Below are 139,499 nucleotides of genomic sequence, written 5' to 3'. Positions count from 1 at the left end.
AGAGGCCTGGCCTAGGCAGAGGGAGTGGCTCATGGGAAGGCCGGGAGGTGACTGAGCTCATTTTAGCTGGAGCTGGGGTAGGGGAGAGACATCCCAAGGAGGTGCAGGCCACTTTCCGTGGGTCACATCAGCTGTGCCAAGGATTCTGCATTTTGCTTGGAGTCACAGGAAGCCACGTAGAGAGCACACGGGTCTGATTTACGTTCTTCAAAGACCTCTCTGGCTTTGGGGTGGGTAGGGAGGGGATGGCCGGGAATTCTAAAGGGGTAGCGGACTTGGTGAATAAGGCAGTGCCGTGGTCCAGGTGAGAGGTGATGATGGACGGGAGTAGGGTGGCCACAGTGGAGGGGCGAGAGGTAGGTGGATTCCTCATGTGCCATCTCCAAGCCCTGCTGATGGAGGACATGTGGGCGGACACCACAGACCACACGGAGCTCCGATGTGAACAACCGGGTGCCATTTTCAGAGTTGAAGATGTTAGGAAAGAGCAGGCTTGTGGGAGGCAGACGGGCTATTTTGAGTTTGAGATGCCTTTTGCACATCCAGAGATGTCAGAAGGTCAGTGAGATATGAGTCTGAAGCTCTAGAGAAGTGGGGTCTGGGATTCCTGTAACAGAATGGTGATAGTAGATATTAATTCTGAGCACTTAACGATGGGTCAGGCCCAGTGCTAAATGCTTTACAAGCCTATCATTAAATCCCTGGAAAGTGGTACCACTGTATTATACTCATTTTATAGACAAGGGCATTGAGGGAGACAGAGCTTGAATGATTCTCCTAAGATCACACAGCCAGTGGGCTGAAACCCAGCATTTGAATTCCAGAACCCATGCTCTTAGTCAATTCAGCATATGGCCTCAGTCATTGACTCAGTTAACAAATATTCATTGGGTGCTTACTATGTGCTAGGTTTTGTTTTCCTAGGCCCTGAAAATACCAAACAATACCTGCCCTCAAAGAATTTACACCCTATGAGGAAACAGGTATAAGCAATATAAACAGGCCAGGCCTGTGGCTCACACCTGTAAATCTCAGCACTTTGGAAGGCCGAGGCAGGTGGATCACTTGAGGCCAGGAATTTGAGACCAGCCTGGGCAACATAGCAAAATCCCATCTCTACAAAAATTGCAAAATTTAGCTGGGTGTGGTGGTGCACACCTGTAGTCTCAGCTATTTAGGAGGCTGAAGTGGGATGGCCATTTGAGCCTGGGAGGCAGAGACTGCAGTGAGCCGAGATCACACCACTGCATTCCAGCCTGGGCAACAGAGCAAGACCCTGTCTCAAAAAAGAAAAAAAAAAAGCAGGGAGGGTGGGGAGCAGGCAGATCGGTGTGAACCATCAGGGGCCAGCCTTGTTGGAGCCTTAGAACCAGAACTAGAAGGAGGAGGGGATCAGGGGGCAGGAGGACAGAACGTGCAGGGCCTTTTCATCACCAAACTTTGGCTCTTATTCTTTGATGTGAAGCCAGTGGAGGGTTTTGGGCAGAGGAACAACGTGATGTGACTTAGGTTTAGCAGGGTCACTCTGGCAGCTGTGTTAAAAATACCCTGGGAAGCGGGGCAAGCGGCAGATGCATGGAGCACCCACAGTGAGGAGGCCACAGCAGGCATCCAGGTGAGAGGTGATCGGACCTGGGGGCGCTGCAGGCGAGAATGAGGGTGGTTCGGATTCTGGATGCGTTTTTAAGGTAGACCCACAGGATCAGCATGGGAGAGGAAGTCAGCGGGGACTGCCAGGTTTGGGACCCAAACTCCAGGAAGGATAGAGTTGCCGTTTTCTGAGAACTGTAGGGGCAATAAGTGTGGGAGATCAGGAATTCGGTTCAGGGAGTGTTCTGGTTCAGGGTAGTGGTGTTGAGTAGCCATGAGATCCTTGACTCTGGCGTTCAGGCAGAGATCTGGGCCACAGATATAAACTTGAGAATCATGAACTAGACGTTGACATTTAAAGCCACCAGGCTGGATGGGATCACCTAGAGATTCTCCCATAGTCACTTGCACAGACTCCTTGGCCCATGTTAACCTCTGAGGCCACATTCCTTCAAAGTATCCCCAGTCCCCCACTTACCCTTTCCTTCTCTCCTTTTCTCGCCAGCACCTGCCAGGAGAACAGGCAGTGGCAGTGTGACCAAGAACCATGCCTGGTGGATCCAGACATGATCAAAGCCATCAACCAGGGCAACTATGGGTGAGAGGCCCTAGAAGCACCCTCAGTGGGCACACATGCATACTCATGCATGTATACACGCATGCTGTGCTGTGGGGCACGTCCAGCAGGCCACTCCTACACCCCTACACCCAGATTTGATTGTGTGTGCACTCAGCCACTGTGCGTCTCTCCCACCCACATGCACCTACCCCAAGGACCCTGAGCCCTGGCAGATCTGTGACTTCCTTCCATCCCCTCTCCTTCAGCTGGCAGGCTGGGAACCACAGCGCCTTCTGGGGCATGACCCTGGATGAGGGCATTCGCTACCGCCTGGGCACCATCCGCCCATCTTCCTCGGTCATGAACATGCATGAAATTTATGTAAGTCCATCCTTTCCCACAATCCTGCCATCTCCCCATGGCTCAGAACCTCAGGGATGCTGGCCCTGTGCCCTGCTCCTCCAAGGGCCTGGACCATCCCCTACTACAAGGCTGTGTGTCCCTGGGCAAGTTACTCCCCTTCTCTGGGCCTCTGTTCCCTGCTTCCACAGGATGTGCTGCGCTGGAAGAACTGATGCTCAGATTGAATTTTGTGGTCCTAGCATCGGCTCCCCCCTGATCTCTCCAGCCTGGGAAAAATGCTGTTGGTCTCAGTACAGCTGGGTTAGGGCCCAAGGGGACAGGGGGTCACCTTGGTATTTTGGGAAGGGAAGGACACACACTCCTCCAGCTGTGGCCAGAGGGCAGCAGTTCTCGGAAATAAACGCCAATTCAGCGGAACCCCAAGGGAGGAGAGGGCTTCTGCCTTCCCACCAGTGGGACCCTCTGGGAGAGGAATGAGAACCAGGCCCAAAGTGAAAGGGTGAGGAAGGGGAGCTTCAGCAGGCCTGGACTGGGACATGTGCTGGAGCATTTGTCCATCAGCGGCAGGCAGCGGGGAGGCAGGGGCTGGCAGGAGTGGCCCTCCCTGCGGAGACTTCGGCCTTGGGTGACCAGACCCTGGCCCTGCCCTTATTCCCCTGGGCCTCTGGCTATTTTCTGCCTCCTGCTGTTTGTGTTGGCAGTCTGCCTGGTCACGGGACCCTACTGCCTCTTCCCTCCCCTGCCCTTTGGGGCCTGAAGCTAAGGCCTGAAGAAAGCTAAGGCCGATCAGAAGGTGAAGAGGAAAGAGACAGGGGTTGAGAATGGAAAGCTGAGGGACCTGGCCTGGCCACTTCTCTGTGCCTGGCCTCAGCTGCCTCATCTGGGAAGCAGGACTAGTCACCCCCACCTGATACCTGGGAGGCACTAAATGGTGCTTGGTTCTTCAACACAAGTCAAAGTTGGAGGCAGCTGGAATCCTGCAGTAGCAGGAGGGCTCAAGATTAAACTGCAGAAGGCCCTGGACTTGGTGGCCCTCCAGTGCCAATGGGCACCTGAGGGGCAGGCCAGGGCAGAGCAGGAGGCAGACAGGGCAACCTTTATCCTGCAGACAGTGCTGAACCCAGGGGAGGTGCTTCCCACGGCCTTCGAGGCCTCTGAGAAGTGGCCCAACCTGATTCATGAGCCTCTTGACCAGGGCAACTGCGCAGGCTCCTGGGCCTTCTCCACAGCGGGTAAGCCAAGGGCAAGGGCTGGCGCCTGGGAGAGGAGGGCCAAGTCCTGAGCCTCCTGACAGCCCCTACGTCTCACCCCACCAGCTGTGGCATCCGATCGTGTCTCAATCCATTCTCTGGGACACATGACGCCTGTCCTGTCGCCCCAGAACCTGCTGTCTTGTGACACCCACCAGCAGCAGGGCTGCCGCGGTGGGCGTCTCGATGGTGCCTGGTGGTTCCTGCGTCGCCGAGGGTATGCAGCAACAGGGCACGTGGGCAGAGAAGAGGGCAAGGAGCTCCGTGGGCGTGGCCTGGGCCATGATGCACTGAGTCTTTCTGCCTTTGCTCCCTCTTGCTGCCTTTGCAGGGTGGTGTCTGACCACTGCTACCCCTTCTCGGGCCGCGAACGAGACGAGGCTGGCCCTACGCCCCCCTGCATGATGCACAGCCGAGCCATGGGTCGGGGCAAGCGCCAGGCCACTGCCAGCTGCCCCAACAGCCATGTTAATAACAATGACATCTACCAGGTCACTCCTGTCTACCGCCTTGGCTCCAACGTAAGTCAGCACTTGGGTGAGGGCGCCGAGGCAGGAGGGTTGTGAAAGCCTGGAGTCTCACCCCTGACGGATGCTCTCTGTCCATCCCCTGCCCTCCAGGACAAGGAGATCATGAAGGAGCTGATGGAGAATGGCCCTGTCCAAGGTAAACCCCCTCATCCAGCACCCTGGTTCCAGAAGCTTGTGCCTGCTTGAGACTGGGCACAGTGGCACAAGTGGTCTGCACAGCATTCAGCAGCATGTCCAGTGGGGCTGGGAGTAGGGGGTCCTCCCCTCCCACAGGCAGTGCCTGGAGGGAGCACTTAGAGCTTTGGTATGGAGGGACCCTGGTGCCTGGGCACACCTCAACAGACTCAGGCACCAGTGCCTGTACCAATGGGCTGAGTGGACCCTACCTTGACATCTGCCCACAGCCCTCATGGAGGTGCACGAGGACTTCTTCCTATACAAGGGAGGCATCTACAGCCACACGCCAGTGAGCCTTGGGAGGCCAGAGAGATACCGCCGGCACGGGACCCACTCAGTCAAGATCACAGGGTGAGGGGCGTGTGGGCAGAGGGGGTTGGGGACAGCAGGGTTTGTGCGAGGGGCTCTGGAGCCTGCCTTGGGTTCTTACAACCTCTCTAAAGAGCCAGGACTGCTCTCATCATTTCAATAGGGAGAAAACTGAGACTCAGAAAGAGAAAGGACTTGCCCTGGGTCGAACTGAAGGTTGGGAGCCTCTGAAGGCTTTTTTAGGAACCGTTCCTTCCTGACATCGGGATAAAATAACCCCAATGAAATATGAAGAGAGCCTCAGGAGTTTCTCAAGTTCTCCCCACCTCAGCACCTGTCCCAGCTCTGCCTGACCCACCGAGTGACCTGGGAGGTTGCTCCCCTGGCCTCAGTTTCCCTATCCGATTTAGGGAATATAGATGTTAGGATCACTGACTTCAATGAACTCAGTGAAATGTGCTTTACGGTGGGAATTGGGGGTCTCTAAGATACCCATATTCTCAGAGTGTCTTTCTTCTGGCCCTTTGCACCTACCCCTCCCTGGATACCCAAGTGTGGGAGGGCAGGTGGATGTGTGGTCCCACAGAACGGGCCCCCAGGAGGTGGGTCTCTGGAGGACCCAGGTTCCCTCCTCTTCTGCTCACCTCCCCTCCACTTGTCCCGTTGGTGCCCCACCCCCTCCCGTGCTGGGCCTGGGTACACCGACTTACAGATGTGAGAGTGAGGGAGATGCAGAGAGGTACAGAGACCTGCCTGAGCCCTAAGGGTGTACCCAACCCTCCAAAGGCAACTGGGGGCTGGATGGGGCAGGTTTCCTGGATTGGAGCTCCTGAGAGCAGGTAGACCCAGCGCCCTTCCCTCTCCCCTGCTCTGCCCGCAGATGGGGAGAGGAGACGCTGCCAGATGGAAGGACGCTCAAATACTGGGTGAGGCTGCTGACCCTTTCCCCGCCCCCTCTTCCCCTCGCCCCACTCCCATTCCCCTTCTCACCACCCCTCCTTATTCCCAGACTGCGGCCAACTCCTGGGGCCCAGCCTGGGGCGAGAGGGGCCACTTCCGCATCGTGCGCGGCGTCAATGAGTGCGACATCGAGAGCTTCGTGCTGGGCGTCTGGGGCCGCGTGGGCATGGAGGACATGGGTCATCACTGAGGCTGCGGGCACTACGCGGGGTCCGGCCTGGGATCCAGGCTGAGGGCCGGCGGAAGAGGCCCCAATGGGGCGGTGACCCCAGCCTCACCCGACAGAGCCCCGGGCGCAGGCGGGCGCCAGGGCGCTAATCCCGGCGCGGGTTCCGCTGACGCAGCGCCCCGCCTGGGAGCCGCGGGCAGGCGAGGCTGGCGGAGCCCCCAGACCTCCCAGTGGGGACGGGGCAGGGCCTGGCCTGGGAAGAGCACAGCTGCAGATCCCAGGCCCCTGGCGCCCCCACTCAAGACTACCAAAGCCAGGACACCTCAAGTCTCCAGCCCCACTACCCCACCCCACTCCTGTATTTTTTTTTTTTTTTTTTGACAGGGTCTTGCTCCGTTGCCCAGGCTGGAATGCAGTGGCCCATCAGGGCTCACTGTAACCTCCCACTCCTGGGCTCAAGTGACCCTCCCACCTCAGCCTGTCAAGTAGCTGGGACTACAGGTGCACCACCACACCTGGCTAATTTTTGTATTTTTTGTAAAGGGGGGGGGGGGTCTCACTATGTTGCCCAGGCTGGTCTCGAACTCCTGGGCTCAAGCGGTCCACCTGCCTCCGCCTCCTAAAGTGCTGGGATTGCAGGCATGAGCCACTGCACCCAGCCCTGTATTCTTATTCTTCAGATATTTATTTTTCTTTTCACTGTTTTAAAATAAAACCCAAGTATTGATAACTACAGTGTCTTGGAACCTCTGGGAGTGGAAAGCCAAGCCAAAGTTGGGGTGGCAGTGGTTAGACAGCAGAAAGGACTGCCTGAGGTGTTGCTGGTTGGCAGGAGTGGGGGGACTGGAAATCCTAACTTCCATTCAGCCCTAATTGTCAATGCCCTGGGCACTGACTCACTTGGGGGAGGGGCAAGGATGGCATGGCCTTTGGCCCTAGAGAGAAACCTGAACCGTGGGAACCACCTTTCAGACGCTGAGTCAGCTGCCGCCTGAAGGGGGAGCCCTGCACTCCTATCAGCTGAACCGGTGCCAGTGCCCAGCAGGCAAGGGGGGGGCACAGCCCTCAGAAGCTGGAGCCTCTGTCTCTGTAGATCAGTCTCTCCAAGCCACCCAGGCAAGGGGGGCCTCTCCTCAGCCTGCTCTTGGGCCAAGCTGAGCCTGCTTCCCACCCCACCTCCCCAGATTCCCAGTGCCAGCACAATAAGCCAGGCCTCAGCCTGGCTCCAAGGCCATCAGAACCCACCCGCCCAACCTCGTCACCAGCTCCTTGCTGCCTCTCAAATGCCCAGTACACATGCAGACTGCCAGACATTCGCTCACGCTGCTCCCCGGGCCAGATGCCCTTCCATGCCACCACTCCTTGTCCCGCTCCAAGGTTCCTTCTTCCAGACAGTGCCTGTGAAGGGCCACTGAAGTGCCAGAGGCTGTGCAAGGAGCCCAGGCCACCCCATCCCCATCCGGCGTGGGTTAGACCCTCCCTCAAATCATCTGCACTCTGCCCTTCACCCAATATTTCAGGTATCTGGCATCTATTGACCTTCCCCATTACGCTGGAAGTTCCTAGAGGGCAGGGATGGTCTGTTTCATTAGTTGGTCCTGGTACCCACACCGAAACCCTGGTATAGGGTGGCCCTCCAGTGTGTGGAATGACTGAGTGGATATGGCCCATTGTTTTACCTCCACGCCCCTCCCAAGCCTCCACTGCGTCCCTCTGGGCACAGACGCCAGGCTGGTGCTCCTTCCCTTCTGGGAACTCAAGGGCCTGTGCCTGGGAGGGGGATCCCCGAGAACAAGGAATCCTCCCCGCCGCCACCTCCAGCCAGAGGGGAGGCAGGGGCACCCTGAGTCGCCGAGGGACTGCGGCAGGGAGGTCCCCGGGGGCCCCTGGCAGCCCTTCAGGACCGCCGCGTCCACCGTTCCTCACGGGCATCACCTGAAAGGAATGCGGGCGCCCGATAAGTGGCCGCCTTTGTCTCGCTTCCTGTTTGCCAGGACGTCCAGAGCCCGGCTCCAGCGGCCCGCCCGCCCGTCCCCAGGGAGCCAAGGCCAGCGGGGAGCCTCGAAGGGGCGGCGGCCCCTGCGCACCCGCTCAGTGGCCCCAGGACCCGCCCCGCAGGAAAAACCCCGTTCGGAGGCAGCTCGGTGGCCCCGCGAGGCTGGAATTTTCTACGGGTACCTTCCAAGGAAGCTCTGGGGGGCGGGGACGGTTGGGCGCGGCCCGCCGGGTCTCAAGGCTGAGGCTAAGGCTCCGGCTCCAGCTCCGCCCGCCCTGGCGCTGCGGACCCGTGTTGATACCAGAAAGGGGTCCAGATCCAGACCCCAAGAGAGGGTTCTTGGATCTCGTGAAAGAAAAAATTAGAGGTGAATCCCTGCAGTAAAGTGAAAGCAAGTTTATTAGGAAAGTAAAGGCATAAAAGAATGGCCACTCCGGCAGGGCGCGGTGGTTCACGCCCGTAATCCAAGCACTTTGGGAGGCCGAGGCGGGCGGTTCCCGCGGTCAGGAGGGGCCAGGCTGACCCCCAGTGTCAGAGACCTCTGAACCACAGCAATTCCATCTTGAATAGGGGCTGGGTAAAATAAGACTGAGATCTACTGGGCCGCATTCACAGACAGCTAGACATTCTAAGTTACAGGGTGAGATAGGAGGTCGGCAAAAGATACAAGTCATAAAGATCTTGCTGATAAAACAGGATGTGGAAAGAAGCCGGCCAACAGGCGCGGTGGCTCATGCCTGTAATCCCAGCACTTTGGGAGGCTGAGGTGGGCGGATCACAAGGTCAGGAGATCCAGACCAGCCTGACCAATATGGTGAAACCCCGTCTCTACCGAAAATATAAAAATTAGCCGGGCGTGGTGGTGTGGGCCTGTAATCCCAGCTACTCAGGAGACTGAGGCAGCAGAATCGCTTGAACCCGGGAGGCGGAGGTTGCAGTGAGCTGAAATGGTGCCACTGCACTTGAGCCTGGGCAACATAGCGAGACTCCATCTCAAAAAAAAAAAAAGAAGAAGAAAAGAATGGCTACTCCATAGAGCAGCCCCGAGGGCAGCTGGTGTCCCATATTTATGGTTATTTCTTGATTATCTGCTAAACAAAGCGTGGATCATTCATGCCTCCACTTTTTACAGCATATAGGGTCACTTACTGACATTGCCATGACATTTGTAAACTGTCATGGCACTGGTGGGAGTGCAGCAGTGCAGCAGTGAGGACGACTAGAGGTCACTCTCGTGCCATCTTGGTTTTGGTGGGTTTTGGCCGGCTTTTTTTTTTTTTTTTTTTTTTTGAGATGGAGTCTTGCTATGTTGCCCAGGCTGGAGTGCAGTGGTGCGATCTCAGCTCACTGCAAGCTCCGCCTCCCGGGTTCACGCCATTCTCCTGCCTTAGCCTCCCGAGTAGCTGGGACTACAGGTGCCCGCCACCATGCCCGCCACCACAACCGGCGAATTTTGTTTTTTATTTTTAGTAGAGATGGGGTTTCTCTGTGTTAGCCAGGATGGTCTCGATCTCCTGACCTCGTGATCCGCCCACCTCAGCCTCCCAAAGTGCTGGGATTACAGGCGTGAGCCACTGCACCTGTTGGCCGGCTTCTTTCCACATCCTGTTTTATCAGCAAGATCTTTGTGACTTGTATCTTTTGCCGACCTCCTATCTCATCCTGTGACTTAGAATGCCTAGCTGTCTGAGATTGCAGCCCAGTAGGTCTCAGTCTTATTTTACCCAGCCCCTATTCAAGATGGAGTTGCTGTGGCTCAGAGGTCTCTGACAGTGGGGCGTCAGCCTGGCCCCTCCTTAGCCTTGTTCCTGGGGCCAGCGAGCCCAGGCCCACCTGGGCCAGTCCTGCAGTGGACAAGGGTGCGGATAGGGCTGGAGATGCCCTAGCCGCGGCCTCAACAACCTCCATCAGCCACCCCTGCTCCTCTGATGTTCGGCATGGGTGTGTTGTTATAAAGAGCGAGGCTTACCTCAAGCACCCCAAACCTGATTACTGCCCCTGAATCTGCCTCTAAAGAAACCCTGGTCCCGCAGCCCCTTGCTGTGTGTCATGGGGCCAGTCCTTCCCTTTCGCAGGGCCAAGGGTGTGGGATGTTAGACAGAGCTGGGTTTGAACCCCTACTCTGTCCGGCTGTGTGTATTATCGGACAGGTTTTTCCAACTTAAATGGGGGACAGTAATATTCACCTACCTCCTGGGGTTGGCTGGAGGATTAAATGAGACAAAACATGCTAAGCCTTTAGCTCAGTGCTTGGAACTCATTAAGGGCTTAATAAATGGTAACAGCAACAGCGATGATCGTTTTAAGAGATTGGACCTGATAATATAAAGGCTTTTTATAATGAGCTAAACATTCATTGAGTGCTTAACCGTAGGTTTCTGCCAGCATGTTGTTCTGAATGCTTTACATACATTGTCTCATTTAAGCATCCCCAAACCCAAAAAACAAAACAAAACAAAAAACTATTTCCAGAAGCATAGAGAAAAGCAAGTAAGTTGCTGAATGTCGTACCTTTAATAATTGCAGCAGGATTCAAACCCAAGTCACCTAAATCCTCACACTCATCAACTCTGTATTAAGATTAATAGTGATATTCCAATGTCCTTCCCCAAGCCCTTTCCCTGTCTGGCAAGCTCTTATTCATCCTTCAAAACCCAGCTCAAATGTCCCCCCTCTGGAAAGCCTTTCCTGGTACCCATCCTCGGGATCTCCGGGGACTCCTCCATACACACCTGGCACAGAGGGAGTATCTGTCAACAACTTCTCCTCCTACAGGCGGATGGGGCAGCGATTTTTTCTTTTTCAGCTCCATCCTTTCCTGACCACCAAATATTTCACTTGGGCATTCATTCTGGCCGCCTGTGGGGCTCTGCCGGGGTCCCTAGGCACCTGACTCTAATCTCCCAGGGGCTGCTAAGTTACATGACTTCACAAGTGCTGATGCCTCACATCTTCTTGGGATCTTGCCAAACCCCCATCTCTGCCTGGTGCCCATTAAGGGAAAGGAATTCATGCCTACCGAGCCTGCAGTGAGCCACACTTTGGACTACGTGCTTCACTCACTTTAGCTCCTTCGATCCTACCCCCGTCCCTAGGAGGAAGTGTATGCCTAGAAACCCGATGTCAACAAGTGAGACAACTCTCAGACTCTACAAGAGGGGTAAACCTCCAAATTGTAAGGAGGGCAAGTGGGCCCAGGCACAGCTGGAACCAGGGACCCAAAAACTGCCAGGACACACCCTCTCTGTCTCTCTCACTCTGCCTCTCTTTTCTCTGCCTTTCTCTCTACCTTTGCCATGAGGAGGGATTTGTGGCCAATGACAACTCCTGAGCCTCCCAATCCACAGCCATGTTCTCAGTACTGATTCAAAATAGAGAAGTCTTTTGATTGGCCAGACTCCAGTCAGGTGTCCACCTGTGGGACAGTCACCTGTGGCCGAGGGACAAGGTCATGGAAATCATGGCAGCCCTTGCCAAACCAGTGTTTAGGGGAGGAGATCCTCAAAGAAGGAGGATCCAGGGGAAAGGAGGAATGCCAAACAGATTGAGGTAGCAGGGGAGACTTAATTCCAGGAATGGGGTCTCAATGATTACTACCCCTTCCCTAGAAATTTCTGCATAAACTGCCCCTTAATCTTTGCACAATTTAAAGTGGGTGTAAGTGTGACTGCAAAACTGCCCTGAACTGCTACTCTTGGCCTACGGGTAGCCCTACTCTGCAGGAGCAGTCACGGAGCTGTGACATTCCTCTTCAATAAAGCCGTTTTCTTCTACCTTTGGCTTGCCCTTGAATTCTTTCCTGGGCAAAACCAAGAACTCAGTGGGCTAAGCTCCACTTTGGGGACTGTGTCCCCTGCATCAAAATGACAGAAATGGGTCCACAAAAGCTAGGAACTACTCTTACCTCCATTTGACAGATAAGGAGATGGAGGCTCAGGGAGGGGATGTGACTTGTCAAGTCACACTGCTGGTAAGCACTGGAGCTAGATGCAGACCCCACTTTATGAAAATCTGGGGCTCTGACACCAACACCCAAGCCAGTATCTTTCCAAAGTAAAACAAGGCTGAGTCTGAAGAGGACTTCTAGGGAAGCATCCTGCTTCCTGCTCCAGAGGGCTGCAGCCTGGCTCCCACCATAGGATGGGATGAGATGGTAAACCGAATATGCCAGTGGGCACATCAGAGAGATGGGTCCCAGGGGAGCAATGCTGAAGATACGCACTGTAGGGAAGGGCTGCTATTACCTCCCTTTTACAGGGAGGAGACTGAGGCTGGGGTGGGGGTGGGGGTGGGGGAAGGAGAAGTGACTTGCCTGAGGACACATTGCTAGGAAGTCGTGGGCAACCTCATTTGTCAGACTCCAAAGCCGGAGCTTTTTCTAAGCTGTGTCTGGGTGTATACACAGAGCCGGAGCTTTTTCTGAGCTGTGTCTGGGTATACACCCAGCCACTCTTCAGCTTGTACCTAAGCAGGCTCTTTGGCCTCCGGTTCTGTGCACAGATGGCCTGGATCTGAAGTTTGGGGCTTGCAGAAGTTGCTGATCAAGGTGCAACTGAAGGAAGGGGCAGTGGTGGGGGTTATGTAACACTCAGGTGGTCTTGGCCTGGGGCTGCAGGGAGGTGCTAGCGTCTGCAGAGTGCAAGCCGAATCACTGCTCATCTTGTCAAGTTCAAAAGCCTCCTCCTCTGAGAAGCTTTTTTTTTTTTTTTTTTTAGAGAGAGAGAGAGTCTCGCTGTCGCCCAGGCTGGAGTACAGTGGCAGGATCATGGCTCACTGCAGCCTCGACTTCCTAGGCTCAAGCAATCCTCCAACCTCAGCCTCCCAAATAGTTGGGAATACTACCACTATTTGGCATACGAACACACCTGGCTAATTAAAAAAAAAATTTTTTTTTTTAGAGATGGGGTCTCACTATGTTGCCCAGGCTGGTCCAGAGCTCCTGGCTCAAGTGGTCCTCCTGCCTCCATCTCCCAAAGTGCTGGGATTGAGAAGGCTTTTTGGCTCCCCAGGACAACCCTCATCCATCATCGAGACTCTACTCTCACACCACTTCCTCCATCATAGTCCAGCATGGGAGCTGTCCATACCCTTCCTGACGTGGGGTTCTGAGAGCAGGGCTGTGCCTCACTCTCTCTGCTCTCAGTGTTGCCTAAAACTATACTGGACATGGAAGAGACACCAGACCCGTTTGCTGGAGGATGGAGGAAGTGAATGAATGTGGATGCCCACTTGGCGGCGCCAACCTCAGCAGTGTCAACCTCCGCAGCAACCCTGCCCCCTGGTGGCTGAGTCCACACCTCCCCCTGCTGCAGCCTAGAGAAGCAGTGGAGAGAAGCCACCTGTGCAGATTCTCAGACCTGAGCACCTGCTGTGAGTTCGTGTCTTACTCTTTGGAGCCAAAACTGTTCTGTGAGGCCTGGAGACTGGCACAGGGGGACAAAGAAGGATGGGACAGAGCTGGGAATGGATCTCAGTTCGTCCGACTCCAGAGGCTAACTCATTGCTGTGGCCCCACTTGTCACCTTTCACCCAGATGTTGTGCTCCAGCCTGGCCAGGAGAGACTCTGAGTTTGGCTCTTTTTTTTTTTTTTTTTTTTTTAAAGACAGGGCCTCGCTTTGTTGCTCAGGCTAGAGTGCTGGAGTGCAGTAGCGCGATCATGGCTTGCTGCAACCTTGACCTTCCAGGCTCAAGCAGTCCTCCTTTGGGAGGCTGAGGCGGGCGGATCACCAGGTCAGGAGTTCAAGACCAGACTGACCAATATGGTGAAACCCTGTCTCTACTGAAAATACAAAAAATTAGCCAGGCGTGGTGGCAGGCACCTGTAATCCTAGCCACTTGGGAGGCTGAGGCAGGAGAATTGCTTGAACCTGGGAGGCAGAGCTTGCAGTGAGCCAAGACCACCCCCACAGTACTCCAGCCTGGGCAACAGAGTGAGACTCTGTCCTAAAAATAAAAATTAAATTAAAATTAAAAAAATAAGGAAAAGGAGAAACGAGCTTGCCCACTGAGAGCTGGACTGAAGAAATCAGTATCTAGGCCGGGTGCAGTGGCTCACGCCTGTAATCTCAGCACTTTGGGAGGCCAAGGCAGGCGGATCACAAGGTCAGGAGTTTGAGACCAGCCTGGCCAACATGGAGAAACCCCGTCTCTACTAAAAATACAAAAATTAGCTGGGTGTGGTGGTGGGCACCTGTAGCCCCAGCTACTTGGGAGGCTGAGGCAGGAGAATCGCTTGAACCCAGGAGGTGGAGGTTGCAGTGAGCTGAGATCGCACCACTGCACTCCAGCCTGGGCAACAGAGCGAGACTTTGTCTCCCAAAGAAAAAAGAAAGAAATCAGTATCTAATGAATGACAACAGGGATGTGCAAAGTCACCTTAAAAGGCCAGGCTAACTCTAGCTCCTGAGAAAGATTCTTTGCTTGGCCTAACTTTAGTCAGGCTCTTGAATCTTCTCCTAAGCCCATCTGAGCATTTCCTTGTAAAATTAGGTTTTAGCAAAAGAACTCCACTTAATCTATTTAGGCAGAACACCTCATCCTCTACATCTGATAATCCTTGATATCTGATCAGGTTGCTCGTCTTCCACCCTTCCCCAGGTGATGTCTGCTTACCCAGGCCTGTCTTCAGCAAGAATCCTGTTAAGTCATTTTAGTCAGAATCCCCCTTAGTCCTGCTGTTTCTTCTTAGTAATTTTTCCATCCACTGGCCGCCACCCTGCTCCATGACTATAAACTCCCACTTGCCCATTCTGTATTCAGAATCGAACCCAGTCTCTCTCCCCCCACTGCAACACCCCTGTTGCAGTGGTCCCTATACCTCTCAAAATGGTCCTGAAATAAATCTTCCTTATCATGCTTTCACAAGTATCATTGAATAATTTTTTCTTTAATGGTCCTAGAGAAGTTGGCAGGCACCATGGTGGAAATATTGACTCAACTAAATAGTGAAGTATCCACAGACAAAGATGAGTCTCCATGATCCCAGGATGCTGAGTGTTGTCCAGGGAGAGTCAGCTTGGCTGTCGGACCAGTGACCAAGCTGAGCCTTGTGTTCAGATGGACGGAGGGTATTCCTGATGGACTCTGAGGATGGTCCTTTCCCCATGGCAGGCTGCTGCTCTGGAGACCTAGGTGTGGTGGGCTTTGTTAGCCTGGGGCCATAAACTCAGGGTTTCAGCCTCAAATACCATTGGGACTTGGCAGATGCATGAGGAAGCCAGGAGTATCAGAGAATAGGGAGTAGCGGGGTCTGTGTCCAGCATGTATTGGAGAGTGCACATGTGCCTAAAGGCATTCAGAATCAATGACTTTTAAAAACATCATGCCATCCTGACTCACACAGGGTCTCAATAGGAAACAGATGGTGAAGTCTCATTAGGAGAATTGGGGTAGAGTTTATTTTCAAAAAGATGAATAACAAAAAAGGGTCTAGGGAGGTCATCAGAGAGAGTGCAGAACTCTGGGGCTAGCGGTGACCTGGCTGTCACTTCCCCTAGGCCTACAGGGCCAAGGGCTAAGAGAGGTCACCAGAACTCTGAAGGAGTCATTTAAAGTAGAGGTGGCCTGCCAGTGAGGAAGCTAGGGAATAAACCCCTCAGCCTGGCTGTCTGCTCCCTCTCATCTTTTAGGCTCCACATTTACCAAATCCCACGAGAAGCTAGAAGGCAGGGAATCATGGCTGTGGACTATTACATGAACAAGAAATAACCTTCTATCTTATTTAGACCTCTCTTTTCCAGGGTCTTTTGTAACAGCAGCTGAACCCGTAACCTAACCGATACACTCATAACAGGAAACATCTGCCAAAAAGATATGATAATCATGAACTTACACGTATCTCGCAGAACATGTTTATTTTGGTGAAACATATAAAGCAAATCTGGCAGAACTGCAAGAAGTTTATAGACAAAGTGGAATTTATAGACGAATTTATAGATAAAGTGGAAAATTTTAATTGAACTTTCTTAAAACCAATGGATCAAGTAGCAAAACATTAGTAAGGTTACAGAAGTTTGTACAGTATAATTCAGGATCTTGAGCTACTAGATAAACAAATTTTACACCCCCACCCACAGAATACCCATTGTTTTCAAGCTCATGTGGAACGTTTTTCTAAAAATGCTGCCTAGTTGGCAACAAAGAAAGTTTAAAATTTGTTCAAGGAATCAATATCATCAGTCACATCCTCTCATCCCAATATAATAAAATTAGAAATCAATAACAAAAAGTTGGCCAAGAAAATCCAATATGTTCAGTAACTTAATAATTCATTTCTAAGTAATTCACAGGCTAGGAAGAAAGTTATTAATATAATGGAAGTTACAAGATATTTAAAACTGAATAACAATAAGCTAAAGTGAAACTTGGAGGGAAAATATGTTTATTAAAAACAGGAAGAATTGGTAACAAATGAATTAAGCATCCAACTCAAGACCCCAGGAAGAGATATCAGAAAACCCCAGAGAATAAAATAAAGGAAATAATAAATATAAAGCAGAAAGGGATGATACGGAAAACAACCTAAAGTTGAGATGAGTCTTTTTAAAACCTTAATGAAATAAATAAATCATTAGCACAAAATAGACGATATTAGGAACAAAAAGATGGCTATGGCTAGAGATGCAATCAAGGTTTTAAAAAATCACAGGAAAACACCATGGGGACCTCCGGTTCTGGCAAGATATCGGACTAAGTTAATATGGAAAATCTAGGAGATAAACTCAGAAGGAAGAAGTGGTTTGTAAGAAGAAGTGGAGAATTAAAAAATCATTAAGTATGGACAATTCAAACAAGCAGAGACTTCATAAGAAAAAAATTTAAAAGGCTGATTAAAAAGAAAAACAAGGCATGGCCAAAAAAAAAAAAAAAAACTGGGAAAACAATATAATGACAGACAGGACAGTATGATCAGAGTTCAAAAGCATTCTAGGGTTGTGCTAGAGGTGGAAATTGATTAACTTCAGACTTTAAAACTGAAGTATACATGTTAAAAATTTAAGGATGACTGACCGGGCATGGTGGCTCATGCCCATAATCCCAACACTTTGGAAGGCTGAGTTGGGAAGATTGCTTGAGGCCAGGAGCTTGAGACCCACCTGGGCAACATAGCAAGGCCCTGTCTCTACAAAAACTAAGGAAGTTAGCCAGGCATGTGGTGCACACCTGTATTCTTAGCTACTGGAGAGGCTGAGGCAGGAGGATCACTTGAACCCAGCAGTTTGAGGTTGCAATGAGCTATGATCGTGCCACTGCACTCCAGTCTTGATAACAGAGTGAGACCCTGTCTCAAGAAAATAAAAACAAAAACAAAACAACAACAAAAATACCTCAGTACATCAGTTAGTTTCAGTCGCTGTAGTTGGCCTTCATTCTTGCAGCTAAATGCATCGGGCAAATACTGAGCAACAGAAAGCTGGTGTCACTTTACAAATATCAGACAACCTGAATACAAAGGTTTTGTTTTTTTGTTTTGTTTTGTTTTTTTAAGACAGTCTTTCTCTGTCGCCAGGCTGGAGTGCAGTGGCGTGATCTCAGCTCACTGCAACTTCCACCTTCCAGGTTCAAGTGATTCTCCTGCCTCACCCTCCCGAGTAGCTAGGACTACAGGCACATGCCACCTCGCCTGGTTAATTTTTGTATTTTTAGTAGAGACGGGGGTTTCACCATGTTGGCCAGGATAGTCTCGATCTCTTGACCTTGTGATCTGCCCGCCTCGGCCTCCCAAAGTGCTGGATAAAGGTTTGAATATAGCTAAAGCAATCCTTGAGGGACTATGTATGTATATTCTTAAATACATACATTTGATAAGAATAAAGATGACACATTAATGATTCAGCATCCAATTTAGGAAATCAGAAAAAGACAATATAATAACAGCACCCCATCCCCCGCCAAATAGCAGGAAATAATAGAGAAAGAAATCAATAAAACAGAAAACAAAGAAACAATAGAGATGGTCAAAACAAGTGACTAATAAAATAGATCTATTTCTAGCAAGTCTGAGAAAAAAAAAAAAGAAGGCCCAAATAATATTGGAAATGAAAAGGGGAGGACATGCGGAGTGGCTCATGCCTGTAATCCCAGCATTTTGGGAGGCTGAGGTGGACTGGTAACTTGAGGCCAGGAGTTCGAGACCATTCTGGCCAACATGGTGAAAACCCACCTCTACTAAAAATACAAAAATTAGCCAGCCGTGGTGGTGCATGCCTGTAAGTCCAGCTACTAGGGAGGCTGAGGCAAGAGAATCTCTTCAACCCAGGAGGCAGAGGCTGCAGTGAGCTGAGATTGTGCCATTGCACTCCAGCCTGGGCAACAGAGAGAGACTCTGTCTCAAAAGAAAGAAAGAGAGGGAGAGAAAGAAAGAGAGAGAAAGAAGAAATGAAAAGATGAATTTAACTACAGATAATTTTAATCACAAGAAACAATATTACACAAATAAATTTGAAAATGCAGATGTAATGGGTAAGTGTCTATAAAATGTAATGTCAAACCTGAATTAAGAAATGGAAAAGTGGCCAGGCGTGGTGGCTCACACCTGTAATCCCAACACTTTGGGAGGCCAAGGTGGGCCGATCACTTGAGGTCAGGAGTTTGAGACCAGCCTGGCCGACATGATGAAACTCTGTCTCTACTAAAAATACAAAAATTAGCTGGGCGTGGCGGCATGCTCCTGTAGTCCCAGCTGCTCCAGAGGCTGAGGCAGGAGAATCGCTTGAACCCAGGAGGCAGAGGTTGCAGTGAGCCAAGATTGTGCCACTGCACTCCAGTCTGGGGAAAGAGCAAGACTCTGTCTCAAAAAATAAAAATAAAAAATAAATGGAGGCCGGGCACCGTGGCTCACGCCTATAATCCCAGCACTTTGAGAGGCCGAGGAGCATGGATCAAGACCAGCCTGACCATCATGGTGAAACCCTGTCTCTACTAAAAATACAAAAATTAGCCAGGCATGGTGGTGCGCACCTGTAATCCCAGCTACGCAGGAGGCTGAGGCAAGAGAATCGCTTGAACCCGGGAGGCAGAGGTTGCAGTGAGTCAAGATTGCACCACTGCACTCCAGCTTGGGTGACAGAGCGAGACTCTGTGTCAAAAAACAAAAAAAAGAAATGGAAATGAGAAATAAATAATAACATTAAAGAAATCGTTGTTGAGATCATTCTGTTTTTATCTTTTCAATCTCTCCTGGGCCTGTAGTTATCATATCATTTGCATTCTTAGTATTTATTAATTTGTGCCCTTCCTTTTAAAACAAATCAGCCTTGGAGGTTTGACTATTTTTTTTATCTTCTCAAAGAACCAACTTTTGGCTCATTAGTCCTCTTTGTTTTCTGTTTTATTAATTTTTGTTCTTATCGTTTCCTTTGTTCTGCTTTCACTAGGTTTATTCTATTGTTCTTTTTTATTTCCTAAGTTAGAGCAAGATATAGAATATTTTCATAATTCCAGTCATAACCTCCCCCATATCCCCAGAGGTAACTATTACTCCAACTTCTATCTCCATAGATTAGTTCTGGTCCCTTTTGAATTTCATGCAAATGGAATTAGAGAGTATCTACTCTTTCTGGCTTCTTTCACTCAAAATTAGGTCTATGAGGTTCATCCCTGTTGTTGTCCGTTACAATGGTTGTGTGTGTGTGCTTGTGTGTGATGTGTTTTGGTGTATAGCATTCCGTTGTACAAATATATTGCAGTTTATTGATCTATTCAACTGTTGATGTACATTTGGGTTGTTTCCAGGAATGTGTTTTTAAATTTCTGAACATGTGGGTATTATTTCTCTCTTTGTCACCAACTCTTAATGGTATTTTGACCAGAGAATGTGGTGTGTATCACTGTGATTCTTGAAATTAAGACTTGCTTTACAGCCTGCAATGTAGTCCATGTCTGTAAATGTTCCATGTGTACTTGAGAAGAATAAGCATTGGGTGTTGGATTCTCTTTATGTCACTAAATCAAGCTTGTTAATTGTGTTGTTCAAATCTTCCATACCTTTACTAATTTTTTTACTGATTAGTCAATCGATAATGAAAAGAGGTGTTTTGAAGCATCTCACTTCTAAGTGTGAATTGTCAATGTGTTATTTTTTGGTTTGTCTCTACCATGTTGCTTTTTGTTTTCAATTTGTCCCACTTCGCGGTTTCCTTCTTGCCTTTTTGAAAAGTAGACTGAGCTTTTGTTTGTTTTCTTATTTCACCTTTCTGTCTACTGGTTTGGAAATTATTGACTCTATTCCTATTCCTAGAGTGGTTCCCCTTAAATTTTTGTGCTGCACACTTAACAAAGCCTAAATTTAATATTCCAACCCTATTTCCAAATAATACAAGGACCTTGGAAAACTCCAACTCCAACAGCCACCCCCTTCCTCCTTACATTCAAATTTCATTTTAGTCCTGCCTCTTTTGTTTTCAGCCCCCCAAATTGCCATCATTATTATCATTATGCTATACAATGTTTGTTTAGGTTTATCTCCATGTTTATCATTTTTATTTCCTCAAAACTTGTTCTTGCATCTCAGGCATCTTTTTCGATCATTTTTTTCCTTTCTGAAGTATATATTTAGACATTCTTTTACTGTAAGTCTGTTGGTAGATTTTTTTTAAACTTCATTTTGAGATAATTGTAGATTGACATGCTGTTGTAAGAAATAATACAAAGATTCCTTATACCTCACATCCCCCTTCCCTCAATGGTAACATTTTGCATAAATATAGTGCAATAGCAGAGCCAAGAAAATGACATTGATGCAATCTACTGATCTTATTTAGGTTTTACCAGTTTTAAATGCAAGTGTGTGTGTGTGTGTGTGTGTGTGTGTGTGGTTCCATGCAATTTTAGCACATGTAAACTTGTGTGACTGTCATCACAGTCAAGACACAAACTATTCCATCATTGGAACTGGTTACCCTTTTATAGCCACTACTACTTCCCTACCTCCAACATCCCAACCCCTGGCAACCACTAATCTGTTCTCTATCTCTATAATTTTTGTTATAACAAGAATGTTATACAACTGGAATCACAGTACACATAACCTTTTGGGACAGTCTTTTGGCTTTTTCTCACCCCGCACAATTCTCTTGAGATCCATCCACACTGTTGTATCAACAGCTCTTTCCTTTTCATTGCTGAGTGGTATTCCATGGTATGGGTGTACCATAGTTTGTTTAACTATTCACATACTAAAATACTGGGCTGTTTCCAGTTTTGGGCTATTACAAAGAAAGCTGCTATGAACATTCATGTGCAAGTTCTGTGTGAACAAAATGTTTCATTTCTCTGGAATAAGCACCCCAGAGTGCACTCACTGGATCATAACCCTGTGCTTTTTAAATTTGCAAATGACTTTAATCCTCATTCTTGAATGATAGTCTTTACTGGGTACATGTTTCCGAATGAACAGTTTTTTTCTCTAAGAATTTTGAAGAAATCATTCTTCTGACTTCTATCTTTAAGGGCTATTGTTGCAAAATCTGCTGTCTGCCTAATTGCAGTTCCTTTGCACATAATCTATTTTTCCTCTCTGGCTGTCAATAGTTTTTATTCAGCTTTGGCGTTTTCCAGTTTCAATTCAATATATCCAGGTAAAAATGTCTGTTCTTCTTTTCTTTCAACAATCCTCCATCTTTTCTATTCCCTCTTTCTGGAAATTTGCTTAGTAACATGTTAGATCCTATTATTTTTTCCCGCGTATCACATTCTTTTCTATTTTCCATCACCTTGTCTCTCTCTGTTGAATTCCGGTTAATTTCTTGGTATCTGTCTTTCAGCTTTCTCTTCAGCTATATCTAACCTACTGTGCTTTTCACATATATATATATATATATATATATATATATATATATATATATATATTTTTTTTTTTTTTTTTTTTTTTTTTTTTTAAGGTAGACTCCCTCTTTCACCCAGGCTGGAGTGCAGTGGCACGATCTCGGCTCATCACAACCTTTGCCTCCCAGGTTCAAGTGATTCTCTGCCTCAGCCTCCCAAGTAGCTGGGATTACAGATGCCTGCTACCATGCCCAGCTAGTTTTTGTACTTTTAGTAGAGACTGGGTTTCACCATGTTGGCCAGGCTGATCTCAAACTCCTGACCTCAAGTGATCCACCCATCTTGGCCTCCCAGAGTGCTGGGATTACAGGCACGAGCCACCTTGCCCGGCTTCAAATTTTTTAAATTGTGAAATATAACACAATAAGGAAAGGTATATCAAATACAATTGCACAGCTTAAATAATAATTATAAAGCAAACGTCTACGTAACCCCCCAGGTCATAAAGTAGAAGAGGATAGGCACTCCTAAAAACTCCCTGTGTACATCCCATCACAATCTCTTACTTTTTCTCTTAAAGGAAACCATTACCCTGACCTTATGGTAATCATTGTCTTGCTTACTCTTTATGGCTTTGTCCTCTGTGCATGCCTAAAGATGTGTTTTAACCTGTTTTTGGATTTTATATAAATGGAATCTTACAGTGTGTATTATTTTTGTCATGCTTTCTTACTCTACATTGCATTTTTTAAGATTTATTCTTGTTATGAATAAATATCATATGTTTATTTTCACCACTGTATACTATTCCAATATATGAATATACCACAACTTACTCATACATACTTTTGTTGATAAATATCTGATTGTTTCCAGCTTGTGGCTATTATAATGTTGTTTTTCACCTGATACTCAGCCCAGACATCAGGTTTTCTTTCTTTTTTTTAATTTCAGTATCTCATTTTCCTTTCTATTGTCTCTATTTAGCTGTTTTTTCCACATCTACCTCATCACTTTTTTTTTTTTTTTTTTGAGACAGTGTCTCCCTCTGTTGCCCAGGCTGGACTGCAGTGGCGTTCATGATCATGGCTCCCTGCAGCCTCTACCACCTGGGCTCAAGCAATCCTCCTGCCTTGGCCTCCCAAAGTACTGGGATTACAGGTGTGAGCCACTGTGCCCGCCCTGCCTGATCATTTCTTAGAGTATCTTTTTGCTTGTTCATTTTTGTAATTTGATGTTATATTTACTAAAATATTTTATGCACAATGATGGTGTTTTATATTCCATGTTTGATAAATCCAATATTGGAAGTCTTGGGGGTCTAAGTTTATTATTTATGGTTTCTAGCTGGTTCTCAGTCATGGTGACTTGATTCCTTGGGAGTTTTGTTAACAGTGTGATACAGGTATATACTTCTTTCTTCCACAAGGAAAACCAGTTTTCCCACCACCATATATCAAAGGGAATTGATTTAAATGCCACCTCTGACATAGGTTGAACTTCCAGTCTGCATAGCTCTGTTTCTGAGCTTTCAGTTCTATCCCATCCACTTATTTGTACATCCCTCTACCAATACCTCCTGCCTTAATGACTTTGGTTGTATACATCTTGTTATGTGGAGGGTGATTCACCTCATTTTGTTAATTTTCTTCAAAATTACCTTGGCTACTCTTAACTATTTGTTTTTTCATATGATCTTAGGATAAGCTTGACATGTTTCCCAAGATATTAATTTTAAAAAACTCTTCTTTGAACCTCTTATTGAAACTAAAATAAGTTTATAGGTTAATTTAAAAATAACATCTTTACAATTAAGTATTTCCTTCTGTGAGCAAATTATACTTCTCCATTTATCTAGGTCTCTTGAATGACCATCAAGAAAGTTTTAGGCCAGGCGTGGTGGCTCATGCCTGTAATCCCAGCACTTTGGGAGGCTGAGGTGGACAGATTGCTTGAAGTCAGGAGATCGAGACCACCCAGGCCAACATGGTGAAATCCCGTCTCTACTAAAAATACAAAAATTAGCTGGGCATGGTGGCAGGCTCCTGTAGTCCCAGCTACTCGGGAGGCTGAGGCACAGGAATCTGTTGAACCCGGGAGGCGGAGGTTGCAGTGAGCCGAGATCATGTCACTGCACTCCAGCCTGGGCGACAGAGCAAGACTCCGTCTCAAAAAAAAGAAAAAAAGAAAAAGAAAGTATAATTTTCTCCATAAAAATATTACTTATCTCTTAGGTTTATTCCTAGGTATCCCATAGGGTTTTTTATGCTTTTATAAATGGTGTCTTTTATAAATAGCATTTTATGTTTGTTGCTTAACAACTGGGATATGTTCTGAGAGAGGATTTGATTGTTGTGTGAACATCACAGAGTGTACTTACCCACACTTAGATAAGATAGCCTACTACATATACACCTAGGCCACGTGGTACAGCCTGTTGCTCCTAGGATACAAACCTGTACAGCATGTTATTATACTGGTTACTGTAGGCAATGCAATGGTGAGTATCTGTGTATCTAAATATATTTAAACATAGAGAGGTTACAATAAAAATATATTATGAAAGATTTTTAAATGGTACATCTGTATAGGGCACTTATTATAAGTGAAGCTTGCAGAACTGGAAGTTTCTTGAGTGTCAGTGAGTGGTGAGTGAATGCGAAGGCCTAGCACATTACTCTACACTACTGTAGACTTTATAAACTGTACACTCAGGCTACACTAAATAGATTTTTAAATTTTTCTTTAAAAATAAATTAACCTTCGGTTCAGTAACTTTTTTACTTTATTAAAACTTTCTGATTGTTAAAAACTTTTTGCCAGGTGTGGTGGCTCATGCCTATAATCCCAACATTTTGGGAGGCAGAGGTGGGAGGAGGCCAGCCCAGATCCTTAGCTGTCACAGGATTGTGGATGCTGGCAGAAGACTTGAGAGTCTTGGGTCAGAGACAAAGGACTTTATTACTCATGGCCCAGGAAGTAGCATCAGTTTCATGTCTGAGTCAATAGTTTCACTTACCCCCCAAGTCCCACAGTGATGTTGAGGGCAGTGGGGGTGGTATAGACAGATGACGCACATTCAGTGAGTTTGTATAATAGCAGAGGAACCCTGAGTTTAGGGAACTGAAATCCCTGATCTCTGCTACTGTAAAAGTTATCCGAATCAAAATGGAGTCACTTATGTTAAAAGTGACAAATAGGGCTGGAGAAGGTCATGAAGAGACAGCTCTCATGCACAAGTTGCCTAATCACAAGAACTATCCCAATTAGCCAGGCATGGTGGTGCATGCCTGTAGTTCCAGATACCTGGGAGGCTGAGGCAAAAGGATCACTTGAGCTCGGGAGGCAGAGGTTGCGGTGAGCTGTGATGAAGCCACTGCACTCCAGCCTGGGCAACAGAGTGATACCCTGTCTAAAAAACAACAACAACAAATACTATCCCAAAAGACTGCAACAACCATCACAATCTTACACATAAAATATTGCAAGGCTATCTGCCCAGAGATTGCCTGTCCAACCTCAGACTAGTGCCGTCCTTATTATTGATCCTTGTAGCCAAGGATAATTATCTTGAACAATGATGGAAACCTCCTCATTTTTCCCTCAAAATCTTTTGCCTTTATCCCCATGAATATGCATATAGTATACTATGGCACACATATTCCCATTTCAATGCCTATCCCCGAATAGATATCATTTTCTTTTAGAGAGCCTCTTTCTCTGTTTTTTAGGTTGACATCACAAAGGGAGACATTATTAGGCCGGAGAGTAATCAGTCTCCTGTTCAAGAAGGAGACACTAACTATATGTTCCAAAGATGGTTGATATACCAACATCCTTGAAAAGACAGTCCAGAACAAAAGAGCAGTTAGTGCCTCTGTGTGCAGGGCATACAGAAACGAACCAGACCCATGGAAAATTCTTTCTCAACATGAACCTTCTCAACAGTTTTAATAGTTTGTCTGTAGAATCTCTTAGATTTTCTATGTAGACGATCACATGATCTATAAATATAGATGACCATTTTATTTCTTCCTCTCCAGTGGTTTATACCATTTATCCCTTTTTTTTAAGACGGAAGCTTGCTCTGTCACCCAGCCTGGAATGCAACAGCGTGATCTCGGCTCACTGTAACCTCCATCTGCTGGGTTCAAGCAATTCTCCTGCCTCAGCCTCCCTAGTAGCTGGGATTACAGATGCACGCCACGACCACATCCGGCTAATATTGTATTTTTAGTGGAGATGGGGTTTCACCATGTTGGTCAGGCTGGTCTCAAACTTCTGACCTCAGGTGATCCACTCATCTCAGCCTCCCAAAGTCCTGGGATTACAGGTGTGAGCCACCGCGCCCTTCTGATAACCAAGGTTTTCTGGGCCAAGCTCTCAGCTTCCTGCTCCTTGGTCCATAAGAAAAATTCTCTCTTCCAGTAGTCTCTTCAGCTCCTGCAAAAACTCAGTCCACTCTGTCAATGAGGCCAGACATACCAGGACCCCAAGAGTGGTCAGCAGAGGCATGACCGAGGCTGTGAGCCCATGACATGGGGCGTGGGGTCAAGTCATGCTTGTTAGTAGGTAGTGAGGCTGTGACAAGGTTCAGCTGGGAGGACTCTAGCTCTTGTCCTCCACTAAGGCCCCCACTTTATATCATCAACAATAAAAGGGATATTGTTCTTCCATAATCAGTATTTTGCTTTCTTTCCCAGCATGTCAGAAGCTGGGTGAGGAGGAAAAGGACTATTTAAAGGAGACCCCCTTGAAAACTGGATATCCATATGCAGAAGAATGAAACTAGACCCCTATCTCTCACCATATACAGAAATCCAGTCAAATGAGTTAAAAACTTTAAGACCTCAAACTATGAAACTGCTGCAAGAAAATTCCCCAGGACAGTAGACATAGGAAAAGATTTCTTGAATTATATCCCACAAGCACTGGCAACCAAAGCAAAAATGGGCAAATAGGAATACATCAAGTTAAAACGATTCTGCACAGCAAAGGAAACAATCAACAAAGTGAAGATACAACCCACAGAACAGGAGAAAATACCTGCAAACCATCCATCCAACAAGGGGTTAATAACAAGAATATATAAGGAGCTGGGCCTGGCGCGGTGGCTCACGCCTGTAATCCTAGCACTTTAGGAGGCCAAGGCGAGTGGATTGCCTGAGCTCAGGAGTTCGAGACCAGCTTGGGCAACATGGTGAAACCCCACCTCTACTAAAATACAAAAGAAATTAGCCAAGCGTGGCAGCGTGTGCCTGTAGTCGTGGCAGCGTGTGCCTGTAGTCCCAGCCACTCGGGAGGCTGAGGCAGGAGAACTGCTGGAACCCAGGAGGCAGAGGTTGCAGAGAGCTGAGATCAGCCACTGCACTCAGCCTGGGCGACACAGCGATACTCCATCTCTACAAAAAAAAAGGAATATATAAGGAGCTCAAGCAACTCTATAAATCTAATAATCTGATTAAAAATGGGCAAAAGACCTGGACAGACATTTCTCAAAAGAAGACATACAAATGGCAAACAGGCGTATGGAAAGTTGCTCAACATCAGCAAACAAAGTTATCCCATCTTCATTCCACCTGCCTTGTTCCAGCTGCTGGCGGCTGACAGGATGGCATCCGCCCACATTGAGGGTGGGTCTTCCTCTCTCAGTCCACCAATTCAAATGTCAATCTCCTCTGCCCACACCCTCACAAACACACCCAGAAACACCACCAGCCATCTAGGCATCCCTTTATCCAATCAAGTTGACACCTAATATTAACCATCATACCATACATAAGTACATAACAATAAAGTAGCAAGAAGATGCCACAAAAATTGAGATGTGGTATAAGAATAACAAAAGTTTAGAAAATACTCAAGTAAAAGCCTATTTAGTGAGTAACAAGCCAGTATTCGCCATAAACACCCCACCCCCTAACAAATGCAGACATCTGGAACATACAGGGAGGGAAGAGATTTTTAAAGAGAGGGAACAGCTTTCTAAAAAAATTAAGTCGTCTTGGACAGTTGCAGTGGTTCACACCTGTAATCCCAGTACTTTGGGAGGCTGAGGCAGGTGGATCACCTGAGGTCAGGAGCTCAAGACCAGCCTGGCCAACATGGCGAAACCCCGTCTCTACTAAAAATATAAAAATTAGCCGGGCATGGTGGCACGTGCCTGTAGTCCCAGCTACTCAGGAGGCTGAGGCAAGAGAATTGCTTGAACCCGGGAGGCGGAGGTTGCAGTGAGCCAAGATCGTACCACTACACTCCAGCCTGGGCGACAGAATGAGACTCCGTCTCAAAAAAAAAAAGAAAAAAAAAAGTGAGTGATATTTTTCCTAAGGACTAGAGTGCCTACAGGGAGTGTTGATGTCTAGAGTAAATTCGTCCTTATGTGGCCCAGGGTGGAGGCTAGAGTGTCTGTTTGCGTATCTGCCCTCTGCCACGTACCCTAAGCCTGCTGGTTCATGCTCCCTAACTGTCAGTGAAAGGACAACCTAAAGACATTTTCAGACATGCAAAGATTCAGAAAGCTTTCCTTCCATGCACCCCTTTTAAAAATGTTATTTGAAAATATACTTGAGATAAAGAGACATAATTCGAGAAAGAGAGACATAACAGATTCACAAAACAGTGGAATTAACCCAGTAGCACAGTGAGTAGAAATACCAGAGGTCCATAAAGCCATCCATCAAAATTAGAACAGGAAGTCAGAGGGTTTGGAGAAGAACGTCTTTAGGAAGAAAATGGGCTTCATTCAACAAATAATGTAATTAAGAAGCTGGAAGATTTTAATGACTTGACTTAAAAGGCATATGTTTCTTCTCTCAAGGAGAAAAGAGGAAAGCAATTAGAAACTCCATGAGAACAAGAAATTGTGTAAGAAAGTCATGGTCCAAATATGAAGTGAATTAAAATGTCATATGACTCTGAATAGCTGAGGGAGTGGAGGAGAATACACTTGAGCTTGAAGCCTGGAGCATTTCCCTTTGAGCAGCATTTAAACCATAAGATTATAATTCCTTCTCTATGTGTCCCAGGATTCTATTTGGCTCTGCAGAGAATAATGTTTATATAATCATAATATTGTTTAAGAACACTTTATTGATTTTGAATATTTGAAATTCAGAGATAGACAATACACAAAACTAGAACATTTTAATTATGGATATAGAACTAGATGCAAATGTAGCAGTTTAGCAAAAGGAATTAGGAGAGAAAGCAATTGTGATGTCTCATCTTACACAGTGGGGAGTTAACAGATAGTGCATGAAATTAATGGCACAAGAAAAAAGAGCTGGAAATATTTGTATCTAACCAAACTCTGGAGGGAAGTTACCTTTGCTAAATTCATCTCTTTTCTTTCTTTGTCTTTTTCCTTTCCTTTTTTTTTTTTTTTTTTTTTTTTTTGACAGGGGCTTGCTCTGATGCCCAGGCTGGAGTGCAGTGGTGCAATCACAGCTCACTGCAGCCTCAATATCCAGGGCTCAGATGATCCTCCCACTTCAGCCTCCCAAGTAGCTGGGACTACAGGCACCTGCCACCAAGCCCAGCTAATTTTTTGTATTTTTTGTAGAGATGGGGTTTTCCCATGTTGCCCAGGCTGGTCTTGAACTTCTAGGCTCAAGTGATCTGCCAGCCTTGGCCTCCCAAAGTGCTGGGATTACAGGCGTGGGCATTACAGGTGTGAGCCACCACACCCAGCCATAAACTCGTCTTTCATAGTAGGAATTGTTTCAGATGCTGTTAGTTCTTCAATAACCACCGCTTCCTCTACCTTTAGTCACAGAACTCTTACATCTCAGCTGGACACCACCTGACATGGCTACCCAGACAAAAATTATATTTCCCAGCCTCCATTGCAGCTACATGTGATCAGGTGACCAAATTTAGGTCAACTTGATGTTAGCAGAAGTGATGTGCCTTTCCACTTAGTTGAATTATGGACGTGACCAGCCACCTCTGATGTAGGTCGAGAGTTTTTTAATTTTTCTGAGAGTCTTGCTGTGTCACCCAGGCTGGAGTGCAGTGGCATGATCTCAGCTCACTGCAACCTCTGCTTCCCAGGTTCAAGTGATTCTCATGCCTCAGCCTTCTGAATAGCTGCTATTACAGGTGTGTACCACCAGACCCAGCTAATCTTTGTATTTTTAATAGAGACAGGGTTTCACCACGTTGGCCAGGCTGGTCTCGAACTCCTGACCTCAAGTGATCCACCCACCCACCTTGGCCTCTCAAAGTGCAGGGATTACAGGTGTCAGCCACTCCACCCAGCCTAAGCCAAGAGTTTTGCCATAAATATTATAATAGTAGCTAACAGTTATATATATGCTAAGTACCCATCAGGCACCTTTCAATCTGTTTTGCATGTGTTAACTCATTTAACCCAATGGGGATATGTAGTCACTTCCTATCGCTGCTGTAACAAATTAACCACAAACTTAGTGGCTTCAAGCAACACAAAGTTATTCTCCTACAGTTCTGGAGGTCAGACATCTAAAATTCGTGTTTCTTTCCTTCTGGAGACTCAGGAAAATCCATTTCCTTGCCTTCTTCAGCTTCTACAGGTCATCTGCATTCCTTGGCTTGTGGGCCTTTCCTCTTATCACCACAACCACTTGCTTCCACCCTCACATCTCCTATCACTGCTCTGACCTCTTGCCTCCCTCTTATAAGGATCCTTGGATTTCATGGAGCCCGCCCAGATAATCCGGGATAATACCCCCAACTCAAAATGTTTAGCTTAATCACTTCTGCAAAGTCCTTTTTGCCGCGTAAGGTAACATTCAAAGATTCTAGAGATTAGGCCTCAGACATCTATTATTCTCCCTACCACCGATGGGTACTATATCATCCCCTTTTATAGATGATGAAACTCAAAATAGAGAAGCTAAATAGCATGCCCAGGATCACACAGCTGGTAAGTGGCAGATCCATGGTTTAAACCCATATAATATGGTCCTAGAATCTGTTCATGTAACCATGATACTCTTCTATCCTGGCAGAATTCTGGCTTTCTGATGATATTGGAGTTGCCAGACCAGCCCTGGAGAGAGAAAGACACCTTTTTTTTTTTTTTTTTCGGAGACCAAGTCTCATTCTGTCGCCCAGCTGGAGGGCAGTGGCACGATCTCGGCTCACTGCACCTCCATTTCCTGGGTTCAAGCGATTCTCCTGCCTCAGCCTCCCGAGTAGCTGGGCTTACAGGCACACACCACCACGCCCAGCTACTTTTTGTATTTTTAGTAAAAATTCTTTTAGTAGAAAAATTTAGTAGAATTTTTTTATTTTTGTACTTTTAGTTTCACCATATTGAGACCAGACTGGTCTCAAACTCCTGACTTCAAGTGATCCACCCGCCTTGGCCTCCCAGAGTGCTGGGATTACAGGTGTGAGACACCTCGCCCAGCCAAGAAAAACACTTTCAACTTTCAAAGCCACTGTCATTTGGTGGGGCTCTTTGTTACAGTCGCTATATTCAAATACAGGAGTCAATAGTAATCCACAGAAATAAAAATAATGCTTTTCATTTATTCTGAATGGTTTGAATATTTTACAAGGAAAATGTATTATTAATTTCAAATCTGCTTAAGTTGTAGGACAAAACTGCCGACCTGTCTGTGTTGCACCTGGGTTAAACCCTCCCACCATCTTTGGGATAGATTGAGTTCAAGCACCTCAGCCTGCCCTGGAGGCCAGCGTTTCACCCATCTTTTTGTTTCTCATTGCTTCTCTTCATGGGAATACGCTCAGGCCAAACTAGTATTTGTGGCATACTAGTTTGCAACAGGCTTTTCACCATGCCCACCCCTTGCCTGTGCTCATGCTGTCCCATCTACCCGGAATACTGCCCCTTCTTCCTCTCCCACTCCTGCCTAGCGTGTCTCATTCAAAGCCTAGCCATGAGCTCCTATTCATCCCTCAATACCTAGCCCAAATTGCCTCTGGAAATTTTTTCTGTTTATCTTGGTCTTTCTCTGCCCTGTTAAATATTTTCCTCAAATGTCTGGTGATCCAGGTTATAGTTTGAAACCCCAGCTCCCCACCTTTCCCAGCATACACACACACACACACACACACACACACATACACACAACCTCCCAGGAAGAACAGGCCCCTCCTTTTTCCTTCCCCCATTTGTGTGTCCCTTTGTTAAAATAATCATACCAGCACACATTTACTATGGCCATTGTTTATTACTAATATTATTTATTATTTTAGGGTTTAGATCTTTAGCAGCCCCCAGCACCAATACATGGCTCAAAACAATACCAAATGTCCACTTAAGTGTCACGATGTCTGACAAATGATGACCGCTTCGGCTTCTTAAAATGTTAAATTATTTTTAAATATGTGCATGGGTATGATTATGTCTGTCTCTGCCCTGCTGGTGCCCCAGCTCTTGATGCCCTGCACACCTATCTGGTCTCAGGGGATCCTTACAAATTCTGTATGGCAAAGGTCCTTGTTAGTTTCATCTTATAACCAGCAAAGCGAGGTACAGAGAAGCTGTTAGTTTTCTATTGCCACAGTAACAGATTAACACAAATTTAGCAGCTTCAAACAACACAAAGCCGAGCACAGTAGCTCACACCTGTAATCTCAACACTTTGAAAGGTCGAGGAAGGTGGATGGTTTGAGCTCAGGAGTTCGAGACCAGCCTGGGCAACATAGCAAAACCCTATCTCTACAAAGAATACACAAATTAGCCAGGTGTGGTGGTGTGTGCCTGTGATCCTGGCTACTTGGGAGACTGAAACAGGAGGATTGCTTGATCTGGGGAAGTCAAGGCTGCAGTAAGCGGTGATTGCTCCACTGCTCTCCAGCCTGGGCAACAGAGTGAGACTCTGTCTCAAAAAAAAAAAAAAAAAAAAAAAATATATATATATATATATATACACACACACATATACACAATATGTGTATATATTATATGTATGTATATAATGTGTATATATTATATGTATGTATATAATATGTTTATATATGTATGTATATAATATGTATATATATATACACAAATAAAAACAACACAAGTTTATTCTCTTACGGCACTATAAGTCAGGAGTCCAAAATGAGTCTTGTGGGGCTAAAATCAAGGGGTTGGCAGGGCTGCATTTCCTCTTCATCATCCTGTCTTCTCTTTCTGACCCTCCCAGCTCCCTCTTATAAGGACCATGTGGTCACACTGGGCCCACCTGCATAATCCAGGATAAGCTTCCCATCTCAAGACCCTTAATTTAGCCACATCTGCAAAGCCCCTTTTGCATGGAACACAGCCACATGTTCTGGGGGTTAGGACGTGGACATCTTTGGGGACCATTATTTAGCCTATCACAGAGATGAAGGAAGTGACCAGCCCGAGATCACCCAGTAGTAAGCAGCACAGTGGTGGTCTAATCCCCGTCTTCCTGACCCCGAAGCCTGGCTCCTGACCTCCCGTCAACACCAGGGGCAGGGTGAGGGCAGGTGGGAGGAGATGTATTTTCTGTGGTTTCTGTGCCCTGTTGTTGGTGCTGTCCCATTCCGCCCCTATCCTGCCTCCACAGGCTCCATCCTGATGCATTTCACACCACCCCTGTCCACTTGTCTCCATGAGGGTCTCCCTAGCCTAACCAGGAGAGTCTCCGTCTCTGTAGCCTACCCAGCCTCAGAGTTTGTTTGTTGAGTGAGTATATGGGTAAGTGGACAGACAGAAGGCTGCCGGTTCCAGCCCCTTCTTCCTGGCTCCTGCCACTGGCTTGAAGATGCTCTCTAGGCCGGGAGTGGTGGCTCACACCTGTAATCCCAGCACTTTGGGAGGCCAAAGCAGGAGAATCACTTGACCCCAGGAAGTGGAGGTTGCAGTGAGTCATGATCGTGCCATTGCACTCCAGGTTGGGCAACAGAGCAAGACTGTCTCAAAAAACAAAACAAAACAACAGAGGAAAATGATCTCTAGCTTTGGGAGTCACAGAGAATGCCTGACTCTGGGTCCTGGGCTCCTCCTCTCCTAGTGGCTGCCTGTCTCCTTCAAGCCACCCAGACCCTGAAGGAGGGGGGCCATCCAGAGGAGAAGAGGCACAAAGGCTGAGGACCTGGATATGGGGAACAGGAGGTCTCTGGGTCCCTCCCTGGGCATGAGCTCCCAGAGGCCACTGCTGTTGGCCCAAAGACCAAAACACCGCAGCTGCTCAGTGGCCTCCTAGGCTCCGCCCTCAGAATCCCCCTTTCCTGAAGCACAGCCCATCTCTGCTGGCCTCCCCTCACCCACGCCACACCTCGGCCTGCTGCCTGGTCTCTGCTCTTCTACAAAGCACCTCTGCCTTCCTCAGAGTTTTCCTATCCACGTGCCCAGGTCTGTAGCGGCATTAGCAAGAGGAAACCCAATTACATTCCAATTACTCTAGTCCTAGCCAGACAGAGGTTACTGTAAGTCACAGCAGGATTGGGAAGGAGGAGGAGGTAGCCCCTGGGGCCAGTGCCTAGGGTGACACTTGAAGATGGATATGACAGGGACCTGTGGCTCAGAGGCTCAGGATTAGATCAACAAGGCTGGAGCTGGCTGGTTCCAGGAAAGAGGTCGTGTGGGCCCCTGTTGACAGACAGCTCAAGCACAGCAAAGCCCTGAGGCCAGCCCTTCCTGGGCAGAGGAGGCGCCAGGGCTGGGAGCCCAGCCTGGACATGGAGGACCTGAGGTCCCTGGGGCCCTCCCTTGGACATGGGCATTTTGCCAGGGTTCCCAGAGCCAGTGCTGTTGTGCCCGAGGACCAAAATCCTGCAGCTTCTTGTAGGTCTTCTAGAACACTACTGGTTCCCACCACCACGCCCCCAGGATTTTCTCTGAGCATACACCCACTCTTTCTCATGCCCATCTAGGCCAAATAACTGGCCTCTCCCACCCTTAGGCTGTGGCTAAATAGGCCAGATTCAGGACCAGAGGGGCTGCCAGGCCTAGTGCCTCCAGGCCAGAGCCCTGGCTCCTGCTGCTGGCTTGAAAATCCCTGGCCAGCGTCTGATAGGGAAGACAGGGAGATCTGTTGCTTGTGATGGCAGGAATCTCTCAGGATCCCTTGACCTGGGGAGCCGCCACCTTTGGGGCACCAAGGGATAAAGGGTGGGGGAAGGTTGGCAATTGAGATCCCTCTTAAGTGGAGATGGGACTGACTCTGTGACATTGTATACTGGGGGGAATTCTCAGCCATGATTTCCTCCCTACACAGACATGCACCACCCTGTATCTTGACTTGGGGGAACCTAGCGAGCCCCTTGCCCACTCCAACCCATGGTATCTGGGAGGCCCTGAAATACAGAGATCTGCACTCTGGGCTAGGTTCTAAGCCTGGGCTATGCTGGGCTTGGCCGGTGCCTACCGCTCACACAGACAAACATGGATCTGTACCTTCCACACCGCTGGCTGCACCTTGTTTGCCGCAGCTGTCATTGGAGTGTCCCCACAAGATCTGCCTCCCATCCCCCCACATGCTGCAGCCCCCTCTTCAGCCCCTACATAGCAAACAGTCACAGCTCCAGGTAGCGGGGAGAATGTGGGGGGATAAGATGAGTCATTGCCGTGGGAACAGATGTACCAAGTTCCACATACGCACACTTACAGAGCCTTACACACAAAGGCATGGCCACACTCACATTCCCACACTCACAGGGAAACACACTGGGAGGCCAGTGCTAGTCAAAGCCACAGTTGAACATTCAGATCCACACTGAGAAACAGTCATCTCCTCACACATACACATCCCCCATAGACACAAATGCCAAAACACAGGGACAGATCAGGACCCAGACAGACACATCCCACCCAGAGTGACCTCCAGTCATCAACCCAGAGCCCACCCCCTGCTCATACGCACAGTCAGACTCAAACACACTGGATTCCCTAGACACACACCGCAGCCCTTACTTGAATTCAAGACTCAAACACAAACACACACGCATGCACACATATGCAGACATGCATGCACCCACACATTCACGCACGCACACACACACACACACACAGCAGCCCCTCTTCTGAGTCCCTTCACTCATTCTCCTACCTTGGTCAGCACCTAGGGAAGGCAAGACATCACACACCATGCCGATGCCATACCTGCCCAACGACAAAGTTCTGCCTTGGGTTTAGCTTCAGTCCATCCTCCTGTTCTGCAGAGGTTAAGGTCACTGGCCCCCTCCCTTATGCTGCTCCAGTTCCTCTCCCACACCTCCTATGCCTAATGGCGCATCTCCAGAGCCTTTGAAAAGGGCTTTGGCTGCAATGGGAAAGATGGTGGTTACATCCCAGGAGTCACCTCCCAGGAGGGAAAGAGTGTGAGTTTCAGAGGGTGACATGTTAGGAAGGTCCTATGCTGAGCTAGGGGATGGCCAAGGTGACTGCATGATGCTCAGGCAGTCACCCTTCATCTACCTGTGATTTCCAGAATCCCCAACCTTCAAACCTTTGCATCTGCTGTTTCCTGACCTCGAATGCCTCTCCTCGAATACCACAATCCCCCTTGCAGGGCTACCTTCTTATTCTTCAGGTCTCCATGGAGATGCCCCTGCTCCAGGAAGCCTGTTCTCATGCCCTGGCTGAGTTGGTCTGTCCTCCTGTGCCCCACAGCCCCCAGGGCCCTCACACCCTCCTCACACCACAGGTTAATTGCCTGGGTGTGCACCTGCCTCCCCCAGCAGCCAGAGAGATTTTGCAGGGGAGGGAGCCTCTGTCTGGTGAGAGAGGCTAGAGGCCTGAGAGGGGCAGAGGCTTAAAGCCCAGCTCTGCCTCTGCTGTGCGACCTTGGGCAAGTCATTGCCCCATGTGGGTCCAGTGTCCTTATCTGTAAAATGGGGACAATAACGACCACCTCACCAGGTTGATATGAAGATTAAATGAGAGCAGGCATCATATGCATTATCCAAACGGTAGCTGTATTATTAGAACTCATGGCCTGGCACACAGCTTAATAAATCGTTATTTGTGGAATTAACGAACCCCCACTTCTGTCCCCACCGGCGTCCTTGATTTTTGGGGGGAACAGTAGGTATAACAAAAAGAGGAACTGGGGGCAGATAAGATGGGGGGCTGGGAGACGGGCGAGCAGGGCTCTCTGGCATCGTTGGGAGCTAGCTGTTCCAGCAGCATCCGGAGCTAGGCTGGAGGCGGTGCAGGCATCCTCTCTGTCTCACCCCTATGACCCACCTGTGCCATCCTCCTCCTCAGTTAGGTGAGGCAGCAAGGAGAGGCGGGGCTGGGCTCCACCTCTGCACTGTGGCCCTCTGAAGCTGCCAGGCCCGCCGGCACACACTAAGTGCGCCCAGAATGCAGGGTGGCCAGGGGCATAAATGTTGAATGAATGAGGATGGAATGAATGAACGGATGGACGCATGAATGGAGGTGGGATGGAAGCGTGAAGTGGGAGGCGAGAAGGAACGAGCGTCTCCCTCCGCCCTGCGGGTCTCGGGGCTGGAAGACACGGAGCCAAGACCGTCTGGGGGCTCCCACCCCGCCCTGCCCCTCCCGCCGGCCCTCCCTCCCCGCAGCGCGCAGCCCGGCGGAGCCCGCGCCGAGCCACAGCCCGCGCAGTTGCCGGGGATCGCGCTCAGCCCCGCGAGCCGAGGCAGCGCAGCCTAGGGAGGGGGCTGCCCCGGCCCCCTCCTGCAGCCCGGGCCCCCAGAGGCTCGGCCTTCCTCGCAGGAAGGCGAAGTCCCCGGTGCCAGGTCCGGGGACCAGCAGCCGAGAACGCCCGGGTCCCGGAGCCAACAGGTGCGGGGTGTGGGGGACCCCCAGGCCCAGGATGGGGGTTCCAAAGGACCCGCGGCGAGGGATGGGAGGAGCCAAGATTCTCGGGGGGTAACCTGGGTGCTGGGAGACTGGCTCCTCGGCCAGCGCTGCTCTCCTCCAGGCAGGCTCCGAGTGCCCTCGCTCCCCGCGCCTTCCCGGAGCCCCCCGCAGCCCCCGAGGTGCAGGAAGGTCCCGCGGACGGAGCGGGCCTGCCGGCATTCAGTGGGGTATGAAGGCGTCCCCTTCCCTTCCCCAGGAGTCTCCAGGGATCCGCAACCCTCCCGCACCTGGCCGGGGTCGTCCTAGCCCAGCCGGGGGAAGGAGGGGCTGAGTGCGGGAGGAGGGAGGGGCGGGGAGCTGGGCTGGCTGGATTTATGAATGGAGAGCGACCCGGGCGCCGGAACAGCGGCTCCTGGCGGCCGTCGGGGAGCGCCGCGGCCCTGGGAACCCAAAGGGGTCCTTTTAGGGGGCCTGGATGCTCCCCTTGCTCGCAACGGGTCGTCAGTCCCTCCGAGCACCACCGCCGCTGTGTGTGTGTTGTATGTGTGCGTGTCCGCGAGTGCCCACCGGAGGGTCTGGCAGGTATGGCGGGTGGGGCTTGGGTCTCTAACACCTCCCTTGGCCCGTTTTCCCAACCCAAAGTTAAAGCCTCTGAACTGGCTCAAGAAATATTTGCAATCGGGATGGCTTCTCCTCCCAAATCTACGGTGTTTGGTGGGTTCGAACAGACCTGGCTTAGGAGCCTTGTGACCTTGAGCAAGAGACTCAATCTCTCTGAGCTTCGGTCTCGTCTGCAAAGCAGGGTACTCTAATAATGGTAATCGGAAACGTCCCCGAAACTACCTTCTCGTACCAGGTTCTTGGTGAAGCACTTGGCACGCATCGGAGCTCATTACTCCTCATCGTGGTCCTGTAAGGTAGGTAAGGCTGTCACCCCATTAGACAGATGGGGAAACCGAGGCTGAAAGAGGCCAGGTAAGCTACCCAAGGCAACTGGTGTGGAATTGGGATGCAACCCAGGTCTGTCTCCCTCCACCAATTTCATGACTGTGAGAATTAAGAGGGAACTTATATGCAAAGCTCCTGGCACAATCCCTAATATTTCCTTCCTTCTCTCTTTCCCCACTCCCTCCTTTCCTTCCTCCCTTCAGGAAGTTTGAGGCTGAGACCTGAAAAGACCTGGGTGCAAGCCTCCAGGCACCCTGAAGGGAGTGGGCTGAGGGCTGGCCCAGGTTCCCTCCTCTCCCTCTGCAGATCCTAGGATGCCTCTCCGCTACAGCGGCTCCTGAGCTCATGGAGCCCTCAGCCACCCCAGGGGCCCAGATGGGGGTCCCCCCTGCCAGCAGAGAGCCGTCCCCTGTGCCTCCAGACTATGAAGACGAGTTTCTCCGCTATCTGTGGCGTGATTATCTGTACCCAAAACAGTACGAGTGGGTCCTCATCGCAGCCTATGTGGCTGTGTTCGTCGTGGCCCTGGTGGGCAACACGCTGGGTAGGTCCAGGGCTTGCCCGGCAATGCTGCCGGCTTTCCCTGGGGATTGAAGGGGGTTGGGTGGGGGGAGGGGCTCGCTGATTGGGCAGAACTAGGATGGGTGTGGCTCTGCCACCCGCTTCACCTCGCCGCACCCTGCAGTCTGCCTGGCCGTGTGGCGGAACCACCACATGAGGACGGTCACCAACTACTTCATCGTCAACCTGTCCCTGGCTGACGTTCTGGTGACTGCCATCTGCCTGCCGGCCAGCCTGCTGGTGGACATCACTGAGTCCTGGCTGTTTGGCCATGCCCTCTGCAAGGTCATCCCCTATCTACAGGTGAGCTCTGCCCAGGCACCCCTCACCACTCCTTGTCACACCTGTACAAAACCCACGGCCTTGCATAGGTCTCAGTGACCCCCAGACTTGCCTTTCAGACAGGTCAGTGGCTTGTGACCCCTGAAGTGTCATCCTCTGCTGCTAGCAAGGGCAAGCCACCAGATCAGAAACTCGAGGACACAGACACAACCCCACACACTCACAGAGATCCCTTCCTGGTCACAGCCACAGACATATACATAGACACGTGTGGACACATATAGTCACCTCCAGCTACATGGGCACACAGTCAAGGAGAGAGGCACCAGCCCACAGTGACACATACACAACACCCTGGGCCTGCTTCCCAATCCCAAAGGGGCAGACGTGAGGGGCCTGATGGAAACAGCCTTCTCCTCTCCCTCCTGCCCCGGCCAGGAAAGACCCCAGTGGTGGAAACCAGGATGTCCAGATGGGGTTAGTGGGGTGGAAGGAAGGCTTCTCTCAGTTTGTATCCTGTGATCCACTTCCTGCACCCCAGAGGGCAGGGGGCACCCCTAGAGGCAATGCCCACACACCTCTGGCCCAGACTCATCTCTGCCTCCCAGAATGAGGGCGTTTTCCTAACAGCCTGGGGAAGGGATGGCATTCCATGGCAGAGATAAACGCCTCTTGGATGTCCCACTATTTTGAGGCTCCTCACTCAACTGGTTAACTCTGGTGACACTGAGCATAAAGACAGATGGATGAGGGAATTCTATGCCTCAGTTTCCTCATCTGTAACGGGGGGCAAGAGCACTTACTTTGTGGGATTGTCATGAGGATGATGAGAACAGTGCCCAGCACATAGTAAGTTACGTAGGTGCAAGTTATTATTCACTGGAGGGGTGCACCTACCATGTGCCAGGTCTAAAGCTGGACATTGTTTATACATGATTTCACTTATCCTCGCAAGAATCCTGCCAGGTAGATGGTGTATTCCCACTCTGTAGACGAGGCTCAGAGAGGGTGAGTGACTTGCCCACATTTACACAGCCAGTAAGTGGTGGAGTCAGGATTTGCACTGCCCTGCACCTGCCGTCAGCCTCCTCACTCACCTACTCTCACATCTCTGGGTGGCCCCCAAAATGACCGACGTTGTGTCCCCATGGGGCAGGCCGTGTCCGTGTCAGTGGCAGTGCTAACTCTCAGCTTCATCGCCCTGGACCGCTGGTATGCCATCTGCCACCCACTATTGTTCAAGAGCACAGCCCGGCGGGCCCGTGGCTCCATCCTGGGCATCTGGGCTGTGTCGCTGGCCGTCATGGTGCCCCAGGCTGCAGTCATGGAATGCAGCAGTGTGCTGCCCGAGCTAGCCAACCGCACACGGCTCTTCTTGGTCTGTGATGAACGCTGGGCAGGTAATGGTGGAATTCTCAAGCAGGCATCCCCTCAGGTGGGCACTTTGGGAGCCCGTGCCCCTAGGGCAGGCATCTAGCAGGGTCCCTTCCAAAGTGGGAAATCCCAGAGCAGGTATTCCCCTAGGGGACACCCTAGACTGGCTCCTACCAGGGATACTCCCAGGGTGGGTGCCTCCCCTCTTGTAGACATCTGCTCTAGTGTAGACGTCCTTCCAGGAGGGACACCCCAAGTTGGACAACTCCAGGGTCTCTGTCTGTCATGGTGGCTGTATGGGGTCCAGCTGCTCCTAGGCCTTGCTTTGGCCCTAGTCAGGACAGGGTGGCATTGCTAACCAGGGCAGGGTGGGGCTCACGGATTGGGCCTGACTCTCCATCTCTTGACCCCTGCAGATGACCTCTATCCCAAGATCTACCACAGTTGCTTCTTTATTGTCACCTACCTGGCCCCACTGGGCCTCATGGCCATGGCCTATTTCCAGATATTCCGCAAGCTCTGGGGCCGCCAGGTGAGGCCCACTCTGGTGTCACTGCGTGGGCTGGGGGTAGGGGGGCTACTGGTCTAACTAAGTAGGCAGTCCTCTGCCATCAGCACATGCCATCTTGGCTGCAACCAAAGAGAGGGGAAGCCCAGAGACACGTCAAACTCAAGGCCAAAAGCACCAGTGGCTACCCTGGAATGGAATAGTAACACGTCCTTCTATTAGTGGTTGGCGTTTATTGAAGTATCCACTCCCAAATAATCTTGCATCCTCTTAGCCACCATATATTACCCACATTAAATATATGAGAAAACCGAGACCCAGAAGATCAACATAACTTCCCCCAAACCACTCAGCTAGTGAGTGGATCAGGAACTAAAGCCCAGATCTGTGAGCTCCCACTGCTCAGTTTAGTACCACTGCAACAATAATAATAGCAACTCCGTGGTGCTTGCCAAATTAGGCACTTTGCATCCAATGTCTTAACAACTATCTAACAAAAGAAGCAACATTACCCACGTCACAAATGCCAAATAAGGGCAACCAACTTGCCAGATTCAACAGCAGCAGAGCCTTCTGGTTCCAGGGCCTGTCTTCTTTCCTGTATTACAGACTGACCCACGGTGGGTTTCTTAGGTTTTTTGGGGGCAGGGGTGCTCAGAGGCCCTTGGCCTAGCGAGTGGGAGTCCTGGATTGGCGTCTGGGCGGTGAGAAAAGGCAGGCCAGAACATGACCGGGCTCAGGAAGGGCTTCTCACGCTTGGGGATGTCACCTACATTCCATAGGAAGTACTGGCTTGCACCCAGGCCACGCCGGGCAGTGGATAGGGACACGGACTGGCTGTGACCCAGGTCCTGCCTTGGAGGAGCACCCAGTCCAGTAGGGCCCTTCCTGGCTAGCCAGCCCTGCAGTCCACCAACACTCACCATCTGCTCCCCACAGACCCCCCAGCCAAGCAGGACACAGGCATGATCCTCCTCATTTGACAGATATAAAAGCAAGGCTTAGAAAGGAAAATGAGGTGGCCAAGGTCACACAGCTCACGAATGGCTGAGCTGGCTCTAGACCCACGTTTCCAGAAATCTAGCCCCATGCCCCTCTGTGGTGGGTGATTTGAGTGTCCGGTGGCAGGAGAGGCTTCTCCAGGAGCCCAGAACCACCCCAGGCTTATGGGCACTAGCCCAGGCCATTCCATGCTGCCCACCTGCTCACCCCTTGCCCAGGCCTCCTCACAGTCTGGTATGACCCAGGGGAGGCACAACTCACCCCCACCCCTACCCTCAAAGATAGTGTTGGAGATTTAGGGAGGATGGATGGGCAGTTGAGAGGATGTGGCCTGGGGTCTTGTCAAGGGTCCCCACCTCTTTGAGTCTTAGTTGCCTCATCTATACCTAAGGACCAATAATATCTTTCCACGAGGCATGTTGTAGGGGGTTTCACAAAGAGCTAATGGAAAATGAAAGTCTAGGCTGGGCACAGTGGCTCACACCTGTAATCCCAGCACTTTGGGAGGCTGAGGCGGGCGGATCACCTGAGGTCAGGAGTTCAAGACCAGCCTGGCCAACGTGGTGAAATCCCGTCTCTACTAAAAATACAAAACTTAGCCCGGTGTGGCGGCACACACCTGTAATCCCAGCTACTTGGGAGGTGAGGTTGAAGAGAGCCAAGATTGCACCATTGCACTCCAGCCTAGGTGACAAGAGTGAAATGCCATCTCAAAAAAAAAAAAGAAAAGAAAATGAAAGTCTATCGTTCACTCTCAAGTACAGAGTGTTAGTCTACCATAAACATTAGATTCCTTCCTCTTGCAAGGGTTTTATCCTTTTGCCCATCTCCACCCTGCCCAGGGTCCAGCCTGGAGTGGGCCCCACAAAAGGCAACCACCCTTCCAAGGTGCTGTACCCACCACTGCTGTCTCTATGTGTGCTGGACAGATCCCCGGCACCACCTCAGCACTGGTGCGGAACTGGAAGCGCCCCTCAGACCAGCTGGGGGACCTGGAGCAGGGCCTGAGTGGAGAGCCCCAGCCCCGGGCCCGCGCCTTCCTGGCTGAAGTGAAGCAGATGCGTGCGCGGAGGAAGACAGCCAAGATGCTGATGGTGGTGCTGCTGGTCTTCGCCCTCTGCTACCTGCCCATCAGTGTCCTCAATGTCCTTAAGAGGTGAGAGCACGGGGTATGGTTGGGGTGGGGAGAAGTTTGAGGTTGGGGAAGGAGCTCTCCTTGTTTGGGAGAAAGACCTGGCTCCACCCCTTCTCCACTATGTGATACTGGGCAGGCCATTTCTCTTCTCTGAGCCTCCATCTTCTAGGACTATCGTGAAAATTCATGCATTCATTCACTTAATCATCACATTTTAGGGGGCTGGAAATACAGTGAACAAGTGCATAAGACAGACAAAGTCCCTGCCTTCATGGAGGCTGCATTCTAGCAGGAGAGAAGGGAAGTAAATAGAAAAATCAATGTATATTATAATGTCAGGCAGTGAAAACTGCTGGGAAGAAAAATAAAATAGGACGGAGAGTGACAATGATAAGGGTCGGTGGGTTTTTGCTTTTGCTTTAGATACAATGGTTTAAAAAAAGCAGGGGGCCAGGTGCAGTGGCTCACATCTGTAATCCCAACACGTTGGGAGCCCAAGGAGGGAGGATCGCTTGAGGCCAGGAGTTCAAGATCAGCCCAGGCAACATAATGAGACTTCGTCTCTACTAAAATTCAAAAAATTAGCCAGCCATGGTGGCATGTGCCTGTAGTTCTAGCTACACAGACTGAGGTGGAAGAATAGCTTGAGCCCACGAGATTGAGGCTGCAGCAAACCATGATTGCACCACTGCACTCCAGCCTGGGTGACACAGCTGTCTCAAAAAAAAAAAAAAAAAAAAAAAAAGCCTTTCCAAGGAAATGACATTTAAGCAGAGACTTGAAGGAAGTGAGAGAGCTAACCATGCACGTGTCTGTAGGGACAGCCAAAGAGGGTCACAGGGCACCAGGGAGAGAATGCAGGCTATTGGACAGAAGACAGTTTCACTTTGAGATTGTGCTTGGCCACTTCCTAGTTGTGTGATCTTCGGCATGTCACTTTACTTCTCTGAGCCTCAGTTTCCCTAATGGAAAAATGGATGATGTCTATGACTCATCTTGTTGCTGTGAGGATGGATGAGAGAGTGGATGGGAAGCCCCAGGGGATCCAATGGCCAGGAGGCTAGAGATGCCCATCGTGGTGCTTGATACCCTCTATGCTTGAGAACCCCAAACCCTGGCCAAGACCTCAGGTACAGAAGGCCAGGACACGTGGACAGAAGTGGGCAGTAGGAACTCTTGCACTTTACAGCTCAGGTTCTGTGAGCAGCACTCCAATACATGCATACACAGCTACCCCATTTCTGATGCTCCTCCACCCTGGGCCTAGGGTGTTCGGGATGTTCCGCCAAGCCAGCGACCGTGAAGCTGTCTACGCCTGCTTCACCTTCTCCCACTGGCTGGTGTACGCCAACAGCGCTGCCAACCCCATCATCTACAACTTCCTCAGTGGTGAGCAGGCTGGGGATGCAAAGTGACTGAGGGTGGCCAACAGTCCACATGACAAGTCTCCCCATCCCCAAGCCAGGGCCCAAATAAAGGATGGTGGGCGAGGATGTACCTGCTGTGGGCACAGTGATCCTGCTCTGGGAGGACCCACTCCGAGCAGCCCTGGCCTGAGTGGGAGATGGGCCACACTCCCCATGGTGGCTGGCACCCAGGATCCAGTTTTGCAGATTCTGCAGACCAGTGAGTGAGTGGAAGGACAGGGGCTAGGCCAGCTCACCCCCCACTCCCACCCCGGGTGCAGGCACAGCAAGACCTCCAATCAGCTCAGGCAGAGGAGTCCATCCTCCCCGGAGGGAGTCAGACCTGTGGGAGGAGGGCCCTGGAGCCCCTGCCTGAGGAAGGATTGCACAGTCCAGGTGTCAGGGCTAAAGTAGGGTCACTGGCAGAGACAGGCCAGGCCCAGGAAAGGGCTTCCCCAGCTCAGCTAGACACACACTGGCAGAGCGACTGGAATCTCAGGGGTTGTCCCCTCTGGAAGTCTTCCTCCCCTGCCGCCCCCACTCCCACTCCAGGCCTCTCCTCTCTGCTGTCCCACAGTGCCCACCCCCTCCCTCTACCTCCCAGTCTCAGGGTGGTAATGGCTGAGGCTGAGCTCAGCAGAAGTGTGACTCACCAGCCCTCTGACTTTGGGAATAGACTTCTAAAGAACAGGTCCAGATGACTGTTCAAGCCTGGACAGAAATAATCTTTGAGGAACTATTAAAAGGTTAAAGAAGGGATCAGGAGTCAATAGTATAACCCTCATTGAGACTCAAGAATTACTCAACAAGGCTGGCTGCAGGTTTCCAGCTCAGAAAAGAGAACAGATGATGAGCTGTGTGGGGAGGAGAGGGCAGACAGACTTACTAACACATATGCCTTTGTTTGGCCTACATTTACTGAGCACCTACTATGTGCTTGGCCCTGTGCTGGGCACCAGAGAGGCTGGCAGTCTAATGACACATGATCAAAGGGGCTTCAGCCTGACAAAATCTGTTTCCCTGGTATACTTGGGCTGAATAACGTGGTGTGGTGGTCCCTCCTTCCCTCCTCCCCCTTGAGAAGGGCTTTGGAATTAGAATTGGGTTCAGCTTCTGGCTGGGTGGCCTTGGGCAAGCCACTGTAACTTTGTGCATCTCATCTGTGAAGTGAGGATAAAGGACTCCAGCCTTTCAGGGTGCTGGGATGCTCTGGGGGACAGAGGCTGAGGCGCCCAGCACAGCGTGACTGCCAAATGCAAAAGGGCTGCTGCTGCTGTCATTTTCATCATCAAAGGGCAGAGAGGACACAAGCCTCGCAACAGATAATGACCCCCACGTACACACCAAGGAGAGCAGAGGTGACCTGAGGCCCCTGAGCCAGACACCACATTTTGAGTCAGACTCCGAGCCAGAGCACAGTCAAGGAATCAGATGGCAATTGCGTCTCTCCTTGGGAACCCACTCCGGGGCTTCTGTCCTCTCTCCCTGGCGGTGCCGAGGTTGCCTCAGGGCTCTCCCTCCCAGCTCTATCCCTCCCTCCCTCCCCGCCCCCTCACAGGCAGCTTGGCTGGAGCTGCGTGGGTGTCCCTGGGCTCAAGGCCCCTTCCTGCTGCATCTGTCTCCTTATGGCTGTGTCTTTTGTCTCCCAACCAAGGCAAATTCCGGGAGCAGTTTAAGGCTGCCTTCTCCTGCTGCCTGCCTGGCCCAGGTCCCTGCGGCTCTCTGAAGGCCCCTAGTCCCCGCTCCTCTGCCAGCCACAAGTCCTTGTCCTTGCAGAGCCGATGCTCCGTCTCCAAAATCTCTGAGCATGTGGTGCTCACCAGCGTCACCACAGTGCTGCCCTGAGCGAGGGCTGCCCTGGAGGCTCCAGCTCAGGGGATCTGCCCCTACCCCTCATGGAAAGACAGCTGAATGTGGTGAAAGGCTGTGGCTTCAGTCCTGGATTTCTGCCTGTGTGACTCTGGATAAGTCACTTCCTCTGTCTGAGCTTGTGTCCCCTAAGCAGGGTTGATGTGAGGATTAAGCACGCTGAAGCAAGTGGAAAGCTCCTTGTAAACTGTGAAGTGTTGTGGACATGATTATTGTTGTACTTCTCTCATTTGGCCATACCCCACAGTATAATCTGTCCCCATCATCCTTCCAGAGCTTGGCCATCCTCCTAAAGACCCCTTTCCTACCCAATTACAGGCCTTCCCTGGAGTCTGCTCTAAAGGTCCCAACAGGCATTTCCATCTTGTTCCGTGGCTCCCTGAAGCCCAGGGCTGCACTTGGCCAGCTGTTCTGATGCCTGTGTGAACCAATCTGGGCCCAGTCTTTCTCCAGTGGGCCACGAGCGCAGCCCCACCCTAACCAGGTGCCAAGGGCACACACCACAGACCCGACCTTGTTGGCTTTGTGGTGTGATAAAAACACTCTCCATGGCCACTTGGCACAGAGGCCAGCAGCCCGAAGCAACTGTAATTAAAAGCCTGGCACTGAATGTTCCCTTTCCTTGTCATTGCACAAAATCTGTGCTGCTTAGGTTAGGAGCAGAAGAAGGTTAGGTGGGGAAGCTGGGGGGAGGGAAGACAAGAAGGCACTAGAATGCTCTTATCTGCTGACCTCCCACCCCCACCACGCGGGATCCCAGATGGATTCAGCCAGGCCTCGGCACACGTGGTGCTGCCTCCTCATGCGGTGCCAATCCTGTGATGCCGGGACCTCGCCCCTCGACACAACTGTCTGCTCACAGGCCCAATGGCCTGGGGAAGGTAAAGGGGGCCGGGTGGGCTGACAGCGGGTTAACAGGCTGATTTACTGTTATCTTCGTCTTCTTGGAAACCAAGGCTTGCGCCTATTTTCTATGAACTCACAGGATAAAAAGAGAAAGCCACAGACTTGGCCAGACATGCTCCGTCTGCCACCGAGATGATTTTAAGGCTGCCAAAGGCCCTGAGCCTTGTTGCCAGAGAAGGACGTGGAGTGCAGCCTGAAGTGCTACTCTGCTGAGAGGAACAGGGACATCTGGCAGGGGCCAGCTCTGCTATGCATACCACCAGGTCTGCTTAACTTGATTAATGGAGCTGTGGGCTCCCTCTGACCTCAACCGTCAAGAACGTGGGCAGAGCCCTGGTGCTGCCAGGGGCCCAGCCCAGAAGTGTTGAAGCACTGCTCCTCCTAAGCACCCCGCTTTACCCAGAGCAGGTGGAATGTGTGGTCTAAGTACACCACCTGCTCTCCACACGACTTACCAGCCCAGCTCTCTGTGGATGGAGCAGAGCTCCAGCTGCCGCCAAGAGGATGGGCTCTCCTGCCCATTCCACACTCCCACTGGCCTTAGGATCCAAAGTGGTTGGCACAGTGCATAGGTAGGCTTGGAGGTGAGTGTGCAGAATGAGGTATGAGGGCTGGCCCCCAAGCTCAGAACCAACCGTGCTTACAAGATCAATCCAGGTCTTGGGCTCCTCAGCCCCAGCTGAGCACAAAGGTGAGAGACTACAATTGGCACCATCGGGTTTCAGCAGACACTTGGTTCAGTGGGAACAAAGAAACAACAGGCGCTGCTCCTAATGGCTGCACGCTCTGCTGGCTGAACCCAGCACCATGGGGGGCGCCTCAGCCCTCCACTCTGGGGGACTTGGATAAACTGAAGAAAATTCAGGGGAGGTGACCAGGATGCCGAGGGCAGAGATGCTCAGCGAGGGAATGCCCAAGGGCCCGGGGCGATCTGGCCCAGGGAAGGGAGGTCTTGGAGAAAATGTGGTATATAGGGTAGGCTCCACTATATAGAGGGTTGGCATGCATAAAGGGTGATGTATGTCCTGGGTGGCCCACAGAGAAAACCACAGCAAATGGTGGTGTCTTCAAGATGGCAGGATTTAGAATCCACATAAAGAAGATGTTTCTGCCAGTCATGGAGGAAATGGGCTGCCTGGAAAGGCACTGAGTTCTTTGCCTTTGGCGAAGCAGAGGCCAGACTCACATGGGGGCTATGAAAGGAATTTTAGCTCTGGATGGAGGCTGGCCTCTGGGAACTGGATTCCATCTAATGCTGGGATTCTAGCACTACAGCAGCCCAGAGGAGAATGCAGCTGACCTGGCTAAGCCCGACACACTGCTGGGCCTCACTGACCTGCAAAACAGTCACAGTTACTTCCAACTACCCACTGCAGGGAGGAGAGCCCTGCACAGGGCCTCAGAGCTCTTTATCTCAAAAAGCCAAAAGATAATCACCATCACCCAGAATAAAGTCCCCTGGCAAACTAGAATGTCTGGTGTCTTTGGCTTTTGATTGAAATGTGGTCAGCTCATTACAGACACTCGGTGTAGACTGGGTATTATGCTGATCTAAAGATCTGACTTGCAAGTACAGATGTCTGTGCTTAATAAAAGTGGGGGGAACGTTATGACTTAATAAATGGAGTTTGTCTGGAAGATAAAACTAGGGCCTGAGAAAATATAAAAGGCCAGGCTATGAAGTTTGAGGTAGCTGCTTTCAACCCAGAATGCCAGCCCTAAAACTGCTAGGAAATAGCTTCCTGAATAGACCTTCAGGCCATACTGAACTGAACCCGGCAGGCCCCTCAGCTGGCTACCCTATACTTCACTTCCCTCTGGCAGTGGAGAGGAGCCCCACATAGGCCATGTCCCCCCAGGCTGCTGCTTTCTGCATGGCTTGGTGTATAGGATGTACTTAAATAGTCACTGAAAGAATGAGTGGATGGACCTGTAGCTGAGAAATCACAGTGGAAAACATGGAACTCCAGAGTTTCATCCTTTTATTGAAGCTTACAATTTCACTGGACTTTTGGCCCCAAATGAAAAAAAAATGCAAATTAAAAAAAAGTATTGGCAGGGAGAAGTGACCACTGTCTCCTGGAGACTGAAGCCGAGCAGAGCATGGCAGGCAAGTGAGGGGTCCCAGCTGCGGAGGGCAGAAGCCTGGCCAAAGATGCCCAGGGAGCAGATTTGTCTGAGCAGGGCCAGCCTCAGGCAGCTAGAAGTTAACACACAAGGATTTATGGGTGTGGCGGAATCCAAGCCACTGGTCCCATAGGCAGATCTCTCTCATGCTTGGCCAGATTCCACTTTGGAGAAAATGGACTCGTGTGACAGGATAGCCTGGTGAGGGAACACAGGTACTAATGGTAACAGGCCGATGAACACTCACCACTGGCATCAGGGTGGAGCTCAGCTGACTGGACACTAACTCCATTACAAGGACCTGCTCCTGGTGCCAGGCTGTGCCACTCAACTGCTCATGGCCATCAGGACACTCAACTTCTATCCTCTCCTCCATCAGGCCCCTACCTGTGTGGTCTCAGCCCCGGTCCTCACTATTTGGTGGCTATGATGCAGGACTCTCAACCCTCTTTTGGAACAGTGTTGCATCAAGCAAGGGAGAATGTTCTTCTAGAGGGACAGGAAAAGAAGAGATGTCCACAAACTTCTCTCACTCTAAGAAGCCAGGAAAGGTCCCTGGTGCACTCCACTCTCCACAGATGGTTGGGTCATAGCATCCGAGAAGCTGTCATGGTGACGAAGTCCTCAAAGCTGAGCCGAATGTTGCCTTGTACAGCTGTGTCCTTCTCCCGGAAGGCCTCTGTCAGCACCTGCAGCTGGGTGCACACCTGGATGAAGCGGTCAAGCTGCATGGCAGGATTGGCAGAGCGTGGGCAGTAGCGGGAGACCAGAAGCTGCGTGAACTGGGGGCTCAGGTTGTAGCCCATTTGGGACAGAGCTGGAGAAGAGGGGCACACAGACCAGACACACAAAAACCTGCCATGAGCACCTCCATCAATCAGCAATACTGGATCACAGCAGTTCAAGGAACTTTGAGAGGAAGGGCACAGAAGCATAAAGAGGGTAGAGGAATCCCAAGGGTCTGTCTAAGATGTCAGGAGCACAACAGGGGCCCTGTCTGGATGCTCCCCTTAGGTGGAAGGCCCTCATCCCTCTTTCTCCAAATCTCCATTATTGTCTCTTCAACTGAGGCTCATGGGATTGCAGAGATGACAACAGACTATCCGCAATCATCTGACTCATTTGCATTCCAAAAGGAAGCCTGAGCTCCCAGGACCACCTTGCCTGGGGCAGACATCAGAGGCAGCACAGCAGAGCCTGCTCTGGAGTCAGCCCCTGGGCAAGTTACTTAGCCTCACTATCCCTATCTTATCATCTCTAAAATGGGGATAATACTTAACTTGTAGGTTCTAGTAAGGATTAAAACGGGTGATCATGTAAAGCACTTAGCACAGTGACTGGCACATAAAAAGCACTTGGTAAATGCTATTTTAATAAAGTCACCGTCACTCCAAGGTCTCTTGGAGGATCCTGTCTCTTCACTGGGATGCTTCCTTCCTTCCTCTGTTCATAACTTACCAGGCCAGGCTAAAACCTCAGCTCTCCATTTGTTATGCGGGCCCTTGGGCAGGTTACCTAAACTAAACCTCAGTTTTCTCACCTGTAAAAGGGAGATTATAAGGGATTCTTCATTGAAGGGTGTGGAATTATAAATAGTACCTAGCACATGGGAAGAATGAATTACATAAGCCTATTAAAAATAGCAAGCATTCAGTAAATACGTTTTGTTGTGGTTAACATCACCCTTACTAATATCCATGACAAAAGCTGGCAAGAGTAGGTGATTACTATAGGTCATCTCCCCTCCCTTTTACCGGGGGCAGATGTGGTGCACTCACTCCTGCCCACAGACCTCCTTAGTCTGAATGAAATCCACAGCCTGGGCAAAGGACTAGACTCTCTGGGGAGCCCTTTCTCCCTCCTAGGTGGCAAAGCTCCCTCTTGGGTCCTCCCTGCAACCTCTTACTAACCTGCCTGAGCCCAAACTGTAGCCTCCTGCTTTACACAGTCAGTTTGGAACCAGACCTGTGGCTGTGGCCTCAGGTCATCTTTCCCAACTGCAACTTTTAGAGTGCTCAGGCTCCCAAAGTTGGGAAAGAAACTGCCCACTAGCAGAGGTGGCAACAGACCCATCTTTCTGAGCCCTGTTCAGGGCTCTTTCCATTCTACATGCTAGAAACTAGAGAGGAAGGAGTCACCCAAGCCACACACACTGGTCTCATAGTCCTTAAGGTGCCAAGTTTCCATCCTTAAGACTCCCTGTGGCTGGGGCCATCTCACCCAGCACTCCAGGGTCCAGCCCTGATTCTGGACCCAGGTGTTTCCTTGCCCTGGATCTTGGCTCAGTGCCCCAGCTGGGTCAAAGAAGGGGTGAGGGATGCAGGCCTGCACTGAGAACAGCATTTTGTAGTGCAGGTGGACATTTGGTAACAAGAGGAAACCCCTTTGTTATATCTTAGGGTGTGAAGAGAATAGTCTAGCTCTGCCCTGCCCATCGTGCCCCAGCCATGACCCGCACCTTGCTGCAGCTCTGTGTAGCTAATGGAGCCCGAGCGGTCCCGGTCATACTGCTGGAAGAGGTTCTTCCACTGCTGGATGAATTTCCACAGGGCTGAGAAGCCGTAGACATCGATGCGGCCTGACTTGGTCTTGTCAAACATGTCTGAAGGTGAGGAGGGTAAGGAGGGGAGGAAGGCTTCAAGACTGAAGGCCGAGGGCCCCCCTCAGGACCCACTGAGGCAGCCCTTCTCTCCAGGCTGGAGTAGGCGACTTCACAGAACCAAGCCCTAAGGCCTAGATGCTTGCACCTGAGACACCCACATCAAGCGTTGCACCGTCCTCCTACTCTGGACACCCTTAGCCCCACCCCATCCAGAACTGCATTTTCTCTGCAGGCTTGGCACCTGACCCCTCCATGCTGTTTCCTACAGGGGAGGAAGTACCATTCTACAGAAGAGGAAACTAAGTTAACCTGTAACTAGGCAGAGTCTAGAACTTAAGAACTGAGATCTCAGGAAAAGAGCTCTAAGTCTAGGGGATCTCACCCTGAACCTAGCTTCCTCCCCACAGTCCACCCTGGTCAATGAATTTCTCTTCAGAATGTCCACCCACCCACCTACTGTCCACTATCAGGTGGCTCTGCCCCAGCTCAAGCCCAGGGGCAAGGCGGAGACTCACTTATCATCATGAGGCAGGTCTCATCATTGAATGAGGACCAATTGCAGTTGACCAGGGCCTGCTTTAGCTCCTTCATGGAGATATAGCCACTGTGATCTGAGTCCACCGACTGGAACCAGGAGTAGGCCTCAGGATCCACATTGGGAGGGGCGCCACCTGGAGGAAGGGGTGTGAAGGCCATCAACAGAAATGCCAGGAAGGACCAGCCTCAGTAACTTCCTGGCTACAGGTTTTTCCTACACACAAAGCTTCACAAATTCACCTTCCCTGTCTTCCATCAAGTTGATATTCTTACTCTGATGGAAGAGGACCCTCAGTGAAGATTCATGAGTATTTGCAGTTGATTTCTACTCCATGAGTCCTCTGGAGTTCTCGTATAGTGTTCCAGACACTACTCTTAATTGATTTTATGTTTTTAAGGAACGGGGACCCGTACCCCTGTAGCATTTCAAGAATTCTCTGGAAAAGGTGAACTGCGAGATGGGGGAATGGGTGGTAGATAAAAGTGTAGAAGTGGCCGGGCGCGGTGACTGTAATCTCAGCACTTTGGGAAGCCAAGGCAGGCGGATTACCTGAGGTTGGGAGTCCGAGACCAGCCTGACCAACATGGAGAAACCCCGTCTCTAATAAAAATACAAAATTAGCCGGGCGTGGTGGCACATGCCTGTAATCCCAGCTACTGGGGAGGCTGAGGCAGCAGAATTGCTTGAACCCAGGAGGTGGAGGTTGTGGTAAGCCGAGATTGCGCCATTGCACTCCAGCCTGGGCAACAAAAGCGAAACTCCATCTCAAAAAAAAAAAAAAAAAAACCAGTGTAGAAGCTGGTAAGTCTGTCTACCTTAGGACACTGAGTTAACTGGCCACAACTGGGGTCTCTTCAAACAAAGACAGCCATGGGCAGCTGTGGAGGACACAAACCACTGCCTAGTACCAAAGCCCAGTAAGGACAGAGGGAAAAAGGTATGCCTGACTTAGGGATTAGTCTGACTTCCTTGGAAAAATCCGGGCAGGTTCTAGCCATCTTCCTAAAACATCGGTGTCATAGGGGAGCACAGGCCACAGCCCCAGGGCAGGAGAGATTCTGTAACATGTTTGATCTGTGTAGTTTGTGTAGAAAGGCTCAGGTTTTGGAACCAAAGCAGACCTGGATTCAAACCCTGGATCTGATTCTTACTAGCTTGTGTGACTTTAGGCAAAATGTATAATTTTCTGAGTAATGATTTTCACATTTCTAAAATGAACCCATTTCCCCAGAATTGTTGTGATGATTAAATGAGATAACAGCAAAATAAAATCCTCAGCAAAGAGCCTGGAATGTGTGTATTCTGCGATATTTTCACAGAGAAACGGATATTTAAACTGAGTTTCTCCCCATGGTAGGCTACATTATCGTCTCCTGGCTAATAATCTCTAGCCAGGAGACATAGTCTGCACACCCACAGACATTGTACTAATATGGTACAACGGTTTAAAAGGCCAGTTCAATAATCTATTATTAGATTACTTGCTAATCTCCCCTTCCCTATAAGAGCATTGTACATCCTCTCCCACTGCCTGGTGGCTTGCAGAGGGGCATCCTTCCCCATCCTACTGATGTCAGTCTTGATCAGGGGGTGCTCTGGCCAAAAGAATGCAAGTGGGCAAGACATACAGTACTTCAGAGAAGCTTTAAGAGGCATTGTGCATTCCTGCTAGCTCTCCTGCTCTTTCTCTCTGCCACAAAGATAACATATCCCAAACAGGAGCTGCTCCTTCAGCATGGATCCCTTAAGACACAGGGAACAGAAACTCAACAGCCAGCTAACAGCTGCTGACATGTAAGCAAAAGGAAGTAAGCATGAGCAAGCAATACAAATAAATGCTTGCAACAAAACTAGCTGACAAACTTCTCATTTTGAGGACGCACACTGAAGCTGGAAGCAAGATGTTAAGGTGCCAGAGACCAGGCTGCCTGCACACCCACAGGAAGGACAAAGGCTGGCCATGGATAACTCAGAACCACGTCAGAGGTACCCGGAGTCCAAGATTACTACTTACCCTGTCCATAAAGCCCAGGCTGCTGGGCACCGTAGGAACTTGGAGGTGGCTGACCATAGGGGCCCCCTGGAGCTGCACCGCCATATGGTCCTCCTGGAGTTCCAGAGGGGAACATCCCAGGATTGGGGTGTCCATAGGGCCCTCCACCAGCTGGTGGTCCATAAGGCCCTCCAGGGGCAGGACCCCCATAACCACCACCAGGGGGTAGCCCACTACCATACTGCCCTCCACTACTGGGGGGTCCAGGGTAGTAGCTACCCGGAGGGGCTCCTGGTGCTTGTCCTGCAGCTCCTGGGCAGCCCTGCAGGAAGAGCAAGATATCAGTCAGAATGATGAGGCCAGAAACTAGGCAGAGTATGGCACTTTACAACCATAAAGCACTTCCACCACCATCCTTTCAACTGATCCTATAGGTAGGGTTGGAATTACGATCTCACTGCTCAGATGGGCAAACTGAGGCTTCCAGAGGAGCAACGAGTTACCCAAAGTCACACCGCCAATGACCTGCAGAGTCAGGGTTGAAATCCTCCTTTCCTAACTCTCCTTTCCTGCATGTCAAGGGGCTCCACAAGGGCTGGGATCCTGTCTGGTTTGTCACTTTATCCCCAGCTCCCAGTGTAGAATGGATGCTCAGTAAATATTTCCTGTATGAATGAATAGGCAAATGAATCAAACAATTCCAAATGCCCATCCTGTGGTACTCCCATCTCTATCTGCAGAACTCATGGGGCAAACGCAGTCTCTAACACACACCCCTGACCCTCATCAGTCACAAATGACATAGCTACAGCACGGATTCATCCACAGCCTGTCTTCCTTACCCTGATGTAAAAACATTTCCCTATCCTCACTCACAACTCTGTGAGGCAGGCAGGGGAGACCCTATTCCTAAAGCAATATGATACAATGCTTTCAACAGCCAGTTCAACAGCCAGGCGTGGTGGCTCACACCTATGTAATCACAGCACTTTGGAAGTCTGAGGGAGGCAGACCGCTTGAGCCCTGGAGTTAGAGACCAGCCTGGGCAACACAGAAAAACAATATCTCTACTAAAAACCTGGGCAACATAGAAAAACTACATCACTACTAAAAAAATATTAAAAATTAGCCAGGTGTGGCAGCGCACACCTATAGTCCCAATGACTCAGGAGGCTAAGGTGGGAGGATCACCTGAGCCTGGGGAGGTCGAGGCTACGGTGAGCCATGATCACACCACTGTACTCCAGCCTGGGCAACAGAGTAAGATCCAGTCTCAAAACAAACAAACAAACAAACGAAAAACAACTAGTTCAAGAGTTCAAGTTCAGGTTCTGCCATTTACTAACTGGACTGACTTATCCTCTCTAAGCCTCAATATCTTCTGCTGTAAAATGGGAATAATAATAGCTACCTCTCAGGTTAGTTTGTGAATGAAATGAGGCCAGCTATGTGAAGCACTCTGACACAGGGCCTGGCACAAATTAAGCACTCAATAAACACTATTAATAATAGCCTCCTACAGAGGACAAGACTCAAGTCCAGGAAAGTCACATACAGGCTGTGTGGAGGGCTGGGACCAGAACCTGGGTCTCTTGGCTCTATGTCCAGGACATTTGTGCATTAGAGCATACATGGGGGCATTCCCTCTCTCATCCATCTTCCCACACCAACAGTCCTCAGAGTGTTCCACTTCATCTCCCTAAATGGCTAGCACAGGACCCAGCAGAGCACAGCCCCAACACATCTGCAGACAAGCTGAGCTCAAGGGCACAGACAGCAGCTAGGCCGAGCTCCGAGGATGGCACCATCTAGATATGTTCTAGATCAACCTGTAAGTGCACCAGTGGCCAAGCCACTGAGAGCCTGGGCTTTCTCTTTTTATTGTGTTTGATAGCTTGAGATAATTACTCTTAAGGCTAAGGCCAAATTCACGAGGTTTTCTGTGGGGAGAGCAGGAAGCAGGCCCTGTCACCTCCCCAACCAGCAATCCTTGGGAGCTTTTCCTCCCTAGAAGCTGTCATAGCTACTAGCAAGACTCCTTCACAGACAAGAATGGCTCAGACAGATCTCAATTTAAAACTCTGCTCCCATCAGCTAAGTTCATGACTGTGGGCCCGTGGCTTCATCTCTCTGAGCCTGCTTCCTCACAAATAGAACAATTCCTTCCTCATTGGACTGTTCTGAAGATTATAAAAAATAAATGCAGCAAAATTCTGTTAGTTTAATTTTTAGCTAAAGAATCCTTTGATAACCAACCTGGGCAACATAGTAAGATCCCACTTCTACAAAAAATTTTTAAAAATCAGCCAGGCATGGTGGTACACATGTAGTCCCTGCTACTCGGGAGGCTAAAGCGGGAGGATCACTTGAGCTTGAGTTGGAGGCTGCAGTGAGCTGTGATTGTGCCACAAACACTCCAGCCTGAGTAACAGAGAGAGACCCTGTCTCCAAAAAAAAAAAAAAAAAAAAAAAAGAGAGAGAGAGAGAAAAAGGAAGAATCCTTTGATAAAATAAAACAAATACAAGAAAGTTGCTCTGGCTGAAGTAAGGTAGGGGCTCCAAAGCCCCTACCATATGGAACCCCCTCCCTTGCTACATTCTGAGGGGGCTCTGAAAACCCCTCACAGTGACTGAAAAGACAGTCTGAAAACCACTCACCTAAGAAAAATAGTTTTTACAACAGTGCCTGGCATTAAGCAAATGATCAATAAGTCATAGCTGCTATTGCTATATTAATTACTATTATCAGCAAAGTCCTGGGCCAGGTGAACTGTGTGGGGTGGGGTATAAAGGAGAGTGAAGCAATCTAAAGGCGCTCGCGGTTAACAGGACTTAATATGTAGACACTGTGTAACGTCTAACAAAACAGCATAAGGAAAACAGGTGTTTGAAATGGAGACATAAGTCATGTGCCATAGGACTGCAAAGGAAGGAGGGTAAAATCAGGGAGTGTTTCCATGAGAGTGGCATTTGAGCTAGGACTTAGAGAACGAACAGGATTCCCAAGGGGTTGGAGAGGTGTGACAAGAGAAATACCCAGAAGACAAGTCACTTAACCTAACCCCCATTTTACAGATGGGGGAGGGAGGGAGGGACTTGCCCAAGTCATGCTGTGAGCTGGAGGAAGAGACAAGGCTGGACCACTCCTTTGCACCCAATGACTCCCCCTGCCTCCTGCTACAACGTTCCTTCCTTAAGCAATAGGGCTCAGGATTCCAGCATAGGATGGAAAGGGAGTGGGAACTCTGCAGAATCTGGGCACACCCAAAGAACAGGCCAGACACGAAGCCATAAGTAGCTGCCCCACTATAAGCCCTGTGAATAAAACTATAAACTCCACCTGGCACCTAGGAAAACCCACCTAGGAAATCACCTAGGAAACACCCCCAGGCCAACAAAGCAGGTGCTGCCAGGTGGGTCTCCTGCCCTTCTGGCTATTGTAGTCTGGCAGCAATTAAACCCTTTCCTTTCCGTCCTGCATTTGAAGACCTCCTCTGTAGTTTACAAAGTACTTTCACAAACACAAACACTACTGGCAGAATCTTGCCAATGGCCTCCTAACAGAAAAAAGGAAGATGTTAGTTGCCCTCTTTTACAGATGAAGAAACTAAGCCACACATTCAGCACGCATTTTCAGAGTGACGATATTGTACTAGGCTCTGTAGTAGATCTGAGGACACAAGTAAATGAAGTCCTGCCCTTAAGGAGCCCATAGATAATTGTGATACAATCTGATCAGTGCCATCAGAAAAATCTACTTATGTGCTATCAAGGAAGCTTAGATGGAGGAATTTGTGCTGTTTGCAGAATGAATAAATGAACAATGTATGAAGTGGGTAAAGGAAAGCTTCCTGGAGGAAGTGGCAATGATATTGGAACTGGTCCTTGAAGGATGCATAGACATTCTCCAAAAGGCAGGAAGGGAAGGACACTCCAGACAGAACGGAGAAGAAAGACAAACGCACAGACTTACGAGTGAGCATAGTGCATTCAGGGAATGAGTTAAACTGCAGAGCCAAGAATGCAGTGTGAACCCAGAAAGGCAGGCCCTCTATACACTCCTTGACCAAGCACCTCTCCCACTGCATTTCAGTTAGCCGTGAGGTATCAGTGTCTAAGAGTAGTTTCTGTCTGTCTAGCATCTCCCCCACCCAACAGTAAGCTCCCCAGGGGCAGACACTGCGCCTCACTCATCATGCCTGGCACCTGCAAGCCTCCACAAATATTTGGACAAATGAACACCACTCTAAAGAGTTTAGTTGGGGCTTTATGCCGGAGAAAACAGAGTGCTATAGAAGGGTTCCCAATAGGAGAGGAACGTGATCAGAACCTTGTCAGAACCAGCGGCGGTGTGGAGGATGAGCCAGCGAGGGACGCAGTAGCCCAGGTGCTGGGCAGGCAGGGCATGAACCAGACAGCACACTTGGGGATGAAGAGAACGGAATGGATTCTGAAGCTATTTCAGAGATAGAGCAGACATGACTTAGTGACTAATTAGATTAGGAAAGAGATGGAGGAGGAGTGAGGAAAGTGTTTAGAATGACTTGGATTTCTAGCTTGCACAAGATGAAGGAGGTGGAGCCAACTGAGACAGAATCTAGGCTACACAGGAAGTTTGGGGAAGAAGATGAGGTGATCCCCACCTCACAGATGGTCACCCAGTGTCACTGAGTTGTTAGCAAAGGTCTGAACCAGAAATGAAAAACAGCGTCCCTGACTCCACGTTCTTTTACACTACTCCATGCTCCCAGCCCTTTTTAGAGTTTTTCCAAGAGTTATTTCATACTGATAAACACAATATTGTGAAGGCGGGTGGGGGGAGACAGGGAGAGTTCAGTAACTGCAGCTTCTGAAGCAACACAGAAAAACTATCTCTAGGGCTCTGGCTGATTGCAGATAAGCTATGTCTGACACCCTGGGGGATTGGGGGCAACGAACATTTACTGAGGCTCTGCTAGGTGCTTCCAGTTCAACCAGCTCTCACTGATCCTCAGTCCTGTGAGGTAAACAGTGTCATCTCCATTTTGCAGATGAGAAAATTAAGGGGCAGAGAGTTTAATAACATGCCTGAGATCATGCAGCTAGAATGGGAGAGTTGGGATTCAAGCCAGGGTCTGCATGACTCTACACTACCCTCTTCTGTTTGTTCACTCAATAAATGAGTGAGTGCCTAGCATGTGTCTGTGCAAGGGATTGTGCTAAATGTCTTTGTCAAATATAATGAATTTCTACTGTGGACAGAGGTAGAGGGGGAAGGCTGGATTAGGTGATCTCTCAGAGCCTTCAAGCCCAGAATCAGGGAGTCTCAGAAAAATCTTATTCTTTTTCATCCCAGCACCTAGACCAACTTTGAGAGCCACATTTTGGAAGACACCCCAAAGACTCTTCAGTCCAACCTCTCAGTTAATAATGGAATCTCTGCAGAACCACCTGGAATCTTGCACTTGCGCAAGCAGTAGGGAGCTTACCTCCTTCCAAATAACCACCTCAGAAAGTCCAGTATTTTTTTTTTTCTTTCCAGTTCTGAGGACTCAGTCTTCTAACCTCAAGACCCCCGTGAAGCTTAAAGGTATCAAAGGCTGTTCCAAGCTGAGCCCTGATGATGAATGGAGGAGGGAGCATTGCAAAGATAGGTTTGCACCCCAGAGCTACCCTTCAAGTGCACAGGAGGAGGTGGAAAGCCCAAACTAAGGGGTTAAACAATCACAGGAGGACAAGAGGAACGGTTCAAGCATTCACCAGCAGAGCTACTTCAAACAGGAGAGAAGCATGCAACCAATAAACAATGAGCCAAGAACCATCCCCAGACTTCAATTACCTCTGTGCTCACACTTTCAAATCTTTCCAGCTTCATCACTCCTGAGCTACAGACCCACGTATCCAGCAGCCTCCTGGACCTTCCCTCCAAACCCATGCCTCCCTGGGTTCTCATCCCAGTGAATGGAGCTCCATTCTGCCTAATCAACCAAACCTAAAGCCAAGTTTTCTCAACTCTACCTCCCAAGTGCTTCTCAAATCTCCTCTACCAGGTCACAGTTCTCTTTAGCCTAGATTATCTCAATAGCGTCAAAACTGGTATCCCTGCCTCCTGTCTCTCCTGCTTGAATCCATTCTCACAGCACCCCACGGTACGCGCTCCAAAGCACAAATGGGACAAAACACTTCACTGGCTCCCTCACTACTCTTAGGATGAAGTCACACTCCCCAAAAAGGCATACAAGGCCCTTTGGGATCTGGCCCTTGCTTACCTTTCTAGTCTTATTTCCTACCCCTTTCCCCCACATCACTACAACTACAGTGAACTTCTTAAAGTTCCTCCAAAATACTAGGCTGTCTTACTTGCTTCATGGGCTTTGTGCAGCTATTTCCTCTGCTGGAATATCATTCCTTTCTTCACTCAGCTAATTTCCACCAGTGATTAAGTTGTTGGCTTAAATATTACCTCTTTTAAAAATGCACCCCTAGACTGAGTTAGGTATCTCACTCTCCCGTGCTGTACCTTACACTTACTCCCATTTAATACTTATCACATTGCCTCTTCAACCTGCATAACCGCATTACTCCTCCACTTGGAGTAATCTACATGCCCAGCATCATACCTAGCACTTTACATGGATTATCTCATTTAATCTTTAGAGTAATTCTGAGGTAGATACTATTATGACCCCATTCTAAAGAAGGGAAAACTAGTCCAGGCGTGGTGGCTCACGCCTGTAATCCCAGCACTTTGGGAGGCTGAGGCAGGTGGATCACCTGAGGTCAGGAGTTTGAGACCAGCCTGGCCAACATGGCGAAACCCCATCTCTACTAAAAATACAAAAAATTAGCCAGGTGTGGTGGCGTGCGCCTGTAATTCCAGCTACTTGGGAGGCTGAGGCAGGAGAACTGCTTGAACCTGGGAGACGGAGGTCGCAGTGAGCCAAGATTGTGCCATTGCACTCCAGCCTGGGCGACAGAGCAAGACTCTGTCTCAAAAATAAACAAATAAATAAAATTTTTTTTTCAAAAAAGTGAAAACTGAGTCTCAGACTTTTGCAACAAACTTCTGCAAGGGAGTGACAAAGCAGGGATTTGAAATCAACTCTCTCTGGCCTCAGAAACTAAGGTCTTAAGCACTGAAATCCACCAAGCTGGTTCCCCCATAGGACCAAAGGGTGCTTGAATTTTACTACTCCAATACCCAGTCCCTGCTTGGGTACCCTGGATTGGAAGCAGTGGAAAATTACAGGAATTCTGACTCCTAACAATAGGCTGGAATCCTCCAAAGCTATGTAGTGGGTGGAGGGGAGGCAGCACTGACTGAGATGCTTTAAAACAACTCGTTTCCTTTCTTAGAACACCTGAGACCAGGAGGCGGACAAGGGTATGGTAGGAAAAAAAACAGCATTTCTTTTTCTATTCCAGACTCTTCTCTCTGTGCTCCTTTTCAGTATTTCACTCCAGGAATAGTCCAGGCAGCATGGCATCATGCAAGAGCTGCCACCAGACACTGGCATGTACTAGGCACTAGCAACATGCGAGGCTCCCTGCATTTTAACCTCATTTTAGCCCTTTTCACAGGTATTATTTCTCCCTTTATACAGGTGAGAAAGCTGAGGCTCGGAGCCCTTAGTTTGTCCAGGGGTATATAACTATTAAGTAATACAGCTAGAATTCTAGCACAGTTCCGTCTAACCTGTCACTGCTTTTAGGATGCACACAAATTGTCCCTAATGCTTATTAGCATGTAGATTCCTGGGTACAGAACAGGTCTGAAGGGGGACGCGAAAGTGTGCTTTCTTAAACAAGCTCTCAGGTGATTCTGAGGCAGAAGACCAGCCACTGGGAAACAAGGCACTATGAATGTTTTTTCAGCCTGTGTTCCTCAGAAATACTAGAGTCAAAAAAGTGACCAGACATCTGAAAAGAAAGCGGGGAGGGGGAGTTTCTATGGTTAGATATGTTTAAGAAATACTGCATATTATATTCCTTTCTGGAAGATTTACAATGTACATTAGCAAATTAAGGATTCTGAAATGGCTTGTGGTCAACAAACTTATTCAGCTATACTTAAGAGTATTTCCAAAACTTCAGTTAACTACAGAATCCTCCCATATTAACAATACCTATTAAAACCTCACAAGACTCAGCAAATGGAACGGACTTTAGGAAACACCTGCTATGCTACACTTCCTCCTAACTCCAGCCCGCACTGGCCTCTCTCTTTCCTACCTCTCTCTAAGGATGCAATAAGAGAAGTCCTAAGCTCTGGTCATGGCTTCACCCTCACTTACTACGTGTGACTTTTGGGAAGCCACTTAACCTCTTTGGGTTTGTTCCTCAGCAGTTAATTATAGGGGTAATAATACCTGCATGCCGATAGGGACTTCATGATTAGGATAATGGGAGGTCCAAATACTGTGCAACCCGCACAAGACTGCACTCCCTGGAAGGACTGTTACATCTTTTGGCCTGTGACTAAACTCAGTTGAGCACTGTGTAATATACCAATTGATCTTGTTTTTCCACATTTCCTTTATGGATTTCATCTCCTAAATCTGTGTGATCGCAGGCCTCTGTGGGCTTCATTTCCTCCTCTGTAAAATGAGGGGTCTATTTTGAGGACCCTCCAGGCACTGGCTTTTAGAAGTCTAGTAAAAATCAAAATGCTAAAGGGCAACACATGTTACACCTCACTATGTACCAAACGTTTCGAAAGCATCACCTCCTGACTCTCCACAACAGCTTTATGAGGCAGATCCTATTATTCGGCCCTATTTTACAGGAGGAAACTTGTACTCAGAAAGGCAAAACATCTTGCTCAAGGGCTCACAACTATTTAGGTGGTAGAGCTAAGATATGAACCTACCTCTGACACCAAAGTGCACTTCAACACCCTACTATCACCCAACAAAGAATTCTGGCCACAGAATCACCTTGCTGCGGTATTCCTGACTGAATCAAGATACGCTGGGGAAGAGGCAGCTGAAGACAGCCCGGGTTCTGACCTCGGCCCTGCTGCCTAACTGCCTGGCGACTTCAGGTAAGTTCTGTGCCTTCTCGGGGTTCACTTTTCTACAAGCGAAATGGCGGTGTTGAACTAAGTCAGTGGTCAAACCAGCTCACTTGTGGCGCCTGCCACAACCAGAGTTTCCTGATGACTCTGATGCAGTGTGGGCTGGGTCCGGAAGCCTGGATTTTTATCCGACGCCCCAAATGAGAGACGGAACCAGAACTCTAAACGTCCGGTCATGGCTGATGCCCCCGCCCAAGGCCCCATGGGGGCCTTGGGAGGCTGTGGAGCCCAGGCCAGCGCCAGCCTGGACCTGTGGGGTCCAAGGTCCCCAAATCCTCGCGTGAGCGACGTCAAAGGGGGCGCGACACGACCTCGCGAATGTGCGGTCCTTCATGACGTGAGCAGGGCGCGACCGACGGTCCCTTTTCGGTTCTCTACAGCGCAAGGCCTCGCTGAAGCGAACCCAACGTGGGAAGGGCGCGGAGAAAGCGGGGAGAAAGAGCAGGGGGGCGCCAGGCCTGCGCTTGGCACCGCCGCTACCTGGATTCGCGGGCCCCTCACACACTCACCTGCCGGTACGGATAGCTGGCCATGGCGATTCTGACGTCACACTCAAGCAAGGGGTGGGGCTTTCCGCTCTCAAACCCGCCCCTCGCCTCGGCTTTGGGGCTGGGCCCGCATCTGACTGGACATCCGCGCCTGTCAATCTTGGGCGCTGTCGGCCGACGGAAGTGACAATGGGGGCGGTGGGCGGATGCCTACCCGAGAGACCAGGAGAGCTAAGTGATTGATGGAGCTTCCGGAAGTCTTGGCGGCTGTACCGGCGCTAATGTTCCTCCTTTTCCTGAGGTGGAGTGGGCCCAAGCGGTGGTCAGGTTGGGATATTTAGTGAGAAGCCTGGGTGGGGTGTTGCTGCGGTAGCCATGTCATAACCTGGCAAGTGGGACGCATGATAGTGACGTAATTGCTGGCGTAGCTCCTGAGTTTCCGCTGAGGAGCCGCGGGAAAGGAGAGGAGGGGCGGTGGCCAGGCGGTTGCCCTGACAACGGGAAACCGACAGTCTCTTCCCGGTAGGGAGAGGGGATGGCGGAATTACTCCTCTAATGTCAAGGTACTGGGTACCAGTTAGTACTCTTGTAGTGGGATACAGATCTGTGGTCTTTGGAGAAAAAAAACCCAGATCATTAGAGTTGGAGGAAAACTGAATTATCTAGTGCCTCTTTCTTCATAAATGGGGAAACTGAGGTGCAGAGAGGCAATTGACTTGCCCTAGCTCACAGTGGGTGGCCTAGAACCGGGGTCAATGGCTGTCCAGTTCTCAGCAGGGAAGTCTAGGTCGGTCCCCATCGTAGGTCAAATCCTGGTGACTGAGTGATCTCAGCACCATGTACTTGCCACTCAGTGGTTCCGTTTCTACACTTATTTGTGTGCTTATTTGATTACTTTGTCAAGTTCTTCCATGTGGGCTAGGGTTTTGTCTGTTTTTGCTTGTCATTATAACTCCAGTACCTAGTATAGCGACTGACACGATTATTAAAATAAATGAATAAATGAATGTTATGAACTGTTATCCAGTCTAGCCCATCTATCTAACCAAGTGCACTTTCCAGAATCACAGTGCTGTTCATGCCACTTGCCCATTGCACAGCCTACAATGGATGCTCTTCATCCACGCCTACAAAATAAGGCTCAATTTCTTCATTCTGGCACTCCAGGCCCTTCAGAATCTGGCCCAACCTCAACTTTCCAATCTTACGGCCCCTTCTGCTACTCTCTATTTCTGTGCTCAGTTCCACCATTCAGCACTTCTGCTTTGGAGGGAGGATCTTTGTTTTATCACTTTCTAACTCTATCACCTTAGGCAGGTTTTTTTGTTTGTTTTTAATTTCCAACTTTTATTTTAAGATCAGGGGTATATGAGCAGGATGTGGTTTGTTACATAGGTAAATGTGTGCTATGGTGGTTTGTCGCACAGATCATCCTATCACCCAAGTATTAAGCCCAGCATCCATTAGCTATTCTTCCTGATGCTTTCCCTCTTCCCACCTCCCTCTACGCTCCAACAGACCCCAGTGTGTGTATGCGCTCTCCTCATTCAGCTCCCACTTATAAGTGGTAACATGCGGTGTTTGGTTTTCTGTTTCTCTGTTAGTTTGCTAAGGATAATGGCTTCCAATTCCATCCACATCCCTGCAAAGGACATGATCTTGTTCCTTTTTTATGGCTGCATAGTATTCCACGGTGTATTATCTACCACATTTTATTTAGGCAAGTTATTTAACCTCTCTAAATTTCAGTTTTCTTAGCTGACAGGAACAAATGTGTAAATTTGAAAATGAGCTTATTGTACCTGCTCATGCCCCAAACTTAGGTTCAAACCACTCCTTTCACCTGGACCAGCAGCCCTCCCATCTCCAGTCCTGCAAGGCTCAGTTCCAATTCCATTCTCCACCTAACCCTCCCACATTCCCCTTAGCTCCAGAGTTAGCCACTCTCTCTTGCCACTCCCCCTTTGCACTTGGTATTGTCACTGTGTGGTATTCCAGCCTGCCTTGTACAAGAGTTTTCTTTTGGTGTTTTCCCCAAAACCCATTCCTCTCCATCTCAGAAAATCCACCAAGTTTCTCAGGCCAAAAACCTAAGATAATTCCTGTGTGTCCTTTTTTTCTCCACACACCCCCTCACCTCCCTCATCTCCATTTGCTGTAATTCAAACATGTACACATCTGCTCTTTTCTCCCTGTTCGCACTATCACGGTAGTCCAAGACACTATCATCTGTGCCTGGATCACTACAATAGCCGACTGACCAATGTTCCTGCTCTCACTCTTCTCCCCACACTTCATTTTCTCCACAGGCAGCCAGAGTGGTTATCTTATTCCTTGGCTTCAACTCTTTGGGGACTTCCCATCACTCTTATAATAAAAGCTAAACTCATCCTAATGACGTTCATGGCCACACATACCAGCATCTCCAGCCTCATTTCTTGCTGTTGCTGTCCCCCTTGCCTCATTCCAGCCATGCTGGCCTGGTTGTGCCACTCCTGGAATGTACAGAGCTCATTCCTGGATGTTGGCTTTGGCTGGTCTCTGACTGCCTGCTCATTCCTGCCTCCAGGTCTTTGGACTAGCTCTTCCCTCTGTCCGGGATATTCTTCCTTTGACTTTTCACTGGTTGGCTTCTCCTTATCCAGATCTCAGTTCAGATATCACCTGGGGTGGGGGGAATTTCTTGACACTGCCCCCCACGCATTCCCATCATCTATCTTATTTTTTCATAATACGTGTCACTAGTTGAATTGTCCAGTTTGTTTACATGTATATTGTAGAATTGTCATTTTGTTATGTAGTCCTCTAACCTCAGCACCTAGAATAGTGCCTAGCATGAATTCAATATTAGTAGTTATTATTATAATGTATTGAGTGCTTACTAGGTGCCAGACATTGTGCTAAGTACTATGTGTTGTTTTAATTTTCACCACAATCTTTTGAGATAGATACTATTACCCATTTATAATGAGGAGCTGAGGCTCAGAGAGGTTAAGTGACCTTCCTGTTATCAAAAAGATAAATGGAGCCCAGGCGCAGTGACTCTCGCCTATAATCCCAACACTTTGGGAGGCAGGGAGGAGGACCGCTTGAGCCTAGCAGTTCGAAACCAGCCTGGACAACATAGTGAGACCTTATCTCTACAAAAAATCGTTTTAAAAAATTAGCCAGGCATGGTGGCATGTGTCCGGAGTCCCAGCCACTCCAGAGGCCAAGGTGGGAGGATTGCTTGAGCCCAGAGGTCAAGGCTGCAATGAGCTGTGTTTGCACCACTGCACTCCAGCCTGGGCAACAGAGAGACTCTGTCTGGGGGGAAAAAAAAAAAGATAAATGGAGAAGTAGGACTTGATCCCAGGTTTGCATTTTTTTAAACTACTCAGTATTTAATAGTTAGTAGATTGTGTCTTCTTTACCTTTCTAACCCCCCAGTTCAAAAAATATTGGTGGAATTGAGCTGCAAAACTTCAGAAGGGAAGAAGGTTGCAGGTCAAGGGGGTATTTGCCTGGAGAGAGAACAGTGACAAGCTGGCCTGCAAACTGGAGTCATGTGACACGCACTCATTTATTCCACAAACATATGATCCCATTGAGTTCCCACCTCTTGCCAGGCTCTGTTCTAGGTGATGAGAATCCAACTCCTATGAGAATTATTTGCCCCCATTCCCCTATGCCCAGCAAAGGCATAGGGGAGGTCTGTGCTATTTCGTGGATGGGGCATCCACGTCTTCTCTTAGAGACTCAGGGACGTGCCAAAGCCAACAGCCAGGGCTGTGCCTCTGAGGACCCACAGAGGCCCAGGTATGTTTGTTTTGGAGGGGGCTGGATAAAAGAGAGATCAGGATCTTCCTAAGACTGAAAAACAATCAACTCACTTCCAAAACCTCAACTACCTCAGGCAGACAGAGGTGGGTGGAGAAGATCCTGTTATTGTTTCACTTGTAGCCCAAGGGGAAAGCATGGATTCCAGCCTTTTTTTAGAACACAGAGCACTTTCCTGAGTTCGTGGAAGCCCTGCGGTTGACCCATCAGAGGTGAGGCAGAGCTTGGTAATGAAAGGCCCATCCACTGGAAAATATTGCCTCCCCTAGAGACATAGCCTCCCAGGAGCCACTTGGCTCTGCACCAAGCTTCTGTAAGGCTTACTGAGAAGGAATACCAACACCCACCTAATTATTATGGAATTAATTCTCTTTGATTCCAACTAGATCCAGTTCTGAAATTTAAATTCCAGTTGGATGCTGTGGATCAGAGGATGATTTGCAACTTTCCACAGAAGCAACAGAGGAATGAGAACAGCAGACGTAGCAATTTGGCCACACTCCCCTTCCATTATGAGATCATAAGGAGAGTACATTGACATCGTCTCTTCCCATAAACTGTTCAGGACAGCCACAAAAAAGATCTAGTCCTTTCGGATCTCCAGCACCAAAAAAAAAAAAAAAAAATCCATGGTCGGGCGCGGTGGCTCACGTCTATAATCCCAGCACTTTGGGAGGCCGAGGTAGGCAGATCACCTGAGGTCAGGAGTTCAAGACCAGCCTAACCAACATGGTGAAACTCTGTCTCTACTAAAAATACAAAAATTAGCTGGGCATGGTGGCTTGTGCCTGTAGTCCCAGCTACTCCGGAGGCTGAGGCAGGAGAATCACTTGAACCCGGGAGGTGGAGGTTGAGTGAGCCAAGATCGCACCACTGCACTCCAGCCTGAGTGACAGAGTGAGACTCCATCCCCCCACCTCCAAAAAAAAAAATCTAGTCTTGTAAAGGGGTTAACAGATCCCAGATGAAGAAAGAGTCTAATTAGATTCTGTTGAATTTGAGTGACAGAGGAAAATATTATGACAAAAAGGAAGATTTAAATTCCAGAAGCATCAAAGTTTAGATTTTTCTCTGCAGAATAAATACACAGCAGCCTTTTCTCCATCTTATTGAGCAGACGGTTTCTCAAATTAAGGACCCTGCAGTCCCATCCTTCACACTGCCATCAGGGAACTCCCCACTCAGCAAACCTGACTTGACACACCTTTGTGAGAAACCCACCAGTGGCTTCCGACTGTCTCCCCTGCTCATGCTCCAAAATCCAATCACACTGCCCTGTCTCCCATCACTCAGCCTGCTGCACCCAGTCATCTCTGGGCCTTGGCACGTGCTGTTCCCTGTGCCTGAATCCATCTCTTCATCTAGACATGGTTAGGTTCCCCAGCTGTGCACTCCCCTGTACCTGGCACTGCCCTATCATCCCACTTTATTGTAGGTGCTTGTTTAACTGTCTGCTCTCCCTGTGGATGCTGTGGGGGCAGGGACCATATCTGTCTAGTTTGCCTTGGGATCCCCAGAGCCTAGTACAGTCCCTGGGACAAAGTAGGAAGAGGAATGGACTCATCAAGTTAGACTTTTCCAATCTGAATGATCTGTGTGCTGCATCGAAAGCCTGGAGTAGATTAAGAAATGAAGACAGAAGGATAATGGGGTTGGAATGTGCAAAAGCTGCCTAAGAGGAATGGACGACACATGCCCCTCCTTGCTTTCTCTTCAGCTTACCCAGCTCCTGAACTGATGAGGAAGATCGATGGATTTTTTGCTGACCACAGTAACAGACTATAAAATTCAGCTTTCCATCTGGTTCTTCATGGTCCAAGAAAATACAGCAATTTCAAACTCCGGGGAGACATGCATTCAAATCATGAAAGCTTAAACCTAGCCTGTCGTAGAATCCCTTAAGAGTAGCATGAATTTGACTCAGGAAGAAAAGTGAAGAAGGCATCATTTACTCTATAAGGATCGATTCCCTGGTGACCCTTAAAGGGGATGAGTTTGATGTTTCCTCATAGCAGTTTTTCCCCTCTGGCCTTCAAAGCCAACCTGCTCAATTCCACAGCTGGTCCTTGCGTCTCTTTCTTTCTGCCAGCGCCAACATGCTCCTCATCATGAGGCCTATCATCAGCTAGTACTCGGCAGACTAGGCTGAAAGAGGAAGCTGGCCTTCCAATGGGAGTGCTTTAACATCTGTCCTCTTCCACTGTCCAAAACCTGGCCGCTACTTCAATGCAAAAATGATGCCTTTGCTTTTTAATGTTTTATGTTAGAACCAGGGTTAACTGAGAATAGCTGGGGAGGGATGAAAAAAGAATCAGCTCCTTCTTTATCTAAAAACATCACATGAGACACTCGGGCGTGCTCAGGAGTCTGATTTCATTCTTCTGGCCACCAGCACACCTTTGCTCCTGGCAGGGAAAAAAAAAAATAGGGCAAAGGTTCTGAAAAGCCATCAATAGGCTGGTCTCCTGGTATTTGGGACCCAACTAGAGAAGGGAATTTTCAGAAATGTGCTAGAAATACCAGCTCTGCAGAGATTTGACAGCCGGTTTGAAGGCTTCAGGCAGTTTGGATAAGCATCTAGACTTTGGGTACATTTCTGAGCCTGCTCTGTGAGTCCTTTGAAGTGTATCCAACTTGAATAAACCTTCCAGATAGCTGGGGCCAGTGAAAAAGCTTTCTTTGGAAATCCCCCTGGAAGTGCCTTGTTGCTTTCTCACAGGGCAGCCAGCCCATCAGGACAAGAGATCTAAAAAGTAGAGAAGGAAGAAGCTCAAGAGAGACTGTTTCTATAATATTCAATTCACTGTCTTTTTTCCCCTTCCTAGCCTTTTTTACATAGGGAGAAGGACACAACAGATAGATCACCAAACTCCCAGTGGACTTTGAGGACCGTGAGCTTAGATCTGCTCGTGGCTTGCCCATGACCCCTTTGTACTGATACAACCTGGCTGTTTCTAAAGGCCTAGGCTAAGATGTACAGGAAAAGTACCACGTATATTAGAATAATGAAGAAAAACAGGAGATGTTATTTGCCCTCCAGAAAGTCATTGCTGGAAGCACTTATGGAGAGCTAGTGACAGGGCCATGCATTGGTACAGGCAGAAGGTTCCATCTCATTTCCCAGAGAAGCATTCCCTGGCTGCCTAGGACAGAGCTGGAGCCTGTCTTCTCTCCTGTTTGCACAGGTTTTCTAATCACAGAATTACTGGAGCGTCAAGAAGCGCCTGCATGCTTGGAAGGGCTTCCAGGCAGATGAACACACCTCAGCACCGGGTGGCAGTTTCCCAGGGTGCAACCCGGACCGGCTCTGGGTCACACTGACAAGGTGAAGTGGATGGGCAAAGAGTGGGTGGGGTACTGAACACGGGTTTCTTTAGGGAATCAAATAGGGAGGGACCTTTAAAGCCGGAAGTGGGACCTTCCAACGTGCTTTGGTTCACTTGAGAGGAGGGGCTGAGTGATGCTCCTTCTCTAACTCAAGAGACGTAGGCGTGAAGAACAGGGCACAAGATCCCGAGGAGCAAAGGGTCATCAGCTGTCCCCATCCAGCAGAATCTCACAGCGCCACTGGCTGACCACAGGCTAAGAGGGAAATACCCTTTATTTTTTAATTTGTATTTTTCGGAGACTGTCTCATTATGTTGCCTAGACTGGTCTCAAACTCCTGGGCTCAGGCGATCCTCCCACCTCAGCCCCTTGAATAGCTAGGATTACAGGTATATGCCCCTGTACCCGAAATGCCCTTTTTTGATCCTGGGACTAAATGAGAAAAGGAGGGCAACAGGGAGCTCTGGCTGCAGCACCAGAGGAACCCACTGGAAGGGAAAGGGCAGATAGCTTTGTTTCTTTATTATTTAAAAAATATTAACAGCAATTAAAAACAACAACAACAACAAAAACATTCACAACCTGTCACAGAGTCCTATAAGCTTTGGCCATTTATTCCCGACGGAGTCCTTCATCCAAAGGCAGGTGGGGAATTTCAGCCAAAAGGCCCCTTCATGGTTTTCATGGGTGGGTACTGCTGCTCCATCGGCATGGCCCCAAAGCAGTCAGAGGGGTTACAGTGGCCAGCCTTGCCTGGCTGGCCCATGGGACCCGGGGGCCCAGGGATGCCGGGGATGCCTTGCTGGCCCATTGGTCCTGTTGCACCCATCTTGCCATAGCCTGGAGGACCTTGAGGACCTAGGGAGGGAAGGGCCACAGAGGGAAAATCAGAAGACCCAGATCATAAGGGAAAAAAAGCCATAATGGCATCAACACCTTACATTTGATGACTGTTTCTCAAGTTACCACGTTTTCATGAAGACCTAGTCTGATCCTCACGTTGATTTAACAATAACAATACTGCTGGCAAGTTTTATTTAGAACTTCCATGTGCCAGGCACAGGGCTGAGTGCTTTTGATGCATTATTCATTGAATCTGCACAATTTCCTGAGAAAGAAGCTATTGTCTAATTTTGTAGATGAGGACACAGGCTCAGAGAGGTTGCACCTCTGGTAAGTTGTGATGCTGGGTCTCAGAGCCAGGTCATCAGGCTTTGGCCATTCTCTTTCAGACTATATAGCCAAGCATTCATCTTAGAGAGCACTTCCAAAGGGCTTAAGTGGCCTCTTCAAGGTGTACAGCCAGTGAGGTGCTGAGTAGAACTTGAACTCGAGTTCCTCGGCCCCACCTCCATGCAGCTCTCTCCTACTGCATCACGCTAGCCCAGTTTAGGACTTAAGGACAGGTACTGAGTCTTCCGCCCCCACATCCCCACAGGCCCTGGCAGAGTGTCTTGCACACAGTGGCATTCCTATAAATGTGGTTGACTGGCCTGTCATTATTTGGAGTTTGACACAGCTGTGTCATAGAAGAAACAGAAAGAAAAGGGGTCTCTGCTGCTCTGGATTCATGGTCTCAAATGGTGGTATTTCCTACCTGGGGGGCCGGGAAGACCATTTTCTCCTGCAATGCCAATACCAATGTCCCCCTTTTCACCTTTGGTACCAGGCAGTCCTGGAACAAAAGAAATAAAATAAGTCCTATCCCTGAGCAGAAAAATGACACAGCCAGTCAGATTACTTGAAACACACACACACACACACACACACACACACTCCATATTCACAACAGACCTCATGGAATACTTAGGCCTGCCCCAAAGAACTACATGTGTCCCTTGGGAACTGTAGGGCAGAGCTACCTCTCACTCCTGGCAAGCCCTGCCGTCCTTCTCTGCCAATCTGACCAGGGAGCCCAGGTGACCCTGGAGCGCCTGGCCTGCCCGGAGCACCATCCTTCCCTGGAGGCCCTGGTCGTCCCGGAGCTGCCGCCATCTCCATGGGGAACTGCATCCTGGAGGTGTAGTAAGCCATTCTCTCTGTAAAAAAAGGACGAGGACAGGGACAGGTCAGAGGGTCCCCCAGGGACTCAGAATGACTGCAGATGCTGCATACAGGTCACCAGCATGGAGTCCACAGCAGCCTTCCTTCACAGGGATGTCAGGGCAAGGAGTATGGGGGTGGGTCTCGCAAGGGGGTTCCCACATCCTGGCCTCCACATCGCTCCCCATGGAGATCCTTCCAAAGCACAGATCTGACTATGGCATCTCTGCTCCAACACCCCTCATTAGTTCACCGCTGGCTTCAGAATAAAGTCCGGATTCCTTGCTTGGCATTCAAGGGTCTGCTTCCCAAGCAAGACGTCCAGCCCCTTCAGGACAGGGCCTGTGTTTTCCTCAGTCCCTGGCACATCAATGTTGGATGAACAAATGAACAGAAAAAAACACTTCAAATAAACCACCCCAGCCATCTTACAGTGCCGCTCGCCCCTGTATTTAGAGCTCACTTCAGGCAGACTCGTTTGATACCAATTTTCTTGTCTGTCTTCTTTGCTCAAGTGGGGGCTCAGGGAATGCGGGAGGGAATCATTTTGTCTCTGAACAGAACAGGTGACAAGGAAGGTCTGAAGGATAATTGAACATCTGCCTGTCAACCCCAGGCCTGTGAGTGTGTGGAGGGTGAGAGCAGGAGGACATTGAGCTTTAAGGAAAAAGAGGCCAAGGCAGGGCAGACAGGTCACAAGGAAGGGCAGGCAGCACCCACTGCCACCCAGCTGGCTGCCAGTTACCATCAAACATTTTAATGATCTCTTGTCTGATGAACCTCTTGATTTCATCATAATTCACCATGTCTCCCTGAAGAAAGAGAAGAAAACCTGCCTCAATTATACTTCCAAGCCTGGCATTTTCCCCTCTGGGAATAAAGGATGGGGAGGAAGGCAAAGGCCCCAGGAGCCTCCCACAGATTCTTTTTTTTTTTTTTTTTGAGACAGAGTCTCACTTTGTCACCCAGACTGGAGTGCAGTGGCGCGATCTCGGCTCACAGCAACCTCCGTAGATTCTTAATCCAAAGTCCTAACCACCCAGATATTGTACAAAACATTTTGTGCTTAAGTGCATTTTTCTGGGGAGAGGGTCTTGTCATCCCCACCCTTCCGCACACAGTTAAGAGCTGCCCTCTATGGGAGCCAGGCTCTCTCCCGCAGAATGTCAGCAGGAGCTTGGAAGATGATCCGAGCTCCACCCCACATGCCTGCTCTATGGGACAGTGCCCACGGCTGCCAGCCCTCCCCCTTACCATGGAGCCAGGCACACCAGGCAAGCCAGGGCTCCCCGAAGGCCCTGGAGCTCCAGGGTGGCCTCTCTCTCCTGCAGGGCCCGGTGGCCCAACAGGCCCCATGGAACCACTCTTGCCAGGTCCACCAGGCATGCCGGCTCTCCCCTTCTCTCCTGCCTGGCCCTTCTGTCCTGCAGCTCCTGGATCACCCTACAAAGATAGATACTTACTGCTGTCAAATTTACATCATGATGTCTCACCAATCTGCTCTTTTCTCTCCATCCTCCCACCAGGCCCCCAGCGTCTCCCTCTAGACTGTGGCCACAGCATCCTGACAGGTCACTCCACCTCACTGCCCCAGAGTGGTCCTTCTAGAAGACAGTTCTCCTGGTGTTACTCCCTGCTTAGAAATTCTGATGGCTCCCAAATGTCCTCAGGATAAAGCACTCATTCGTTGGCCAGGAATGCAAGGCCGTTCATTATGTGGTCCTGATCGTTCCTTCCTCAGCCTCCTCTCCCCACCCTCTGCCTCCCACCAGACCTCAATGGTGATGATTCTCTGATTCTGCCATGTTGTTGTGGTCCTGAATGCCCTTCCCCTCATCTCTCTCTACCCAGTGCACCCCTCCTGAGCTGAAGTGTTCCCATTCTCTCCGCAGCCTCTCCGACTCCCCAGGCTGGGTTGGGTGCTCCTCCCTCTCATCCCACAGCGCTATGTCTCATGTCTTCTGGAAAACTTGCCAATCCCTAGTGTAAGTGTGACTGGTCTATTGTGAGCACCTATTGTTCAGGGACCTCTGTTTACCTGAGGCCAGGACAAGGGCCTGGAGTGTGAGCAGAAGCAAGGGAGTGCTCGGGAAATGGAAACAATGAATGAATCAATCAGTCAATCAGTGAGTAAATGAACTGGAGATTTCCTTCCCCCCAACCACAGCTAATGACCCCATGTGAGAAACTTTCAGACACTATCCTGCTCCAAGTTCTGCATTTTTTTCCCCTGCCCACTGGCCTTCCTGTGTCTCCTCTCTGTGGCTAAAGCCATAACTTGCAGCTGGGCTTCATCCACTTGTGAGCTTCTCCTCTCAAGCCCAGCCAGTGCCCACTCACCTTGGGACCAGGAGGTCCATAGAATCCCTGCTTTCCAGGGGGTCCCTAGAAGAAAGCAAAAGTCAGAGGTGAAGTCCGGGCAGCATCTCTGAGGCTCCCTGGGGAGGGAGGAGCAGTGAAGAGGCCCCTTCCACAGCCTGAGGCCCCTGGGTGTGTCCAGCCCGGCTCTGTGTGAGAAAGGAGCGCAGCCTCCCTGCCCGCAAAGGGGCCGACAGCTAGAAGGGAAAATAATGTCCTCTGGGGCATGGCCTTGTTTAAGCATGTTGGCTGGGCCCCCATCACAGATGAAGAGAGGCAAGAAGTCAGAATGAGAGGGCCAGTCTGTGGCATACTGGGGGGCCTGGAAAGACCTGATACCCAGGAGATGTTTGTTTGGAATTTATTATCATTATTATTATTGTTGTTGTTGTTTCTTTTTGACCAGGAAAAAAAAAAAAGATAAAACAAATCTCACTCCCATCTTTGGCCTCAAGTCTCTAATTCCTCTCCCCAGGATAACAAGGATTAACAATTTCCAGAGACAGCCCGTACATAGAGGGAAAGTTTACTGAAAAAAATGAAGAGGGGTCAGGGCAAGGCGAGGAGCAAGAAGCATCCCCAAGGAAACAGAGAAGACCAGTACAACTGTACCTCTTTGCCAGCTGCACCATCCGTACCAGGTTCGCCCTGGGGAGTAAAGAGCAATGGAGACATGAGGAGCTCCAACCCAGTTTGGTGTCAGATGCCTCACTTTGTACACGGGGCAAGCCCAGCCCCCTGTTCCACCCAGAGGCCACCATCCTCCAGCCCTCACCCTCTGACAATCTGGGCACAGGCCATGGAAACTTAGACCCCCACCCCATACACCAGCCTGATCCCAGAGCCCCAACAACTCCCAGCCCCCGTCTACAAGAGCTTTACAAGGGAAGAACAGACCGTGCCTGCCTTGCTGTGTGCTTGGATCCTGGCACCTTGCACACTCCCTGGCTCTGAATCTATGTTAAACGTTTGCTGAATGAACACATGAACAGCCTGAGCCGGCCCCCTCCCTGAGACCGGCAAGGCAGCCTCTCTTCTGGTGGCTGCTGGGGAAGAGGACTCTGATTGCTAGGCAAGTGGGAGATTCATCCAGGGGCCATGGAGGCTCCTGAGCCTGCAAGGAGGGAGGCAGGGTCCTTGGCAGGAATCAGAGCGAATAGGCGTGGTGAGACTGGGCCCGCCTGGCAGATGGGCTGACTGGAGTGAAACACCCCAGCCCAGGCCACCAGCCCCAGGGTCACTGCTGCTGCCCCCCAGAAAAAGTCTGCGTTGATGGAAAGCATCCTGATGGGTCCCAGGAGACCTGGGTCCCTGCCTCTGCTCTCCCAGGAGACTTTTCATCCCTGACCCTGGCAATCAGTTGCACCTGATGGGGTTCACCTGTCTGGAACTTTTGAGTGAGGTAGATTTGCAGAGTGGCTAAGGACACGAGTTCTGGAATCAGGCAGGCTGGGATCAAGTCAGAGCTCTTCCACTCACTAGCTATGTGACTCCGAGCAAACTGCCTAACCGTGCGGAGCCCCCGTTTCCTCATCTGTCAAACGGGGACAATCAGATCCACTAAATGGGACTGCGGCACAGATTAAGATAAAATGCACAACAAGCACTTAGTCCACCATTCGGCACACATCGGTGACCGATATATCAGCACTCTTAGTGTTAAACGTGAGCTGAGACCAAGTCCTGGTTTCCGAGGACCTCAGGAAGTTACAGTAACAGCACTGCATTTCTGGTTCCTGACATTTAGCAAGATTTTCTGTGGTTACCGACAAGCTCCCCTGGGGAAGGGGAAGGGGCAGAACAGGGACACGTAGCTGAGGGGTCTGCAGAAGGTTGATGCTGAGGCACCGTCATGGGCAGTGACCTCGTGTGCAGCCTGGCACAGCACTGCCTTGCAGGGCCTGTCCTTCCAAATTCAGCATGATCCTCAGGCCCGAATGCCACACTGCCATCCTGCCACGCTGACAGCCTCTCCTTCCTTGGAGACCCCAGATATGTTATGCTGTGCTCAACAGGCCTTGAGCCAACTGACTCTTTCCCCCTGGGCTATGCTGTAGAATGTGGGATCTTACCGGGGGGCCAGGGTGTCCAGGGGGGCCGGGCTGGCCTGGGAGGCCTGCAAGGCCCCTTTCTCCTGTGGCTCCTCGGTCTCCTTTCAGACCCTAGAGAACAGGAAGGGGGACGGTGAGAGGGGAGGAAAGCAGGCAAAGTGGACTCCCATGTAGCCAGAGACAGACACCCGATCATGTGCCAGGGACTACAGGGAGAGGTGGCACTGCCTGAACTTGCAGCAGGACTCTGGGATGACCTCCAGCCCTCTCCAAAGCCCTCTGCCACATCCTGGAAGGCGAGATCTTTGGAGGCAGGAGAGGCTGACGCCAGGGAAGGAGGGGATGAGACAAACTGTTCTCCATCCCCCCAGCTTCCTCTGAATGGAGCCCACAGCCAAGCAGGGGCAAAACTCCTGGGAGGGAGGAAGGAGCGGAGCGTGTTACTCACCACTGCAGAGATCCCAGCTGGTCCTGGCTGGCCTGGAGGCCCTGGTGGCCCCTAAAGAGAGAAGAGTCAGTGGGATAGAAACAGGTTCTAATAGTAAAACCCCTGGGAGGCACAGGGCCTGACAGCAGAAACAAGCTCTAAACTTCAGCAGCTCCATTTCCTCTGGAAACCTTCCTTCGCTCTGGTCTTGCACTTGAGCTTCTGACAAGATTTGCGCCCAGAGCTGAGGCCTGGGGGTCCTGGGCACACAGGACCCTCCCTCCAACCCAGGCTGAGTGGAGCATCTGGGGCTGTGCTGAGGGGGATGATCTGAAAGCCATGGCCAGAGGCCAAGTGCAGAGGACAAAGGCCTGGGGGAGTTACTCCCTGGCCTAGGTGGCTACTGGGACCCTTGCTTCCCTAAAGGCAGCCCACTTCCTGCTGTTCTATGGAGGAGGGAAGACCAGAAGCTGGGGGTCTGTGCAGCAGGGGGTGAGGGGCAGGGGCTTGGCACTGACCCCGACATCCACAGTGACAAGGAGCCAACACTCGCTGGCCAACACTGGAGCGCACGGGACTCCAACACCCAGACAGTCCCCGCTGCTGCACTAGGGCTGCATCTGAAATGCCCTTCCCTAGCTCTGATGCCTACATCCATGCCTCTGCGGTGCAAAAGGTCACCTCCCTGATCAGAGTGACACCTTCTCTGAACCCCTGGGGCACTTGGGTCTCTCTCATAGCGCTTCCCACAACACCCCCAGGTGGCACGTTCTAGAGGCCATAGCCTCTGTTCTGGTCATCTCCAGTCTCCTGGGGTGGGAGTGTACAGCTCAGAGACTGCCACACTGCAAGACGAAGGGGCTGGATGGACGGAAGTAAGAGGCGGAACCCTGCACACCCTCGGCCTCAGCCCCACTGAGTCTCCAATGGGGCCACGCTTCTGAGTGCACCTCCCCCTGTCATCTGTAATGTGAGGGGGAACCAGGCTTGATATGGCATTCCCAATCCAGGGCCTCTGGACCCCTTGAGATGCATTAAAATAGTGATGGGGGCCTGAGAGTTCTTTTTTTTTTTTGGTCATGAACTATTTTTAACATTTCCAAAAGGCTCCTGGAAATTATTATGCAGCCAACCACAACAGGGCTGCAACAAAATGCCAGTATCTTCGCTTTTCTCTGGAGTCGCATCAGCTCAGACCGTCACACTGATCAAAGGCACCGCTTGGCAGTCATCTATGTTAGTGATGAGTAAAGTAGACAGGAAATTCATTATTGCTTGATAAATGTCCTCTCCAAGTCACCCCATCTTGGGAAACACACCACCTATTTACCCAGTTGCCCAAGTCAAATGCAGGAGTCACCCCTGGTTCCTCTCTTTCTGTCACTCTGTCTCCCCAACCCCAATCCAGCTCATCAGCAAGTCCCCCAAGCCTGGCATGGCGCAGGGGCTCCACGATTATTTGTTGACTGAATGACCTCCATCTGATAAGTGAACTTGAATGTGCCCAGAAAATAAGAAAATAACGAAAAGCCTGGAAACCACAGAAGGAGTGGCCCCAGTGCTCCCACGGCTGGGGCAGCCCCTATGGCAAGTTCTCTCAGGTCATGACAGCCTACGCGCCACCAACCACCCCGCCAAAATGCTAACTCTTATGGAGACAGAGACAAAAGTGGTTCAACTCACAACGTGGCCGGGGGGACCGGGTCTTCCCTGGGGTCCCATGGCACCAGGTTCACCCTGCAGGAGCCAGAAAAAGGAAAAAATGACACTGAAACTGACTCGCTTGCACCATGTGGCTGTCAGGTGGGAGGGGCTGGGCAGAATACGTGGTAACGCCAATGGCCAAAGGAGCTGGGCCAGTTCCCAGCCTCCAGACCCAAGTTTCCCAGAGAGTTAGGTAGAGAAGGCGGATCCTCAGCCTGAGCAGGCCAGGCCCTGCCTTTTTAGGTTGGTGACCCAGCAACCTCCAGGGAGCAGAACCAGTTACAACCCTTAAGAGGAGGGAGAAAGTTCAAGACGTGCAGTGTTGGGTGACACCCCTCCCAGAAGGCTGAGGACAGAAAGCAGCCAATTTGCCAGTGAGCAGGAAGAAGCGGCTGCATCCCAGACTCCGCAGAGTCTGAAGGCAAACTGAAGGCAGCCATGTGGATCCCTGGCCCTCACCTCTGCGCCAGGCCGGCCAGTGCTGCCAGGGGGACCTGGTTTGCCACAGTCACCCTAGAAGAGAGAGAAGCAGCTGGAGCTTACCAGACCTTCACTTGACATCCCTACCCCAAGTCAACCTCACATCAGAGGGACCCTGCCATCTGCCCCAGCTTTGGCCAGAGGCCCTCTGACACCCTCCAGCTGGTAGACAGAGAAGCCCTGACCCAGTCTGCCAGGCACCGGTGGCCCCAGGAGGCTCTGATGCTGGGATGGCCTCTCTGCCCAGGATAGGCTGCCATGTATGTCTGGGGGGCAGGCCTTCAGGAGAGCAGAGATAACCTGCTTGGCAGAGGTCACCAGCCCTTACCTTAGGTCCTGGGAGGCCAGGATGTCCTGTTTTTCCCTTAAAGCCCTGAAAGAAAAATCAGGGAGTTCTCATGTCCCTCATGTCAGCTGGGGGCCTCTTCCCACTCCTCCTTCCTCAGTTCAAACAATTCAAACCAATCCAAAGTCATAACACAGTCCACGGAGGATCTGGATTTGAGCTGTTGCAGCCACCCAGGCAGAAGCTGCAACTTCGCAGCTTCCAACTCCTTCCTGCAGCTCAACTTACCGGTGGTCCCATGAGTCCAGGGGGGCCAGCAGGACCAGGGTCCCCCTAGGGAAAGAGACGAGGAGGATTGAGACAAGAGTTTTGCCCAGCTTGTATCCAACTCATACCTCTGTCCTCCCCTCTCTCCAGCCCTCCCCAGCTATCCCAAGATGGAGGGAAGAATCCAAGCCTGGCTCAGCCTCTGACTGGCTGTGGATCCTCAGTGACTTCCAGCCCCTCTCCGGGCCTTAGCTTTCCTTCTTTGGGATATATAAGGGGGTTGACTTTGATGTTCTACCCTGTCCTATGGCCCCAGCCCTTTCAGATTCCCCAGCAAAACCCAAGGAGCCAGGGCTTGCTCAAGTCCACACCCTGATTCTTCCTGAAGCCCAGCCTGGTTTCCTCAGCTGTCTTGAGTTTCTGCGTACATAGTGCCTTCACCATCCTGCCTTTGGTGAGACCTAGCTCGCCTAACCTGCTTAAGGCCATTAGGAGAACTGGGAAGCCAAGGGGCTGTGGTGCCATCGGGGAGCTGGGGTAGAGAGAGACAGACCGAGGGAGGGCATGGGTGCCCCCTGACAAAGACGGGGATACTTCGGTTCTTTCCATCAGGGTTCCCTTGACTTTGGCTCCTCTGGCAAAAAGGAGAGGAAGGGGTGCCTGCCCTCCCAGCCCATCATCTTACCCTCAAGCCAGGCTTGCCATCCTTCCCATCCAAACCATCCAGACCGGCGGGGCCCTGGAAACAGGAAAGAGGCATTTCTACATGCTGGTGCGGGAGCCCTAGGAGGTGGGAGACCTGGCCCAACCCCTCAATTCTCTCCACCCCTCCCCTGACTCCCACCCCAGCACACACACACAGGTGCACACACACACATGCATCACACACATGTGCACGCACCGCACACACCTGCCACGCTGAAAGGGCACACACTCACCTGAATCCCAGGAGGTCCCGGTGGCCCAGGGGAACCAGGCAGGCCTGATGGGCCTCGAATCCCTTCGCTGCCCTGGAAACCAGCCCACCCCCCCCGCCCACAATAAAGTCAGCAGGGCTTTGCCCCACCCGTGGAGACCAGGCTCTGGGTCAAGGGTCCTGGTGACTGCTGGAAACAGGACAGCTGGCTTCTGGGCCCAGTCTGTCCCTGTCTAACTGCATATGTGCCACACGTCGCCTCCCCAAGAGGATCTGTCTTCATCGGCAAAGCATCCCCTTTCCTTGCTGCCCCATGAGGAAGGGACAGGGCATCTTCTCCAGTGCTGACCCAGGGGCCGGCATGGCAGGGGCTCAGTAGCATGTGCTGAACTGAAAGCACAGCTTCAATCCACTGTGAAAGCTGCCTGTCGCATTCTACTCCTCCATCAGACCCCCTGCCTCCTCCCCACCTACCTCCCTACCTTTCCCCCCATCCCAGCAGACATGGGCCCGGGCTGCACAGAGGCCTCAACAGCACACCCAGCGCCATGTGGGCTCTGATTCCCCAAGATGAAAAAGTGGGTGCCCCTGTCCTCAAGGAGCTCACAGTCCAGTGAGGGTCATGGGCCCAACACAACCAGGGGCAATAAAACTGTCCAAGTGTTCTGTGTGGAAAGGGGCTCAGGGAGCTCAGGAGCGGGGATCAGTTCCCTCTGGCTGGGGATCAGGGAGAGTGTCACAGAAGTGTCACCAGATGCTAGACTCTGAGGATGTCTGGGATTGGGCAGGTGGAGGAGAAAAGTGCATGCCAGAGGGAACCTAAGAGAAGGATAAAGACTTGCAAGTGGGCACATGCCTGGCCTGGCCAGGGTGTCTGGGGGAGCCTGTGGGATGGGCCAGCAGGCAGAAGAGGCTGGAAGAGTCACCGTGATGAGTGGGGGCCCTGAACGCTGTGCTAAACTTTATCGAACAGTCAGTGGTTTTTAAGCTGTACTTCTTAGGGCGCTGGGGCTCCTGGGGGAGCCTCGAAGCTGGGGGCATGAAGTGGGGACTGAAGAGGGAGACTCTAGGACCCCCACCGTTGTCTTAGCCAGGGAAGCCCCACTCGTATTTGTTTTATAGATTGAGGTTTTTACATTTGCTTTTATGTGATAAAAAGACTCTGGGGCTACAAAATAAAGTCTGAAAACCCCTGCCACAGGCACTGGGGAGCCACTGAAGGTTCAAAGTAGAAGAGTGATGAGAACTGATGCAAGGATTGGAATGTTTACCAGAAAAGGCGGGGGGAGGCAAGCAGCATAGCGGGGAAGGCAGCTGCACTCTCCCAGTGTGGAGAGGGTGGCTGCCCTGGATCAGTGGCTGCAGGGTGGTCAGGGGAAGGGATCCCGCTAGAGAGACCCAACAAAGGGGAAAAAGAACTCGGGGGCACTGTAATGCCACCAGCCACCAGGAGGGGTCAGCAGAGCCCCAACCAATGTTGGCCCCCACTGGCAGTTGGGATGAAGAACCACTGGCCAGAGGTTTGGGATTCTCTGCAATGACCAGCCTAAGGAGAGCAGGGGCTGCCACTCAGGTCCTGGGGAGGGGAAGGAAGGGGAAGGGGAAGGGGAAGGGGGCTAGCAACCACCACTGTCCCAAGCATGGCTGATCAGCATGGGCTCTGGGGAGGTAGTGAGGGGCCCAGGTCCTCCTGGAGCTGGGAAGGAAGTCTCAGCTCTGCTGCTAACATCACTGTGTGCCTCTGGGCTGCCCGAAGCCTTGTGGGTGTCAGTTTCCTCACCTGCACAGTGAGACGTTCATGTGTGTGCTCTCAGGGGAAAGAGGCTCTATACAAGGCTGTAGGCGCCTGCCTGTCCCTCTGAACCCAGATCCCCCTACCCCAAGCTCAGAAGTCAATCTTAGGGCTTCTTACACCACCCACTCAGCACATCTAGGGAGCCCAGAGGTTGGGCCGAGACAGGGATGTCAGCCCCAAGCCAAGGCAGAGCCATGTCTCCAGCATTTATCAAGCCAAAGTCAAGAGCAGCCAGCATAGGAGCTCCTCCAACTGCTGCTCCCCCAACCCTTGTCACCAGGCAGGACACGGGCCACCCCTGCCCTCTCTGGGCCCTTGGGGACAACTGGAGCACGGCTACCCAGGAGGAGCCCATTCCCCTTCCACGTTGGTGTCTTCCTTCAGGACGCGCTTCCCCCTTCTCTCAGCTCCTTGCTCATCCTCCCGCCCAGGAGACGAAGGTGGCCTGGGCTGCCTATCACATTCTACTCCTCCATCAGACCCCCTGCCTCCTCCCCACCTACCTCCCTGCCTTTACCCCCATTACAGCAGACAAGGGCCTGGGCTGCACAGAGGCCGCAGGCATCCTGGGCCAAGCAGACATACCGAGGAGCCCACTAGTCCACTGCAAGCGCTGTTGGCCTCCAGTAGTCACTGGGCCCATCCTGGAGGCCTCTTTTCCCAGCCTCAATGCAACTGGGTCAGTCTTGGAATTTCCTGACAGCCTGATGCTAGGGGTGGGACAGGGGCATGGGAGCTGCATGGCTCAGATCTGTGACTTTGCCAACCCGGGGTCCTGCTCACCTTCTCTGCTTGAGGGCCAGGTGGACCAGGTGCTCCAACTTTGCCTGGGAATCCAGGGGGACCCTGTATCAACAAAGGGGCAGGCAGGAATGAAAGTGGGGCTGGAGGGGGAGCTCACCTTCTTTATTCTTCCTGTGCGTGATGCACTGTTGTTAATGCAATTCATTTTGACTTCCTAGAAGCACCACTTGGGAGCATTACGTCTGCCTGGCCTGCTGGGCTGGGGCCCACACAAGAGGCTGGGCTCTCCAGGTCCTGGTTCCTGGAATCAGGCCTGGCCACCCAGGCCGTTCTCCCCTGCCTCTCCCCTTTTCTCTCCAGGACCATCCTCCCCGAGCCTGGCCTGGTCAGGCCTGCCCCTCCCGATGAGACCACATCAGACAGAGCTGGCTTTGTGTCTTCTTCACTCACCGGTGGGCCCGGAAAGCCTGGCTGGCCTTGAAATCCCTAGGGTGAGAAGCAAGGGACAGTGTGCTGTGCCACCCCCTCTCTCCTGCCTGGCTGCCCAGGTGGAAAGAGTGACAGGTGGGGCACCCTCAAACCCATGGGCTTTGCCCTCCCCTCTGCTCACCATGGCTGGCAGGTGAGGCTCTGGGCATGAGGTAGGTCACAACCCAAGGACAGGTAGGGTGGGGAGACTAGAGCTGGTGATCACCAGGGACCCAGCTCCTTTCCTGCCTCCCTGCAGCCGGGTCCCAGTCATCACTCACCTGATCGCCCTTCTCACCGGAGTTACCTTGGGGTCCTCGCTCTCCTCTGGGACCCTGTCACCCACAGAGAACAATGCAGCCGAAACCTAATCTTCTTGCCCTCAGACCCCAGGACAAGACCAGGACCACATCTCCCCATGCCCTTCTTCACTCACCGCTGGGCCTGGGGGGCCTGGGAGGCCTTCAGATCCTGGGGGGCCCTAAGGACACAAAGGAACAGAATCAGTCACTCCTCCTGGGGAGGTGAAGGATGAGGTAGGGGGATGTGAGAGGTGACTGCCCAGAACAGAGGTGGCATGTGCTGGGAGGCCCCTGGGCTGGCAGGCCCCCTCTGCCTGATCTACTCAGGCTTCCCTGCTCTTGCCTGAGCTACTGAACCAGCCTCCTAACTCGTCCTGCCACCTCCTGGCTCACTCCAAGCCAGCCAGCAAATGGCTGCCCTCTTCTCGAGCACAGCTCTGATTATGTCACTCTCTTGCTCAAACACCTTGTGCGGCTCCCTCTGCCTCTGAGTGGGGCGCACACTTTCCACCAACGCTGGTCTTTGAGGCAGCCTGTGATCTGGCACCAGCCACCCTTTCCCACTTCTCCTCCCTCTCTCCTTCTCATCTTCCGCCTTGCTCAGTCAGACTGCTGTTCTCTGACACACTCTATACCCTCACACCCCCAGGCCTTTGCACCCTTAGCACAGCTTTCTCTTCTACCTAGAATGCCCCCTTCCCCCCCTCCTAGGTCCCCTGAACCCTTGCCAAATCATTTGATGGCTGGAAGCTGTTCCTGCAGTGCCCCACCCAGCCTCTCCCTCTGGAATTCCCCAGTACAGACAGCCACAGGGATCCCTCCCTCTTGCTAGTCAGCTCTCAGCTCAAATGCCACCTGCTCAGAGAGGCCTTCCTGTCCCTCTGCTTCGATGGCGCCCAAACACCTCTCCAGCCCCTTCTCCTGTCCCACTTCCTCCATGAGTCCCAGCCCTCATCGTTCCTAGGCACTTGTTTATTCATCTGGCAGCTGCCTCCCCCACGGCAGGGCAAGAGGGCAACTGCCTGCTCTGTTCACGGAGACATCCTCAGGGGGAGCCCGGCACCCCACAGGCCCCTGAGAAATATCTGTTACTGAGTAAATGCCTGATGGGGTTTGCTGAATCCCACTGGGGCCTCACTGAAATTGGTGAATCTGTAAGACTGCAGTCCCAGTTTGGCTGATCCTAGATCTGAGGTTTGTGAGGTTTGTTACCAGATAGATGTGTGTTCAAGTCCAGGTTCCACCACTAACTCACTCACTAACTTCGGGACCCTGGGTGAGTCTCAGCTTTGTCATTCAGGGGGCCCCAGTGTCCTCATCTGGTCACAGCCCAACTCCTGTGCTCAACGTGGGGCCTGGCAGGCCTTGGCTCTGGAGGGTGGCTCTGCAGGGCCTGGGGTCCACTGGGGATCTACAGTCCCAGGTCCTCCTTTGCAGGAGGCGGAGGAGTGCTTCTGCGGCTGCCTCCTGGCCCCCTCCCCTTGGCAGCCCTGCGGGGATTCTCCTCACAGCCTCCACCTCCACAGCGCCCAGCCTGTGCTGCAGGCTTGGGGGCGGGGGGGGGGCAGCAGGGGTCACGATCCTCCTCTTCACAGGCTGCCGCCGAGTCTCCAGCCCGAGGCTGTGAGGATCCACGTGCAGCCCCGCACCCGCCCCCGTGCCGCTGGGACTCACCGGCTCTCCTTTCTCTCCCGCTGACCCGGTGTAGCCACGCTCCCCCTTGATGCCCTGACAAGTGGCAAAGAGACAGTGGAATTAACCCTGCAGAATTAGCCCGTCACGGCGCTAATGCGAGGAGTGGAGACTGCAGCTGGCACCCAGACCGGCTCTGGGGGGATGGCACTGGGAGGACCACTGGGTGCTCCAAAACTGCTGTGCCTCCCGTCCGCCACTGTGCCCCCCAAGCCCCCAGTGGAAAGGAGGACACACCCACCCAGCAGCTTCTGTGGGGGTGGCACCTCTAAGCTGTCTCTCCAATCTCCCAAACCCCCACCCCCAGGAGGCAGATCTCAGTTCTTGCCGTGTCTGGGCCTGGCAGAGCGCTCTGAGAGTCAGGCCTGAGCAGAGTGGTGGGACCAAGCCACGCTGCTAAGGGCGCCTACAATGGAGAGAGGGGGCTGCATGGACTTTAGGCAAAGGAAGAGGCTGAAATGCCTGGGAATGGGGAGCCCACCGAGGGTTGCCCAGCCTGGCTCTGTCCTGACCACCAGCCCAAGCCTCTGGTACCTGGCACCCACTCCCCAGCAAGGGTCCCCTTACTCACAGGCAGTCCTGGGGGGCCCGTGGCACCTGGGTAACCTGGTTGCCCTGGAGGACCCTGCAAAGAAAGGCAGACATGATGGATAGCCCCCCAACATTTCTGTTCTCCCCTCGCTGGGTAAGAGGGTGGCCAAAACTAAAACCTCTGGGACTGCCATCTAGCAGGTGCCAGCCTGCCCCAGCATTGCCCACTGGGCCATCTCCCCAAGCCCCAGGTCCCCTCGGTCGTGACCACCACCACAGATCTGGGCTGGGGAGGCAAACCCCAGCCTGGCCCAGACCCTGAGAGCTGAGCCGGAGCAGGGGGCCCATAGTAGGCATGAGGACCAGGGAAGAGGTGGTGGGCGGGGCTGCTGAGTGACAACAGCCAAGGGAGGGAGGGGAGCCCCCAGGGACGCTGCTGGAGGACAGGGGCTGTGCGTGCTTCTGGCAGGGAGTCAGGGCACATGGAGATCGGCCTCCTTTGCTCCTGGGGGAGTGTGGAAACCTCACACTGAGGGAATTCCAGCAGAAGGGCAGAGAGTCTCAAGGAGTCCACCTCCCAGCTTCCACTCAGCAGCCACCCATCGGAGCCCAAGCTCTGCCTCCCCAGCTCTTCCTCCCTTTCCAGCCCTTTCCAGCCGCTGCCAGCTTCCTCTTACCGGCTCCCCCTTGTCTCCAGTCAGGCCCGTGAGGCCTCGCTCTCCTTGAAGGCCCTTCGAGAGAAAAATCATGAGAAACTGCAGGAGCGGGCAGTCCCCACCCAGCCCCTGACTCCTTCCCCCTGCCCCGCTGCCTTCTGTTCCCACTCCAGGCAAATGTGGAGGCCATAGTGGCTCTCCTAGTGTCCCTAGCAAGGTGACCCGTAATGGGTGTGCTCCAGCAGGATGACTAGTAGAGGTGTGAACCCCACATATGGGTGCCTTTCAGGAGGATGCCCTTCAAGATAGATAACTGTAGAGATATGCCCTCCAGCAGGGGTGACTCTGGGAGGGTACCTCTCAGGTGCCCGTCGCTGGTATGCCCTGCCATGGTAACTGACTGGGGCACACCTTTAGGAAGGTGACGGGTCAGATGTGTGCTTATTCTGAGGGGCAACTGTCAGGAGAGGTACCCCAGATGGATGCTGCCACCAAAGTGTATCATATCATCAGATACCCAACACTTACCTGTCCAAGTCCCCCACCCCAAGCAAAAATCACTTTCTTGGAGGGAGGCACGGGAGAGACACAGGAAGGCTGCCTCCAGAGCAGTCCCTGTCACTTTGTAGGGTGAGAGGGCATGTCACTTGCCACGAGAGCTACAGCCCCCACCCCTAATTCCTTACCCCAGCCTTTGCAGGTGCCACGCCATGAAGGGCACCTTTCCTGCCCCCTTCTCCCTCATCCCCTCAAGAGATGGCGCCCAAACCTTTCCACGACACAAGACAGATGGCTAGACGGACAGATGGCCCCTTCACCCAAGCAAGCAGAAACAGACAAGGCCCGGCCACAGATGAGGAGGTGGGGACAGATGGAACTGTGACGAGGAGGGGCCCTGCTCCCTGAGCCTCCATCACCAGGCCTGGGAGGAGAGGAGCCAGGCCCCAGGAACACGAAACCTGACAAACAGGAGGTTAGTTTCCGTGACCCAGGAGGGAGCAACAATGAGGCTGGGGGTGATGTAAACACACCTGTGACGATGACGAAGGCAGAGCAATTAACGACACCTGGCAGAAGGAGCCGGCCAAGGTGCCGGGCAAAGAGGGGCAGGGCCGCACAACACCCAGAAACCCAACTGGCTGGTATCATATGCCCCGCCTTGGAGCAGACTGGGACTGGAGCCCAGGAAGAGGAAGGCAAGAGGAGGCAGCTGAGAGTTTCCTCTAGGACGATGGAAAAGGTGCAGGAAGGGCTGCCTTTAAATCCCTGGGTGCCTCTGGACAGCCCTGCCACGCAGCAGGGCAGCAAACCTGTGCCAGCCTGCAATGTGAAGCCCTAAAGCTTTGGCATCTCTGCTGGGCTCTGAGCCAGGTGCCTGGCAGGGCCCCAAGAACTACTTTCAGCAAATCTTCAGGCAACACCGAAGGTGGTGAGAAGCAGGAGGCAGAGTGAGAAGGCAGGAATGGAGGGGCCCCCTAGAGGCACCAGCTTAAGAGGAAGGTTCACGAGCTCAGGAGGACTTGGGGGAGTGCCGCAGGATGGTGGGAGAAATGGAGAAGGAAGACAGAACGGGGTAAGAGAGAGAAGAGGAGAGAAAGAACGCAGGAGAGGAGGGAGAGGAGAAAACGGAAAGGAGTCAGAGACTGGGAGGATGTCCAAGCTGCCGGGACCTCAGAGAACCCGTGTCGTTAGCTACCGTGCCTGAAGGGGGACAACAAACACGGAGGACGGAGGTGAAGGCACGACAGGAGGGAGACAAGCAAAAGCCACAGAGACCTGGCTGACGGGGGGCGGGAGGGGAGGTCGAGCAGCGCTAGGTTCTTACAGGCAATCCGGGGGAGCCAACAGCACCAGGAAAACCTGGGGGGCCCTGGTGGGAGGAAACAGGCAGGTCACATCTCACAGGCACAGTAACCCTGGGACAGCCTGGAGGGCACAGTCTGGGGCTTGGGGGTCATGGGGAGAGGAGGTCATAGGAGTATTTTCAAGGCAGCTGGAAAAGAGACTCCTTGAAAGTCTTGGCTCAAAAGACAACTGTTCCTCCCCTTGGCTCCGGGAAGAATGGCTCCTCCGTTGACAGAGATGCAGAACGGCTCCAGAGTCAGAGTGCTTCCTGAGTCTTCCGGAGTCTTAACTGAAGACCCAGTTGCAGCGGAAGCCCATTTCTTTCAGCCTTGCCCCCCATGCCTGCCACCCGTCCTCCACCTGTCCCCCGAGTAGGGGGCTCCCTGGCTCTAAGACAGCTCCCACCAGCCATTTTCTTCTCCAAAGAAAGCATTTTCAGTTCTTTCAATCTTTCCTAGTCACTTCTATTTTCCTGCCATGTCAACATCACAGAGGACTCCAGAGTAGATGCCCTGGTCTGGTTTTTGTAGATTTACCCTAGAGATGGTCCTACAGAGCAATGGAGGACAGCTCCATCTTAGCCCGGAGCCCTTGTGGGGACTGGAGTCACAGGGGCATGGAGAGGTCTGGCCAGCATGCCGCATGCTTCCCTGGTTGGGAGGCTGTGAGCCTGAAGCCTAGGCCCCCTGCCGAGGGCAGCCTGGGAAAGCTGCGCTGTGGAAAGCGCAGCAGGGTGTGGGGACAGGGAAGCAAAGATGTGCCTCTGAGGACCTCCCCTAAGCAGGACCATAGGCAGTAGGCAGAGCAGGGTGTTTCCAGGGCATTCGGTGGTGGGAGAGCACAGTCCCTGCAGATGCTCTGTGGAGGGACGGGGAGGGCAATGGAAGTTCCCTCCTCCTGCCTTGCCCAGCCTTTTGGGGACAAGGCCGCGGGATGGTGTCTGAGTGTAATGACCCCTTTGAGAGCCTCTCAAGCAGGCCAGAGCACCACCGATACTTACGATAGGGCCTGGAGGACCTGGGGAGCCCCTCATGCCAGGCGGACCCTGCAAACAAAGCCAAGGGAATTGGATGAAGAGGCCCAGGTCCCATAGAGCCCCCGGGGTTCCAGCAGCCTTCCTCCCAGCTTGCCTGGGCCAAGGTCAACAGAGGGCGGCTGCTGTCCAAGCAGGACCACTTAGCTGATGTTAGAACAATCTTTCATTTCGCTCATTCGGCCATCCTACAAACATTTAATGAGCAACTATTACGTACCAGGCATTAGTCCAGGGGCTAGGATCACAGCATAAACAAAATAAAAACCCCTGCCTCAAAGCAGTTACATTCTAGGGGAGAGATGGACACTAACAAATAGAACAGGAGCTGGCACATAGTTGGTGTTGAGTTGACACCTGTGGAATGTTCCTGAATGAAGTAAATAGGCAGGATGTTGGATGGTGATGAGTATGATGCAGGCCAAGGGGACTGGAGGCTCTGGGGTTGGTGTGGAGTTCAATTTTAAAGAGGGTGGTCAGGGGAGGTCTCTCTGAGAAGGAGACATTTGAGCAGAGCTGAAGGAGTGCAGGAATGAGCCCTGGAGAAGAGTGTTGCAGGCAGAGGACGCAGCTGGGCACTGGGGAGGAAGAGTGTGTCCTACCCTGGGTCCCGTGCATCCCAGAGAAGCCATGTGCCAGGACAGCAGATGAGCCCAGAGTGGTAAAGGGCATCAGTCACGTGAGGCCTCGGAGGCCCCCAAGAGGTCTCAAAGGCAGACAGGGCCCCAGCTCCCTTGAAGATGAATCCTCATCCCTGGTCTTACCTCTTCTCCTCTCTGGCCTGGCAATCCCGGAGGACCAGGCAGGCCTGGGCTCCCAACACAGCCAGGATCTCCCTCGCTGTTGTCACCCTGGAGAAGGATGGAGACGGTGACAGTGAGCAGTCAGGGCCTGTCCCTGTGGGGCACGGGGCATGGTCGGGGGAGATAAGGCGAGGCACTCACCCGGGCCTCCTCAGCTCTTGGGCGCTCCAGTGACAAAAAGCACTGCAAGGGACAATGAGAGGCACTCTGTCTGATGAGGCAGCCAGGGAGCCCTCCTGCATAGGGTGGCCCCAAGCCCAGTCCCTACCTGGGCACAGTTGTCGAGGCCTGGCACACCGGGGATGCCCTGGTCTCCCTTCTCTCCCTTCTCCACGAGGTACCCTGGGTGGGCCCTCTGCCCCTGGACACAGTCGCCGCAGATACTCTGATCAGGGAGTCGGGAGACGAGTGGGGAGAGGAGATGGGCAGGATGGGCCAACTGGGGAGCCCCACTGAGAACCCAGAGCCGGGGCTCCCTGCCCCGCCGTCTTCCCTCCTCCCACACTCCCTCCCTCCCCAGCTGCATCCCTGCGGCAGCTTTGCTCCATCCTCGGGGGACCCACTCTCAACAATTGGCTTTGAGTTTCCTCCAGGAAGAAGCTCTGGTACAGCTAAGCCAAAGCCACTTTCCAGACAGGCGTGTGGGCGGAGGCGAGGGGCCCGCAGAGGGACCATCTGTCCCGGCTGTTCCTGCAACCTGCACCCACTGTGAGGACAAGCCATGAGGAGCGAGGCTGGAAAGGCTGGCTCCGAACGCCAGCTTCTCTGCCCAAGGGAGCAAAGGAACAGCTGCGGGAGGAGCCAGGCCCTTCCCAGGTGCCCCTGGGACACATCTCGGATTGCTCACAGGCTCCTGGCTCGGATCGCGCCACCAGAATTGTCTTCCCCACAGGAAAGGGTTTAACCTTCTTTGGGTCACAGACCCCTCTGAGAGTTTGACGGAAGCTATGGGTCCTTTTCTCAGAAAAATCAAACCCACTAGTGAAAACCAGCCTGCAATTTCTGAGGACTCAGAAGCCCGGAGCCTGTTTGTGGCCAGTGTGGTGTCCACAGACGCCCAGGCAGGAGCTCCTGCTCACTTTCACTGCTCACCACCAAGCCCAGTGATAATGGCTGGCATTTACTCAGCACCCATGACGCTGGGCATTGTACATAATAAGCCCTGCACATTATCGCATGCCATCTTGACGGCGCAGTGAGGCAGGGAATCTTATAAGCATTGTGGAGATGGGAAAGCCCACTCAGGAGAGGCGGCGTGACTTGTCTAAGGAAAGTGGGAGCCTGGATTGGCGTGGGCCTGTCCTAGGCCACAGCCAGTGCTCTCTCCCCAGGCTTCCTGGACTATGGGTGCAGGTGGTGGCTGGGGCTCTGGGTCAGCATGCCCCGGGTTGCCATCTGACCCCCTGTCCACACTATGCACAGTTTCTATTTGGGATCCTCTGAAGAGCACTTGATGAAGAAGCCAGCGCATGAAATGTTATGGGAGAAATGTCAAATCCTGGATTTGGAGTCACACGATCACTGCCCAGTCATTGACAGAAGCAGAGGGGAGAAGAGCTGGGGGTTTCGTTGCCACAACCCCACTGTGATCCAACATGTAACTGATGCCAAGAGGTTACCCCGACCTCCTCTGGCTGCTTCTGGAGAAATCTGCCATTCAGAGCAGGGAAGGGGTAGAGAGCCCCCATGCTCTGCCCTGACCAAGGCCCATCGGGGTCACGGGATGTCCAGGGCACTAACTGGCCGGTGTCAGAAAAGGGTGGCCAGGATGAGGGGGGGCTCTGGAGGCCAACACATGGGAAGCACCCCTGAGGATGCTGAGCTAGAGGAGAGAAAATTCAGGAACATAAGGGCCTCCTTCAAAAACCTGAAGGCAACCTGGGGAATTACTGTGCTCTCGTTACTAGCGGTGACTAAGCAAAGATGGGCTATGTGACCCTTGATTCCAATAGGAACTTCCGCTCAGTTTGGGAAGCCGGACCAGGCCACAGCCCTCTGGTAGAGTATTAAGGCTGTGTACAGGCCCTGGCACAGGCCAACCCTCTGACCAGGTCCGAAGTCCCCTTTCTTGGACTGCCAGAAGTGCTTCTCGAATCCACCTCCTCCCTGGATTCTTTCTGGATTGACTAGAGAAGGGCTGCAGCTTTCTTCCAGGCCACACCCAATCTCACAGCCCCCCACCACTGCACTTTCACCCCCTCTGCTTTGCTTTGGAAGCTGCTGGGCTCTGCCTCGGTGTGACCCGGGTGCTACGGGGTCTCATTGCCAGCTGCTGCGGGCAGGCTTCAGGGCTGGGTTCTGCCAACAGCATCTGCCATGTGGGCACCTTCACAGGATTCCTTTAAGCACTCGTTCAGCAAATGTTGCCTGGGGGCCTGTTACAAGCCAGGCATCAGCTAGGCCCTCTTAGACAGATGCTTGGAACGCGTATTCCCTGCAAACTGCTGCTCTCTCTGCGAGGTGCCACACAGCTGAGCACTTACTAAGAGAATCCCCTTAGGAGACACCCCCGCCAGCTCACACTTCCCTCCTGGGTACCCTCTTACCTTAAGGAGGTGCTGTTCAATTGGTAAGGATCCCTGCAAGAGACAGATGTGTGGGCTCAAGCAGGTGAGGGGAAGGAACATGGAGACTTATGGGATCAGGGAGAGCCTTGGGACATGTCATGCACCTTCCAGCCTCAGAAGTGGGAGAGAAGAGGGACGCCCACTGCAGCTACCGGGCCTGCTTCATAGCCTGAGCAGCCCTGGGAAGGGCAGGGAAGGGGCATGGACAGGGAGTCCTGGCCAGTACCCACCAGTTCCGCAGTGAGCCCAGGCTGTCCTGGCAAACCGTTGTTTCCAGGCACTCCCTGTAGCCAAGAAGAGACACGAGTGAGTGGGCTCCATCTCTCTAGCCTGCTGGTCAGCCTGTTTCCTTCTCATCATCCCCGCCTCCTCTTCCCCTTGTCCTGCAGAGCTGAGAGCCCTGGCTGGCAAAAGGCTGACATCTATTCTTAGCCCAAAAGCCTCTTGACCCTTTATAGAGAAAGCCAAGGAGGCCCAGAAGAGCGACCCCCCAGACCAGTCCAACAGCGAGTGTTTTCCCCCCACATCAGAGGAAGGTCAGAAATTGAGCAGAGGGTCTTCCATGGAACTACTGTTTATTTCTGTGCTAAGTCCTTTTTCTATATTTTCTCTTTCTCTTTCTCTTTCTTTTTCCTTTCCTTTTCTTTTTTCTTTTTTTCTTTTTAGAGACGGGGTCTCACTCTGTCACCCAGGCTGGAGTGCAATGGCATAATTATAGCTCACTGTAGCCTCGAACTCAGCTCAAGCGATTCTCCCACCTCAGCCTCCTAAGTAGCTGGGACTAGAGGCGCTCACCACCACGCCCGGCTAATTCTTTTGTATTTATTATAGAGACCAGGTCTCGCTGGTAGGCTGGTCTCAAACTTCTGGGCTTAAGTGATCCTCCCACCTCAGCCTCTCAAAATGTTGGAATTATAGGCGTGAACCACCACACCCGGCCTACTTTCTCGTTTAATCATCACAGTTATATTGTTGAACTAGGTGCTGTTATCTCCATCTTAAAAATAGCACAAAGAACCCAGAAGAGGCTGGGCACGGTCACTCACGCCTGCAATCCTAGCACTTTGGGAGGCCGAGGTGGGCGGATCACCCGAGGCCAGGAGTTTGAGACCAGCCTGGCCAACATGGCGAAACCCCGTCTCTTTTAAAAATACAAAAGTTAGCACGGCATGGTGGTGTGTGCCTGTGGTCCCAGATACATGGGAGGCTGAGGCAGGAGAATCACTTGAACCTGGGAGATGGAGGTTGCAGTGAGCCAAGATCACGCCAGTATACTTTAGTCTAGGTAACAGAGGGAGACTCCATCTCAAAAAAAAGAACCCAGAGGAGTAAGTAACTTGCCAAAGGTCACAAGTTGAGCAAGGCACAGAGCTGAGGTCCAGAGCAAGGATCACTGGCTTCTAACCCCTCTCTTAACCACGATTCCAGCATCATTCCTGAACAGACATCCCCAGAACATTCATGTACACAGCAAGGGTGGGTGCTTGCCAGTCAGATTCATCTGGACACAAAATTCTGACTACCTGTATAACTTTTGGCAATTTATTTGGGGGAAAAAAATTCTATGCCTCAGTTTCCTTATCTATAAAACAGGGATAGTTTATGGTGAGGCTTCAAGGAGACAATGGCTGCAACGATGTTTACGTTAAATCCATGCCACCCGGACAATGTTCCCCTTGCAGATTCGTGAGGCACATTTGCATATTAAATACTCCATGGAGGCAGGGAGTATGTTCCATTTTGAATCCCCAGTGCCCGACATGGAGGAGGTGCGCATTAAGTACGTGTTGAGTGAATACACCGCTGCTCAGCCTGCTCCTCCCTGCACAGGATTTCCTTGGCGCACTCTGAGATCTGGCCTTCCTTCAAGTCCCAGCTCCCAGCAATAGAACATATCACCAGCCCCCGAGCAATTTCCAGGCAGGCTCTACCAGGCCTGGGTCAGACCCGGAGCCAGCCACCATCCAGCCCCCCGGCACCTCCGTGCACCATTAGGGCTTAGAGCAGTGCCTGGCACAGGGAAAATGCCTTGAACATGTCAATTATTATTATTTATTTATTTATTTATTTTTTATTATTATTTTTGAGATGTATCACTCTGTCGCCCAGGCTGGAGTGCAGTGGTGCAATCTCAGCTCATCGAAACCTCCGCTTCCTGGGTTCAAGCAATTCTCCTGCCTCAGCCTCCTGAGTAGCTGGGATTACAGGCATGCACCACAAAACCCGGTTAATTCTTTTTGTATTTTTAGTAGAGACAGGGTTTCGCCACGTTGGCCAGGCTGGTCTCGAACTCCTGACCTCAAGTGATCCGCCGACCTTGGCCTCCCAAAGTGCTGGGATTACAGGCATGAGCCACCACGCCTGGCCCGACCATGTTAATTATTATGCCTTAAATCATTATTCATCCCCTGCTCCCCTCTCCAGGGCCAGTGTGTTAGTTCAAGCCTGATACTTTGTAATTGTTTTCCTGACCTCTCAGAACTAAATGTTCTACCTGTTGTCCTACTGTGGAAGCGAAGTGCAGCCAGAGTTGAAACCTAGGCTCAATGACCTACTAGTTGCCTCAGGCATCTTTCTTAACCTCAGTGCCTCAGCTTCCTCCTCTGTGAAATGGACTGAGATGAAATGAGATAACTAAGCACTGGGACAATACAGCCGTGGATGAGTAAGTGCTGCACTTCCCTGAGCCTGTTTCTATACCTGAATAAAGGAGCTGCTTGGCCCTCCTGCATCCCACCTGGCATGGGGCAGGTACCTGTGAGCAGCAGCCTCTGCTTGGTCTCAAGCACTGGCACTAGGTGAGGACTCTGGTGCCTGGGACCAGACTCAGCAGTCACTCTTTTCTGCCTCATTCCCCAGCATGTCTTGGCAGGGTTTACACTACATCAGCTCTCGCTTATTAATGGGTCACTTTGAAATGACTCTTACACTTCCCCAAGCAAACTGCAAGCTCTCTGCAGACAGATTCCTGTTTCCTGGCAGTGTGGCAGGAAGCCCCAAAAGCCCCAGACACTTGGCAAATGTGTGGCTGCAAATATGTGGCGTGGGCTCTAGTTCAGCACTTCCAATGGGGTAGAGAGAATTGGGATCCTGGCAGAGATTCCCATCAGCAACAGTGGCTCACTAGAGCAGACTCCCAGCCCACGGTGGCAGGGGAGGTGTGCCAGGGTGGTGGGGGTGGGGAGGGAAGATACAAAATCTATCAAATCATTGGGACAAGGAGGAGTAGCTTGTAAAAAGCTTCCATGTGATGCTGCCCTGCTTCTTCAGGTAAGAATCACTCTCTTAGGAGCTGGGAGCCAGACACAAGGACGGTGGTGTCTATGCCACCTAGAACCTCTGGAAAAGGTGGCTTGCTATGCAAACCACTGGGAACTGTCCTGAAAGGCATCGGAAGAAGGCAAAAAGTGCTTTGCATGGGAAAGCCCCAGTCTAGCATTGTCAATTCCTAGTCAGGCGGCCTTAGACAAGATACTCCATCTCTCAGAGCCTCAGCTTGTCCAGCTGTGACTTAGGAATAGTAATACTGCCTTCCTTTTGGGGCTTTTATGTAAGGCTCAAATGAATAAAAGAATGGATGTAAAATAATAATAGTACTCATCATCATAATGATAGCTAATGCCTTCTAAGCTTTTGTCATATAAATAATATATAATAGTCATGGGTACAATTCTATACTCGTCACATGCATTAACTTGTTTAATACTCACAAAAGCCCTGTGAGTTAGGTGCACTTAGCAGAAGAAGGCAGTGAGACACAGAGAGGTTAAGGAACTTGCCTACCGTCACACAGCTAGCACATGGCAGAGCCAGGATTCCACTTCAGGCTGCCTGGCTCTGGAATGTACCCTTTATTCACAGTGTCACACAGATCTTGGCTCCTAATGCTCTTCCCTCACTATCTCTAGCTTCCTTGCAATTCCCCAAACACATCCCACCTCTGGGCCTTTGCACCGGCTGCTTTCTCTGCCACAAAGGCTCTCCCTCACAGCTTCTCATCTCTTTTAAGTTTTGATTCAAACATCACTTTCTTTTCAGTACATTTTGCAAGTACTTCTCCTGCCCTCATCCCATTTTCTATCCTCACTCCCTGCTTTACCATTCTCCTTAGTATGTATCACTTTCTAACACACTATATTTTATTTACTTATCTTGCTTATTGTCTGTCTCTCCTACTAGAATATAAGCTCCAAGAGGGCAGGGACTTTTATTTTTAGCCACTACTGTATTCACAGCAGTTAAAGCAATGCCAGAAAATAGCAAATGTGCAAAAACACATGTTGCATGAATGAGTGTTGAATGCTACTCCAAAACAGTGGGCCGGGCTCTGTACCAGGGTAAGGGATTTTTATCTGACCCAGATTGTGGGTTCCTGACAGCTGATGCAACAGTGCATTCCTTGAAACAGGGCTGGGAGTGCAGAGCCTGGCCTAGAGGCTCAGTGGGCCCTCCTTGCCACCCTGGGAGGCAGGTAAACAGAGGAGTGAGAAATGGCATGTCTGTGTTTTTGGGGTGGGGAAGCAGTGTCCTTGGGGTCCAGCCGGGAGCAGCCACCCTGACTGCATGAGCTCTGCCACCCAAGCTCCTCATTCTCTTCTCCCCCTTTACCTGCAGCCCAGGTACTCCAGGGGGACCTGGTGGTCCGGGAATACCTGGTGGACCCTGAGGGAGAGAGGAAAGAGTCAGAGCCAGCAGAGAGCTCTGCCCCATGGCCGAGAGTAGCTGTTTAGGGTGGACAAGCCGCGGGGCGCTGGCGGACAAGAGGAGACAAGCGACACACCTGCGGGCCCGGCTGCCAGGAGCTGCCCATCCAAAGTCCCGGAGCACCCTGGGTGGGAGTGGGGGTCGCAAAAGAAGGGGAGAGGTTATAGGCAACGTCTACACCAAGCGCGGGGCTGCGTGGGGAGGCAGCTGGCTGGGGTGCGCAGCCCTGCGGGGCCTTTGCACACTGGGCACCAGATGAGGCTGAAGCTGGTCCTCTCCCCCGGGCTGGGGGAAGGCTCCCACAGCGCCACTTACCGGCATGCCAGAGAAGACGAGGTCTCCTCGAGAGGGGCAGGAGCACTCCCCTGGCTCACCCTAAAAAGACAAGAGCCTTTGTGAGACATGGATGAAGACGAAGGGCCCTCTTGAAATTGACATCCTAGAGGCACGGGGGCTCTAGAGATGGAGAGGCCAGGGTTTCAATCCAGGATCTGCCTCTTCTAATGTGCCCTTAGGCAACCTGTTCAACCTCTCTGCACCTCAGCCTCCTCGCCTGTAAAATGGGAACAATAATTCCAAGGGCGTGGAGTCTCAGGAGGACAAAATGGATTCGTGTATACAGGGGTCCTGTCGCATGGTGATTATTCAGCAAATGATGGTACTGCTGTTACAGTTGTCAGTTATAACCTTCTCTGCTGCCACGGCAGGTAATCTTGCTTTCAGTACAACTGCAGCCCCGCTCCTCTGGGCCCAGCCTGGCTTCCATGCCCTTCGCTCAGGGGCCCCTCACCTCTCTGCCCTCTCACCACTAGTCCTTTCCAGCTCACTTCCTGCCCCATCCTCTGACTCAGCCCCCATTTGAAAATGCAGCTGCCCTCCTAAGGGGGCCTTGGAGTTTTCCAGTCTCCCATAATCCTGGTTGAGTTCCAGGCCAGCAACCAGGTGAAGCTGGGGATATGCGGAGCCCCTGAAACCAGAGAGCTGGGGGTAGCAAGGAGCCCAGGATGCCTCCTCCACCCCCATCCTCCAGTCCAAGGCAGCTTCATGTGCACAGGCTCCCCTGGTTCACGGTGGGAAGGCTGGAGGGGCTGCTAATCCCCCAGAGTATGGGTCACAGGTGGGAAGGCTGGAGGGGCTGCTAATCCCCTAGAATATGGGTCACAGGCCCTTGGAACTCACCTTCTCTCCTTGTGGTCCTTTTTCACCCTGCAGGGAAGAAACACAGGAAGGTGAGCAGATAGGGGTGCCAAGGCAGGGCCAGCCATGGCTTTCTGCTGCCCCGAGACACTGTACTCACTGGCGTCCCTCTGGGTCCCGTCTGTCCTTGCTGCCCATCACGGCCCTGCAAGGAGAGAGCCCAGAGTCAGAGGGTGAGACTGGGCAGCGGCCAGCCATCTGGCCTGCTGCAGAAAAGGGCTGTAGGACAAACAGAAGCAGCGCCAGGCGGAGCCCAGGGCCCAGGGCCTATGTTCCAGAGGAGGAGACTGAGGTGCCGGACAAGGAAGAAGACTGGCATTTCCTGAGCACATCTGGGTGCCAGCCACTGGGCCAAGTACCCGTCAGGGAACACTGAATGGAATCCGCTCTCCCAGGCCGGCAGGACGGTATTGTTCTGGTTTTCAGGTGAGGAAACTGAGCCTTGAAGAAACTTCATGATAGACCTAACAGCCAGTTGCAGCCAGGCGTGTGTAGCCTGAAGTCTCTGCTCTCTCCTCTCTCCCTTTAGTGCTTGATACGCTTTCTCCCTATCACAAAAGTTACGTCTGTTGACCTAACTGGGAGAAAGGGATTTCAGCCCCTATTTTATCCATAAGAAATTGGAGACTTTGAGAAGCTGTCACTTGCCTAAGGGTACACCCCCAGCAAGTGTGGGGCTGAGGAAGGGAAGCCTGCTGGATGGAATTCAGCATGAGGAGAGGTCTGGAATGTTCTCCTGAAAAGGAAAGCAGCTTGGGCAACGGCATGGAGTCTGCTCAGGCCAGGAGAAGCCAGCCTGGCCACACAGAGGCTCACAGCTCTGTGCTCATAGCTCCTTCATGTGGGCTCCGCTACCTTCACACTTGGGACTTGAAGCTCCTGAGGACCTGGCCCACGTCTCTCCTTTTGCGTGGGGCTCCCTGGGACAGGCAGGAACCCTGGCTGTCCAGCTCTGAGGGACAATAGAGACCGGCTATGTGGGCTTGGGTGAGTCGCCCGCTTTAGACGTTGGTGCACTCTCCTATCAGTGAATCCCAAACTGGAACTAGAATTTCTCCAGGGATCCGCAAAGATAGAAGAGGATACAGTTCACTGGGCTATTTTTAACATTACCAAAAGCCCAAGACAAATTACGCATTTGCCCACCGCCTGGCATGGAACAGACTGGCTGAAAGGTAGCATGCCTTTGATTTTGGCTGCAATTAGATTATCTGGTAAAATTCTAGCAGGTTCATGTGGAGTAGAAGCTGACGACTATACAGGTTTTTGATGATTAAAAATGAGAAAATGCACTTATGATTACTTAATCCGTGCAATTTGTTCAATAGACATGTCTTTTAAAACGTGGGAGCCACTGGGTGAAGAGTACAAAGGGAAGGTCTTTCTAATTATACTGGAAGTAGTTGCTGGTCTGGATCTGTGCTGTCCGTTACAGTAGTCCATAGCCACATGGGGCTATTGAAATTTAAATTAATTAAAATTAAATGTCACTTAAAATTGAGTTCCTCAGTCACACTAGCCACATTTCAGGTGCACTCAACAGCCACCTGTGGTTGTGCAGAACACAGCGTTTCCATCCTCATAGACAGTTGTACTGGGCAGCACCGGTTCACATATCCCTAATGACTGGGGATGGGCTTTGAGTCAGACAGGCCTAGGTTGAAGTCCCTGGCTCTGCCTCCTCACCGTCTGGCCTTCAACTTCCTGATCTATGAAGTGAGTTCCCTTACAGGGCTGATGTGAGAATGACATGAATTTCTGTGTTTAGAGCTTAGCACAGGGCCTCAGCACGATCACTGCTCCAAAAATGGTGGTGATCATTATTGTATTATTCAAGCACTCCCCTAAAAGAGTGAGGTCTTCCTTGTCTGAGGCTGGGCTGAGGCCTGTCTCCTCCCATCCCCTGTGCTGCTGGGACGGGCAGGGTCAGCCCCGTGTCCTCTTCCCAGCAGAAACATCCTTGGTTCCAGCAACACCACCAGCATGGAGCACAGAGAAGACTTACCGGAGGCCCAGAGACACTGGCCCCAGGAGGTCCCACGGGTCCGGTGGCTCCTTTCACCCCTGGAGATCCCTGTGTAAGAGAGGGTACAAAGGTCTCAGGGGCAGAATTGGAAGCCAGCTACAACCCAGCAGGTAAGACACATCCCAACGGTTTTGGGCAGCCCTCTGATAGGCATCACTTGGCCCCCATGTCCCCTGTGCCTGCTGCTGGGACACTCTGGAATACTGCAGGCCCAATACCCATGGAGGCAGAGGCTCACCTGGGCACCCTTCTCTCCAGTGGGGCCAGGTGGTCCCCGAGGTCCCGGAAGTCCCTGCAGATGGAAGCACAGTTAGTTAACCCATATCCTAGAATGGCCCCCTCCCCTGCTGTCCTCCTTCAGGATTCAGGCAGACGTACCTGAATGCCAGGCAAACCCGGGGCTCCAGGCTCCCCCTGCAAGTCAGAAAGGGCAGACTAGGGCACAGCAGCCACAGCCAACCTGCCCCACTGGCCCTGCCGCACCAGCAGACCTGGTCTGGGTGGGGCATCTGCCAGCCCAAATTCAGAAGAGCTCCCCAAGGAGACCCTGAGGGTCAGAGAGGCTGGGGTCAAAGGCAAGTCCCTGACAGGAGCAATAGCAGGCCAGGGCTGCGGCTTGATCCCTGGTCCCAGAACTAAGTCCTGTGCATCTGGGGGCAGGCAGAGCCCTGCAGTTTGAGAGTGGATGGAAGTAGGTAGCTGGCTAATGGAAGTGTTGAGGGGACAGGCAAAGGTAAGGCTAGAGACTCACCTGGGGTCCCTGGACTCCCCTTCCTGGAGGCCCTGGCTCTCCCTGAAGAGGCAGAAGGACAGTCCCTGGCTCGAGGTTCCCCAGTCACCCTTTGCCCTTCTCCTCAGCCCCTTCTCCTCCAGCTTCTCCCTGCCCTGCACCCTGCCTCCATTTCCCACTCCAGGCCCACTGCCCCCATGGATCTCCCTATCCCACCCCTGCCCTCACGTAGCTACGGCCCAGGGCCCCAAGACTCACACATACCTGCACGCCCTTCAGTCCTGGGGGCCCTTGAACTCCTGGTAGGCCGGGTTGGCCCTAAAAGGCACAAGGTGGCCCATGGAGTCTCCACAGGGGAAAGGAGGACAGGAAGGAGAGGAGGCAAAGCCCAGGCAGGGAAGGGCCAGAGGGCAGGCAACTCACGGGTTTACCGGGTCGGCCCATGCCTTCGGGGCCCTGCTCTCCTTTGGGGCCGGGCTGCCCAGGCCATCCTGCCATGTCGGTCACTGTCCCCTGCAGGCTGGGGCAGGCAGTGCAGCCATCACCCTGGTCAGAGATGGGTACAGCCGGGAGCCCATGAGCCAGGGCTGGCACCCAGGCCAGGACGCCCTGCACCCCTCTGAACACTCTGCCCCTTGAATGCTCCCACGTCAGCCTGGGAAATCAAAACAGGCCCCTGACACTCCTAACGGAGTAGAAGCCCCGAGGAGCCTCCACTCAGTGACTCTGACAGCCGTTAAGGCCCCAGCTGGCCCTGCAGTCCTTCCCTCACTGGTGCAACATCTGATTTTTTTATGCAACAAACTCCCCCGACCCCAACCACCCCGCCTGACTAACCTTTTCTCCTTTTGGCCCTGCGGGGCCCCGAACTCCAGGCTCTCCTGACAGTCCTGGCCGCCCTGTGGTGCCCGGCGTTCCAGGGTCTCCGGGATTCCCAGCATCACCCTGTAAGGAGTGGGGTTCAAGGAAGGCAAGGATGGCCCAGCCGGGGGCAGGTTGCCCCCTGGGACTCGCAGGCACTCACGGTCCTTTGCTGGGGCTGAGGGTTGGGGGCTAGGGAGGGAGGAAAAGGAGGCAAGGAGGGGATCTGAGAGGATGCCATGTCCACCCCCATGCCCACAGAGGCCCTCTCACCTTCTGCCCCTTCAGTCCACGCTCTCCAGCCTTGCCCTGAAGAGAAAGCATTTCCAGCACCCGCTCACTCATACCGGCCACCCCGAAGTGCCTAGCACCACATCAGGCCGGGGCATACAAGAGTAAACAAACAAACAAAATCTCTGCTTTCATGCTAGTGAAGCAATCTTGCCCAGGTGCAGAGGAGAGATTTGTGCCAGACTCCTTGCCTGGGTGACATGGGCAAATTAGCTCATCTATCTCCATACCTCAGTTTCTTCAGCTGTCAAATGGGGATGATAAAAATAGTATAGGCTTCTGCCCTGTAGGGATCCTGTGAGGTTAGACAAGCTAATATGTCGTGTGCAGCAGTGCCTGGCACATAGTGTCCACTGCGGCAGTGCTGGCCGTTACTATGAAAGCAGTAATAGTGATAATAACCACAGTGGTAACTGCCATTTCCCCAGTGCCCATGGTGTGCCGCTAAGCACTTCACACACGCCCTTACTAGGCTTTACTCTGTGCAGAAAACAGAGGTGGAGAGAAGGTGACTTGCTCAAGTCAAAGACTTAGTAAGAGGCAAAGCTAAGATTGGAACCCAGGTCTCTCTGGTCCTAGGATGGCGCTCTTTCTGCCCACTCTGCCATACTCTGTCCCAGGATAAAAGGCAGAGACCTGTGAGGACAGCTCCTGCTGGAGACAGAGGCTCTGACTCCGCCACACCCTCCCCACTACCCCCAACTGCCCAGGGAGTCAAGAGACCCAGGCAAGACCCCTCCCCTCTCCTTAGCCCCACGTGCATCCCCCGTCCAGAGGCCCCTGTCTATATCCCACCTCACCTGTTTTCCTGGCAAGCCAAAGCCTGGAGGCCCAGGTTCCCCCTTCTCTCCAGATGGGCCAGGCAAGGCCACCACACGGATATCCCCATCCTGAAGGTTGGACAGGGCCGGGCACGGCTCACAGGGCTCCCCCTGCCAAGCAAGGACATTGAGTTAGGGGGTCCCCCAGGCCCTAGTGCACTTGAGCCACGTTTGGAATCTAGGGCTGGGGAATGTCACTGGGTCTGACACTGCATCTCTGCTGGGTGAGGGGTTATCTTAGGAAAGATGAAGGGAGAACAAGAAAGAAACAAAGGTGGAGCTGAGTCATCAGGGGTCTCCGTGCCTTGCTAAGGAGTCAGACTCTGCCTGACAGACAGCAAGGAGCCCCAGAGGGTTTGAAGTCGAGCAAGACGAGTGTCTATCTAGGAAGCTCACCCAGGCTGCAGCACGGAGAAGGTCCCCAGACTCACCTTCACCCCTTTGATGCCTGCTGGCCCCACTGGTCCTGGTGGCCCCTGCATGTTAAGACGCTACAGGTAATGCCCAGCATCTGCCAGGGCCATGCCTATCAGCCCCTCCCACCTTGTCCTCTCCCAAGCTGTTGCCATCCAAAACATACTTACTGGACTGCCAGCTGGCCCTGCCTCCCCGAAGTTACCCTGAGAGAAAGCACAGAACCCATGATTAAAGAGGGGATGGAGTCTAGGTGCTAGAGCAATCCCAAACCCAAAACCGTAAAAGCAGCCCCTTCAGATGTCCAGACTACCCTCTCATGTCCAGAGAGGAAGAGGGCTTTCTCCAAAGTCCCCAAGGGAGTCTGTGACCAGCCAGGGGCTAGAAGCCCTATTTCCGCCCCCAGCCTCACTTCATGGAATCCAGCCCACCCTCAGCCCTGGCTCAGCACACAAAAATCATGAATGCATTTCTCCAGCAGCCTTTCATTGGACACCTTTACACGCGGAGCACTGGGCTCAGGCACTGGGTAGACAGCAGTGAGCAGCACAAACAGCAATGCCTGTTGAGCTTGCACACGCAGAACTTTCTAAATCATCATTTTAAACAGTGGTGAGTACTATGAAGGAAGTCAACAAGGTGATGAGACAGAGTAAGTGGAGGTGGTCAGAGAGGTGTTAACCCTGATTATCACCAGAAGAATGAGAATAAGGTCATCCAATGAAAGAATAGGGGGAGGGTAGAGAGGAAAAACATTCTGGATGCTTCCAGTGGGAACCACAAGTACAAAATCTGACAGGTGGGAGTAGTCCGGACATATTCCATAATGGAAAGAAGATCTGCATGGCTGAAGCACAGTAAACCCGAAGAGAAGGGGAAGAAGCGGATGAATTTGGGAATGATGAGGGCTGAGGCATCCGGGGTTCTGTGAGATACAGCGGAGCTATGTTAGAAAGTAAGTCACAGAGGGACTCTAAGGAGGGAAATACTGATTCTTCTACAAAGCCACATTAAACTACTGGGTGAAGGCCGGGCACGATGGCTCACACCTGTAATCCCAGCACTTTGGGAGGCCAAGGAGGGTAGATCGCTTGAAGTCAGGAATTTGAGACCAGCCTGGTCAACATGGCAAAACCCTGTCTCTACTAAAACGGCAAAAATTAGCTGAGTGTGGTGGTGCCTGCCTGCAATCCCAGCTAATTGGGAGGCTGAGGCAGGAGAATCGCTTGAACCTGGGAGGTGGAGGTTGCAGTGAGCAGAGATCATGCCACTGCACTCCAGCCTGGGCAACAGAGTGAGACTCAGTCTCAAAAAACAAAAAAACAAAAACACACACACACACACACGAAAAACTACCAGGTGAAAACCGGACTGCTGCAGGGCTACAGTGGCCATGGGCAGGCCAGAGGAGGTTCCACCATGCAGGAGAGAGGCCATGCGGATGCAGATTACCATGGCAGTGGTGAGCGTGGAAAGAAGTGGAGGGGGTGAGAGAGCCGTCATGGGCAGAACTGTCAGGACTCGCTGGAGGGCTAGAGGGAGCGGGCAGCGTCAGGAGTGAAGGACCTGAGGACGACCGCAAGGCTGGGCTTTGAGGGGCTGGCTGTGAGCTGATGACTGAGATGGGGAAGCTGGGAAGAGGCGGCAGGCGGGGTGGGGGTGCAAAGACCCCACATGTGATGTGACATGTGGGCTTCCCCTGTTAGGGTTGAGTCTGCACACATACTTCAGTGTTTCTCACACTCGAGCACTCGTACACCCACAGAATTTGGGTAACATTTGGGTAACACCGCATTAGTAGTTCAAGCCTGCCATTTGTCTTCAATGCAATCATAAATAGCTACGTTAACACAGGCACTGAAATTGAGTGACCCACAGGCGTAGTGAAGATTACAGTCTCTGGAGCCAGGCTTCCTGGGCTCAATCCCAGCTCTGCATCCAATCACCTGTGTGACTTTGGGCAATTTACTTGGCCTTTCTGTGCTTCCGTTTCCTCATCTGTGAATGGGAATAATGGAGCACATACCCCATAAACTCTGGGAGGACAAAACAAGTGAATATACTTACAAGATTTGGAATAGTGCCCGGCACATAATAAGCAATAAAGAAGTGTTACATATTATAAATATTATAAGGTAATCTTGAATGTGCTTAATAGTTTTAGAATATCATCACACCTACACTAAGGAATTCTCTTACAGAACATGAGGGCTCTCAGAAATAAATTCTTTGACTCAAGTCTGCAAAACACTAGTAAATTAATTTCACTGTGAATTTACCGTCTGAATCTCTTGTTTATATTACCCTTATTCCCCGCCCGCACCGCTCCTCCCCTGCCTGCCAAGAAACTCCAGTGTCCCTGACATCTAACCCAGGTCTCACCTTCTCTCCTTTCAGCCCTGGCACCCCAGCTCTCCCCTGAAAAACAACCAAGACAGAGTCTCAGCATCTCCCCACTCCCACCTCTCCAAGGCTCCCCGGGTCCCAGTGTCCAACCAGAAACAGAAAGGTAAGATAGGAATTATGTCCTTCAGGTAGCTGGACAGTTTCTTCAGTTAGACAACTGAAGCTAGAGGTGCTAAGAGGAAGTTCCAGGGCAAGGAGCCTGGGGCAGCACAGGGACGGAGGGAGGAACCAGGAGACAGGCCCGGGACACCTGCCTCTTCCCCTCCCTCCTGATCCCTGCCCTGAGACTTGGGATCTGAAAAACCAGGGAGATCATCAGTATGGCAAGGATGGGCTGAACCGGGCTGCGCTGGGAGAAAGCAGTCACTCACCGGAAGGCCAGGCAGACCAAAGCCAGGGGAGCCCACATCTCCACTGGCCCCTGTGGAGGACACAAGATGCTGGGCCCCTACAACCGAGCTGCAGGACAAGCAGGGCTCCCCCTGGGGAAAGAAGAGGAAGGATCAGAAATGCTCCCAGGTAGGCAGAGGAGGGCAGCCAGGAGAGCAGGGTTCCCTCACCTTCTCTCCTTTGATGCCTTGGATGCCAGGGTGTCCCTGCAGGGTAAAAAGGTTTGTGGGCTGAGGCAGGGCACGATGGGGCACCCCCAAACTCCCTGGCAATATGCAAGGACAGCAATGTCACACACGCAAACCGTCCAAACACCTAGGGGTCCCATGGGGTCCAAGGCCAGCACCCCAGAGGCAGGGTTCATCAACCCACATAACAAGCAGGAGCATGGCGGGGGGAATGACGCCAGGTTAAGCTACCCCAGTGGAAAGTTCCTGCACGTACCCGATCGCCTTTTTGTCTGACAGCTCCCAGGTGCTCCTGAAAGAGGGGGTCTGTGAGAGAGGGGGCTGACCCAGTCCTGTTCACTCCTTTCCTCCACCCCCAAAACATACCCAATCCTAGGACACAGCCTCACTCACAGTAAGGGTGGGCTCCGGCCCAGCTTGCCCAAAAGGCATCCTAGAGTCTCCTGGAAAGCCCTGGGAGGTTGCCATGGAGACCGGAGGTGGCACTCTAGCCCAGCCCTGAGTTCTATGGTTCAGACCCCTTACCACTGTAAGAGCCTAGACTCTCTGCCCATAATCTCTCTGTAGCTACAAGAAGTACCCAGCCCCTCTGCCCAATTCCTCTCTATGATCATGCCCCCAGGTTTCTTTGTGTGTTGGGGGAGGTCCCTCAGTGGTCACCCTGGGCACTCACCCTGGCTGGTACAGGATCACCAGGCTCCCCTTTGGGCCCTGGCTTTCCAGGAAGTCCAACAAAGTTCTGGAACCCTTCAGGCAGTGTTGGGCACACCTCACAGGGATCACCCTAGCAGAAGGGAGAGGCAATATGTGGACAGGGTGGGACTGAGACCCCGGGGAAGGCAAGGGGCCTCTTGCACATACCAGCCCTAGACATTGGGTCTGCCAGAGCGCCACCCCCAACATCAAAGTGGACAGCAGGAATGCCGCTGGGGCTTCCTGTTCAACTGACTCATTCATTCACCACAAGATTCCAGGGTGGCACAAAACTACATCCTCGCCGTAAGCCTTAAAACATGACTGTGCCCCACTGACAGACATGGAAACTTGGGCTAAGAGAGAAGCTAATTGATTCGGCACATTCATAACCATGTGTGTGGTGGAGGCAGAGTTTGAACCCAGCTCACCCCCAAGCCAGGTTCTTTATGTACTCATTGCATATGGACATCAGCGGAAGAACGGGTGGGGGTCCCCTGAGGAAGGTCCAGCACCCCTAGGCCTAGGGCCCTTGATGCTCACTGTCATTTGCAGAGACGGGGTCCCATTCCCACCCCGATCTGGGCAGCCAGGCCTGGGACTCACCTTCTCTCCCTTCACACCAGGCTTCCCCTGTTAGAAAAGAGGCAATGGGCATCAGTGCCAGGGCAGAGGGCTGGTGTGCCAACTGAGGGCCCGAGGACCTAGCCCCTCCCTCCAGAGGCCTTGGAAGAGCCGACCCTCCCCCACTGGATTGGGGTCACTCACAGGTTTCCCACCAGGGCCTTCCTTTCCTGGGATCCCAGAGCTGCCCTGTGGTCAGAAGAAAGGATAAGGGGGGAGCCTCCTGGCCAATGAGACTGGGTGCTTTCCCCCTTCCCCACCCGTGCCCCTCTGTGATGGCAGAACAATCTTTGCCAAATCTCTTGTCGCCATTTGTTCCATTCAGTCGGCTCCTGTTGCCTGCCCTCCATGTCTAACCCAAGCCATTCTAGGTTTCAAAGGAAGGGAGAAAATGAAGCCTCTGTGTGCCCCTTCACTGGTGCACAGGTTAGGAGGTGATCCGCGTGACCCCAGCCAGGGGAACCACAGCAGTCACAGACAGAAATTTCCAGAGCTTTCTGCACATCCAGGCACAAGGCTCTAAAATGAGCTTGGGCCCTCCAGCAAAGTCCACTTTGGTCTTTACAACACTTAGGCCTGCCCATCCCTATACCTGGAACACAGGCCAAGGTTCCCACCTCGATGAGCACTGGGATGGGGACAGGACACTCCCCACCAAGGGGCCTGGCCAAGCCGAGCCCAGCCTCCTCCTCCAAAGGCCCGGCCTCCTCCCTGGGACTTGCTTCCCCTGTGGGAAGCTGCCCCAGCCCCTTCTCCTCTCTCCTCCTGTCAAGCATGGAGCTCCCCACGTGACCACACTCCTACCTATGCTTACCTTGTCTCCCTTAGGGCCTGGTGGGCCACCTGGATCCCCCTGAGGGCAGAAACAGAGTCAGGTGGAAGTTTCCAGGGACCTCTCGCTACAGCGAGATCTTCTACCCTCACCCTCTCCTCCAGCCAGGACCCCTGGGACAGAGCCTTATCTTCCCGCCTTCAATGCCTGGCCAGGGTGGGAGAGGGGTCTCTGAGAAAAGCACAGCAGGAGAAGCAAGGGGGTACTCACCGGAGTCCCAGGCAGTCCTATCCCAGGGGGTCCAGGGAGGCCAGGGGGCCCAGGCTCTCCTGCCAGCCCCTCAGGCCCAACAAAGCCAGGGTCTCCCTGGCACAGACATAAGGTGGGCATCAGAGAGCTGCCACCCCAGCCCTGCCACCCCATCTCCACCCCACAAACATCCACAACTCACCTTCTGCCCTTTGGGCCCAATGACACAGATCTCTCCTGGCCGGCCCTGTGGGGGGATAAGGGGGAGTGTGTACAAACAGCCCTGAGGCCTGGCACCGCCCCACTGGGAGAGGTGAATGCCCACCTGTCCCACCCTCCCTGCCCCTCCCCCAAACCAGAGCCCACCCTGGTGCCCTGAGGTCAGCACATGTCAACCTTACAGTGTTAGAGGTTTGGGGCTCTGAGGCTGGGAGTGAGGGGGCCTGGGCTCAGGTCCTTTTCTGTCCCCTTCTTGCTGTGCCTCCTGGGGCACAGCCCCTCCCCACCCTGTCTGAGCAAGGGGAGGGGGCTGGATTCCGAAGGTTAAATCCCAGCATTCTCAGACCCCGTGCTGCGGGTTGTGGTGGGGAAGGGTCCCAGGCACCTACGTCCCGGCCTGGCTTTCCCGGCAAGCCCTTGATGCCTCCGTCGCCCTTCTCGCCTTTCTGGCCCTGGGGAAGGAAGAAGCAGAGTGACCAGGATGAGGGAAGGGCCTGGGACAGCTGGGCAGCTCCATCTGGGGGAGGGACAACTGCCTTCTAGACCCCTGGTCTCTGTCTCCCCTGAGGGTGAATGGCTTCAATCACCACGGGAGGGTAGACAACAGGAAGAACTTCCAGACCAGCCAAGCCACTCACTGGGGGAATCTGTGGCATTTCCCTCCAGGTCGGCTGTGTATTTGGATGAGGCAGGATGACTGGGTGGGGAGGGAGGGTCCTGCCAGCTCTGTGCCCACTGACACCCTCTCCTCAGAGAACCCCGACTCCTCCTTCCTCATGGCTGTAGAGCCTGCAGACCTCCCTGGAACCCGCCCCTCCAAATTCAGGTTTGTTACCTTCTCGCCTGTTGAGCCTGGGAGTCCTGAGGGTCCCTGAGATAAGGAGGGGAGACAAAGGAAGGGAGGGGAGGAAGGGAGGGTAAGGCTGGGCCCTGGACCCACCACCCCTGCCCTATCCCTGGTCCCACACTCACCAGAGCTCCTGACTCCCCCTTCTCTCCCTTTGGGCCTTCTGCACACTGAACAGGGGAACACGGTGTTGAGGGGGGCAGAGGGTCACCTGATGGACTGCCAAGCACACAGCCCCTCCCTGGGGGCTGGCCCCATATTGGCCCTGAAGCAGACATCACCTCCAAGTCTTACCTGAAGCGGGGCATCCGGGGAGATTCGAACACAGTCATTGCCCTGGAGGTAGGGAACAAGGAATCAGAGGTGGGAACTCCTGGGGAAGTCCCCTAGATGTGTTGGCCTGGGAACTCCATAGTCCTAAGTATCCCTAGAAAAGAGGGGCTTCCACACCCGAACCCCTAGAAAGACCCTGGCCCTCACCCCCCTCCCGTGATCTGGGCCAAGCTGCAGGATTTCTGCTGGGATGACGGGATGATGGCTCACCTCCCACCTCACCCCAGGGCACAGCTGGCAAAGGTCCTGCCACGGGCAGGGCTGGGACACTTACCCGTGCTCCCTTCTCTCCCTTGGAGCCTGCTGGACCAGGCAGGCCGCGCTCACCTTTCCCTCCCTGAGAGTGAAACCAGAATGGAAGCTAGGACCAGAGGGGGCACATGGGAGCCTCGAGAAAGCTCTCCCCACCTCTGGCCCCCTCCACCCATCCCCCCACACATGGGTACGCAAATACGCACACATGTGAGCAGTGTCCTGCCCCGCGCCTCCCCCCACCACACACAAGCATATGGATTCCACACCCGTTCATCCACATGCCCTCCCACCCCAAGATGCTATATTTGGCAAATCTACAGTCTCAAGCAGGGGGGTATCCCATCCCCCACACCCGTACCCAAGCACATCAGCTCACACACAGCACAGCTGGAGGCATATGGACACACACACGCACGGTGGCAGAAACCCATGCTGGCTGAGTGTCAGGCTGCCTGACTTCAAATCCTGTACTTGCTAGCATGTCACTCAGAGCAGGTCATGCCGCCTTTCTGAGCCTCAGTTTCTTCATCAATAAAACGGTATTGACGAGCACACACAAGCACAACTCACAGTTGCATAGCTTCCCTCCCCATCACTCACAAGCTCTGTGGCCTCATTAGGCCCACAGGTATATGGGTTCAACTCCAGCCTTCGTGTGCCACACATATGCAAACATGTGTCCCAGAGATGCATGTAGCCACACCCACACATAATCATTCTAACACACCCAGTCAGACACATGTGGGCACAGCTGGGCCTCAGTTTCCCCTGAAGTAAAATGATAGCACCCACCCTGCAGGCCGAGTATTGAGAGGGTTCAAAAGGGTAACGAGTGTGCACAGGTGTGGCCTAGGGCCTGGTGCACAGAAGGGCCTCAGAAAAGGGCAGCTCTTAGCATCTTTGTACACACACAATCCCCTGCTTTCTCTGCCATGCATACACTTAATCACCCTACACACATACAGGCTCAGGTGGCCCTGATATAAACACACAGCCACAGGGTCACATGCTGTGGGAATGGCTGGGGCTGCCAAAGAGGATGGGAATGTCCTGTTCTCCATTAGGACTCACCTTGGGGCCAGAGGGAGCAAGTGTGACCTGAGGGGACAGAGGAGAGGGCATCACACTTCCGGTAGAGAGAGAAAACCAAGGGCCCAGAGAAGTCAAGCAATTTAGACAGGGTCACACAGCATGGTAGCAGGACCAACAGCCCGTATCCCAGCCCCTGCTCTGCCTCCCAGGCAAACTAGCGAGCCGACTCCATTTCCTCAGCCTGTAACATTTGCAGAGGGTCTAACCTACCTCCTCTAAACTGCCTGGGGCTTTGGTTAGCTCCGCCTCCCAGTTGCTGGGATAACATGGCTGCTTGGTTTCCATGGTAACCTCTGCACATCTGGGGACCATCAGCCTTACCAGATTTGGTGGGGGACTGGATTGAAAGAGGCAGCAGGGAGCAGAGGAGGTACTCCCGATATATCCCCCAAAGTCAGGGGGCTTATAGCTGAGGGGAGCTGGGGTTGTGCCCTTGGTGGACCAATGTGGCAGGTCAACTCAGAACGTTAGGCCGCAGAAAAATGGTGACTCATGCTGCCTATGGAAGAGGCACAGTTGGGTGCCAGCTGGCCTCACTCTGAGCCCCTCTCCTTGCCCTTCTGGACCCCCAGAGGAAGGCTGGACCAGGGCCAGCTAGAAAGGGATAGCAGACCCCGAACCAACGCTGTGGGAGCCCTTGCCGCGCTGAGCCAGCTCTTCCCCTTCTCTAGGCCTCCAGGAGAATGAAGGAAGCCTCCACCAGGGCAGGGGAAGAACTTGCGGGGAGTGCAAATCTGCGATCAGCAACCAAGGCCCTGGTCCTGCTGGCCACCATCCCATGCCCATGCCCTGAACCTGAACACACTGCAGATAACAAGACAGGTCACAGGCTTTCTTCCACACAGCCCTGGCTTGGTGGGGATGGCAGTGGGGGTTAATCCCGGCTCTGGGATTTGGGCAGGGAGCGAGTGTGAAAGTGTACAAAGACCCCCTTGTCCTCACCCAGGAGGCTGCCAAGCCAGCTCTAGGCAACGTCCACTCCCGGCTCTTGCCCGCTCCACCCTGCACACCCTCCATTCACTCACATTGCTGTCCTGGGTACCATGGACACAGGGCGGACACTGAAAGGGAAGAGCAGGCCAAGAGGTCAATTCTGAGCCCCTGGGGTGAGCCCTCCCCACCTCCATCACCACCAGGCCCACAGAACATCACACATGTCTTGAGTGGAATCTGAGGGGAGCCTGAAGATAGGAATCCTATAAAACAAGCCTCACCCCTCATTTCCCACCCTCCCAGCCCCACAGCCGTTTTTCAGATGGGGAAACTGAAGCCCAGAGAGGAATAGCAATACGCCCCAGGTCACACAGCGTGCTGGGCCAGAGTACGGCCCAGAATCCAAGGGCACCGTGGCTGAAGGCTGGGCTCTCCCCATGATGCCCGTGGCCATTTGCTGCCAACTCAGCAGGAGTGTCCTCCAGGGCTACCTACCCCCCAACCCAACGAGAGGCAGTGGACAGACAGGGCCCAGCATCAGGCTCTCAAGGAATGCCAGGAGCTGTGTAGTCAGCCAGCACCCCTATGCTGAGGACCCATGCCCAAAGCCTGGTCCAAAGGGTTCATGCTGGCACCTCCCCTGCTGCCAGTCCACTGGGAGGCTTACCTCATCGACTGCTGTCTCCCGATGGACCTGAGGAAAGGGTGGGGGGCGTGGGAATGGGCAGGGAGCTCAGGGGGCTGAGCACTGTTTCCAACACCTCTACCCCCAAACCAACAGGAGTGGGCACTCTAGAGAGTGCCAGGCACTGCGTCTGTCTCACCCCCATCCGTCCTTCTTGATCAGAGCTGGCACCTACATGTCCTAAGCTCTGTCCAGGAGGTGGGAAAGGCGGGAGGAGAGTGGGAGTGGAGCACCTTATCCCTGGGGTTTACAGGGGCACAGAGGGCAGACTGAGGGCAGATGGGCTCCTCCCCCCACCCCCACCTCTACCTTTGCTCCCCTTTCTGCCTTCTGGCTGATTCTTCCCGTCAGCTGGGCATCCACCTGGGCAGACAGAGCAAAGAGAAACCCTTGAGGAGGGGGAAGTTCTGGGGCCCAGGCTGGAAAGGGGCACCCAGGCAGGGGGCATGGGCCCCAGGTATCCCTTCAGCCTGGCATCTGGCACCTCCTGAGGCATCAAGGGCCTGCTCAGGCCCCTGTGGCTGCCCCAACAGGTCCCCCTCCTTCCCCCCCACCCACCCATGTGATGTCAGAGCCAACAAGACCATGCATCAATGGGATCCTGTGTTCCTGCAGCCCAAGGCTGGGCAGGATGCCTGGGCGGGCAGGGAGAGTGCCCAGCCAGGGGGTGGGGCTAAGGGAGGAACCAGGCTTCCATGCCACCTCTAAAGAACCTGACAGTGGGCAGGACAGCTGGCCATGGTGCTGGGTGTAAAACCAGTCTGGCACTGGCTGGCGCTGGGCCCAGGAGAGTGAGCCATCCCCGGGGGGAAGCAGTATGACCTGACCTCTGATCCCAGGTATCTCTGTCCTGGAGAAACTGCTTTTGAGGGACAAGCCTGGTCCTGCCCTCATCAGAAGAGTCTGGATGGCATCCGTAAGGGTCTAGGCAGTGCCAGAGCTAGATGGTACCACTCTCAACACCCATAGGTAGGTGGGCACAAGGCCACCCAGTGGTGGTCAGTGGGCTGTCTCTGCCTCCCTGAATCTTATAGGGGTGGTGTACAAATAGGGAGGGCTTCCAGTGCCCCTCCTGCTCTGGGCCCATGGCCAACTGACCCTGGTGGCAGACGTCAGTCAGCTCAGGGGAGGGGTATCTCACTTGTGCCTGCCTGTGCTGGCATTCACCTGTCCTGCCCACCCACCTGGCTGTTTTGAGGCTCCTCCAGGCAGAAGCAGCGGGTGTAGACCTTGCCTTCAGACTGTGGATTGATCTCAATGAGCTCATTGCTCTGGGTGTCCCGGCGGGCCTTGGAGGTCTCTGGGGGGCACTGTTTGGTGGAAGAGCGGAGCTAGGGTCAGTACAGGAGGAGACTCCTCCTAAGACCTCCAGGCATCACCTTCCAGACCCTCATCTCCAGCACAGTGTGTCCCTGGGCAGCCCAAGGGCCGGGCCACTCACTCCTGCCGGTAAAATCTCACAGCAGCCCTCCTCCAGCACGAGCTCCGGGTCACAGTAGATGTGCACCTGCTGAAGGTCAAACTGCAGGGGACACACACATCAATTTCACTTCATTTTATCAAATAGCTCTGTGTCCTGGCCCCCCAGGAGGCACAGAGATGTCTCTGCCCCAGGATGTGACCTCAGGGTGTTTCCAGTCTGGCCTGGGAGACATCAAAAATAGAGCTGTCACCAAAGGCAGAACAAAACTGCGCACACAGGAACGAGGGAGAGGAGGCCCAGAGGAACAAAAGAGGAGGAGGTTCCATTCATGCTGGGCTTTGAAGGGCTGGTAGCTACTCAGCGGATGAGTGTGCAAGGAAAGGCATGCCACGTGGAGGTGACAGTGTAGGCAAAGGCACGGCAGTGTGAAAGCACTAGGTGAGCTGGATGGCTAGGATGGAATTGATCAGAGCAGAGCTGCACGGAGAGATGTAAAGGAAGACGGTGCTGCAGACACTTATAAGTACCAGATCATGAAGGGCCTTGAATGCCGGGTGAATATGTTTAGGCTGCATTTGGAGGGCAACAGGAAAGCAGGGGAAGATTCTAAGCAGGAGAAGGACTTGTTCCGATACAGATTCCAGGAAGCCCACTCAGGTTCCCAGAAGGCAGGAACAGAGGTCAGGGCCTGACCTAGCACTCACCGAGACAGGCTTGCCCTGCTCAGCATCCAAGCCTAGAAATACATGGCCCACGGGCCTCATGGGTCGCCGGGGCCCCAGAGGCTGGGAGGAGGCTGAGCTGCAGTCCACGTGCACAGAGGCCACACGTCCAGCCACACTCAGCATCAGCTTGTGCCAACGCAAGTCGAAGAGCTGGGGCACTGGGAAGATGCAGGACACAAAGTCGCCATCCTGGCCCTGGGCCCTGAGCTCCAGGGTCCGCTCTTGGCTGTTGACTTCCAGGGACACCTGGGTAGAATTTGGAAAGGGAAAGGACAGAGATTCAGAGCTCCAGAGTCACAGCACGGGCACGTTCAGGGACCTTGAACTCATTTCACAGGAGGGGAACTGAGGCCCAGAAAGAGACGAAAGCTGGCTGGGGTCAAGGAGCTATACATCCTGAAAGAATGAGGTAGGTACTGGTGGGCTGGGGGCAGGCTTCAGGGTAGGCACAGGATAGAGCAGGGAGACCCCAGAAATCACAAGCCGGGATGAAAGTTGGGCTCGACTGGTACTACCCAAAGCCCTAAGAGGCAATCAGGGCACAGGGGAGGTTCACCTGTGGATACCCATTTGCATCGGTCACTTGAAACAGATACCACGTCTTCTGGTGGGTGTGTTTCTTCAGCAGTAGTGTCAGCACCAGGGCAAACTCCTCCGGGAGACCCCGAGGGAATACTCGTCTGGAGATGGAGCAGGGAGGCTGAGGCTCCAATGAGGACCCAATTGCTGCCCACCCTGGGCCCTCAGGACTGCTGAGCCTACCCAAGACATCCACAGGCGCACATCTTCCATCATATACATTCATTCACTCTCCACACCTTTACTGAGTGCGTTCTGCGAGCTAGGTGCGGGTCTGGCTGCTGGGAATAACAGTGGTGAAGGCCGGGTGTGGTGGCTCACGCCTGTAATCCCAGCACTTTGGGAGGCCACGGCGGGCAGATCACCTGAGGCCAGGAGTTGGAGACCAGCCTGGGCAACATGGTGAAACACCGTCTCTACTAAAAATACGAGAATTCGCCAGGTGTGGTGGCAGGTGCCTGTAATCCCAGCTACTCGGGAGGCTGAAGCAGGAGAATTGCTTGAACCCAGGAGGTGGAGGTTGCGGTGAGCCAAGATCACACCACTGCACTCCAGCCTGAGCAACAGAGCAAGACTTGGTCTCAAAACAAACAAACAAACAAACAAACAACAACAAAAAAAAAATCCCACATACACAGTGGTGAAAATACAGAGGCAGTGCCTGCCTTCACGGAGCCTTCAAGTCTGATGGGGGCAGGGAGGCCATGAGCAAAGAATCCCCAGAATGACTATTTCGCTATCTCATTGCAATTTGAATAAGTGCTTCCAATGAACCCAGAATACCCTAGGTGAATAACTGGACCTAGGGTGGAAGGAGAGATGCTGAAAAAAAGATGGAAAGGGTTCAGCATGACTAGAGCAGCAAGAGATAAAAAAGAGCCTTTTGAGAGCTGAGGTTGAAGAGGCAAGCAGGGGCCAGACCAGAGCTTGTGGGAATTTGGACTTCACACACGTGGGTGCACACACTCACACGCATGTGCGTGCACACACACACACATGCACACATGCACTCATGCACACACGCACATGACTCTTGCCAGGTTCCCGCCCGCATCCTCTGTTCTCACAGTGCCCATAGGATGCAGACCTGTTCCCACCCACTGCTGGCCAGAGACAGAGGAAAGACAGACAGTAGGTCTGCCAGGTACCACCTCTCAGCCCACCCTGCAAGCCCAGGGGTGGAGACCAGGTTGACTCCTGGCAGGGGGTGGGATGAAATGACCCACAGAGAGGCCCCTGGGCTTAAGCCCCACATCTGGAGTTGCTGAGGAGCGTGACTGAGGTCAGTGTTGATTCTCAGTGGTCACATGGATGCGTTTACCGCGTGGGCTGGGTCACGGGGGCCGCCCCCAGGCGCAGGATGAGAGGCCCCTTGGGGTTGCGGATCTTCTTGATGGCAGACGTCTTCATGAGGCTGAGTCGGTGGATGAGGTTGAAGCCTTTGGGGGAGACATCAGGTGAAGAGCTCAGCTGAGCAGGTGGAGAGGGGTACAGATCACTCCCAGAGGAAGGTCGCGGGGACGGCGCGATGAGATGGTTGGGTGCTCACCAGTCACGTTGGCTGGCAGGCTACTGCTGTGTTCCAATTTGAGTCCTTCCTGCTGTGAAGGTGGGCATTGTGTACCTAGAAGAGAAGGGGCAGGAGGGCATTAGGTGCACTCAGGCCAAGATTGCTGCACAGCTGGACGCTTGGGGAACCTGGGAGGGAGCAAGTTTATAGTCCTCACTCTGGACCATCAGCTAGATCCTGCCTTCACCACCTGCCTTCTGACCTTGGCTCCCCAGGAAGCCTGGAGGCCCCCAACCCAGCAGACAGTTGGGAAGACTGAGGTCCAGAGACTGAGGCCCAGGCCAAGGTCACTAAGTGAGCCAACAACAGAGCAGGCCCAGAACTCCAGGAACCCAAATCTCCCAACACTCCAAGTCGGGAGCTAGGCCAGCAAGGGAAAGAATATACGAAGCTCTAGGTGGCTCTCGAGCACAGATGGAGTGGGGAGCTGTGTATTTACACATGTGCCCCCTCCATGACATACACCCAGGTGGGGGTCAGAAGAGCTCTTCAGGGGTAAGGAAATGTCAGAATCATCCACACTATGTGTTATGTACAATTATATGTGCATGTCTGTACATGTGGGAGTTGTAGGTGCCCATGCCACGAGGGATGACATGTGCAGCTGGCACACGTGTTCTTAGCAATAGGAACTTCCTACATCCAAATCAGACAAGCAGGCCAGACACAAGTAGGAGCCAACACAATGAATATTTACCTGAATAACCACCTTGTGAAACAGTGAGAAGAGACTGAGGGTCTGAGGGGACCACAAGCTCAAGGGTACCACCAGGGCCTTGGAGCTCCAGGAAGGGCATATTAATGGGTAAGGGCTCCCAGAGAAGGAGATAGTTTAATTCAGGTTTCCACAGCCCTGAAAGAACAGGTAGGCAGCCATGGGCCTCTCTCGCCCTGGGGCTGACTGAGCGGAAGTATTGGGGGAGGTGCTACAACAGGAAAGACAGAGGCCAGAATCAAAAAGGCCTTCTCATCAATGCAGAGGGATAGGTGGGAGAAGACGGTGAAGACAGCTCCTAGAAGCTGGCCTTGCACTCCCTGGCTAGACTGGCTGGAAGAAGGAATCCTGGGGCCCTGGGGCCCGGTCCCGATGACCCCATTGGACTCTCCCTCCCCCAGGTCTGGTCAGAAAGACCATCACTGTCTTCAGCATCACAGCAGCAATGGGTGACTCACCCCTTGGCAATGGGCCCAGATTCTTTACAGATGTTGAAATTCTCTGCCCCATCCCCCCCCCCAGAGGACCCAGTGAGGGAGAGGAGAGCAAAGCTCACGCACACACAAGCAGAAACACATATGTGCACAAACAAGGGGCAGGCGGCCACACTCACCCCGGGTCCACAATCCCTTTCACCTCAGCTTCTTGGTTTTGCTGCTTTTCCTAGCTGGATTTGGGTCCTAGGAGTTCTGTTCCTGCTTGGCTAGGCAGCTGAGCTACTGAGCCCAGAGGGCACCCAGCAAGGCCAGGCAAGTTGCCCGGTCAACTTCCCCTGGCTTTGGGCCCTGGAAAGCTGCACCCTCTGTCTCATCCACAGTCTGGGCCTCGGGGCGGGCCTTTTATTAGAGATTCAGGGCCAGCCGGGGAGGAGGAGAAGCACGTGAGCTAGAGGGATGGAGGAGTCTCCACCATGAAAAGGATCAGCGGGACTTGGGGTTCTCTGGGGAGGCGGCGTCCTTCTGCAGGGAGAGCTCACTGCCTGTTCCTCCCCACCCCACTGGTCCTACCAGCAATGTGTCCACAGGATTGGCTTACGTATTGGGGTGGGGGGTTGTTCTCTTACACACAGAGACACAGGAATACATACAAATGCACAGAGCCAGTCTGAGAGACACAGAGATGCTCAGAGATGTAAACATACAAAGACACACGCACACACACTCTCCAGCTCACCACACACAGGCTCAAGGGTGCCAACACCTCAGACCACCCTGAGTCCAGCCCCTAGACTCTGCTGTAACTGCCCACACGACCACACATACATGGTCACATATGTGCAAGGACCCCAGCACCCCAGGAAACCAGTTGCAGGCCTGTGATACTCTGACTCTCCTGTGTCATCTCACCTGTATTTGCCCCATGGCTGAAGGTAGCCCAAAGACCGAGCAGCCACAGGCCAGGAGCCCAGGATACCCACATCCTGGTCCAAAGAGGTCGACTACAGCCACAGCACCTGAAAACCACAGAGACCGGGAAGGCGGATTTCTGAGTTCACACAGCACAACTCCACACGTGGGCAAGTCATGGCCAGCCTGTGGGGCCCAGGCACTGGTATTGGGGTGGCAGGAGGTCTGGCCAGGCATCAGTCTCTCTCAGAGGCCCAACCACAGGTCTTGGGCTAGGATTTGAGCAGAGGCGATATTCAAAATATTTAACCACCGGTATGGCATGGATACCAGCTTTCAGGCAAAGCAGAAAGCTGCCTACTGCACTGAAATAGTGTCCAGGCAGCATCTGGCTGTGCCAGTAGATACTTGCTGGATTGAAGAGAGGTCTAGAAGGTCTTAGAAGGCCAGAGAAGTTGGAATAGTGATGAGGGCTTAAAGAAGAGGCTATTCTTCAAGACACATGGAAGTATTTCAATAGTCTAACACCTCGCGCACTGTCCTGGTATATACACCAGCCTGATACCTTATTAGCTGCACCCAGCTCAGCCCAGGAAGCCCTGCCAGGCACCCACAGGGTCAGGGGCTGGTGACTGGGCTGAGATTGTGGGCCACAGGCTTCCACAGGGCTGTGTGGCGGGCCAAGGAAGCTTTCCCCATAGGTACAGTGGGCAGGAGAGCAGGTCTCTAGGGCTCAGGACCTCATTGCCAGCCCCCGCCCCCCAGCTGATGGATGCTCGTTTTTTAGTTTTATTAAACCCTGATGGATGGGCCCAGATAAATCGATGCAGGCTCAGCAAGTGGCCAGCAGAGCCATACATCATCTGGCCTCCCCCAGGACAGGCAGCTCACGTGCACAAACAGAGCCACGCATGTGTCAGCACAGCACACGCAGATGCACAGGTACATGTACATAAGGACACATATGTGGTACCAGTGTACATACAAAGCTATCTGCACACAGGCATGCTCACAGAAACATATGCTTGCTGATATACCCAGACACACCAGCTTGCATATACCCACATGCACACAGCCAGCCTATGACCACCCCTCCTGTAGGTCTTCCTGTTGGGAAGTTCTAATGCAAGTCTGACTGCATTCCTTCCAACTCTAATGGAATCCAATTTTCCTTCCCTCAATCATGGATAGGAAATGAAAACAGAAAGGACCCCTTACCCCAATATACTTGGAGATAGGACTCCAGCCCCCTTCTCCCTGGGACAGAACTGTGCCCCCAGCCTATTCATCCCCCATCCTAGTGATATACACATCCCAGCTCTCAAACCCTATCCTGTTCTTCCTCCTGCCAGCCAATAGAAGGGCTGCCAGCTGTGGCGCCGTGTGGGTGCATGTGGAGGCGTGAGGATGGATGTGATCCTGTCCCCTTCCGGCTCCTAGTCTCTGGTCGCCACTCCTCAGGCTCCAGCCAGAGTGAAGGGCTGCAAGGACAGAGCCAGAGAAGCTTCCAAGGAGACGGCTCACCCCAACACAGAGGCATAGGTTTGGGCGCAGGGAGTCAGAACCAGGATGGAGTTTAGAGCTCATCTCGCTCTAGAGAAGATGACCAAGGCCCAGAGAGGGAATGCCGCTTTCCCCAGGTCACACAGCAAGTCTGGCAGAAAGGGCCTCTCAGCCCAGAGCCCTGAGGCCACCCACTGTATCCCCACTTACCAGTGGCCGGGGATCCCCCCACCTCACTGAGCAGTCCAGGCAGCAGCAGGAGGAAGCAGAGCCCAGGTTCCTCAGGTCCGCTGGGGGTTCTCCATCTCTCTGTGACGGTCGCGGGTCCACAGCTTCCTGGCGCTCGAGCTCTCCCGGCTGTCTGCTGCCCGGCGCACGCCTGCCGGGGACTGCCGGCCACTCCGGGTGGGGGAAGAGAGGCGGTTCCAGGGGGCTGGGGGCCTGCCAGGGACACTAATGGAACACAGCTGGACCGGCCCGCCAGGGAGGAGGAGGAGGAGGGCCTAGAGGGGGCTCCAGCGGCAGCAGAGGCGGCTGGACTGCGGGGTGCACAGCCCCGCCCCGGGTCTGGCCGAGCTCCCAGGCCCGCCCCTCCTGCCTCACCGCCAGGTGAGCGAGCCTCGAGCTAGGCGGGCCCTGCGTGCCCAGAGCTGCCCTGGAAGGGGGCTCCTGCGGGCCCTTTAAGAGCCAGGCCTGGAGTTTGAAGTGCCCCCCCTTTCCATGTCCCTGGCTGGGCCCCCAGAAGGCTGCGGGGGAGGGGGGGGGCGGGGAGGGGGGGGCGGGGAGAGGACAGGGGTGGAGGGAGAAGAGTAGAGACCCTCCTCCCAAGTGCGTGGCACCCATGATGTGGCTGCCGCCCAAGCCTCGGTGGTCAGCGTTTTCCAGTTCCTCTGCCTAACATTCCCAGTCAGTCTGTCCCTAGGTCTGTCTGTCCTGGGAGGAGGAGGGTGGGAACCACCTCCCTCCCCCGTGCTAAATTAACCCCCTCTGCTCTGGCCTGACTCCCAGAGAAGTGAGACTGAGGGAGTCCCCTTATTCCTCCTTATTCCATGAGGTTGGAAGGGCTCAAATCCCTGGCCCCTGCTCTGGCTTTGCGGTTCCAAATGTGCTGTGTAACCATACTCCGTTTTCTCATCTGGAAGATGGGATCGTGAGAGTATATGCCTCATAGACCTTTGCTGTAAGCGCTTAGCACACGGTCTGGCACATAAGAGGAGCTCAGTAAATATTTGCTGCTATTATCGTTATTACTGCGATCCCTGGCAGGGGACGGGACTGGATTTCAAGCCTTTACACCAGCACTGGGGAGGGACCTGCTTTATATTCACTGTCCAAGGACGCAAGAGGAATTGAGCTGGGCTGAAAGATTGGAGCTCTGAGGAGGAAGGAGCTGGTAATGTTTCCAGTTCTGTCCAGAGGCAGGGCCGTTGACCAAGGTGAACCCCCAACCAAGGGTCTCCTCCCCCTGTAGACCGAAAGCAAATTTATTGGCACCAAGGCTGAGGATCCACAAAGTAGGTTCAAGAGGCCATGAGATGCTGGGCTGAAAAGGGAGAAACTGAGGGTCCCCAATTGAGGGGGGCTCTGGGGGCTCTGTGGAAGCAACGCGCCCAGCCCTGTGGCCTCCGCTAACCCGGGATAGGGGGAGGTTGTAGGGGCAGGCCTGGGATTTCCCGCCTCCAGACCCAGAGGCGCTGAGTCAGCGGAAACCCCAACCACGCCACAGAGGCGCCCCACTGTGGTCCCAGTGAGGAGCTGGCCCCAGATGTGGCGGTGGCAGTGGTGCGGCCTGGGAAGTGCTGAGCTCAGCAGGCGGGAAGCAGAGGGGGTGGGGCCTTCTGAGCACTCTGGCCTGCGGGGTGGGTGGGCACAGGCCCCGCCTGCCCTGCGGGAGGGTGCTGCCCCAGCAGTGGGCACTCGGGAGAGGTGGGAAACGCATATAGGTCAGGCTCTGTGCTGAGAACTTCACACATGCTGACTCCTTCAATCTTTACAACAACGCCTTAAGGCAGAATTCCATTTCTATTCCCAAACCTGCAGAAAAACACAACTTGCCGGGGATCCCACAGCTAGTCAGTGGTGGAGCAGAACTCATGTCCAGCCAGCCTAGACTCAGCACGTGCTCTTAACCACCATGCCATCCTGACAGCTCCCACCCGTGCCCCAGACAGGGCAGGTGGCTGGGCCAGGGATGGAGGAACCTGAGAAGGGAGAGCCAGATGCCTTCCCACAGCACCCCAAGGGTGCTCACAGGAACAGCCAAGCCTGGGACATACCTTACGCCTAGAAACACTATCATAGACAGTCTAGGAATGTACCCATGCCCCTTCCTCCCTTCCACACATACGTGCACACATCCAGAAACACGCAGTCAGGTAAAGTTCTAGCACAGCACTTGAGTACGCAGACTCCATATGCGTGTATAGGCACTCATGCCCTAGAAACACACCCTGGCCCTAGAAACAGTTACACACAGATGTGTAGAGACACAAGATACGCCTCCACATAAAAGATACACAGAAACACATGTAAGAGCCCAGATTACCCCACAGAAATATATCCCTGAACATATCCAAACACAGGTGCATAATTCTCAGAATGCATGCATACAGCACTGTATATACTTGAATGTGCACACACAGATGCATGCATGTACACACAGACATGTGTGCACACAAACATACATGTGACCACAGGCATAATTACTCAGATATATAAGCAGAGAAGCCTGCAGACCTGCAGCACATACATGCATGCACACAGACATAGATGGCCACACAGACTCGGCTCCCAGAGAAACAGCCACTGGGACATGCACACACTGACACATGTACACATATGCATACATGCAGCTATGCTGACACTTTCACATGCAGTCAGCACCAGAAAGCCCTGCACGCCAGCAACCCGGGTATCCCATGGGGCTGGGCTCAGCGCCCTCACCCCAGATGGCATCACCACGAGGTAATCAATGCTGCTAATCACCACCAGCTACCCTGGAGCCTGCGTGCTGCCGCTGCGTGGGGCTACCAATGCCTTCTGGACCTGGGGTAGTATGCCCAGATGTTGGCAGTGCCCAAGGGCCCTCCGCCCCCCACTGGGGAATCCCCATCTGGCAGGGGCAGCCCCAGGTGCTGGGGCAGGGTGAAGAGCCAACCCAGGGCCTGGTCCCAGGGCAGGCCCGGGAGCCCCCATGCGTTCAAGCAGAGATGGTGTAAAGTTCTGAGGCTTGAACAGTGGACCAGAACCCCCCCATGTACACGTGCACACCTGGGCCCTGGCATATGCGCATATGGGCTCACACGCAGACACATCACACATGATTGATTACTCTTCACAGATATGCCCTTCCTGACTTCCTCATCCCTTTAAATGCCACCATAATTCATTCTGATGCTCAGGTAAGAACCTGAAAACCTTGGCTCCTTTCTTTTCCCTACCACCCCCATCCAATCCTGTCAGTTCTACCCCCCAAATACAGCCCACGTCCATCCACGCCTCCCCACCTCCACAGCTGCAACCCTCACCCAGACCATGATCATCTTCTGCTGGGCTGTTGCAAGAGCCCCCAGCTGATCTGCCTGCTGCCTTGGGGCCCCACCACCCACTTACTTCCCACCTGGCAGCTAGTAAGATCTTTTCTTTTCTTTTCTTTTCTTTTCTTTTCTTTCTTTCTTCCCACCTGGCAGCCAGTAATACCTTTTCTTTTCTTTTCTTTTTCTTTCTTTCTTTCTTTCTTTCTTTCTTTCTTTCTTTCTTTCTCTCTTTCTTTCTCTCCCTCTCTCTCTCTCTCTCTCCCTCTCTCTCTCTCTTCTTTCTTTCTTTTTTGACAGAGTTTCGCTCTTGTCGCCCAGGCTGGAGTGCAATGGCGCAATCTTGCCTCACTGCAACCTCTGCCTCCTGGGTTCAAGCAATTCTCCTGTCAGCCTCCCAAGTAGCTGGGATTACAGGCGCCCACCACTATGCCTGGCTAATTTTTGTATTTTTTAGTAGAGACGGGGTTTCACCATGTTGGCCAGGCTGGTCCTGAACTCCTGACCTCAGGTGATCCACCCGCCTCGGCCTCCCAAACGGCTGGGATTACAGGCGTGAGCCACTGCGCCTGGCCAGTAAGACCTTTTCAAACCCATGTCAGCTGGCTTCACTCTGTTGCATCCATCTTCCTAGAATAAAGCCCCAAATCTTTCCCTTGGCCTTGCCAAGTCCTTCATGATGTCGCCTCTGCCTTCCTGTCCAGCCACCTCACCCCAAAAGCTGTAGCCGCCCACTCACTTCCTTTCTCAGCCCTGAATTCACTAAGTTCACTTTCCCCTCAGCCCTTGTGCACCAACTCTTCCCTCTGCTGGCGAGGATTTGCCCCTCGTCTTTGCCAGGCTGGTTTTTTGATATCCAGGTCTCACCTCCTAAGTCAACTCCTCAGAGTGGCCTTCCCTGACCACTAGATATGAGGAGCCCCTAGTTGCTTCCCATCACATGATCCTGGTTTGGGGTTTGTTTGGTTGGTTGGTTGGTTTAGTTTGTTTTTTTTTTGAGACAGGGTCTCATTCTGTCACCCAGACTGGAGTGCAGTGGTGTGATCATAGCTCACTGCAGCCTTGAACTCCTGGGTTCAAGTGATCCTCCCTCCTCAGCCTCCTGAGTAGCCAGGACTACAGGCTGGCGTCACCACTCCTGGCTATTTTAAAAATGTTTTTGTAGAGGCAGGGTCTTGCTATGTTGCCTAGGCTGGTCTTGAATTCCTGGCCTCAAGTGATCCTTCTGCCTCCCTCTCCCAAAGTGCTGGGATTACAGGCGTGAGTCACTGTGCCCAGCTCGACCCTGTTTTAAATTTCTACATAGCTCTGGTATTTGTTTGTTGTCTTTCTCCACTAATAAGCACAAAAGCTCCATGAGTGTCCCTGTCCACCATTAATACCGTCCTTCAGCTGAGCCTGGCATCCTGCAGGCACCCACTATTGAATGAGTGGCTAAATGCATGCAAGCAGTGTCCAAGCACACAGACACAGCCTTGCACCACAGGAGGCATGGCATAAGCACACATGAGTATGCAATTGTGCTCTCATATGCAGACACACAGGTGCAGCTTCGGGGTTGCAGAGGAGAGACTGAGACCAGAGGACCAGTGCTCTTTCGGCTGCTTTGGTTTCTCTGAGTGTGTCTCTCACTGTCTCTGTCCTCTGTCTGTGTGAAATCTCTGTGGCTCTTTCTTCCTTCTCAGCAAGTCTGTCCCCATCTCCAGCTCTCTCTCTCGTAGGTCCCTCTGTTTTCCTCTGTGTTTGGGATCCTGTGTATTAAGTTGGCATCTCTATGTCTCTGTGTCTCTGGTCTCTTTTTCTCACACTTTCCACATCTTTACATTCCTGTCTTCTGTCTCTCTTTGTCTCTGTCTTCCCTGTCACTATCTCTCTGCGCGTTTGTATCTCTCTTCACCCTGTCTCTGTCTCTCCGTGTGTGTCTCGCTCATTCTCCATCTGCCTATCTCTGTTTCTGGGTCTGGTCTCCATCTTGTTGGCTCTAGATCTCTGCCTCTCTGTCTTTCATTCTTCCTCCCTCTTGTCCTAAATCAGCTCGGCCACCACGTCTTCACGGCTGTCTGCGTCCCTCTGGCAGGGAGACCCATCTTTCACCTCTGACTGGCAGGTTTATGGTCATAGTGGGAAGGCCAGTGCTCCTCTATGATAATGCCCCATCTCCCCTATGGGGCCATAACAAACTCCTCACTGAGACCTGGGTCCTAGCAACCTTCCCCAGACACCAGGCCCAGCCAGGGCATCTTACCTCAAGCAGCTCATGTTACCAGACACCTGCTTGGTTTGACCACCCCGGAGCTGCAAGAGAGGTGAGCCCAGAGCCTGATGGACACTGCTGTGGATGTGGCAATGGCCAGGGAAGGTGGACACGGGAGGGGGGAGACACTCTAGGTATCCTGGGCCCCAGCTTGGCTGCCCCTGGACTCTGCCCACCTATTTTGAATGACTCACAGAGAGTTGTGGCAGGCACAAAAGCCCTGGATTCCAGTCTTATCTCTAGCCACTGTGTGTCCCTGGGCCCTGGTCCCCATGTGTCATACAATCCCAGTTTAACCTACCTAGCCTGGTATGTTACAGCATCTAAAAGAAACAGGCCTAGGCTGGGCGCGGTGGCTCACGCCTGTAATCTCAGCACTTTGGGAGGCCGAGGCAGGTGGATCACGAGGTCAGGAGTTGGAGACCAGCCTGGCCAACATAGTGAAACCCCGTCTCTACTAAAAATACAAAAATTAGCTGGGTGTGGTGGTGCACCCCTGTAGTCCCAGCTACTTGGGAGGCTGAGGCAGGAGAATCGTTTGAACCCAAGGAGGTGGAGGTTGCAGTGAGCTGAGATTGCACCATTGCACTCCAGCCTGGGCAACAAGAGTGAAACTCTGTCTCAAAAAAAAAAAAGAAAGAAAGAAACTGGCCTAATTATTCTACCCCAGTGGTTCTCCACGGGGGGCAACTTTGCTCCCAGGGGACATTTAGCAATGTTTGGAGACATTTCTGATTGTCATAATGGGGGAGGGGTTGCCACTGGCATCTAGAGGACAGAGGCCAATGATGTGCCTACCATCCTACAGCGCCCAGGACAGCCCTTCACAATCCGAATTATCTGGCCCCAAATGTCCGTAGTGCTGAAGGGGAGATATCCTGTTCTGGGCCGGGTGCGATGGCTCACGCCTGTAATCCCAGCACTCTGGGAGGTGGAGGTAGGTGGATCACTTGAGGTCAGGAGTTGGAGACCAGCTTGGCTAACATGGTGAAACCCCATCTCTACTAAAAATACAAAAATTAGCCTGGCATGGTGGCGCGCACCTGTGATCCCAGCTACTTGGGAGGCTGAGGCAGGAGAATCACTTGAACCTGGGAGGCGGAGGTTGCAGTGAGCTGAGATCATGCCACTGCATTCCTGCCTGGGCAACAGAGTGAGGCTCCATCTCAAAAAAAAAAAAAAAAAAAAAAAAAAAAAGGTTTAAGGCTAGAAAGTCAGGTGGGCCAGAGATTGGCACTTGACTCTGCCTAACACCAGGGCCCATGAGTTTACTCAGGTCACCTGTAGTCCCCCAAGTTCTGTAAAGCAGGAGGGTAGGCGTTCTCAAGCTTGGAGGACTTGTTAAACACAGGTCGGCAGGCCCCACTCTCAGAGTTTCTGATTCAGTAGTTTGCATTCCTAACAAGTTCCCAGGTGATGCTGATGTTGTGGACCCAGGGACCACATTTGAGAACCCCTGCAGGAGAGTATGATGTTTGATTATCTGCATATGGGTTCAAATCCTGACTCCAGCCCTTACTGAGTCTATGACTTGGGGATATCACTTAACCTCTTCCTCTGCTAGCAGAGATAACAGCAGTGCCTATCACTTAGGGTTGCTGGAAGGATTAAGGGAGGTAGTGACAAAGAGAAAGCCCCTCACAGGATGCTGGCACCTAGTGAACTCTCAGAAGTGCTCACCAGCATTAGGATCCCCAACCCAGGCAATGCTCCCCCTTTCCAAACAGAAGAAGTTCCCAGAGAGCAGAGAACTAAAACAGCCTCTTCTCCTGCCTATCAGATATCTCTCCAGGCCTAATCAGAGCAAGGCACGAGATGCCATCTGACATAAGCCCAGGCGGGGCAGTGGGATGTTGCTCATGTCTGCCTAGGTATTCCCAGGGGCTCCTGCCCCATAGCACAGGTTCTCCTGGAGCAGAGGTGAGGGTGGCACATAGCAGTGAGAACCCCCAGACTGGCCTGGCCCCCAGACTTCCTCCAGACCCAATCCCACACCTAATGACCCTAGCGTTTTGGGGTAAGAATGGCATAGCTTGCCACCACCACACCCTTATCCAAACATCCCTTTGGCCACCAACCAACACAAGTCAGTCCTACTGTGCTGTGTGACCTTGAGCTAAACCCTAAGCTCCTCTGAGCCTTACTTTCTTCACCTGTAATAATCAAATAAGAGCCAGGTATGGTTATTCATGCCTATAATCCCAGCACTTTTGGGGGGTCCAGGCAGGAGGATCACTTGAACATAGGAGTTTGAGACCAGCTTGGGCAACATAGTAAGACCCTTGTCGCTACAAAAAATTTTTAAAAATTAGCTGGGTGTGGCGGTCCACGCCTGTAGTCTCAGCTACTCAGGAGGCTGAGGCAGGAGGATCTCTTGAGCCCAGGAGGTCAAAACTGCAGTGAGCTGTGACTATGCCACTGCATTCCAGCCTGGGCAACAAAGCAAGATCCTGTTTCAGAAAAAAAAAAAAAAAAAAAGCAAATAAGACCTCAGCATAGTGGCTAAAGGAAGGGGCAAGGGGACTCTAGTTCCGGGGTAACCGGGCTCAAATCCTGCCTGTACCACTTACTAGCTGTGTGACTTTTGACAAACTACCCCATCTTCCTGGAGTAAGCCTCAGTTTTCTCCTTGGTGAAACAGAATTGTCCCTACCTCACAAGGATGCTGTGAGGGTTACCTGTGACAGGACATTTAAAGTGCTGAGCTTGGTTCCTGGAACTCAACGAACACCAGCTATTCTAGATGTACAATGAGAGTGTGTAACCCTCATTGCCACCACAAAGAGAGTAGGTAATCTTCACCACCACAACACACACAGTCCCTTGGCGGGCTTCCCTCCCCTCAATGTTTAGCTTTGAGGCTATCTTCACTTTCCTTCCCACTTGGAAGTGGGGAAGGAAATTGGGAACAGGTCCCCAGAGGGGACCCCGAGAGGGAAATTGGGAACAGGCCCCCACATGGGCAGAAGCTTGGAGGAGGGAGGAGGATCATCAATTATTGGCCATTGAATTGCTTGAGCGTCTTTGTGTCCTGCTAAACCAGAAGCCACAAAAGGAGCTGCTTTTGTTACCATTTCTCCCTAGAGCCTGTGACAGAGATTAGGTGTTTTAAAAATAGTTGCTGCATGAATGAAAGAGGGGGTCGAGCGCCTTCTGAGGACAAACTCCCCTCCATGAAGTACAAACCAAGGAGTCTCCTGGGGGATGCTTGGTGATGAGGGGAGTATTCAAGGACTCCCAGATTCTTTCTTTGCATGCAAGAAACTCAGACAGTTGGTCTCATAAATTCTTCGAATCCTGGAATCTCTGGGTGGAGAGAAGCTCTGGCAGCTGCCCAGCTCCTCCTCCTCCCAGCAGTGCCTGGGCTGGGGCTGGGCAGGAGAGGCCTGGTGACCTGGCTAGAAAGGAGGCTAAGGGAGTGAGCAGGCGAAGGGAAAGTTCAGGGAGAAACCCCAACTGTTTCACCAAAGCAGAAAATAAATCAGAGATCAAGAAAGGGTGTGATCCTGGCTCTGCTACTTCCTGGCTTTATTATCTTAGGCAAATTCCTTCACCTCTGTGAGGCATAGTTTCCATATCTGTAAAAGGGGGTGATAGTAATAACACTAACCACATGGAATTGTGAGGATTCAATGAGATAATGCATGAGACTACGCCAAGCCCATAGTAAACATTCAACAGTGCTCATTCTTATGTACCTTATTTTTATTTGAGCAGACTCTTGTCCTGCATCTTACACCCATGTTCATCTCTGACATTTCCTCCTGATCCCCCATTTTATTATTTACATAGCTGGTTTCATGTAGCTTTAAGAGCTCAGTGACATTTCTGACAGGCATAAGACCTTTTTCCATGAAATGGCCTAAATGGTAATATGTAAAGACAGAAAACCAACTGGAGTATTTGTTTGTCAGCCTTGACCATTCAGAAAAGGCCTGACACTGGTATGTTTGAACAAAAGAGGACAGGTGGTGGGAGAGTGGGAGAAAGAGCCTGGGACTGGGGGACTGGGGGACTGGGGGCCTAGGTTCAAGGCCGAGGTCTGCCTTGATGCATTGTTTGGCTTTAGGAGGCTTCTTGCCCTTGGGAAACAAGGGAAGGCTGAACTTGGAGACTCTTGAGCCCACTCCATTCCTCCCAAGTCTGAGGGTCTTAAGCCTGTAGTGATCCAAACATGTCCCCTCCTTGAGATGGGGAAGGGGAATGGGAGTGGGGTGAAGTGAGCCAGACCTGTGTGAGGGCCAGGGTACCACCCTCCTGCTCACCCCCAATTCAGGCCTCATACACGCCTCAGTTTACCAGGTGTTCCAGATCCATCCAAGTACCCTGTGACCATTCCCTATACCACCTTAGCTAAGTCCTTCCAGGAAGAGGAGCTCACCACACCACACCCATTAATCCTCCTCTGGAAGGGGAGAAAAATAGGTGTTGGAGATGGTAACTTGCTGAGCGGGACTGAAGCCAGGTGTGTGTGACTCCCAATATGCCACGACTGCTTTTTAAAAAATATTTTGGCTGGGTGTGGTGGCTCATGTCTGTAATCCCAACACTTTGAGGAGGCGGATGGATCACCTGGGGTCAGGAGTTCGAGACCAGCCTGACCAACATGGTGAAACCCCGTCTCTACTAAATACAAAAAAAAATTAGCTGGGCCTGTTGGCGGGCACCTGTAATCCCAGCTATTTGGGAGGCTGAGGCAGGAGAATCGCTTGAACCCAGGAGGTGGAGGTTGCAATGAGCTGAGATTGCGTTGTTGCACTCCAGCCTGGGGGACCGAGTGAGACTCCATCTCAAAAAAAAAAAAAAAAAATATTTCAATCATTAGGACAATCCCAAGTATGACTCATTCCCAATTGACAGGGGAATGGGCCATAAACCTGGGTGTCATCCTCGGGTGGAGCACCTACAGTAGGAAACAGGCCCTAGGAAGTGGAGTGAAATTCAGAGCTGTCACAGGGCACTCTACTGTGCCATGGGCCTCTTCCTCTCTTTGGAACTCGGTTTTCTCATCTATAGAATAGCAGTGTTTGCTCCAGAACCGCTAATGTCCCGGTCGGGACTTTGTGTTGCTGCGAGCCCAGGTCCCCACCCTGAAGTCTAGGACAGACCCATGAGCTTGGGTGGGAGAGAAGAGCAATGCAGACGTGACTGTCCTGCCAGGCGGGGGCGCCGCCGCCAGACGCACGAAAACAACCAAATAAATCAGGCCCAAGAACTCCTAATCCTTCCCGGCTGTGGCTGCTACCGCTTGCCCCGCCGGCACCGCCCTGCCAAGGGCGCAGAGTCGGGCCAGCAGAGCCGGAGTGATGCCCGGCCATCGAGGCGTCCTCAGCCCCCGAGGTGGGAGGTGGGGGGGGCGGGGTGGGGGGAAAGAAGAAGGCTCTCCCGACACGGTGACTCAGGCCTCCTTGACCCGCTCCTGGGTGGGCACGTTCCTGCGCCCCGGTCTATTTTTAGAGCCGGCTCTGGGCCTGAGCGCAGACTGGAGGGAAGGGGGGCCTTGTGGGGGGCGCAGGCGCCTGACCAGCTCCTCCAGCTCGGGGCTCAAGCCCCAGGCCCTCCAGCTGTCTACTTGGAAAAGGGCGGAAGCACATGGAGGGTGGGTATCAGGGTGTGCGGTGCAGGCCCAGAGAATGCGCCCCCCTTCCCCACAAGACCTGGCAGTTCCAGAGAACTGGGCGCGGCCTCCCAAATAACGACCTCTGTTAAGTGGGACCAGCAGCCTCCCGATGGTCCCTCTGTCTGCCCATTGGACCAGGGGCCAGGGCGGGCGGGGCTTTGGGCGACAGAACTGGCTAGGGTGGGAGAGGAGAGGAAGCTGCCAGGTTCCGGGGATCCCGACCCCACCCCGCCGACGGCCACGCCTCCAGCCCACTCTGGCCACGCCACTGGTCTGCCTTTGGACCACACTCGTGGCCGGGGTGCCTTCCCTGACTCCGCCCTAGGCCCTGCCTCCTATCTGGCTCCGCCCAGCCCTGGCCAACCTTAGATCCTGTCCCAAGGTCCAGAGAGGCCTAGATGAGGGGTAGCCTGCCTCTGAGAGGCATGGAGCCCTCCTCCCGCGTGGGGTCAGGGAATAAAAGGGCGTCGAGGGTGGGGGGTGAGGAAACGTTCCTGGCGCCGCGAACGGGAAGCCTCCAGGTTGCAGGACGTAGCTGCGGGGACCCGGCAGTCTGCGAGGCTGGAGTGGCCGCGGCCGCCCCGAGCATAGAAACAACCCTGTATACGTGGACACAGAAAGGCCCAGGGAGGCGCCTGGGCAGAAGTGTCTAGGACGATGCCCCTGCCACGGAGCCCTGGAGTGGGGGCAGCTGATGGCTCAAGACACATAAGCTCTGGTGGCGAGTACAGGGACGCGGGGTTTGGGGAGGCCCAAGTCAAGGTCCATCCTTCTGGGATGAGGGGCGGAGGATGGGAGGTGGAGCCCGGTCTCCGGGGCACCAGCCCTCCACCTAGCGGGAAGGTTGGGAATCGCGGAGTGCAGAGGTGGGGTGCGGAAAGGGTTCCACTGCGCCTGGGCTCCTTTTTCTCCTTGGAGGTCCCACTGGCGCCTACCCACCACCATCCTGCCCAGTCCGCTCCATCTCTGGGATTCGCCCCAGATAGAAAGGGGAGTCATTCTAACATCTGTCTTCCCTTCTTCCCCCCATCTCAGGTCCCATCCCCTTCCCTTCTTCCTTGCAGTTATCCCTGGGAGCTGCCTCTGCACGTTCCAGTCCCTGGAACACCTGACAACTGCTCTTCCTGCCACCAGTTTTACCCTCTCCCCCATCCATTTTTCATAGCCATGTGGTGTTTCTTTTTTTTTTTCTTTTCTTTTTTTTTTTTTTTTTTTTTTTTGAGGCAGAGTCTTGCTCTGTCGCCCAGGCTGGAGTGCAGTGGCGCGATCTCGGCTCACTGCAAGCTCCGCCTCCCGGGCTCACGCCATTCTCCTGCCTCAGCCTCCCGAGTAGCTGAGACTACAGGCGCCCACCACCACACCCGTCTAATTTTTTGTATTTTTAGTAGAGACGGGGTTTCACCGTGTTAGCCAGGATGGTCTTGATCTCCTGACCTCGTGATCCACCCCTCCCAAAGTGCTGGGATTACAGGCGTGAGCCACCGCGCCCAGCCGCCATGCGGTGTTTCTAAACAGGAATCTGGTTGTGTCACTTTCTTGATTAGAATCATTCAATGGCATCTCATAGTCCAAATAGACTCCAAACCTTGACTTGGGACTTGAGCTCTTCACCATCCAGCTCTACCTCCCTCAGCCCCAGTCCCTCTCTGGGGCTTTCTGCGTTCCACCCATACAGGGGAACTGTCAGCTCCTCATCCCTTTTCCAGGAACGCCCTCCCTGGCCTCATCCTTGCTGTCTTCAGGGCTTAGTCTGGCAGAGACTCCCTTCTTGGGAGGCCTTTCCTGAACCCCAGGTCTTAGTTAGGTGCCCCTTGTCTGAGCTCCCACAACCCCCAGTATGTATCTGCCTCTCTCAGAGCAGTCACTGCCTGGGTCTCTAATGGCTTATTCACTCCCATGGCAGGACAATTGATTGAGATATTAATTGCTTTGCTCTCCTGCAGCTTCCCCTCCCACTTGCAAGCTGGTAGCCAAGCCCTTTGATTTTTCTAGCCTCAGGGAACTGTGCAGGGCTGAATGCAAAAAGCTGCTTGAAGTCTGATGGCTCGTCCTGAGTTTGGAAAGAGCTAAACTTCTGGAAGCAGGAGTGCCAGGTGTTCCCTAGGGATGGGGAGAAGAGGACAGAGAAATGAGAGACAGAAGCTAGCTGCAGAGGGTGCAGAAGCTGGGGGTCCTTTGGGTGGTAGGGACCTGTGTCTAGCTCCCCTGACAGCTGGTAGCTCCCTTGACAGGTGACAGGAGCTGTGGGGATGTGTGGTAACACACCTGGGGTGGCTGGAGTGCAAACACTGGGGAACCAGCTTCAGTGCTCCAGAGTAGCAGGGGAACAGCTTAGTCACTGAGCCTCAAGGGACCATATGGACTACTAGGACAATGGACATCTCTGTGTGACCAATGTAGACTGAAGACAGGAGGCACCTCTTCTCTGCCCATGTGCAGGGAGGGCCAGCAGCTCCTTGCACACGCCAGTGGGAGAGGTGGGAGGGAGCCTCAGTGACGGTTGAGATTAAATTTTTTGCCAACTCATAGGAAAGCATTTAGAATGAGTCAGACTGGAGTTGGTTTAAAGTGAATACAGAAACGGGGTATTTCTTGTTTGTGTGCCAAGCTTCCTCCCTACTACACCTGTCTGCGTGTCTCTTAATACACTGCAGAGCTGAGACTGTATGTGCCTCATTCAGAATTGTATTCTCAGCACCTAGCGTGGTACCTGGCATATATTGACTGCTCAAAATGTATCGGTTGAATTCGCTTTTCCTCTGTAGCTACAGAAATCCTTCTAAAACCCAAGTCTGCTTCAGTGGTCCACCTCTGGCCCTCAGAATAAAATCCAAACCCTGATGATGGCCCACAAAGCCACTGTGATCTCACCGCCCCGTATCCGCAGCCCATCCTCTCCAGCTGAACTGCACCATTTGCAATTCCCCAAACTTGCCAAGTTGTTTCATGCCTCATGCCTTTGCTTATGAGGCACCCTCTGCCTGGAGTGCCCTTTCACCTTTTCTTTGCCTGCTGAGCTTTCAATTTGTCTTCAGAGTTCAGTGCAAGTGTTTCCTTGTCTTCCCTGACACCCTCTTCTGAAGGCAGAGGAAACCTCTCCTGCTCTGCAGCCTAATGCTCAGGCCCATATCTGTCTCCCTCTTCCCCAAGCCTGGTTTCCTGGACTGTGGGCTTCTCTAGTAGAGTGAGTCCCCCCGTGCCCAGCATGGTGCCAGGTACACCACAGGCTCTCAATAAATGCTCACTATTCACTGGGCTTTAGCCTTGATCCTCCAAGGACTCATGGTGTGACCTCGAGCAACCTCTCCCTTCTGAGCCTTAGATTTCCTTTCTGCACAATGGGAGGAGTGGAACTGAATGTTCCCTAAGGGCCCTTTCTTCCCTCAGTTGAGCTTGGAAATGAGAGCACGTAAAACACAACTCACCTGTGTGCACGGCAGGCCAGCTAAGGGCAGAACATGCTCAGACGTAGAGCTGCCCATAGCATCCATGCATGGCCACCTGGGAGCAAGCCCTTGCCCAAACAGCTGCACGTGACAATGTCACACAAAAGTGCATGTGGCCCTCTGGACGTGGATGTGCTGTCCTCCCAACCCCCATCCCCCATCAACCACTGGCCCTGACAGTGAAAAATTCAGCAGCAGTCAGGGATGCCAGCCTGGCAGTGAGTTAATATTCAAGGAAGGAGCCTTCTGCAATATGCATGCCCTGAAGCTGGTGTCCTATGGGGCTCTCCCCTTCCCAGGCCTGCACAGGCAAAGCCCTCCCCACCCCACCACAGGCACAGACACAGACAGTCTGCCTGTGGCAGGGCACTGAGAACTAGACCTTCAGCTCTAATTGCTTCCTGGACAGCCCCCTCCCAATGTCTCCTCATTCATTCATTCAGCAATATCTATGCAGTTCCTATCCTGTCCCAGCAACAGTATGAATGTATGACCCTGTTCTGCCCTCAGGGGCTCACAGTCCAGTGGGGGAGACAGACAATAAATAGGAAACAAGTGATATAAACTCAGATCAGGATAAATGATACTGTGGAAAGGATTAGGTGATGTGATTTTTAAAAAATGACTTGGTGGGGGAGAGGGGTAGTCAAGGAAGGCATTTCTGAGGAGGTGACATCTCATCAAAAGACGAGAGCCAGCAAAGCAGACAGCCAGGGAAGAGACTTTCAAATTGAGGGCACAGCAAACACAAAGGCCCTGGGAAGGGAGAATCCATGAAATGTGTTTGAGGAGCAGAGAGGAGGCCATGGAGCTGCTCAGTCAGTGAGAGCAAGTGGCAGGACATTTGGACAGAGCAATGGGCAGGGACCAGAACATGCCGAGCCTCCTGGGCCACAGTGAGAGCCTTTGTTTTAGTCAAAGAGCAATGGGAAGCCCCTGGAAACAATATCCATCCCTTCCCCCAGCTCCTCCATCTTGGGAGCCTTCTTAGAGACTATGCCTTCCTCATCTTTACGTTGTCGGTGCCCATCCCAAGGCCCAGCACGGGGTTGACATCAGACACCACTTACTGGTAAATAAATGACCAATCAAGTTCTCCTGGCTCAAGGCTTGACTCAATGGCTCAGAGTAGGTCAACGGGGCCAGATTAAGACATTTACATGCCATCCGTTGAGAAGAGTCTGGCACTCCCATACATCATTCACAATAGAAATAATACTAATCCATGAAGCATACTTCTTTATGCACATGCTGGAATGAAAACCACTTCCTTTTGGATTTTCAATTGCAAAATTCTGGGTTAGTTCATGGAAGCAGAACTTCTTTTTTTTTTTTTTTTGGTTTGTTTTTTTGAGATGGAGTTTTGCTCTTATTGCCCAGGTTAGAGTGCAATGGCGTGATCTCCGCCTCCTGGGTTCAAGCTATTCTTCTGCCTCAGCCTCACAAGTAGCTGGGATTACAGGCACCCGCCACCACACCCAGCTAATTTTTGTATTTTTAGTAGAGACGGGGTTTCACCATATTGGCCAGGCTGGTCTCAAACTCCTGACCTCAGGTGATCCGACCGCCTCGGCCTCCCAACATGCTGGGATTACAGGCATGAGCCACCACACCCGGCCTCAGAATTTCTTTCTGCTTATCTGTGTGTGCACGTGTTGTTACTGTCTTGCTGGCATCCTAAGCTGAACTCAGTCTGCCCATTGGTCACCCAGTGCTAGATGGCAGGGCTTGCCCAAC

The 139,499-nt window shown here is 52.3% G+C and overlaps 4 protein-coding genes across 36 annotated transcripts in view; 2 read left to right on the top strand and 2 right to left on the bottom strand.

Annotated features, from left to right (window-relative positions):
• Positions 1–6,637, top strand: part of TINAGL1 (tubulointerstitial nephritis antigen like 1) — an 11,067-nt gene extending 4,430 nt beyond the window's left edge. The window contains exons 1-10 of one of the 3 annotated variants that reach the window (XM_054555826.2): positions 1–1,615; positions 2,096–2,188; positions 2,416–2,530; positions 3,621–3,744; positions 3,829–3,979; positions 4,094–4,283; positions 4,383–4,428; positions 4,697–4,820; positions 5,659–5,704; positions 5,788–6,637. The exon at positions 1–1,615 is cut by the window's left edge and continues 303 nt beyond it. In XM_054555826.2, the coding sequence (XP_054411801.1) occupies positions 1,572–1,615; positions 2,096–2,188; positions 2,416–2,530; positions 3,621–3,744; positions 3,829–3,979; positions 4,094–4,283; positions 4,383–4,428; positions 4,697–4,820; positions 5,659–5,704; positions 5,788–5,928 (1,074 nt within the window). In that variant the 5' untranslated portion in view covers positions 1–1,571 and the 3' untranslated portion in view covers positions 5,929–6,637. The other 2 variants (XM_002811138.5, XM_054555820.2) reach the window with 2 other exon arrangements.
• Positions 6,638–38,623: 31,986 nt separating this feature from the next.
• On the top strand, positions 38,624–46,788 carry HCRTR1 (hypocretin receptor 1). The gene is made up of 7 exons (XM_002811135.4): positions 38,624–38,902; positions 39,044–39,222; positions 40,358–40,601; positions 40,992–41,107; positions 43,015–43,241; positions 44,488–44,609; positions 46,281–46,788. Exons 1-7 carry the CDS (start codon positions 38,704–38,706, stop codon positions 46,469–46,471), a joined length of 1,278 nt encoding a protein of 425 aa, XP_002811181.2. The 5' UTR covers positions 38,624–38,703; the 3' UTR covers positions 46,472–46,788.
• A 2,578-nt stretch (positions 46,789–49,366) lies between these two features.
• PEF1 (penta-EF-hand domain containing 1) lies at positions 49,367–64,335 on the bottom strand. Of its 2 annotated transcripts, XM_002811136.5 has the most exons (5): positions 64,226–64,335; positions 54,683–54,983; positions 52,646–52,801; positions 51,987–52,130; positions 49,367–50,345 (listed from the first exon to the last, which is right to left on the bottom strand). In XM_002811136.5, the coding sequence occupies exons 1-5, from the start codon at positions 64,247–64,249 to the stop codon at positions 50,116–50,118; spliced, it is 855 nt and encodes a 284-aa protein (XP_002811182.1). In that variant the 5' UTR covers positions 64,250–64,335; the 3' UTR covers positions 49,367–50,115. The 2 variants fall into 2 exon arrangements, with proteins under 2 accessions (XP_002811182.1, XP_054411772.1); XM_054555797.2 differs by lacking the exon at positions 51,987–52,130.
• Positions 64,336–71,857: 7,522 nt separating this feature from the next.
• COL16A1 (collagen type XVI alpha 1 chain) lies at positions 71,858–123,830 on the bottom strand. Of its 30 annotated transcripts, none has more exons than XM_024252201.3 (72): positions 123,120–123,830; positions 121,407–121,513; positions 119,325–119,399; positions 119,097–119,214; positions 117,753–117,876; positions 117,176–117,442; positions 116,490–116,570; positions 116,233–116,358; positions 115,358–115,411; positions 115,031–115,057; positions 114,456–114,491; positions 113,410–113,436; positions 112,358–112,444; positions 112,045–112,086; positions 111,876–111,920; positions 111,739–111,774; positions 111,293–111,355; positions 110,887–110,931; positions 110,706–110,801; positions 110,478–110,516; positions 109,808–109,852; positions 109,646–109,672; positions 109,020–109,130; positions 108,603–108,638; positions 108,329–108,364; positions 108,140–108,250; positions 107,745–107,780; positions 105,533–105,568; positions 105,380–105,424; positions 104,928–105,059; positions 104,110–104,145; positions 103,813–103,920; positions 103,399–103,521; positions 103,240–103,293; positions 102,997–103,038; positions 102,624–102,659; positions 102,484–102,537; positions 102,225–102,293; positions 100,320–100,364; positions 100,202–100,228; positions 99,338–99,397; positions 99,099–99,146; positions 98,927–98,980; positions 94,549–94,602; positions 94,298–94,330; positions 92,020–92,136; positions 91,893–91,934; positions 91,713–91,799; positions 90,916–90,960; positions 89,896–89,940; positions 88,092–88,145; positions 87,455–87,508; positions 86,866–86,919; positions 85,326–85,370; positions 85,171–85,224; positions 84,872–84,907; positions 84,461–84,523; positions 81,905–81,976; positions 81,652–81,705; positions 80,988–81,032; positions 80,742–80,786; positions 80,393–80,446; positions 79,913–79,966; positions 78,251–78,301; positions 77,824–77,913; positions 76,364–76,399; positions 75,734–75,778; positions 74,648–74,836; positions 74,139–74,205; positions 73,213–73,389; positions 72,948–73,025; positions 71,858–72,208 (listed from the first exon to the last, which is right to left on the bottom strand). In XM_024252201.3, the coding sequence occupies exons 2-72, from the start codon at positions 121,477–121,479 to the stop codon at positions 72,006–72,008; spliced, it is 4,875 nt and encodes a 1,624-aa protein (XP_024107969.1). In that variant the 5' UTR covers positions 121,480–121,513; positions 123,120–123,830; the 3' UTR covers positions 71,858–72,005. The 30 variants fall into 30 exon arrangements, with proteins under 30 accessions (XP_024107969.1, XP_054411728.1, XP_024107978.1 ...); XM_054555753.2 differs by having other exon boundaries at positions 92,020–92,112; XM_024252210.3 differs by having other exon boundaries at positions 112,358–112,420.
• Between the last annotated feature and the right edge of the window lie 15,669 nt (positions 123,831–139,499).

This window comes from Pongo abelii, chromosome 1, assembly GCF_028885655.2.
Source record: "Pongo abelii isolate AG06213 chromosome 1, NHGRI_mPonAbe1-v2.0_pri, whole genome shotgun sequence".
Classification (NCBI taxonomy): Eukaryota; Metazoa; Chordata; class Mammalia; order Primates; family Hominidae; genus Pongo; species Pongo abelii.
Note: the sequence above shows the minus strand (reverse complement) of the source record. Positions and strands in the feature narration are given on the sequence as shown.

What these genes read in the sequence shown, in the direction of transcription:
- HCRTR1 (XM_002811135.4), top strand. Translation starts at nt 38,704, where the DNA reads ATGGAGCCCTCAGCCACCCCAGGGGCCCAGATGGGGGTCCCCCCTGCC. An exon ending in AGGTCATCCCCTATCTACAG is followed by an intron (nt 39,223 to 40,357) that starts GTGAGCTCTGCC and finishes CCCATGGGGCAG; the next exon opens with GCCGTGTCCGTGTCAGTGGC. An exon ending in CTGTGATGAACGCTGGGCAG is followed by an intron (nt 40,602 to 40,991) that starts GTAATGGTGGAA and finishes TGACCCCTGCAG; the next exon opens with ATGACCTCTATCCCAAGATC.
- PEF1 (XM_002811136.5), bottom strand. Translation starts at nt 64,249, where the DNA reads ATGGCCAGCTATCCGTACCGGCAG. An exon ending in GCCTGGGCTTTATGGACAGG is followed by an intron (nt 52,802 to 54,682) that starts GTAAGTAGTAAT and finishes CCCTTCCTCCAG; the next exon opens with GTGGCGCCCCTCCCAATGTG. An exon ending in CTACACAGAGCTGCAGCAAG is followed by an intron (nt 50,346 to 51,986) that starts GTGCGGGTCATG and finishes CCTCTTCTCCAG; the next exon opens with CTCTGTCCCAAATGGGCTAC.
- COL16A1 (XM_024252201.3), bottom strand. Translation starts at nt 121,479, where the DNA reads ATGTGGGTATCCTGGGCTCCTGGCCTGTGGCTGCTCGGTCTTTGGGCT. An exon ending in CCTGCCAGCCAACGTGACTG is followed by an intron (nt 119,215 to 119,324) that starts GTGAGCACCCAA and finishes TCTCCCCCAAAG; the next exon opens with GCTTCAACCTCATCCACCGA. An exon ending in TTGAACAGCACCTCCTTAAG is followed by an intron (nt 92,137 to 94,297) that starts GTAAGAGGGTAC and finishes CTCCCTGATCAG; the next exon opens with AGTATCTGCGGCGACTGTGT.